Raw genomic sequence first — 131,638 nt, forward strand, 5'->3', positions numbered from 1 at the left:
ACTGTGTCAGTACACCTACAGATTGCACGGAAGCCATCTAGGTCAGAACCACTGAAAGAAGTATAGTCAGTGTGGCAGTAAAGCCACACATGCTCTGTTATAATGACCCAAAAAAAACAAAAGCTGAAGGATGGAATAACATCTGTGTGACAGCAGTGACATCAGCAGCAGCGGTGGCAGGAGCAGTGAAGCAAAGCCACACGTACCGATCCCAACGAACCTGCAAAAGGCCTGAAACCCGATCGCCCATGGAGCGGGAAGAGAAGAGCTGAGAGAGGGGGGAAAATTTAATGGACAGGCCCCTCTTACGCACAAATTGAGGTCAGGAGCAGAGACACACAACGGTCGGTGCTGCTTCTGAGAAAGATTGCGGTCCAATTTCCCGCGCTCTAACGTCCGACGTCCAGGAAATGATCAGAGTGGAGACAGGCCAGGGTGCACGGGGCACCGTGTGGGAGTGGAGGGTGGAGTAAGGGGGGTGGTTTGTATGGGGGGTCCTGCTAATGACACCGGTCATAAAAAGCCAACATGTGCCCATTAAATGTGAAAAGCATTGTGTCAGCTGTTCTCTTGACGTGCAGCGCCAGTGTACATTCTAAGAGGCCTTGCAGTGCCAACCAGGAAGGTGTGCACAACATTTCAGAGGGGAAAAAAACAGGACATGACTTTAAGGAGAGAGGGATATGTGTGTACGTCTGTGTGTGTGAGTAAGAGAGAGAGAGAGGCTTATTAATCTATTTTATAGACACTATCCTGGAGCCTGTTCAGAAATACCGGTAGTAAAGATTGCAAGCTGGACAACTAGCTCTGACTAATTTGATAGGCCTTCTTTTAAAATAAATCACTCTGCACAAGCACGGCTCAGGCCTTATTACATTTTCATGGTTTGTTCCTCTGAATAGTTGCCCAATTCACTTTAAGGGACAGAGATTGCTGGAGTTCTGTCCAGATGGGGTTTTGTCCATTATATAGCTTTAACAGGCTTTGGTGATTAATTAGACAGTGTGTGCATGCATGTGTGTGTGTTTGTGTGTGTGTGTGTGTGTGTGTGTGTGTGTGTGTGTGTGTGTGTGTGTGTGCGTGTGTGTGTGCATGCATTGCTGCATTTTTCGGAGGTCCTCGACTAAACAAAGCCTGAGCAATACTCCTGGGTTAAATCATCCAATGGTGCGCTGGTGCCCTCCAGTGGTTGGCAGAAGTATCTCCTTGTCTGCCCGAAGCTTGCCTAGTAGTCATCTTACATGTGACTTTCCAGTGAACTTGGGTGAGCTGGGTTGACTTTTCCAGTGTAGCGGAAGGGTGTCTGAGGTCAACGTAGAGCACTTCAGACGGTGAGGTCAGTGTCTAGAGAGGAAGGAAAGGCGTGAAAGAAAAAGATCAAGTGCAAACAGCAGACTGCACACACACCAGGGTGCAAACACAAGAGAAGACACAAATCGTCTCCCTGGGCCAGAGACCTCAGACAAGGGAGGAAAAAAACAAGTCAATGCTTCTTCAATGCCCCACCTAAACCCCCTCCCCTCCCCCTATTAAAATGTTCTCTGCCAGCCATGTGAAGAAGGGCATTTATTAAACTGCTTGATGCTTTTGCTGGGTCAATTATAGTATTGTTAGGATGTCTGAGGCCATATACAAAACAGAAAGGACAAAGAAACTGAATGTGTGAGCATGCATGTGTGTGTGTTTGTTTGTGTATGTGTGTGTGTGTGTGTGTGTGTGTGAGAGAGAGAGAGAGAGAGAGAGAGAGAGAGAGAGAGAGAGAGAGAGAGAGAGAGAGAGAGAGAGAGAGAGAGAGAAAGAGAGGAAGAAAATAGGCCTGGACCTTTGAGCTAAAGAAACATAGCCTCAGTTCAGAAATGCTTTGTTTAGATGACCTGATTTTCAGTAGAACTCAAGCAAAAGTCTTCACATGCTTTGGGATCCCTCTGTTGACAGATCTCTCTGTGTGTGTGCAAAGGTGTGTGCACAGCTGTTAGTGTCACTCTACTGAAGTCAGTTTTCACCTGATTTTCTGGAAATTAATAAAGTATTTCTTATTTTATCTTATCTTAATTATGACATCCTGCCATCACTGCAGATGAAGACCTGATGTCAGTTAATTGTACAATCTGCACTTTATGGCAAAGTTTACTAGGCTTCAGGCTTGAACTGATAAAGTCCTGCAAAAGAATCTGAAAGTAGAACATTGTGTTGATATCTGATTACATCACGGGGATGTATTGTCACATTGAGATAAAACTGTCGTAAAGGGTGAACTCAAAGATGTTCAGTTCTTATCATAAACACACATCCCCTGAAAGATAATTAGTCTATATTTTTAGAGGCAGGCAGTGTGTCAAACACTGCATTTAACATGGACCCCCTACAGTAGCTAGAAAAAGAGTATACCTACTTCAACATATTACACAATAGGCCTACTTAATTAACCACCTTGCTTATTGTCTTTGCACCTTGCTTATTGTGTCAGAGGATTCATATAATTTAAACTGGCATAGTTTACATAGGCAGTGTTACAGAACTGGATTTACATACAAGTTGATTCAATATTGCAAACAACTCTTCTATATATTATATTTTACCATGTCTGCTCGCGGACCACCAGTGGTTCCGGACCACACTTTGAGAAACACTGCTGTACACATATGTATTCGACTGTAACCCTCAGATATGGTCTATCTGTTGACCATATCCTGCATCTGTGGATAAGTTTGCACCTGGAATCTGTAAAACCCAGTTTATTGAACTTATCACACTCTGTGCCACTGCAGAGATAAAAGCATCATCGAGCATCATGCCACTTTCTCTTTCATTCTGTCCAAGGTCCAAGGCTAAATATATGCCAAGTGCAGACACAGCAGCAGTGTCAGTAAGAAGCAGGGTCATATTCGGTCAGGTGTGAACAACTACTCTGGGCATGTATTCCCTTTGAGTCGTAATCAATGATCAAATCAGAAAATAGAACATCATTATATAATGAGCAATGAGTATTAGAAAATGCAGATTAAAGTTTTGATTAATTTATTTTTTCCTTCTCCATGGACCCCACAAGGGCATGTGGACAAAAAAGATGCTGGTGCACACCATACAGGAGACTTGGATCTCATCATGAGATGAGAGCTTATATTCACTGACTCCAGCTAAAACAGCAAATGATGACCAACTAAATTTCTATGAGCATGTAGCCTCTGTCACAAAGTCATGTTGGTTTATAAGCAGTAGGCTGCTGTGTTGTTAATTGCACCTCAGAAGCCACCTGCCCTCCATCTGGCGTAAGAGCACCCTTTGCGAAGTCATATGAAAACAAGCTTGTGAATTGCTGTGGACAAAGGTGTCTTAAAAATAAATGCCATAAATGCCATAAAAAGGTGTCTCAAACATAAATGGCATAAACATAAATCTACAGGCCGACTTGTTGCCAGGCAAGTTCCCCAACACTTCCAACGCTTTTTTAAATGATAAGGTTGTTAAGGGGGAAATTGGAATGTAGCAGATGCTTTTATCCAAAGCAACACAAACTCGCATCGGTGGGTTCGGGAACTGAATCCAGGTCGAGCGATTGTCAAGCAGTGACATTACCGCCGCTCCACACACCCAGCCCAACCAATGTCTGTCTTTACTGCAACACCATTGTTTTTGTTCTACTGTGGGCTAGGCTTTATTATGAGAAAGCTTACTAGGGTTGATCCGATACAGTCTTGCTGAAGAAAGAGAAAGTAGAAAATCAACTGTGTTTCGATTTGACCTTATTATTACATAATGATGTACAGTATTGTCACATAAAGATAAAAAGGAGATAAAGTGTGTGCTCAAAATATCAAAGGTGTTTAGTTCTATCATAAACACGTCCACAGAAAGATAATTGTTTGTATTTGTACCTACAAAATGATGTAAACATGCTCCCCCATTTCACTTGAAATAGAGAAACAGAGAAGATTCACATGCGTGTTTCACTAGTTCCTGTGAACATCCCGTATGAACTGCTTGTTACTCCATTTCCATCTGTGTCTGTGTTGAGACTGCCCTTCCGTTTTGAGGTTTTGTTCATTGAGATTCCTGAGATGGACTTCATAGCACGGGATGTGACCTTCCTGAAAAGTCTTGACAAAATGTAAACAAAATGAAAATCTGCAAACCCTGTGTAGAAAGATAAGCAGATGTAAATAGATGGAGATAAATACATTAACATAGGAGGGCACAGAGAAATATGAAATATCTTTGATTTTTATTGTATTGAGTAGTTTGTTCTATAGGTAGCATGTTTTATTTCACCTGTGTGGAGACCAGCAGACAGAAAGCAAAGTTGAGGAAGATGTAAAGTCCATCTGAGGAAGAGGAGGCAAGGACCAGGTATCCCAACAGCCAGGACAGTCCCAGTACAATTCCCAGAGAGAAGTTTCTCAGAAGTTTCTTCTTCAAAGCAGCATTCTGCTTAGAACTGGAGATGGGAATGTGTGCAGGACATAAATTATACTGTACATCACATCTCCCCATATGCATGTATAACATAAGCCCAATTCTTTAAAAAAAATGCGGAACTATGTGCAATGCAATATCCATATTTAAATGAAAAAACGGCAGCACTGGGTTTTCTGGACATTTAGCTGGTGTGTGATTGTGTTTATATAGCCTTTACAAATAGCCAAGTAAAAGTGTTATATAGGTACAGTAAGCTATACCACAGTAGTTACCGAATTAGTATTTACAGAAACTCAGGAAATCTCAGGATAGCTCTTCTTCAGAATTCCTGTCTTTGTTTTGCTAAATTCAGACTAATGCTTAAGCAGCAACAAAGCAATGCAGTCACGGCTTTCACACAAACATGCACATATCCATGGCGATCCGTTTAATCTCCTTTACCTGTTTACAGTGGACTGTCTGCAAAGTACATTAGTACATATGCATTGAAAAGGAGCATTGCTGACATAGGCACCAGAAATCCCCACAGCATTGGCTTCCTGAAGTTAAACTTGCCCTCGCCATCATTAGCAGCTAGCCAACATCTAATAAATTACAGTAAAGATGAACATATGTTAAGAAACAGAAAAAGAACTGCAGGGGTTGGTGTGGTAAGATTAATCTTCAACAGGCCAATTTCTTGGCTGGATAAATAGTTATGGAAACGCATCACTAGATGTAAGATGTAGGCATGGAATATTGTTGTAAAAAAGTGCCAATACAGTTTACTTACACTTCGTCTTGCCGATAGTTCAGTGGGTCATCCACCCTGTAGGAAACTCCCAGAGATATGGCCACCATGACAGCAGGGAATCCTGTTAAAAGAAATAAAATACCACATTAGGTTAAAAAATGATGGACCCTCTGACACAAGACATGTCAAGACAAATGGAATATCCTGTAAGTAGTCTGTATAACAGCCAATGTCGAAATGACATGGCATATTTATGTCAACATTAATAATTCCCATGACAATAATTACCATTCAGTTATGAACCGTGGTCACTATGCTGCCCTATGACCAGGCATTGATATTCATAATGGAAAGTTTGGAAATAAGAACTACTGACTTAACCCAGCCTAATATCATATAAATGATGGTGAGACGTCCTGTATGGCTATGCTGGTAAAATTGTCTCAGCTGCATGAACAAGTCAGCAGCATAAAGTGTGTTAAAAGAGAAGGTGGCTAACAGGAAGAACTGCAACAAAAAAGTGACCAGAGTGCAGGAGTGCAGGTGCCTTTTTCTGATTTTGATGTTGCATCAGGATTGGCAATGTCGACCACAAAGGTCAAATTGTAGGAAGGAACAGAGGCACACAAGGAGGACAGTTGGGGCGTTTCTTCTGGACTTTATACAGAAAACAAATATTTGCTGACTCATCCTGTTGTTTTGACTGAGTTAGGTTATGCAAATGTGTGTTTATATGTATTAAAATTGCAATACATTTCACACTACACTATGCATAGCTTAACTCAGTAAACACAACAAGATGACTTGACTGGGTTAAATTAAAAAAGGATGTTTCTGGTGCACACCATAGAGATTTGGATTTCATCATGAGGACAATATGTTTCGGACAGGTTTGAGAATGTCACTGCAGGGAAGATATAATGTGTCATCTGTGTTAGCAGAGAGGGGATCTTCTTCCCAGTTCCAGGCCTTAGAACTGCTTTGACTCAAGATGGCTTCACCTCCACATTACCTATCCTATCCACTCCTGTGCAATCCATCACACATGCCCTTTTACCGGTGGTCAAGCATTTTATTAATGCATCACTCAGTTCTGGAGAAGTTCTTTTTTCTTTCAAACAAGAAACGCTTACACCTTATTAGAAAAGTACAACATTCAATTCAGCTGATGAGAAGACTTATAAACCTTCTTCCATTCTTGTCAAAGCTGCTTGAGAAAGTGGTGTTCAAGCAAGATTCTGATTTCCTTTCTCAGAGTAACCTCTTAGACCCTAAGCAGTCTGGTTTCACAAACGGTCATACTACCGGAACTTTTGTCTGTGACAGAAGCATTGAAGGCCTCAGCCAGTCATCAGTTTTAACTCTACTTGATTTACCTGCAGCCTCTGACACATTGAACCATGATATTCATTAATTTATTCTCCTTTCTACATAAATTGAGCTCAGAATATCTGGGTAAGCTCTTAATTGGTTTGCATCCTACCTCAAAGGATGTTCATTCGCCGTGTCTTGGCAAAGGTCAGGTATCAAAGTCTCATGACCTCAACACAGGTATTCCTCAGTGATCAGTAGGCTAGGGCCTCTTATCTATTTACACCACTTCCTTGGGTGAGGTCATTCCCTCACTCAGGTTTGTTTCACTGTTATGCGGATAGATCTCATCTTTACTTGTCCTTCCCACCTGATGACTTGGATTTCTGCATGCCTCAGGGATATTTTAGTCTGGATGTAAGATGAACACCTTCAGCTTAATTTCTCCAAAACTGAGCTTTCCCCAACAAATCAGCATCCATCTTGGCTCATCATCGCTGACCCCAGGGTGTCACAAATGATGACTAACTACATTTCTATGAGCATGTAGCCTCAGTCACAACATCATGTTGGTTTATCCTATTCAATATTAAGATCAGACCTCATTTAAAACAATAAGCCACACAACTGCTTGTGCAGACCATGGTTCTTTCCAAACTGGACTATTGCAATGCATGTAGTGAAACTATTACAGATGATTCAAATTGCAGCAGCACCTTTGGTCTTTAATCGGCCAAAGAAAACCTGTTTGTTACTCTTCATTGATTTAAATTAAATTCCCTCACAACGTCCTGTAGGACACTTTGGGATCTACATCTTGCTATCTCAATCTCATGATCCAGTTCCATGTCCTCTCATGACCATTGCGGTCCTCTGATGAGCGTCTACTGTTGACCATCCATTAGCGCTAAAGAAGACTCTTTTCTTCTGTGATTCCTCATTGGTGGAATGAGTTACAGAATGTATATGTTCCTGTGATAGTTTTGTGCTTTTCAAGAAATCTTTAACACACTCATCTGTTCACCTTACACTTAATTAATTAAAATGTTTTTATTATGACCGCCGCGCAGCGAAGCGGCGGTCATATAGGTTTAGTCAGATTTTTTTTTTTTTTTTTTTTTTTTTTTTTTTTTTTTTTTTTCATGCCCAAATTTCCGTCAATAATTCCCGGGACACTGAAAGACCGGGGTACATGAAACTTGGTGGGCATGTAACCCCACATGGATAGCATGGAACCCTCGTTTTTCGTTTTGATCTGTAGCCCCCCCCCGCTGGACTGGACCCCCCGAAAGGAGGGTAGGGCAGACACAGTTTTCTGTGAATATCTCGAAAACCGTAGGGTTTAGGAGGACCATTTATTTTTTGTATGTTGATCTCAAGGGGCCATGTCAACCCATTCCATAACCACTCATTTCATGTATAGCACCACCTAGTTAAACACAAAAAAGTAAAAATGAGGTGTTGTAATTGAAGGTATCTGTGACCTAACATAGTCAAAACTGCACGAAATTGGAAGTGTAGGATCATTATGACACCCTCTGTATGCACGCCAAGTTTTGTGGAATTCCGTTCATGGGGGCCACACAATAAATTAATTTATGTTACTATACACCAACTGGCCTGTAGGTGGCGGAAACAGTTTTCTGTGAATATCTCGAGAACCGTAGGGCCTAGGAGGTCCACCTTTTTTATGTATGTTGGTCTTAAGGGGCATGTCAACCCATCCCATTACCACTTATTTCATGTATAGCGCCACCTAGTTAAAAAAATTAAAAGCAAAAATTAGGTGTTTTCATCACAATATCTCTGGCTGACAAGGTCAAAACTGCACAAAATTAAAGGTGTAGGATCATTATGACACCCTCCGAATGCAGGCCAAGTTTTGTGTACTTTCGTTCATGGGGGCCTTACAATAAAATAATTTATGTGTACATTTAGTGACGTACACCAACAAGGATTCCTGGGACACTGAAAGACCGGGTACACAAAACTTGGTGGGCATGTACCCCACATGGATAGCATGGAACCGTCATTCTTCATTTTGATCTGTAGCCCCCGCTGGACTGGACCCCCGAAAGGAGGGTAGGGCAGACACAGTTCTCTGTGAATATCTTGAGAACTGTAGGGCCTAGGATGACCAATTTTTTCCGTATGTTTGCCTCCAGGGGTCATGTTAACCCATTCCATGTGCACACATGTGCATAAACAGATACACACGCACACACGCATTACATTTACAGTAATCATCATCGTTATGACACATACTCACACAGTAGACATATGTACGCATGCATGCACATGCACAAACACACATACGCAGGCAAACACACAAGCACGCACACACACACACACACACACACACACACACATAAACATAAATTTGTACACGCACACATGCACACAATTCAAGAATTTTTCCCGTCATCTACTCCCTGAATTTTTGGTCATTGATACCCGGGACACCGAACCACCGGGGTACATGAAATTATTTCCTAAATAACTACCTGAACCGTGGCACTGAGGATGAAGAATCTTTTATGGTATGTTGGTCTCAAGGGTCCACATCAACCTGGCTCATAATCACTCATTTGTCATTTGCATCCCCACCCCCCGGTAAAAAATGAAAATGCAATATTATTCTGCTTTAATCGCCCCTATCTTCAGTTAAGATGTTCAGAACTGCACCAAATTTTATGTGTATGATTGACCTGGCATTCTCTGGGGGTATGCCAAGTTTCGTAGAATTTCATCCATGGGGGTCTAAAAATTAGGTTATGTGTACATTTAGTGACTGTACACTCATTGGCCTGTAAATGGCGGTGCACACATATACACATGCACACACACAGGCACCCACATACTATCGGGTATTAGAGCGGCCGATACATAATTACAAATTCAGTAGGATTAAAAGAAAGCCAAAATAAATATTCATCATCATCATCATGGCTGCATTTTCAGTATTGGCGATAAGTAGTCGTTTGTCCACTATATGGCGCATCGTTGCAGTGAGACGTAATTTTGTTGGAAGTTAAAAGTGGGTTGGAAAAAACAATGGACGCTTCCTACAAGGACTGTAATTTACCGCAGCCGAACATCTAATAAGGATAGGACGATGTTCACATGAAGTGTAATTCCCATTTCTTCTTGAAGCCGAAATCTGAAGGATGTTTATCGGACATGCTTGGTTTTTACTGCAGGTAAGTTAATCTTGTAATATCAATAAGGACCTAGGTAATGTTACCGTTAGCGTTGGTTGAGTGATGGAGGCATTTGATTGATTGCATTTGTAGAAAACTATAAATGCGGTTATACCAAGCAAAATGTATAGCAGCACTGTTTGTATCTTCGACTGTCATTTATTGCACGTGCTACAAAATCATTCTGTGCAATGGAAGATTTACCAACGTTACACTACACCGGTCTGATACAGTTTTGCCTATACATCGTGAGACTGAGACGCCTGTTTATTTTGTTTTAAGTCGCGCAGGGTGTGAGAGGGGAATCGATGTGCTTTGATTACAGCTTGGTAGTTGTAGTCTGTGAAATTAAAAGCACGTGTGTGTGAAGTATCCAAACAATGACACCTTCATTTCATTATGGCTGCTTTAGCAAAACACCTTAAGCTACTGTGTAGTGGGTCCCATTTAGAAGTGGCTACTTCATTCGCGCTTTCCTTGACTCATGGAGCTGCGTGAATGTTATTACAACTTTTCGCCACGATATGACAGTTTAAGTCCGCTTGATACTGTTAGGCGTAAGCCATTGGTTTCCAAAGGAGATTTTATTTGTGTCGCCAGCATAGCCTATTGACAATTTATGTTGTAAATAGGCCTACCTTATAATCCTACCTGAATCTTAGGGAAGCTAACAGCTTTCTATTAGGATCTAGTTTGTTAGTTACCGTTTTGTCATAACTCCCTGATGCATTTTTGCATTTAGAATAGCCAGAGCGTGTATATCTCAATCGGAAAATTAAACAATATCGGGTGCCTATGGACTAGGCTGGGTGAACCCAGCCTGATCTGCCCGCTATTTATTTTTTGATTTCTTAAAAGATTGAGCTTGGTCTGATGAAAGCCAGACTAGCCATGAACCTCAGTTAAACAATGCAAGGGAACATGAATCAGCCTATATTTGCACGAACAATAACGGACAAAAGCTCTTCAACTTTGGCCCGTTAAAATGTGTATGAACAGTCTAGCGACGCATTTCCTCAAGGCCCATTTGGACATGCCAGTTATTTGCACCACTGGTTAGATGTAAAACAGCATTTCGTTTCAGACTAGGCTACTGTTACTTAATTTGTGCATTGACAATAACGTTTCAGACTACTGTTACTTAATTTGTGCATTGACAATAAAGTATTACATTAACTAAAGATGACTAAAATCTTATGTAGAAGAAGAAATATTCACAAAAAATCCACCTTTGACCTTTGTTTTTGATAGCTGTTGAAAACGGCATGGAACTGATAGAGATGTTTTTGTTTATAAATACATAAAAAATAAATAAATAAATAACATTATGCTGATACCTTTTGCTTTTCCCAAATACAATGTAGCCTACAGGTGTAAGTGACCTTTCATCAATCCAGTTGCAATGGATGAACTGTGATGAACTGCCCTACTTGTGATTGTTTAGAGATTTTAAAGGTTTTATAACAATGCTACTATTCTACAATCTATTCACCTTTTCAGCACCAGTAGGCTACTTTCTGTGCAGCCGCACACACACACTCAGGCATGCCAAACAAGCATACACAAAAGTTTCAAGAGTGGGGGATGGAGTAAAATATGGAGACAAATTGAAGTGTGATTTATTTTCGCGGAACGGATGTACAGGACTGAGCGGCGGTCATATTTCGTACCGCTATGCGGTACATCTAGTTATGCTTAATGTAGGCTAAGTGTACTTGATCCAATATAGTCTAGCTGAAGAAAGTGAAAGTAGAAATCCACTTAGTTTTGAATTTACTTTATTATAAAGATTTATTGTCACATAAAGATACAAATATCATAAAGGGTGATCTCAAAATGTCCAAGGTGTTCTATCAAACATGTCCATAGAAAGATAATTACTCTACCATTTTAGACGCAGACAGTGTCTACAAAATAGGATACACATGTAATAAAACAAATATGGAAAACCTGAATAAAGATAATATCATGAAGTTTGTATTTAATTAAGTACACATACATACAGGTAATTTCATTCGCAGTAAATTTATTGGTAACACTTTATAATAACTACACACAATTCATCATTTATTAGAGACCCATTGTGTTAGGTTTCTTTTCTCGTTGCCAAAACGAGAAAAGAAACCTAACACAATGGGTCTTTAAAAGGATTTTGCTACCGTTTCGTGTCTTCTGCTGTCAAAATAAATAGTTCGCCACACAGATAGAACTTGACAGTTTCAGGTGTTGCGTGGCAACATACTAGCTTACTTTCCCTTTCAATGAAATTCCATTGCAATAAGCGAACAGACGTCTTGCGGAGGGATATGAAAGACGTTAATCAATCCGTTGCCATTGACAGCGGTGATTATATACTTTGCCGGTGATTTATGTAGATTTAACATAAGCCCGAACGTTGGGAAGGCCCATTCATGTGAATGGAACGTTCTGCAGCACTCTGAAGAGCCGTGTAATAAATATTTTATAAACCACTTCCTAATACTATAATTCATGATTAACTCAGGAGTTACAAGTGGTTAAATAATGATATTTTGTGAGCTTATCTAAAGTGAGGACTTTCTATGCCTTGCAACACATTTTCAAATGAGTTGTAAAGATTACATTCACATTTATTCATTTAGCAGACATGCGACATACACATGTCAATTAAATTGAAGGCCAATCTCAACAGTGAAAGCCAGGAATTGAACCTCCAAATTTTCAGGCTACTGAATGCTAGTCCAGCTCCTTATCCACTACACTATCATGGCCCAGATAGAAACACCTACAACCATGCAAGAGTTTCTGTTTACTTCTACTACACACTGTTAAGCATTTATTTAACATCTGTAAACTATTATTAAATGCTATACTCCTACATTAATTCTCATCTGTAAATCATGTTTACACACAGTTAAAAATGGTTTGTTCATAGTAAACACGCATATCATATTTTTGAATTGACTGCTGTAATACCCCTGGGCAGAGATAGTGTAGTGGATAGCTGGATAGCATGCAGTAACCCATAAAGTTGTGGGTTCAAGCCCCGGCGTCCACCAATGTGGCCTTGCCCTTTAATTTCATTGACATAATAAGTCGCTTTGGGTGAAAGTGTCTGCCAAATGAATACATTCAGATGTAAACTTTATAACTCATTTGTAAATGTGTTGCAAGGCATAAAACATCCTCACTTTAGATGAGCTCACAAAATATCATTAACTAACTACTTGTAACTCAGGAGTTCATCATGAATTATTGTATAAGGAAGTGGTTTATAAAATATGTATCCTCACCCTAACTAATCATTAGTGCATGTGTATGTAATAACTGTTAAATAATTAAAATATTACTTCATCAAAAACATATTATTTCATAATTTATTAAGTATTACAATACTGTACAAACATATTTTAGATATAGGCTTATTTACTATGAACAAACCATTTATAACTGTGTAAACAAATGCTTTACTGATGATAAATTATGTATGAACAATACATTACTAATGATGAACAAACCATTAACTAATAAGTAACAAAGGCTTAATAAATGATGAATTGTGTGTAGTTATTATAAAGTGTTACCAATTTATTTTTTCATAATTGTGGCATTTCAGACATTTGAATCACAGCAGTTGAGTTAGATCAGTCCATGATGAGTTAAATAAAAAAACTGCAGCCAAGTTGACGTTGATAAAAGCTTGCCAGCCTGGTAACCTGTTGTAGTGATACAGATGGTAAGTGGTGTGTGCCGACCCAAGCTTAGAAGTAGTGCATTGCCTGGGGTAACTAATCGGAACAGCAGGCATGTTTATCTCACCCTCAAACTGATCTTTTTGGCCCCAACGTCGACTTCAAAGCAGCGCTGCCACCATCGATTTTAAGGCCTAACTCAAACCCATGCCTAACATTAGCGCCTTCCAGGCAGCACAGGCTTGAAGTCGACAGCAAAGGAGTGGTTTCTGGGTCAACAATCAATTGATGACTTTTCAGATAATCTGAACTAGGCTATACAGTAGAAATCAGTTATACATGAAAGTTATTTCAATGTCACTACTATCAATGTTATAAAGTCTGTCGGAATTTGCCAGTGTTGATGCTGATTCAGTGTAGCCTAGGCTTTAGCATTGAGATTTTTGATTTCAACCAAAATTACGATTTGGGTGGAAAATCAACAGTATATTAATGCCTCTTCCTATCTGGGTGTGTTGAAAGTGTAACTTGTCTGGGTTGGAAACTGCCAAAACTAGTGCAAACCATAGGGAGTAGGCTACCGTGTTGTTGATTGCACCTCCTGTCCTCCATCTGGCGAAAGAGCCCCCTTTTTGAAGTCATATGAAAACAATCTTAATCTATACAGTAGGCCTATACTATATCGTAAATTGCTTTGGACAAAGGTGTCTAATGCCTTAAACATAAATCTACAGGACGACTTGTTGCTAGGCAACTTTCCTAACACTTGGCTTTTTTAAATTATAAGGTTATAGGGAAAAATTGGAATGTAGCAGATGCTTTTATCCAAAGCAACACAAACTCGCATCGGTGGGTTCGGGAACTGAATCCGGGTCGAGTGATTGTCAAGCAGTGACATTACCGCCGCTCCACACACCCAGCCCAACCAATCTCTGTCTTTACTGCAACACCATTGTTTTTGTTCTACTGTGGGCTAGGCTTTATTATGAGAAAGCTTACTAGGGTTGATCCGATACAGTCTTGCTGAAGAAAGAGAAAGTAGAAAATGAACTGTGTTTCGATTTGACCTTATTATTACATAATGATGTAGCCTACCGTATTGTCACATAAAGATAAGAAGGACATAAAGGGTGTGCTCAAAATGTCAAAGGTGTTCAAAGCAGTTCTATCATAAACATGTCCACAAAAAGATAATTACTCTACCATTTTAGACTCAAAAAATAGGAAACACATAAAACCCAAAATAGGATACACATAAAACAAATAAAACAAATATGGAAAACCTGAAAAAAAGACAATATCATGAAGTTTGTATTTAATTAAGTACACACACATACACTTACAGTATGAACACAGTAAATTTATTCATAATTGTGGCATTTCACAGTAATAACTATCACAGTAATTAAGTAAAATCAGTCCATGATGAGCTTGGGTCTAGCAAGTACAACTTGCGACTAGCAAGCCAACTTACTAAAATTAATTTAAATTTAAACAACCGTAGCCAGTTTATCTGTCCCTGAAAATTGCCATCTATGGTACCACCAAAATTAATTTGAAGACAACATACCAGTTGTCCATAAAACATGTAGCAACTCAGAGAACAGGAACAGGTCATAGACAGATTATGCATAGGAGGAGAAACTGGTCAAATCTCACTTCCTGTGAGACAAACATTTTTAAGACAAGAAATGTTCCTTTGGGAAACTGCACAGTGTTGCTAGAATGTCAAGGATGCTGTTTTGTTTTATGAGAGGGCAGTTTTTTTGTTGAGAGGGCATCTTTTGTTTTGTTGAGAGGGCATCTTTTGTTTGTATTTGTACCTACAAAATGATGTAAACATGCCCCCCATTTCACTTGAAACAGAGAAACAGAGAAGATTCACATGCGTGTTTCACTAGTTCCTGTGAACATCCCGTATGAACTGCTTGTTACTCCATTTCCATCTGTGTCTGTGTTGAGACTGCCCTTCCGTTTTGAGGTTTTGTTCATTGAGATTCCTGAGATGGACTTCATAGCACGGGATGTGGCCTTCCTGAAAAGTCTTGCCCTTGCCGTGAACAAAATGAAAATCTGCACACCCTGTGTAGAAAGATAGACAGACAGAAAGCAGATGTAAACAGATGGAGATAAATACATAAACATAGGAGGGAACAGAGAAATACTCTTTTATTGTATTGAGTACTGTAGTTTGTTCTATAGGTAGCATGTTTGATTTCACCTGTGTGGAGACCAGCAGACAGAAAGCAAAGTTGAGGAAGATGTTAAGTCCATCTGAATAAGAAAAGGCAAGGACCAGGTATCCCAACACCCAGGACAGTCCCAGCACAATTCCCAGAGAGAAGTTACTCAGAAGTTTCTTCTTCAAAGCAGCATTCTGCTTAAAACTGGAGATGGGAATGTGTGCAGGACATAAATGATACATCACATCTCCCCATATGCTTGTATAACATAACCCCAATTCTTAAAACAAAATGTTTCCGGAACCAATGCAATATCCATATTTAAATGAAAACACGCCGGCAGCACTGGCTTTTCTGGACATTTAGCTGGTGTGTCATTGTGTTTATATAGCCTTTACAAATAGCCAAGTAAAAGTGTTATATAGCTTATGTACAGTAAGCTATACCACAGTAGTTACCAAATTAGTATTTACAGAAACTCAGGAAATCTCAGGATAGCTCTTTTTCAGAATTCCTGTCTTTGTTTTGCTAGATTCAGACTCATGCTTAAGCAGCAACAAAGCAATGCAGTCACGGCTTTCACACAAACATGCACATATCCATGGCGATCAGTTTAATCTCCTTTACCTGTTTACAGTGGACTGTCTGGATGTATATGCAAAGTACATTAGTACATATGCATTGAAAAGGAGCATTGCTGACATAGGCACCAGAAATCCCCACAGCATTGGCTTCCTGAAGTCAAACTTCTCCTTGTCATCTGTAGCAGCTAGCCAACATCTAAGAAATTACAGTAAAGATAAGCACATGTTAAGAAACAAAAAAGAACTGCAGGGGTTGGTGTGGTAAGATTAATCTTCAACAGGCCAATTTCTTGGCTTGATAAATAGTTATGGAAACGCATCACTAGATGTAAGATGTAGGCATGGAATATTGTTGTAAAAAAGTGCCAAAACAGTTTACTCACACTTTGTCTTGCCGATAGTTCAGTGGGTCATCCACTCTGTAGGACACTCCCAGAGATATGGCCACCATGACAGCAGGGAATCCTGTAAAAAGAAATAAAATACCACGTTAGGCTAATAAATGATGGACCCTCTGACACAAGACATATCAAGACATGGAATGGAATATCCTGTAAGTAGTCTGTATAACAGCCAATGTCGAAATGACATTGCATATTTATGTCAACATTAATAATTCTCATGACAATAATTCCCATTCAGTTATGAACCATGGTCACTATGCTGCCCTATGACCAGGCATTGATATTCATAACGGGGTGATATATTTGGAAAGTTCTACACTGCTTTTTCCGCAGCTTTTTAAACATGGCTGATACCGTTCACAGTGACACATTTGGCAACAATGTCAAATGAGAGGAGTGAACTGGACAAATATTGCAATAAGAACTACTGACTTACCCCAGCCTAATATCATATAAATGATCGTGAGACGTCCTGTATAGCTATGCTGGTAAAATTGTCTCAGCTGCATGAACAAGTCAGCAGCATAAAGTGTGTTAAAAGAGAAGGTGGCTAACAGGAAGTACTGCAACAAAACTGTGACCAGAGTGCAAGTGCCATTGTCTGGGCCATTATCCTCTCCTTTTTCTGATTTTGATGGTTCTGGATTGGCAATGCCGACCACAAAGGTCAAATTGTAGATGATCATGGAGGAACAGAGGCACACAAGGAGGACAGTGGGGGTGTTTCTTCTGGACTTTCTACAAAAAACAAAAAATCACATTAGTTTCCATCCAACAAATATTTGCTGTCTCATCCTGTTGTTTTGACTGAGTTAGGTTATGCAAATGTGTGTATGTATTAATTCATGTAATACAATTGCAAACCATTTCACACTACACTATGCATAGCTTAACTCATTTAACACAACAAGACTGGGTTAAATTGAGTCTGACAATCATTCTCTGTTGTGCTTGAAACATTCTTACCTGGTCATAATCTGATACACAAGTGTAATGCTGAGTCCCAGGATAGACAATGCACATCCCACTTTGCTGATCCAATCCAGAGCTTCAGCTCCTGTAATAGCCCTTAAAGACTATCGAACAAACAAACATACTTTATGTAATATACTATTTTCTGGTCAGGGTATAAGCGGGATAACAGCCATCGAGGTGTCCCGATATAAGGACTTAATGAACTTGAAGTAAGGAACTCGATGTTGTAGACTTCTTTGCTTCCGCCTTGACTAATTCCATATATCAAGACACCTTGGTGCCCATTATCTCTTACATCAATTGTTTGCAAAACACAAAAAATACCTTTAAAATGATTGTAATTATAACTTCATTGTAATAACTGCATTGTTTTGTAATGGTATTGTTAACTACTAGTCTGGCTTAAATACGAACCATTATCACAGCAAAGTTAGTGGTATGGTTACAGCGACACTTGAGAATGGAGAGATTAAAACTGAGTTTGTTGCAGCCCTCAGTACTCCAGTCACTGATGTTGTTATCCCAGAAAACACATGCAAAGTCATGTAAGACTTTATCGGAGACATTCTGTAGACAGAAGGGAAACAAGAGTTTAACAATCTATCTGTGTCATCTGTGTTAACATGATCTGATGAAGCATGCATTATTTTAATTACGGAGCTCAACATATGTTAGGTAGTAGGAGTACCATGGGCTTGAAGTTTAGTTCGACGTGTTCTGCTTTAGCACCAGCCATACTGCCAGAGATCACCCTCATGCTAGTGCCAGAGGAAGGTTTGAAAGGCTTGAAAGACTTTGACTGGAAGAAGACATCATTTTCATAAAGTGCAAAACCAATAGTAATATTTGTGTTTGGTGTAGCTGTGAAAGAGAAGAGAAGAGAATATTTTCACTCGATGTTTAGATATACTCATACAGAATTCAAATGAGACATGCAGCTGGTGGAATTTTCACATACCTGAGGGACATTTTATGAAAATCTCAACTTCAGAAGGGATTTCACTCGGAGTCATTTCGGAAGCATTGCTGTTCACTTGAATTCGGTTTGCGGTGAAGGTACTAGATGATGCTCCTATTTGGTTATAGGCATTGAATGAATGCCAAGCAAAAAGATTACACATTTCTTAACATTTCTGCATACACATTTCTATACTACTACATTTATCATTGTCATGTGTTTGGGGCTTTATTCACACAATATTAGTTTGCAAGGATTTTGCTACTCCCATAAGAGTTCTGCAGACAGCAGTTAATCGACCTGCTGATTCTAAAAACATTAGGACATTAGCAAAACGTTAGAGGCCATTTTTTTAGAGGAATTTTTGGGGAAATGAGGTTGTAATAACCCCGTTTATAATACCTTGTTATATAAGGTTGACAACTACAGTTTTTTTGCAAGGTCAGATGAAAGTCAACAATGTTTTCATTGTTGTCAGTAGTGCTGTGAAATGTTCAATTGAACTTGACAGTGAATATTTTTTTGCATATATGTTCAAATGTGGCAAAAGCCACATTTATCAAGCTTCTATCATCATCTATCTATAAAGCAAGAAGCGTCCGTGTGTCTGTCTGTGTGCCTGTCTGTGTGTCTGTGGCCCGCATATCTCGCTGACCGTTTGTCAGACTGATTTCAAACCTGGCAGGTGTCTTGCTGCGGGCATAAGTAAATGCAGTGCCAAATGTGATGTTGTTTAAATAAGAAATGCAAAAGATATCGCTAAATATATCAGTAAAAGAAGCACACATTGGCTTTCGCTGCTAGCCACTCCCCCTCCCACACAGCACTGTACTGTAAGCTACCAGTGAGGATAGCTTTGGCAGAACTGGATCAGTGTAGGTTACACGGGTAAGAGGTTAAGCGAGTGCAAGATGTGTTAACATGTCTGACCTCGACCCACTGTTTGCGGTTTGCTTGCATAAAATGACTCCGCGGATTCACACACAAGAGCCAACACACACAGGTATGCAAAATGATGTAAAAATTGATGTGCAATAAACGGACACTTCGAATAGCCCAGGCTACTTTGGACTGTCTTTAGACTTTAAATAAGCAAACGACAATTCCAACTGCAAGGTCCTAAATTGAAACGAGCGATAATGGTCCCGAATTAAAGAACGTCTCAGAATGCCACACATAAACAGCGACAAGCAACGAGTGGCAGACAAAGTGCAATGTCACTAATAGGCCACCAGAGACTGTTTTTGAGTCACACCGTTTCATATGATGATGCATCATTCCACAAAATGGTTTGTTTTCTCTATCATCAAGTTATTCAATAGGCTAAGCATATAGCCTTGACTCAAAACAGCTGTTAGGATTATGTCATTTTGATTTGTAAAAAATGTCACATGCAGCCATGCTTAAATTCCGCTCACTTCACATTTATTATATTATTATATTATCTGTATTCATTATTGAATGCTTACCTGGAATTATATTTTCCCTATCATCCTATTTTTAAAGCAGGCCTACCTGCAGGCATGTAATTGGGCTACAGGAATGCTACAAGAATGTTTGAACGGGCACTCACCTGAAAGAGCACTGAATTGGATGCCTTGTGACTCGTGACTATTTACTTGTGTGGTTTGGATCACCAGCTTGGGCTGGACCACTAGTGACATCAACCCATCTATTGGCTTCAACGACAGGTTATCTATGGACTTTGCGAGTCTACAGCCAGAAACACACAAACACACACACACACACACACACACACACACACACACACACACACACACACAACACACAAACAAACAAACAGGCAAAAAGTGGAACATTACCAGTCTGCACTGCCTCATGAATACTTACATGAATAATAACACTGTATATCAGAATTTCAACATGACTTCATATATTCTCTTACACCTATTAATGATAGCTGAGTACTTGAATATGATTGCACACTGTTAGTTATCTTTTAAACCAAACAATTAGCAACTATGACAGTTATTACGTTTGGAAAACATTATCTCTGCTACAGCCGAGTGCATAGACCTGCTCAGCTATGGTCTTTCACAAAAGGCAAAATAAAATAGAAACAAACCCAAATAATCCACAGTTAAAGGAGTAATGCCATAAATGTTTCATTCCACTTTGAAACCCCCTCTGTTCCTTAGTCACATCAACATATAACAAGCCAACAAGAAAAAAATAATCCTGCGGCATGCTGGCCTCTCTCTCTCTCTCTCTCTCTCTCTCATTCCATAGACAGACTCATATACTTTCAGGGCCTGATTTACCAAAGTTTTGATCTAAGTAAATCATGCCCTCAGTTTTTTTTACTGTCATTGAGAAAATTGCTTACGCATCTAAACATGTCAAGGATATGAAGTGAAGTTTACCCCATTGTGCTGTCAGTTGTTTCTGAGTATTGGTTCGGGTCAGCGGACAGTAACTGACTGACTGTAGTTACAACTGATGTTGCTGTCTCCTAAAAAGAGCATTAGTACAAACAATATTATATGTCTTACTCCATGGTTTACCTTTTCTGTGTGAATATTCTGATAATTTAGTAACCTAGTAAATAACCCACAATAACCCAGTCTCCAACTTAAAAATACATCTGTTATAGGTTCCCTTAGGGAAATATGACGGAAGACTTTAAGTTTTATTGTTTTATTATTATTTTTCAATGTTTTATTATGTTATACGTACCACCGATTGGGAAACATAAATTAATGTCTGATGTTTGTGCATTGTGTTACCTTAGTGATGTTGCTTAATGTATCTTCAACCAGGATGCGGTTGACAATCATTGCAGCGGAGTTGATAGCTAATGATGTCAGTTTCGCTGGATTGGAGGTCAGCATCTGTGTACTGGTGGCAAGCTGCTGAGCCTTCTGCTGATCGATAGGGCCAGAGATCTGGTGCCAGGGTAACAAAATATGAGCAATAGAGTCAATATATTTTATAATGAACTATCGTTCCTCCAGGAACACCAGAAGCAAACAGACTTATCAGATTTGTATGTTTATTTTATATCAGCTGTTACTCAGTAGAAAATATACAAAATTGTTGACGGCTCTTTGAAGTGCTCTGTTGAAAAGAAAGTGCTAATCACACTTAATTTCCCCTTTGAATGTTTTTGAACATTCCAATTATGGATTTCTAAATTCACATCTTACTCATTGCAGTATATATAGTTGGTACTAACATTGGCTAGGAGATCACCCAGGGTAAGTCCACAGTCTATCTCCTGAGGATCATCAAACTCTACTTGGCCTGCCGTGCTATTCATGCACCTTGCAGTAGCTTTGGAGATACCAGCTGGGAAATGAAGCAATCAGTAATGACAAATCAGACAGTCCAACTTAAAATAGATAAAAAAAAACAGCTGAGGAAAGTTGCCTTACGGTTCATTGTATCAGGCCCACATTTCTGCTCAGAGTATGCAGACCAGCCAATTACAGTCTTTGGAAAAGTGAAATTGTTAAGCGTGGCTTTCTCACAGATGTTAGCTGGAAATTAGAAGAATTAAGACACAGAAAAAAATGTTAATGAGAGAATGATCATGCCAGATTTTCACTGGCCAAAACTTTGGTTAGAATTGGAGTGTTATTTTTTTGACTATGTACACAGGCAGGTTTCCATGAACCCACTGACCTGTAGAGCAGTTGACACCAGTCCACTCATCTGGGCAGAGGCAAACTCCATTTTGCAGCAGACCCTCGTTGTTGCACACCAATGGAACTTTGGTTGTGGTAGGGGTTGCTTCTGGAGTCAAGGTGGACATTTCAGGGCTTGTATGAGTTGAAGGCACTGTGCTCATAACAGTGGAGAGTTCCATGGTGGTGCTTGGTGCACTAGTAACCGTGGTGTGTTCCATGGTGGTGCTCGGAATTTCTAGAGAGGTTTTGTTGAGAGAAAGACACAAGTATATTTACATATAGATTTTCTGGTTTATAAAATATGCATATCAGATGAGCTCAGATACAACAGCTTGGATAAAATTGTAAGTCCAATATAGTCCGATACAATTATATATGATATACCATTACATATAGGTACAGTAAATAGGTCCTTACTCAATAAGTATTGCTTTCATTTAATATGCATGGATAGTTGTGCTGTGTTCAACCAATTGATTCGTAAATTATTTAAAGCAATACATTAATAATTTAATACTGTCTCGATTGGTAATCAAATAGTGTGATGTACAGTAAGCCTACTATCTTCATTGAGTAGCAGCTGTAACCGTTATGAGACCACTTTATCCAGTGCCCTTTCCGTAAGGTTGTATTTGATGTTAAGTCAGTACTATGCAGCTGGTTTCTCATAGTTGTAATAATGCATTGTTGGCTCTTACCAGTGGTCACTCTGGTAGTTGGAGTTGGTCCTGATGTTGGCAGTGTTGTTGTGGTTGGAGGTGGGATTGGAACTCTATCCCAGTATATCAATGTATTTACAACAACTGCCGCTCTAAAATGTAGACAACATAAATGGACAGTTCTTTGTCATTTACAATTTTTTTTTGCATTTTTTCTGGCATGCAAACTGAAGGAAGAACCCCAACTAGATATGTATTTATACAAGACAGCACTACAGGAAAGCAAGAGGTACAATACCTGAAATAGACAGTTCCAGTTGATGAGGCAACCCAATCAACCCTCAACTCAGTAAACGAAGTAAGGCCCTCTTGATGGACAACAGTTGTCCATAAAGACTGTGAAGGAAAATAGAAATGGTATGCCTTTAAAACCAAAACACATTTTTGGGTAGCAGAATACTTGCATTATTGTACGACTTAATGTCAAGGGCTAAACAAAAACATTTTGACCAGTACATTGTTCTAAGTGTTCAAACTCATAAGTAAAATGTATTTAGTTTAAATAGGTCTACTCACAGTTTCCACAGAATTGCAGCTTTTCAGCCAAAAGTTCAATTTCCCTTGGCCTTGTGCGGTTTCTGAGAAGGAGCCTACAGGCTGACTGTTCTCAGACATTCGAGCATCAAGCATTATTCCAACCAGCGTTATGTTACTTGTGACCCGCACTAAGAACAAATTTGAATTGAAACAATGGACACTAATTTGAATTCGGAGTGTGCACTAGACTAGGCTTCCTTGCTGTGAAAACCAGGCTATGAGAACAACCGGTAATACCAGTATAGGCTATAATTCATTGACAGCACACAGATTCACAATGCAGCAGAAATCAGTTGAGTAATTTGTTGCGTTTATCTAACTAATCTATCTAATCTAGAGGAATGTAACAGAAGTTGACTTCAAATTTGTTGTCTAGATTTTCAAACATTTCAAGGAAACTGCATTACTTTAAATGAGTAAATGTACTGACAGCTTACTTATGTGTGTAACCCAGTTCAGTTTTAACTGGCATCAGTTAATTCGAGTCGGTATTAACGCATTGCATTGAACATTGCGTGCCATACAAATGTGTTATTGTAAAGATCACAGATATTGATAAGGGATTAGTGTTAAAAAAATCAAAAATTTAAGTCATTACAAATCAACAGAAATAGACATCAATCAAGGGCACCTGGAACGGTTTCTCCTGCAGTTACAGAAATAGAAGAGGGCTCAATAGTAAATGGTGGGTTTGTAGTCTGAGCTATAGTGCCATGATTAATCTCCATAGTCTGACACTGTGCTGTCAATAGTCTTCCATCAGAATAACACCAGATATATGGCAAAGTCATCTCTCCAATCAGGACAAAAAAAATGAGTCTGGGTCTGAGCATCTAAAAAAACAAAACAAAAAACAAGCTACATTAAATATCAGTGGGAGGCCATATACACATTTAAACAAAGCTTGACAATGGCTGGGTATCAGCATTCCATACCATTAAAATGTCATCCTGTCCAGTTTATTTTTGAAATACATCTGCATGAGAAATTGTCCTGCATCATATATAGCCATGATGAACTTATGAACAGAAAAAAGAGAACTTACCTTGGAAGAGAAATTATGCAGAATGCTCTTCTCGCCCTTTCAGTTGCTCTCTTGTTTTACCAACGTTTCTGCAATTAATGTCTATGACTGCAGGTACTAAGGTGCGGAGTTGATATGCTATAAGCCTAATGAATGTAAAAAAGGGGAATTTATACACACAGAATATATCACTCAGATCAAGGACCCTTGTGTGGTGTGGGAACTGGAAAAAGTTATCTATTCCACCCAAGCTAGTTGTTTTAAACTCTGGCCCAGGTGTGGATTTTGGATATAGGAGTAGTGATAGGTTATACTCTGACAGGGAAGATTTGCATGCATCAATCACAATCCGTCAATACTTAATTATGATTAGTCTGTCACGCCCCATTGTAGTGGAGGAGTGGCACACAGGGCCTGCATATACTTGTACCTGTACCAGTGTACACATATCTTAGCAAGGTTTTTTTCAAGGCTAAACTCTTGGCAACGACTGCAACAGAGCAAAAAGGGAGATTGCATTTGGGTTGCTCCAGGTCTTCAAATCCATCGACATAAGCACCTGACAAATCAAAGTTAATATTATGCCACATGCATTGCCCCACATATTACAGGTGGATTTTCATGATGGCAGAATCCAAAGGTCCTTGTTCACACTGGCATCAGTTTAGGATACAATTTAATACATGCCTGCACTAAATTTGTCTGTCTAACACTTTTCTTTGATGGTTATCGCTCAATTACAACAATGTCATGAACTGTAAAGGGACCTCCACAGATGGTGATGATTTGCCAGATGAACCCTGCACTTTGTACACTCCTGCAAAGCATTATTATGACCACCGCGCAGCGAAGCGGCGGTCATATAGGTTTAGTCAGATTTTTTTTTTTTTTTTTTTTTTTTTTTCGCATGCCCAAATTTCCGTCAAAGATTCCCGGACACTGAAAGACCGGGTACACAAAACTTGGTGGGCATGTAACCCCACATGGATAGCATGGAACCATCGTTTTTCGTTTTGATCTGTAGCCCCCCCGCTGGACTGGACCCCCGAAAGGAGGGTAGGGCAGACACAGTTTTCTGTGAATATCTCGAAAACCGTAGGGTTTAGGAGGACCATTTTTTTTGTATGTTGATCTCAAGGGGCCATGTCAACCCATTCCATAACCACTCATTTCATGTATAGCGCCACCTAGTTAAACACAAAAAAGTAAAAATGAGGTGTTGTAATTGAAGGTATCTGTGACCTAACATAGTCAAAACTGCACGAAATTGGAAGTGTAGGATCATTATGACACCCTCTGTATGCACGCCAAGTTTTGTGGAATTCTGTTCATGGGGGGGCCACACAATAAATTAATTTATGTTACTATACACCAACTGGCCTGTAGGTGGCCGGAGACAGTTTTCTGTGAATATCTCGAGAACCGTAGGGCCTAGGAGGTCCACTTTTTTTATGTATGTTGGTCTTAAGGGGGCATGTCAACCCATCCCATTACCACTTATTTCATGTATAGCGCCACCTAGTTAAAAATTAAAAAGCAAAAAATTAGGTGTTTTCATCACAATATCTCTGGCTGACAAGGTCAAAACTGCACGAAATTAAAGGTGTAGGATCATTATGACACCCTCCGAATGCAGGCCAAGTTTTGTGTACTTTCGTTCATGGGGGGCCTTACAATAAAATAATTTATGTGTACATTTAGTGACGTACACCAACAAGGATTCCCGGGACACTGAAAGACCGGGGTACACAAAACTTGGTGGCCATGTACCCCCACATGGATAGCATGGAACCGTCATTCTTCGTTTTGATCTGTAGCCCCCCCCCCCCCCCGCTGGACTGGACCCCCCGAAAGGAGGGTAGGGCAGACACAGTTCTCTGTGAATATCTTGAGAACTGTAGGGCCTAGGATGACCAATTTTCATCCATGGGGGGGTCTAAAAAAATTAGGTTATGTGTACATTTAGTGACTGTACACTCATTGGCCTGTAAATGGCGGTGCACACATATACACATGCACACACACAGGCACCCACATACTATCGGTATTAGAACGGCCGATACATAATTACAAATTCAGTAGGATTAAAAGAAAGCCAAAATAAATATTCATCATCATCATGGCTGCATTTTCAGTATTGGCGAGAAGTAGTCGTTTGTCCACTAGATGGCGCATCGTTGCAGTGAGGCGTAATTTTGTTGGAAGTTAAAAGTGGGTTGGAAAAAACAATGGACGCTTCCTACAAGGACTGTAATTTACCGCGAACATCTAATAAGGATAGGACGATGTTCACATGAAGTGTAATTCCCATTTCTTCTTGAAGCCGAAATAAATCTGAGGATGTTTATCGGACATGCTTGGTTTTACTGCAGGTAATGCGTTAATCTTGTAATATCAATAAGGACCTAGGTAATGTTACCGTTAAGCGTTGGTTGAGTGATGGAGGCATTTGATTGATTGCATTTGTAGAAAACTATAAATGCGGTTATACCAAGCAAATGTATAGCAGCACTGTTTGTATCTTTTCGACTGTCATTTATTGCACGTGCTACAAAATCATTCTGTGCAATGGAAGATTTACCAACGTTACACCAGTCTGATACAGTTTTGCCTTTACATGCGAGACTGAGACGCCTGTTTATTTTGTTTTAAGTGCGTGCAGGGTGTGAGAGGGGAATCGATGTGCTTTGATTACAGCTTGGTAGTTGTAGTCTGTGAAATTAAAAAGCACGTGTGTGTGAAGTATCCAAACAATGACACCTTCATTTCATTATGGCTGCTTTAGCAAAACACCTTAAGCTACTGTGTAGTGGGTCCCATTTAGAAGTGGCTACTTCATTCAAGCTTTCCTTGACTCATGGAGCTGCATGAATGTTATTACAACTTTTAAGCCACGATATGACAGTTTAAGTCCAACCAGCATAGCCTATTGACAATTTATGTTGTAAATAGGCCTACCTTATAATCCTACCTGTAGTTTAGGGAAGCTAACAGCTTTCTATTAGGATCTAGTTTGTTAGTTACCGTTTTGTCATAACTCCCTGATGCATTTTGCATTTAGAATAGCCAGAGCGTGTATATCTCAATCGGAAAATTAAACAATATCGGTGCCTATGGACTAGGCTGGGTGAACCCAGCCTGATCTGCCCGCTATTTATTTTTTTTTTTTTTTTTAGATTGAGCTTGGTCTGATGAAAGCCAGACTAGCCATGGACCTCAGTTAAACAATGCAAGGGAACATGAATCAGCCTATATTTGCACGAACAATAACGGACAAAAGCTCTTCAACTTTGGCCCGTTAAAATGTGTATGAACAGTCTAGCTTAATGCATTTCATCAAGGCCCATTTGGACATGTCAGTTATTTGCACCACTGGTTAGATGTAAAACAGCATTTCGTTTCAGACTAGGCTACTGTTACTTAATTTGTGCATTAACAATAACGTTTCAGACTACTGTTACTTAATTGGTGCATTGACAATAAAGTATTACATGAACTAAAGATGACTAAAATCTTATGTAGAAGAAGAAACATTCACAAAAATCCATCCATCCAAAATGACCTTTGTTTTTGATAGCTGTTGAAAACGACATGGAACTGACAGAGATGTTTTTGTTTATTTATAAATAAAAAAAAAAAAAAAAATATTATGCTGATACCTTTTGCTTTTCCCAAATACAATGTAGCCTACAGGTGTAAGTGACCTTTCATCAATCCAGTTGCAATGGATGAACTGTGATGAACTGCCCTACTTGTGATTGTTTAGAGATTTTAAAGGTTTTATAACAATGCTACATCTTCTTTGGCTATTCTACAATCTATTCACCTTTTCAGCACCAGTAGGCTACTTTCTGTGCAGCCGCACACACACACTCAGGCATGCCAAACAAGCATACACAAAAGTTTCAAGAGTGGGGGATGGAGTAAAATATGGAGACAAATTGAAGTGTGATTTATTTTCGCGGAACGGATGTACAGGACTGAGCGGCGGTCATATTTTGTACCGCTATGCGGTACATCTAGTTTCTAATATTTTAGTTGAAATATATGATATATATATTCATTTAGTTTACTAGTTTAAGTTTTGAAGGATGGTTGTGTAGAATTCTGTAGGATTTTAGTTTACTTTCTCTATGGCACTGATTCTCTACACTTGGTTTTTACTTTGTGCTCAGTGTACTGTACTGTATCCCCTCTGAGTGTGCTTTATGTTTCCTCTGCATCTTGGCATTTTATGTACCTTGTATCCATGTCCAACCTGTGTCTGTGTCTTTCCTATATGCTTGTTCTCTCATTGTCCCTGCCTGAATGTACTGTCCATACTGTCAGTGAATCTAACCATGGATGTGATTGCATGCTATATGTATTTCCTTGCCTATACCTAATTGTACAGTGTCCTTGGGTACCTTGAAAGGCGCTTTTCTAAATTAAATGTATTATTATTATTATTATTATTATTAAGTACAGCGACACACGAGGAATGAAGTGGTATTACAAAAGAGACGGCCTTCTAGTGTTCTAATGTTTGAAGTATGATATTTACATTTATTCATTTAGCAGATGCTTTTTAACCAAAGCGACTTATCAGTATCATATCATATATCAGTAATCTTGCAAGGGTTACTGTCCCTGTCGGAGCAACTCAGGGTCAAGTGCCTTGCTCAAGGGCACAATGGTGGAAGCCGGGGGTATTGAACCAATAACTTTTCAAGCTACTGCATGCTAGCCAATCTCTGTAACCACTACACTATATTGTATGGTATAGTTTTTGTATCTGACACTGAAGTGATACTGTAGTGTACTGAACTAGGCCAGAAAATCATTCAGATTTCATCATTCAGCTGGTTGGGTCTGTTACTACAGTATATCTAGCTTTTGTGGTAGGAAAAAACATTAGCACTATCTCCATTATGCTACAAAGCAAGATTAGCTAGCTGTTAGTGACATGGTATGAGACAGTGTACCACCCACAGTACACCTCCCCCCTCCCCCAACATTCTAAATCAATTGTATGCACTATTGCATACTACTATATGCAATATTGCGATGTAGTGGTGTATATTATACACCGTTTGAAAGCTTGGACACTTGGGAATCCATACATGACACCCTTTTTCATGTGATGAGTACACAGTGTCCTTGTCAGCTTGGCCTGCTCGTCTCCACCTCTACTAACAGAAGTTGAGTAATTGATGAGCACTCATGGTGTCCAGGGTGTCTTTAAAAGACACCCTGATGCATTGTGGGTTAGAGAGAGCGGGGCATAGGGTTGTTGGTGGCAGCACCACTACATTCACCCAATGCATCTATACATTCGCCTACAACACGTACTCTACTGACTATTCAGTCTTTTGTAAATATTTTTTTCTATTATGCTAACACTCTAAATAAATGTATTGCTAATTTATCTGGCGCATGCCTTTTGCTTTTATCACGTCCCTGTGAGCCAGGATGTTACTGTAATATGCAAAAATATGCAAAAATAGGGACTTTTGTGTAATCATTCCATATGTTGTGTAGCCATTCTATATCAGAACCCCTGACATACAATCCAAACACCACCAAAAAACTTCAACGTGTTACATTTCATTTGAGACCATGATTAGGCTTCTACACCAAGGGATTCATACAGTATACAGTAAGCCTTTTATTGTCAGTATGCATTTTGGGTAACTAAAAGTCCTGTGGGGTGTCTCCAGGTTATTTTGGAAAATGCATGGACATACCTTTACAAATAATTGTGTAAACTATTCATATTCTCTTCTATATTGATCTACTTTTACACACAGCTTCAAAAGACCTGGTGCTGGGGCTCAGTTGTGTTTCTCAAGTGACTCAAGTGACTTAGAGGGCTGAAATGTGGTCAGTTCAAAGATGTTTGTAACCTGGTAGAAGGAAAAAAACAATATTCTAGCCTCTGTGACAGTACTTCACACAAGTATTCTGATTGTTTCAGCTTTCTAACCAGGTCACGCATTTGATGGTAGGCCAAGGGGGGCATGTCATCTGATTGGAGGGCCACATCAGTGTTAAAGAATAATACAAAAAAGAACGGCTATTTCCTAAAATACAATGTTTTTTTCAAATACTGTATTTTCAAACACAAAACTACAAACAGAAAGTGCAAGTATTTTTATCTATTTAAGACACCTGTGCTAGCAACCTTGTAGCTTATAAATAAAATAATGATAAAATAAATATTAATACAAATTATATAAACAAACAAAAAAGCAAAAAAACAGGTAGGCCTATGTGTGTGTTTCACACCAAATAAAAATATTTTCCTCTCATAACTTTTTTAAACCTGCCAATAGGTGTCAGGGTTAAGAAAGGAACACCATTGGATTTTTATTAGGGCTGTCAATCGATTAAACAAATCAATCTAATTAATTACATACTCTGTGATTAATTAATCTAAATTAATCGCATATATAATTTTTGCTGTGAAAGTATTTTAAATATTTAAATTCAAATTAATCATTAAATAATCAGCATTAGTGACATTAAAGTTCAAAAATACTTTTATTATTACTTTCACTGTTCAAATAATGGCCATAATAATCTATGATATGACCTAATATGCTGAGGAAATAAATTCAAAAGTGCTTTGGGAAGAAGTTTTTTTTTTTTTTAACATACAAGGCATTTCAGGCCACAGATATAACCTATGCGATTAAAAAACACGTGTGTGTGAAGTATCCAAACTGCTTTAGCCACAGACCTTGAGCTACTGTGCAGTGGGTTGGGTTCCATTTAGAAGAGTCGCTTTCCGTGATTCACACAGCTGCGTGAAATGTCCCAGATAGCAAGGTGACATTGATATGATGTTGATTTTCCATCCAAATCATCATTTTGGTTGAGATTAAAATCTCAATGGTAAATAGACATTGAATCAGCATTACAATCCTGAAAAAAAAAAATCCGACAGTCAAGCGCGCAGGAAGCACCTGTGCAGGGGGTGCAAACGCACCCCCACTTTTCGGGGGTAAAAAAAAAGGGCAGTTGTTGACCACAACACCGACACGGCATCGCCCAGTGGTTCCCAAATGGGGGCACGTGAAGGCACTCCAGGGGATACGTGAGATTTTAACCCTTTCGAAGCCGATTGGCGCAAAGTGCGTCACACACCCTTTCTTCTCTGTTACATTGGTCCGCAACTAGCAGCGAGAAGCCTTTATTGCGTGGCAGAGCAGAACTCGGGCTTTCCAACGAGATCACGCACTTGTCTGTACGTTAAAGTATGAAGATTAAAAAAATCATGAAATGAAATCATTTCAGTCCAGCGGGGGAGGGCTACAGATCAAAACGAAGAATGACGGTTCCATGCTATCCATGTGGGGGTACATGCCCACCAAGTTTTGTGTACCCCGGTCTTTCAGTGTCCCGGAATCCTTTGTTGGTGTATGGGTCACTAAATGTACACATAAATTATTTTATTGTAAGGCCCCCCATGAACGAAAGTACACAAAACTTGGCATGCATTCGGAGGGTGTCATAATGATCCTACACTTTTAATTTCGTGCAGTTTTGACCTTGTCAGCCAGAGATATTGTGATGAAAACACCAAATTTTTTGCTTTTTAATTTTTAACTAGGTGGCGCTATACATGAAATAAGTGGTAATGGGATGGGTTGACATGCCCCCTTAAGACCAACATACATAAAAAAGGTGGACCTCCTAGGCCCTAGGGTTCTCGAGATATTCACAGAAAACTGTCTCCGGCCACCTACAGGCCAGTTGGTGTATAGTAACATAAATTCATTTATTGTGTGGCCCCCCATGAACGGAATTCCACAAAACTTGGCGTGCATACAGAGGGTGTCATAATGATCCTACACTTCCAATTGCGTGCAGTTTTGACTATGTTAGGTCACAGATACCTTCAATTACAACACCTCATTTTTACTTTTTTGTGTTTAACTAGGTGGCGCTATACATGAAATGAGTGGTTATGGAATGGGTTGACATGGCCCCTTGAGATCAACATACAAAAAAAAAAAGGTCCTCCTAAACCCTACGGTTTACGAGATATTCACAGAAAACTGTGTCTGCCCTACCCTCCTTTCGGGGTGTCCAGTCCAGCGGGGGGGCTACAGATCAAAACGAAAAACGATGGTTCCATGCTATCCATGTGGGGTTACATGCCCACCAAGTTTTGTGTACCCCGGTCTTTCAGTGTCCCGGGACTCATTGACGGAAATTTGGGCATGAAAAAAAAAAAAAAAAAAAAAAAAAAAAAAATCTGACTAAACCTATATGACCGCCGCTTCGCTGCGCGGCGGTCATAAATAATAACTTCATATAGCTCGACTTACCTCACGTTTTTCTCTGTTTTTGTGGCAAAGCATGTTTATAATCCAACGCTATTGTTTCTCTATGGCAAAGAATGTTCATAATCCGGTTTTGAGATCCTAGCAAATTCCTGCATGGCATTCAATTCAAGGCTCACATTGCATCCCAATTTGTTCGACAAAGATCACCTTTTTTGCCTTTACTTTGTTCATGGCAATGCAGTAAAAAGTTGTAGAATCATGAGTGCTGACAGGCACAGACAGGTTTACACGTAAACTCGGGTCAAGTCAGGTCAGATCAGTTAAAATGTTACAGATATGGAGCGCAGAAAGGTCATTTTTAATCACTAATTAATGTATAACATGATTACAGTCAAACACAAAGGGAACAGGCACAGTTGGGTAACTAATTCTAGTGTCGTTTTCTTACGGGGATAAACAGTGACAGGTTACCGGGAGACCTTTTACGCTAACCTTTAAAATGTAGCAAGTACTGTAGGTTACGTCACATCACAGTCATTGACAAGGCTGCGTGCACAGGACAGAAAATGGAGATTGTGATCATTATTATTGTAGGCTGTAGACTACCTCCTTTATTCCTTCAATGGAAATTCAGGTTATGCTGGTGTGTCTGTGTCTGTCAATATCAGACGCAGTTTATTTTAACAGATTATTCATTTAGAATTTGTAGCCAAGACTAATTCACTCTGTGCGTAAAAAGACGCTACTTGCAGTCCAATCAGCTTGAATGAAACCACCCGAAATCACTACACAGCACCTAACATAATGACAATTTTTGTTAGACTATTTTTAAAATTATTATTAGACTATCTTATATCGTAATATCCCACGTGAAAACGTGCGTGAATAGTTGGCCTCTGGAATTTTCAAAATTGTCTCGGGGAACCCAGCCCGAAACCAGCTTTTTTTTTTTTTTTTTTTTGCACCCCCACTTTCAAACTCGTTCCGGCGCCGCTGCCGACAGTGCATGAGCATAGAGAGACATCGAAACAACATGGGTAGTTTATATTACCATACTCGATAGAGCATCGATACATAATTCACTAAAAGATATTGAAAAGTCATGGATGTATGGTTTACTGGGAAATTTTGATGTGGTGATTGAAAAGTAGTGGATTTTTAGTTGACCACGCGACGACGTTTGAACTGTCCGGCGGGAGATAATTTTGAGCAATGGTTCAGTCAGACCAACCGTGTTCAGCTCTCTGTCAAGTTCGCCGCTCCACCTTAATGGTAAGCAAACATTTATTATGACCGCCCGTTTTTTTTTTTTTTTTTTTTTTTTTTTTCATGCCCAAATTTCCGTCAATGATTCCCGGACACTGAAAGACCGGGTACCTGAAACTTGTGGACATGTAACCCACATGGATAGCATGGAACCATCGTTTTTTTGATTGATCTGTAGCCCCCTAAGGAGGGTAGGGCAGACACAGTTTTCTGTGAATATCTCGAAAACCGTAGGGTTTAGGAGGACCATTTTTTTTTTTGTATGTTGATCTCAAGGGGCCATGTCAGCCCATTCCATAACCACTCATTTCATGTATAGCGCCACCTAGTTAAACACAAAAAAAGTAAAAATGAGGGGTGTAATTGAAGGTATCTGTGACCTAACATAGTCAAAACTGCACGAAATTGGAAGTGTAGGATCATTATGACACCCTCTGTATGCACGCCAAGTTTTGTGGAATTCCGTTCATGGGGGCCACACAATAAATTAATTTATGTTACTATACACCAACTGGCCTGTAGGGTGGCGGGAGACAGTTTTTCTGTGAATATCTCGAGAACCATGCAGGGCCTGGGAGGTCCACCCTTTTTTTTTTGTATGTTGGTCTTAAGGGGGCATGTCAACCCATCCCATTACCACTTATTTCATGTATAAAGCGCCACCTAGTTAAAATTAAAAAAGCAAAAATTAGGTGTTTTTCATCTCAATATCTCCCTGGCTGACAAGGTCAAAACTGCACGAAATTAAAAGTGTAGGATCATTATGACACCCTGAATGCATGCCAATTTTTGTATTACTTTCGTTCATGGGGAGCCTTACAATAAAATAATTTATGTGTACGTTTAAGTGGCTGTTACACCAACAAGGATTCCCAGGACACTGAAAGACCGGGTACACAAAACTTGGTGGGCATGTAACCCCACATGGATAGCATGGAACCATCATTTTTAGTTTTTGATCTGCAGCCCCCGACTGGACCCCGAGAAGGAGGGTAGGCAGACACAGTTCTCTGTGAATATTCAAAACCGTAGGGTTTAGAGGACCATTTTTTTTTTGTATGTTGATCTCAAGGGGCCATGTCAACCCATTCCATAACCACTCATTTCATGTATAGCGCCACCTAGTTAAACAAAAAAAAAAAATGAGGTGGTGTAATTGAAGGTATCTGTGACCTAACATAGTCAAAACTGCACGAAATTGGAAGTGTAGGATCATTATGACACCCTCTGTATGCACGCCAAGTTTTTGTGGAATTCCGTTCATGGGGGCCACACAATAAATTAATTTATGTTACTATACACCAACTGGCCTGTAGGTGGCGGAGACAGTTTTCTGTGAATATCTCGAGAACCGTAGGGCCTAGGAGGTCCACCTTTTTTTTGTATGTTGGTCTTAAGGGGGCATGTCAACCCATCCCATTACCACTTATTTCATGTATAGCGCCACCTAGTTAAAATTAAAAAGCAAAAATTAGGTGTTTTCATCTCAATATCTCTGGCTGACAAGGTCAAAACTGCACGAAATTAAAAGTGTAGGATCATTATGACACCCTCTGAATGCATGCCAAGTTTTGTGTACTTTCGTTCATGGGGGGCCTTACAATAAAATAATTTATGTGTACATTTAGTGACGTACACCAACAAAGGATTCCCGGACACTGAAAGACCGGGGGTACACAAAACTTGGTGGGCATGTACCCCCACATGGATAGCATGGAACGTCATTTTTTCGTTTTCATCTGCAGCCCCCCCCGCTGGACTGGACCCCCGAAGGAGGGTAGGGCAGACACAGTTCTCTGTGAATCTTTTATGGTATGTTGGTCTCAAGGGCCCACATCAACCTGGCTCATAATCACTCATTTGTGATTTGCCCCCCCGGAAAAAAATGAAAATCAGTAGGATTAAAAAAGAAAGCCAAAATAAATATTCATCATCATCATCATGGCTGCATTTTTCAGTATTGGCGAAAGTAGTCGTTTGTCCACTAGATGGCGCATCGTTGCAGTGAGGCGTAATTTTGTTGGAAGTTAAAGTGGGTTGGAAAAAACAATGGACGCTTCATACAAGGACTGTAATTTACACCTTGAACATCTAATAAGGATAGGACGATGTTCACATGAAGTGTAATTCCCATTTCTTCTTGAAGCCGGAAATAAATCTGAGGATGTTTATCGGACATGCTTTGTTTTACTGCAGGTAATGTTAATCTTGTAATATCAATAAGGACCTAGGTAATGTTACCGTTAGCGTTGGTTGAGTGATGGAGGCATTTGATTTATTGCATTTGTAGAAAACTATAAATGCGGTTATACCAAGCAAATGTATAACAGCACTGTTTGTATCTTTCGACTGTCATTTATTGCACGTGCTACAAAATCATTCTGTGCAATGGAAGATTTACCAACGTTACACCGGTCTGATACAGTTTTGCCTATACATGCGTGAGACTGAGACGCCTGTTTATTTTGTTTTAAGTGCGTGCAGGGTGTGAGAGGGGAATCGATGTGCTTTGATTACAGCTTGGTAGTTGTAGTCTGTGAAATTAAAAAAGCACGCGGTGTGTGAAGTATCCAAACAATGACACCTTCATTTCATTATGGCTGCTTTAGCAAAACACCTTAAGCTACTGTGTAGTGGGTCCCATTTAGAAGTGGCTACTTCATTCGCGCTTTCCTTGACTCATGGAGCTGCATGAATGTTATTACAACTTTTCGCCACGATATGACAGTTTAAGTCCGCCAGCATAGCCTATTGACAATTTATGTTGTAAATAGGCCTACCTTATAATCCTACCTGTAGTTTAGGGAAGCTAACAGCTTTCTATTAGGATCTAGTTTGTTAGTTACCGTTTTGTCATAACTCCCTGATGCATTTTTGCATTTAGAATAGCCAGAGCGTGTATATCTCAATCGGAAAATTAAACAATATCGGGTGCCTATGGACTAGGCTGGGTGAACCCAGCCTGATCTGCCCGCTATTTATTTTTTTGATTTCTTAAAAGATTGAGCTTGGTCTGATGAAAGCCAGACTAGCCATGGACCTCAGTTAAACAATGCAAGGGAACATGAATCAGCCTATATTTGCCACGAACAATAACGGACAAAAGCTCTTCAACTTTGGCCCGTTAAAATGTGTATGAACAGTCTAGCGGCGCATTTCATCAAGGCCCATTTGGACATGTCAGTTATTTGCACCACTGGTTAGATGTAAAACAGCATTTCGTTTCAGACTAGGCTACTGTTACTTAATTTGTGCATTAACAATAACGTTTCAGACTACTGTTACTTAATTGGTGCATTGACAATAAAGTATTACATGAACTAAAGATGACTAAAATCTTATGTAGAAGAAGAAACATTCACAAAAAAATCCATCCATCCAAAATGACCTTTGTTTTTTTGATAGCTGTTGAAAACGACATGGAACTGACAGAGATGTTTTTTGTTTATAAATACATAAAAAAAAAAAAAAAATATTATGCTGATACCTTTTGCTTTTCCCAAATACAATGTAGCCTACAGGTGTAAGTGACCTTTCATCAATCCAGTTGCAATGGATGAACTGTGATGAACTGCCCTACTTGTGATTGTTTAGAGATTTTAAAGGTTTTATAACAATGCTACATCTTCTTTGGCTATTCTACAATCTATTCACCTTTTCAGCACCAGTAGGGTACTTTCTGTGCAGCCGCACACACACACTCAGGCATGCCAAACAAGCATACACAAAAGTTTCAAGAGTGGGGGATGGAGTAAAATATGGAGACAAATTGAAGTGTGATTTATTTTCGCGGAACGGATGTACAGGACTGAGCGGCGGTCATATTTTGTACCGCTATGCGGTACATCTAGTTTATCTAACGATAATGTTTCAATGTGAAATTGTACTACATTAAATTCGGGCATGTTTACAGTCTATGTACATCGTAGCCTACTGTCTAACTTACAAACTCATTCAGGCTTGAGTCAACTTAGGCTAGCTATCGTTGATGTTGTCAAATTAATGTTTTACGTTACGTTATGGCAGTTCATCATAATGCTATGTTAACGTTAACGTTACTCGGCAGTCTGATTTATAATTAGGCCTTCCTTAATGTTAGTTGTCAGTAAGTTAGAGTTTATTATATTCATATGATTTACATAAAATGTTTGTTGAGTTTAAACTTTACTGTCAATATTTATTTTAATTGAAATCCCGCTGGTCTATAGTTAATAAATCAACATTGTTTCAATATTAGCCTAACTCATGAGGGTGCAAACTGATGTTAAATCAACATCGAAATCCGACATTGATTCAATGATTTATGGTTGACAATGCAATGTTGATTCTACATAGTTTCAATGCCCGTCTGCTATCTGGGGTATTACTACTGTATGCAAAACTATTAGCCGAGAGGTGGCAGCATAAGTCCGCTTGATACTGTAAGCCAGCGGTCCCCAACCACCGGGCCGTAGCCTACGACATGAGTTTTAAAAAAAATGCATGCAAACTAAACTAAATTTAATTCGCAATAATGTCACGTTTTTACATGGCATAGGCCTATATGCAGTTGTTTGATTGCACGATGTTTGCATTTTGCAAGGTCTATTTTCTTACGCCTGTCTGTCCCCTTCAACACTTTTACATATTGCCTTCAGCACTGCACAGCCTCAGGTCAGCTCACTTCCTTGATCAGTTCTTGGCTACGGTAGTGTCACCACCTAGTTAACTAAACTGCTAGAATGAGCAACAAAAGACAAGCATCTTTAGCAGGTCACTGGTCAGGGGGTCGTTTCTAGAAATCGTTTGCTAACTTGCGTCGCAACCTTGGTAGTTCGCTCCATCGTTCTTGGATTTGGTGTTTCTAGAAAGGGTAGTTCGAACTGTCAATCGCAAAACAAGGACGCAAAGTTTGGTCGTTTGAACTACTGCCCCTAGGCAGTCGCGACTTGTGTCGTTCCTTGGTAGTTCCTGTTGGTGTCCGAGCGCTAACCAAAAATCACAACCGCCTAACCAAAATTTGCATGCGTGGATGTTTATCTCGTGACTCAATGATTGATCTATCCTGTAGTTTAATTTTGATTAAGACACTGCTCCCCTACTTGGCTCATTCTTGCTATTTATGTTAATTAAAGTATTGCCTTGCTTTTAGTATTATAATCTTCACAGTCCCTAACAACAGCAGTGTTAAATGGTGTAGTGGCTAAAGCAGATGACTTATTATCCTAACGTTGTAGGTTCGATTTTCTTATGATGTGAGATTGTCCTCTTGCTTCTCGCTGCAGGTGAACTAGTGTGACACGTAGATTCAATTGTTTTTGACTGATGTATTGTACCTATGGTCTCTCGATGTAGAGTAACTATATACATAAATATGTATGGTCAAAACCTATTGTTGTGTCTCGTAGGCCTACTCTTACTCAGAGATGAAAAGAAGAGATAGGATGCGAACTCCGGCCGAGCGCACAGTGGACCAACGCGCTGCCGTTAAGCCACGAGACAGTTAATAGCCTATGGGATACCCAGATATTTCTCCAAGCTATATATTTTTTCCAACACATAGATATTTAACACAAATAATGACTCATATTGGTCTGCTTAAGTTAACTGTTTTATATGCTTGCAATAGGTTTAGGTTTTGGCTGATGCCAATGACAATACCAGCATTAATCACTTTCGGTTTAGATTAGAAACATGTCGACATAGGCGTGACAGAACATTTCTAAGGGGTGAGGTATTACCGCGTTGCCACTGTTTCCACCAATGATATGTATCGCTGCATCATCAACAACGTTGTTGGAACTATGGTGTTCGAACGTCGGAGGTAGCAGTGCGACACAGGTACGAGATGCTTTCTGGAAACAGGTGTAACAGTGTCGTTGTTTAGTCGCAAGTTGCATTGTACTATGGTGGTTGAGCAACGTCGTTGCTAACTTTTCTAGAAACGACCCCCTGAGTGTTTGAGTTGCGAGAGCAGAAAAAAAGTCACCGTTAGCTGCACATTTTAGTGATGAGGACTGGGTGTCAAAACCCAAACACCTGTGTGACATATTCCGGTTGCTTAATGACCTCAACCTGCCACTCAGGGAGAATGACGACTGTCTTTAAACTGGCAGATAAAATTAAGCTGCATTTAAAGCCAAGCTTGATTTGTAGGGACGACGAGTGGACCGGGGTGTATTTGATATGCTCTCAAATGAGTTTGAGCGTTACTTCCCATCCTTCAAAGATTTACGGCAAACCAATGAGTGGGTCCGCAACCCATTTGTCAATATCCCGAATAGTCCTAACTTGTCAGCGCCCAGGAGGAAGAGCAGTTGATCGAAATTGCAAAATGGCGGTGGTCTTAAGAGTGTGTATAAAGAAACCTCTCTGGTGGGTTTTGGATCAAAACCAAAGCAGAATATCGAGATAGCCCGTAAAAGCTGAAAACGTTTCCCCACCCGTCTATCGAGGCGGGTTTTCGCAATGACTGCAACTAGACAAATTGCTGTCGACTGGACATTTCAAACACACTGAGGGTGTCACTGTCTTCCATCACCCCCCAGATGGAAAAGCTTCTTGCAGGGAAACAAGCAGGGCTCCCACTGATTATATTCGTAATGCACGTTTAGTTCCCATGTTTTGTTCCCATATTTTTTTGTTAAGCATGTTCACACTTATAGATGTAGCTTCAAGTTGTTCAATATTCATAGTTCATATTGTTCAATTTTCACTTCTTCAAGTTCACGTTTTTTCACAAGAGATCTTACCTTCACTGTTCATACATAACTGGAGCTAGTTCTTTTCAAGTAATGCATGCACAACACATATGGAACATGGAACATGGAACCCCCCCTGCCGGTCCGTGAAAAAAAAAAAAGGAATCAAACCGGTCCATGGTACATAAAATGTTGGGGACCCCTGCTGTAAGCCATTGGTTCCCAAAGGAGATTTTATTTGGGTCGCCAGCATAGCCTAGTGACAATTTATGTTTTGTAATAGGCCTAGCATAGGGCCTACCTTATATAGCTTATAGTTTGTTAACAGTCACGGTTTGTCCTATAACCCCTCTATGCATTTTTGCATTTAGAATAGCTCTGAAATCGTGGGCTTAAGACGTTCAGGGGGGGCCAGTGCGTGGATATCTCAATCCACAAAAATTAAACAATATTTCTATTGGGCTTACCATGGACTAGGCTGGGTGAACTCAGCCTGATCTGCCGGCGATTCCTTTTCGATTTCTTAAAAGATTGACCTTGGTCTGGCGAAAGCCAGACTAGCCATGGACTTCTTAGTTGCAAAATGCAAGGGAACATGAATTAGCATTATTTGCACAAACAATAACGGACAGTTAGCCTGGCGAACCAGACCCATATCAAGATGTAGGGTCTGGGCACTCACCGTTCGCAGTGCTCAGTCTGACGGGCGGGATAATCGATTGTCTTTCCCACCATCGGAGCTAGTTGGCTAGTTCAAACTTTTGCCAACTTAACAAAAGCTTAACTCGTGTCACACTGTTCGCCAACAGCAACATCCATCTTATTTGTTTCAAGTGGCAGGGAATCAAATGAAATAGAATTTTCATTTTTCGAGCTCACAAGCCAATGGAGAGTTGCTAGACTAGCCCTGGCAGCAAATGCAATTTGCTGCCGCTAGGGTGCGTCTAGATTTCTAGGCTAACGGACAGTAGCTCTTCAACTTGGCCCGTTAAAATGTGTATGAACAGTCTAGTAGCGCATTTCATGAAGACCCTTTTGGACATGTCAGTTATTTGTACCACTGGGTAAAACGGCATTTTGTTTTAGACTACTGGTATTTAATTTGTGCATTGACAATAAAGCTGAATATCATATGAACTAGATGACTAAACTTATGCATATGTAGAAGAAGAAACATTCAAAAAAATCCATGACGTGACCTCTTCTTGATAGCTGTTGAAAACTGCACTGTTTTGTTTAATAATAAATAAATAAATACATTATGCTACTACCTTCTGCTTTTCCCAAATACAATGTAGCCTACAGGTGTACCTTTCATCAGTCCAGTTGCAATGGATGGACTGTGATGAACTGCCCTACTTGTGATTGTTTAGATATTTTAAAGGTTTTATAACAATGCTACACATTTTTTGGCAAGTGCTACAAATCCATTCACCTTTGCAGCGCCAGTAGTCTACTTTGTGTGTGGCCCGCAAACACACATTCCAAACAAGCATACACAAAAGTTTCAAGAGTGGGGGATGGAGTAGAAGATGGAGACAAATTCATTAATATGATTTATTTTCGCGGAATGGATGTACAGGACTGAGCGGTGGTCATATTTTGTACCGCTTTGCGGTACATCTAGTGTTACAAAGGCAGTGAAATATTAGACAAAAGTTATTACTAATGCCTGGTGAAAATGTTGTGCCCCCCGTATTCCACTTTTCAAGGGCCCTCTCCTCCTTTGGGGCCCTATAATTCCCACCCCCCAGTCCGACGCCCTTCAATGTGCTGAACCTTCTGCTCATTTCCAAATATAAAAAAAACTCTCTGCAACTTAACATTGGCCTGCCTGTCTCAGCTGCCTGTGAGGGGCTTTTCAGTTGTGTTGGATTACTGTTCACTGCAAAGCAACCAAGGATGAGTGCAACTAACTTTGAAAATCAACTACTGCTCAAACTTAAAGGAGAACTCTGGTGATTTTTCTCCATTTTTCAACGTCACGAGTACTGTCGGTATGAACAAAACTAAAACAATCGGTTTTACCTAGCTCGAGTTGCTGCAGCTACAGCGCTACACACTGGGAGCATGACCATGGCTGCCTTACAGTAGCTGCTGCAGCAACTCGAGCTAGGACCAAAGTCCTTTTAGGCAAGTACCTCCACTCGGCAACCATATTGCAACGCTTTTTGGGCACTTATCGGGCATCTATTTCGGCAGAAATGCGTGTGCGTAAGGCTTCACGACACCAATCTTGCTCCAGGGGCGAGATCACAACAGATGATTGGCACGATGTCTTCACAGCACACCACATCATTGCTCAATGTATTCACAACACACCACATGATTGGCTCAATGTATTCACATGTCGACGTTTTGCCGCGGAAGGGTTGTGATATGTGTAGACAACTGCCTCATGGCGTTACAAACTAACCTAATGCATTACTATGGAGGATTTGTTGAGTGCTGTATCTCCTCATTAGAAAGTCTCTGGTAAAACTGGTTGTTCTGGTACCCCCTCCCAAAAAAAAAAGAAAGTAACTAAGTAACTTTTACTTGAAGTACATTTTAAATGAATTACTTTTTACTTTTCCTTGAGTACATTTTCAGATCGGTATTTTAACTTGTACTTGAGTAATATTTCATCAAAGTATTGGTACTTTTACTTGAGTACAATATTTTTGTACTTTTTCCACCTCTGGATATAACTCATATGAAGGCTGTACAAAAGGAGATAAAAAAAATACAAAAGGCATATAACCAATGCATGCAAGCATAAATATAACATACAGAGTGAAGAAAAAAATAGGGGTAATGACTTAAAACAGGCATGGTAGGGGGGTTAGAAAGAATAGTGATAATACATTTTATTTGTTACATAGCGCCTTTCAAAGCACCCAAGGATAGGAAAGGAGGAGAGGAGAAGCCACATTAACACAAATGGGGATGGCTTTACCTTGTATCAAATTATTATTATTAAAAAATAATAATTATTAATTCATTCATATATTTTAGGGTCATTAATACATTTTATGCAACATTTGATACATCAGATTTTTCCTCAGAGCATAACTTAATCAAACAACAACTTAATTGTGGCCCACCCCTGGTTGTATCAGCTGAGTAGGTGCATTTGCCTTATTCACCCGGCGACCAGAACGAGGCTAAAGGGTACACTTGCCATTACACCTCAGTCCAGCAGATGGTGGTGGTAATGCACTCAGAATAGAATCTTCCAAAAAATGTAGCTGGTCCTGACAAGATCAGAGGAAGGGTTCTGAAGAGTGTAGTGAACAACTCAGCTGTATATTTGGGTATCTTTTTCAAACGTCACACATAACACATAACATAACATTCCAAAGGCCTGGAAAACCTCACATACAAGTGCTGGTACCCAAAGTGGAAAAAACATCTCCTTTAAATGATTATCATCCAGTTTCTTTAACATCTATTGTAATGAAGAGTCTTGAGAGGATTGTTTTAAAACCTGTTCTGAGAGATGTACAAGGTGATCATCTCCTTTGAGGTATTGAGGCAGTATGCCCCACTGGTACAGCTAAGACGGTGGTGTACCTCTTCATCAATGGTGGCTTTAGATGATAGGAGGCTGCCCAGGTATGGGAAGTGGTCCACATTTTCCAACCTGGTGTTGTCAATGGAGATCTTTGGGGGAGTGTTGCTGTTTGGTGGTGGCTGATGGAGGATTTGAGTCTTTTTGATGTTGATGGCCAGACCAAGCTGTTTGTACGCTTTTGCGAAAGCAGTCAAGGTGCACTGTAGGTCCTCTTCTGAGAGGGCTACAATAGCATTATCGTCTGCATACTGCAGCTCTGTGATGGATACGGTGGTGGTTTGACCCTGAATCTGTTGATGTTCAGAAGTCGGTCAGTCCTGTACATAATTTTGATTCCCTGTGGCAGCTGGTTTCCTGTGAGATGGAAGATGCCGGCGATGAAGATGGAGAACAGCGATGGAGCAATGACGCATTCCTGCTTAACTCCTGTGTCGACCTGAAAGGGTTCCGTTTCGAAACCAACCAAAACCAGTCAACACTGTGGCAGACATGATGTTGTGTAGCAGCCGTAGCACTCCGATGTATTTTTCTGGGCAGCCAATTTTTGCCAGGACCAGCCAGAGGGCCTGACGGTTGACTGAGTCAAAGGCTTTGGTGAGGTCTATGAAGGCCATGTATAGAGGTTGATTCTGTTCCCAGCACTTTTCTTGCAACTGACAAGCAACGAAGATCATATCCGTAGTGCCTCTGTTTGGGCGGTATCCGCAATGAGACTCAGGAAGAGTGCTTTCTGACAGGGGGGTGAGTGTGTTGGCCAACACCCGGGCTACTCCACCATCACTGCCATCATCGCCCAACACCAGCTCAGATGTGATTAGAATGCCTGACTCTCGCCTCCCCAAACAAATCCTGTACTCACAGCTTGCCCAAGGAAAGCGAGCCCCAGGTGGCCAAAAGAAAAGGTACAAAGACAACATCAAAACAAACCTCAAGAATGTGGGTGTGTTATGGTTATGGTTATGGGATTTGGCGGACGCTTTTGTCCGAAGCAACAAACAAATGATTCATTTCAACGTGACAATTCAAAATGTTGGTAAGATTACATTAGATCAGATTAGATTAGATTAGATTCAACTTTATTGTCATTATGCAGAGTACAAGTAACCTGACTCTTGCCAGATAAATTTTGTTCCGCCTAGCTCCACTCATCCATCTGGGATCGCTCCATTGGACAGGTGTTTCAGAAGGCTGGGCCTTATCAAAAATCCTTGCATATACATTAGTGGATAAGCCACTTGTCTGTCATCTTTATTGACGTGCTACTTCAACCACTCACATCGAAGCCAACCTGTGATGCTGATGAGAGCCGCCATTGTTGTCTGAATCAAAACAGTCTCACAGTCACTTCTCCACTACGTCACATCTATGAAACTCCCGCCCTGCGTCCTGATTGGCTCTACCATAAAATCTGGTGCCGAAATCACTCACAACGGAAACGATCCCAGATGGATGTGAGTGGAGCTAGACAAAACGAAATTCATCTGGCAAGAGTCAGGTTAGAGTACAAGTACAAAGACAACGAAATGCAGTTTGTATCTAACCAGAAGTGCAAAAAAAGTAGAAAAGTGCAGTGTGATAGTATAGACAGGTGGTGAATACACATGACAAGAAATATAGTGCAATGTAGACAGTAGTATACAGTTGGTTTACAGAAGGTGGTGTAGAGTACCAGTTATAAAAATTAAATATAGTATAGTATTAAGTATATATACTCTTTTGATCCTGTGAGGGAAATTTGGTCTCTGCATTTATCCCAATCTGTGAATTAGTGAAACACACTCTGCACACAGTGAACACACAGTGAGGTGAAGCACACACTAATCCCGGCGCAGTGAGCTGCCTGCAACAACAGCGGCGGAGCAGTGAGGGGTTAGGTGCCTTGCTCAAGGGCACTTCAGCCGTTCCTACTGGTCGGGGTTCGAATCGGCAATCCTCCGGTTGCAAGTCCAAAGCGCTAACCAGTAGGCCACGGCTGCCCCTATATGTGCAGTGTATTAGCACTTACCTTATAAGAGCGGAATAAATATGGCTATGTATGAACAACATGTACAGATATGCGCAACAATGTATGAACAACATGTGCAGATATGTGCAATGTGGCAGTACTATTATAGTAGTAGTAAGAATAATATCGATATATGCAGTGTATTAACAGAATATAGTCTAAGAAAAACTGAATAAATATGGATATATTCAGTATGAAAGATGCAAGGTGACTCACTTGCATCTTTCCATAGGCACTACCCACAGTAATATCAGAAGTGGGATTTGAAGTAAAGAAAAGGGGAAGATGCAAATGAGTCAGCTAACCTTAATTTACAACCCTTGCGCTCCTTACAACGGTCAACCACATGGTGTACAGTATTCATTTACACTCATACATGATCACTCAATACAGGAATACTGGACAGAAATAGCCAGACACACTAAGACACTGAGTCGCGGTGGTTAAAGTACTAAAAGTTAACATGAACTTGACACTATTATCAGTCACACACACTGGAACCCACAGCAGGCAAGTTAACTTGCACAACACTAAAATAATGACTTTTATCTCAACCATAAATAGTCCTATGAGCCTTTGTGCTAACTACTGTAGCTCTAATCAGAATGATGTCTCCCCCCTCTGGTTGCTACAAAATATTACATATATTACATTATTATCTGTATTGATTGAACCGACAAAATGGTTATTTGTGACCCATCTGATTACATTGATTGAAGTTAAAAGTCAATGTGGGTGGGTGCAAACAGAGAGAATTTGCATGTTTTATTGGTGAAAAGGATCATCATTTGTAAACATATGATTTGATATATGATGGCTATGGATCACCGTCTTTGAGAACCACTGTGCTAAAGAACACTTCAACAGGGCCAGGAAGAACCACTGTGCTAAAGAACACTTCAACAGGGCCAGGAAGAATCGATGTCAAATTGACAACTTTCCACTTGCAGAATGCCTCCTTTACCTCCAGCGTTACCAGTGTGTGTGTGTGTGTATGTGTTGTATGTGTATGTTCCAGGTTATAACTGTGTGAATGTGTCTCACAGTTTATAAGTGTGTGAGAGCTTGTACAGAACCCCCATGGGCAGAAATTCATGAAACTTGGCACATGCAAAAAGCTATGCTAGCGGCGGTCATAATGAGAGGAGCACTGATAACGCCTTATTATGCTCCATAGGCATAGACACTCTTAAATGTCGCTGCCACATGATCAAAAGTTCCAAAAAAATGTGCTGCCCATCCAGCCTGCTGCCTCCTCCTTGACCTTAACTGACTTTAACCAAGTAGTTTGGTCGTATTAGGTTTTTTTTAATGTTCTCATTGACTCACTCTATCGTTTTCTCAGTGCGTCTTTTCCCTCTGTCTTTGTTTTCTTTCTTCTCTGAAAAACCTAATACGACCAAACTACTTGGTTAAAGTCAGTTTAAGGTCAAGACTCAAAGTATACATTGATACACAACATGCTGGTTGTGTGACCAGAAACTTGCCGTTTAAAGCTAATTATGCTTTTTATATGTACAGTGAGGCTCATACGATTTTGAACCCATGCTAAAGTTGACTAAAAAGAGGAATATAAAATAATCTTTTGGAAATTGATCTTAATGCCTTAAGTAAAAAAAATGAGGAAATATCCAACCTTTGAGGATACCAACTTTCTTTGTGAATGAATAATGTATCACAAATAAATAAATGTTCTTCCTAAAAATACAGGGATCATAAGTATTCACACCCCTATTAAATTCCCATAGAGACAGGGAGATTTTTATTTTTAAAGGCCAGTTATTTCATGGATCCAGGATACTATGCATCCTGATAAAGTTCCCTTGGCCTTTGGAATTAAAATGAAAATTAAAATAATGGTTTATTTAAGTTAGCCTAACTGTTGATTTGCATTGAGAGATGGAAAGTACCCCATGCCAATCGTGAAGGGTATATGATGATGTGGGGCTATATTAATTCAAAAGGCCAAGGGAACTTTACTTAAGATCATTTTGCAAAAGATGATTTTATATTTTAGTTAACTTTAGCTTGGGTTCAAAAACGTATGAGCCTACTGTATGTGAGCCTACGTGAGCCTGTGAATGAAATTGCGCTAAAAAATGCACTAAATTAAAAACAAATGTTCACTGTATATACAGTGAACATTTGTTTTTAATTTAGTGCATTTTTAGTGCAATTCCATTCACAGGGGCTACAGCAGACACATTTGACTTGTATAAGTATATATACTCTTTTGATCCCGTGAGAGAAATTTGGTCTCTGCATTTATCCCAATTTGTGAATTAGTGAAACACACTCAGCACACAGTGAACACACAGTGAGGTGAAGCACACACTAATCCCGCAGCTACAACAGCGGCGCTCGGGGAGCAGTGAGGGGTTAGGTGCCTTGCTCAAGGGCGCTTCAGCCGTTCCTACTGGTCGGGGTTCGAACCGGCAACCCTCCGGTTGCAAGTACGAAGCGCTAACCAGTAAGCCACGCCCCCATTGCAACCTGGGCCACGGTGATCGTTGCCTGTGTATATGCCAACATACCCATGTCAATATTCTACCAATGATTAGTATAATTTCCAACCATGCTCTTGGCTTCAACTAATAATCCTACACATTATGTCCGATTAAGACATTACAATATGCTGTAATGCTGTTCTAGTAATTTAGTTAACAATTATCATGTAGAGGTAACACTTCATTGTATATGTATTGGTGTTCAATTATCAGTACACATTTATTAGGTCTTTATTCAACGATTTCTTATTTTCATTGAATAGCAGGTCATTTATTCATGATAATTCCTAAATAAGCCACTAGTTGGTCTTAATCTAAGGTGATAAAAAATGATCTTTAAATGTATACTGTCTTAATGCAACACCATAGAATAATTGATATCTATGCCCCTTGGCATCAATATTTAATGCTGATTAGCACTAAGACGGTACCCAGTTTGTCGAAAACTGACTAAAAGTGTCCCGATCAACAACATTTCCTTATTGTAAGTCTTTGAAACACCAAAATGAGTTTGAAAGATCTGCATTCTGTTGCTTTAATATAACTGGAATAGTTGTAGAATAAGTAATCCTAACAACAAACTTTACTTAACACCCAGCTAACTTTACCAACATGTCAATCCTACATAGTGTCACAAGGCATTTACAGCTCATGCACAATATTTCTCTTCTGTATCCCTACAACCAAAGTCATGATGATGGCTATGGAAACAAAAAATACAAACTTCAAGAGCATTTGCAATGCCTTCTTAAAGGTGTCCGATGCAGTTGTTACTGTTGTAAATACCCCTTATACCCTTCACCTTGAAACATGTGGATTTATTTACAAACTGGCAAAGATAATCTGTGAAGCGTCATGGTAATATTACAAGATGTCATACAAATAGTACTGCACAATTGTCGTAAAGCCATTTGTGATTCTCCAGGTCGGGGGAGAGAGAAGTTGCCAGGCTGGCTAGGCGTGCCATTCTCCCTATTACAAGTTAGTTTTGCCATCAAAATGACAAAGCTGTTATTAAGGTAAAAAAAACAAGCATAGGATGCCTTTAAACTCTTAAAATCACTATCTGTCATCAGACTGAGTCTTATTTTCTTAAGGTGGTGTCCAAATCTTCCACTCTCTTCATAGATGCACAAGGATTAGACGTATGTATTGCCCTGTAAGAAAGTCCCTACAGACTGGTCTGCATCTGTATTCCTTGACAACTCCTGTGAACCACTCTTTTTCCACAGAGTGTACTTCTCTCTGTAAAGTGCCATCTCAGGAAGAGATATTGAGCTTGTGACAGAGCGGAATGTTTTCCTGAAGGAGGCTGTCCTCACCGTGAATAAAATGAATATCTGTAATCCCTGCATAGGCACAGACAGTATAAAACAGAATACAAACAATATCATATATACAGTATATATATAATAAGCATATAACATATTGAGGGACGAGAACAACATATAAACATAACAAAACAAACACTGATGTATAGAGATACACATAGACAGAGAGCAGAGGGCAGTTGATTACAATAACTCAGATGTTTGAAAAACATTATTATAGTCTGAAAACTTTTTCAAATGTAAATGTCACTTTGTGTTATGAGGAAATTGGTCATAAGTTAATTTGCGTAAACATTTTGCTTTACTGACCTGGGTGGTATTGCACACACAGAATAAGATGCTGAAGACGTAACTTTTGGTGCCCTCTGTAGAGAGAACCAGATAGCCCAGAACCCAAGTAAGGCCCAGCAGAACCCCCAGAGAGAAGCTGCTCAGGAACCTCTTCCTTATTGAAGTGTTTGCAGTGCTGTAAGGAACACACATAGGAGAACATAAAGATAACTTGAAAAATGTAGTTACTGTTCCATAAACACACCTTCTTTGTGATAACATACTGTATAAATTGACCAGATCTATGAAACAAAATCCGGGGACATTTTCAGTTCAGAAGCGTAAATACCTCCAAAACATGTAATGTTTTAATCTTTGTAAATTTAAAACGGGGCCACTGCCCTTACCATTCATGAAGCAGTTTATCTTGCCCTAGTTCTCCTAAATTGCAAGGGAAGTGATTGAATGTGGTTGAATCAGTTCTCCCATAATGGTACTGGCCCAAATGTATTAGCTATACACCCGATTTACGTATCTACAACATTTTGTGTAGGGTAATCATTATGGAAGTATGGAAGAGGATGGAACATGCTACAGTTCATGTTTCATGACAACTTGAGGGTATATGTTTTCAGAAAATATAGGGTTTTGGTGGTTGAATCAGCTTTCCCTTAATGAAGAAGGCTCAAATGTATTAAAGCAATACACACATTATTACAAATTGTAGATCATACATACACATATAGGCAGGGTGTGATTTGTGTAAAAACCAGAGGGGGGGGATGATTTTGAATAAGTTTGTAAACCCTAGGCTTACTAGGCTATGAACGATTCATAGCCTAGTAATGTCATGGCTAATAATACCCTATATTATTTTTGCCACCTTTGTAACATTTTAGTTTTAATTTACCGTGGTGTATGACTTTAAACAGCGAGTGTGCTTGGTATGATGATCAGCTCCTCTAATGCAGGGTAGGACTACGTTTTGACAAGCATACAAATTCACCTTGTTCTTGCCCCATCTGAAATGACTTCTCTACTTTTGCTGCCTCCATCCTTTCTGTATTTGTTGTGTAAAAAAACATTGTATATGATGGCACTGAAGTCTTAAGTTAGTGAATTGGCTAACAGTGTTAGTTGGTAACCAAATAGCCTACACATTGCGCTACACTTCGTAGGCTCGTGCATTCTCTCTCCTGCTGATTTGCGTTCAGTAGCCAAGTGCGTAATATTGCAAAAGTTGAAAAAATAAATGTGTTTATTGTAGCCTACAGAAAATAAATAGCCTATCATACTGTCAGTTAATTGCCTACAGTGCAGTGAAGAGTTTGGAGAGTAAAGTTATAGGGCAACTTGAAGTTTTATGAAAATAATTTACGAACCAGAACATAAAGACCATGAAGCTTCTATTTCTTGCAGCTGTTAAAACACCTGCTAGATAGTTTAAATACCCACCAACATTCATTTTTGCAGTACAGATTATTTCTAAAAGTTATTTGTCTACTACTGGCTCATTTATCAAACGAGTGCTTTCTCGTTCGTCCTCCGCAAACTACAGGTGTTTCGGTAGAAAGTCATTGAATTAGCGATGCCAAGCGATTTCTGTAACACTTTTAGTGACTTTCAGCAAATATCTCCTCATTTAATGTAAGTTCCTTCGGACAATAGGCCTACGTTCTACTCTACGTGCAGTTGTCCTCCATCTCAGTTGCATCAGTTTTCTCATTTTGAAGGTTCTAAAACATTATTATGCTTCACTGAATCCTTCTCGTTTTCTTTCATTTGTCCAGCTAACTTTTCCATTGAACCTAGCCATTTATGATGGATTACACACTCGACATTCTGAAATGTCCTGCACGATCAAGGCCAAATTAAGTTATCAAGCAGCCACTGTGTCAGCAGCATCAGTGCTGATGGTGACGGTGCGTTTCTGATTCAGATTATTATGTAGGCTAGCCTACTAGACTGTTCTCACATTGCAGCGCTTTACTTATATGAAGTACCATTAATCAATATGAGGGGCAGAGGGGGATAAATGTTGTCCCCCCCGACGATAAAAATAATTTAGCAGAGGTAGGGATAGGAAAACAAGAGGGGGGGAAATCCTCACCATCCCCCCCTACAAATCGCACCCTGCATATAGGTTAAATAATATATAACACAGATGATAAACAATAACACTGACAATAACACCTTTGGTTCACCTATTCAATGATATATATCTCATACTTGTCAGAGCTAGTTGGCTGTAGGGTGGCAACTATACTTTTGGTTTCTTTCTTTCTTTTTTTTTATTCCAATCTCGGGTCTGTCAGTCACAATGAAAACCGAGGACATTTGTGAGGACAGCTCCAGCTGAGGACAGGTCACCGAAACCGAGAACTCTGGTCTGTTCACCACGGAAACCGGGGACGTCTGGTCACCCTAACACTGTATCATTGCACTACCTTCACCAGCACATACTGTAGGTTATCACATTGATAGCTCTGTTTCTGTCTCTCTGGTGTTACCTGTTTAACAGGGGATCCTTCTTGCATGTTGCAAATCCGAAGTATATCAGCACTGCTGTATTCAAAAGTAGCATTACAGCTACTGGAAGCAAAAAGCCCCAAAACATTGGCTTTCCAAAGTCAAACTTCCCATCTTGATTCAGAGCCTCAAGCCAACAGCTGAAACATTAATACAAATCTGTATGTTACATTTATTTAGCTTCAATTATATAGCTTTAAATGATTGCCCTAAATGTAAAACAATTACTTTGATGATTATAGTGGATGGAATCCACTATCTTGAAATCTCCTGGCTTCTTCTTCTTCTTATTATAACCTTTTCTTTTTACCTTTTCAAGAATTAATGCGACTCTAACCGCTTAACGTACAGACATGTTGAAATAACCGTTCTGAAGGTCTGGAGTGGGGCAAGAGAGTTATTATTTCAGATTTTTATAAAGTTTATACTTTTTTTGAGAAATAGGGGATTAAAATGTTAAAAGCTCAATTTTCCCCTTAGACTTCAAAGGCTGTGATGTCATAATGGCCTAAAGGCAGCTAAACTTGTTAAGCTCCCAGAGTAGTTCCCGGCTAATTAGAACACTGACACAGGTGTCACCTGTGAAATCAACTGTCTCAGCTTCTAATGCATACAATCTGGTGCTCCCTAAAACTACACATCCTGTTTAAGTGTTTCCCGTGTGTCAAAATATAAGTCACAGCCATATCTCATGCTTTGCGCATTATATCTCCAGAACGGTTTGACGCATGTGCTTCAAATTTGGTACAAGTGTTTGTATGACTCAAAGATGAAGTGAGTTGATGTTGGAGGTCAAAGGTCAAGTCAATGAACACTCTTGAGTGCGATATCTCAAGAATCCCTTGACATACATGCCTGAAATTTGCGAGTGCGAGTATTTGTATGGATTCAAAGATGAAGTGAATTGATGTTGGAGGTCAAAGGTCAAATGTCAAGGTGAAAAACACCTTGAGTGTTATATCTCAAGAACGCCTTGACACACAAGGTCTTTTGGTATGAGGGTTTGTATGAACTCAAAGATTAAGTGATTTAATGTTTTTTTTTCAGGAATTTCCCACCAACTTTAGCAGCTTACCATTCACTATTGTAATTCCTTTGGCATTACATTCTAGTTTGATTATGGTACTTTTGTTGTTTTTTGTTTAATAAGCGCACAGTGAGTACTCTTGCAGTATACTGTAGATGCTGTACTGTAGCACAGTAGTACTGTACTTGAGCTCTGACAATGTAGCCTACTATACCCACTACCTAGAGCAGGACAGGATGTTTGTTCTCTGAACATGGGCCTGTACTGCTCCTCTCACAAAGAACAATCATGACAGCTCTGGCTGTTACTCACAACTCTTCCCGTCTATAGCCCAAAGGATTATCCACCCTGTAGGCCACTCCCAATGAGATTGCAACCACAACAGCAGGAAGTCCTAGGAGAGAGGGAAGACTATGACACCTGTGGTATTTTATCTCATATTACATGAACACGATGACACGAGAATACTGGGAAACTCGTAGGACCAGCAAGTAAGGAGTTACTTAATGCATGTACACACACACACACACACACACACTCTCTCTCTCACTCACAAAACATAAATCTTGTGCTGTTACTTACCCCATCCTGTTACTAAGGAAACCAGGAGGACTCTGCTTGGTGGGCCTGATAGGGTTTTTTTGATGAGAAAGAATATGTGCACTGCGTAGAGGGTGTTCCAGGTGAATGTGGCTAACAGGAAGTACTGCATCAGGGCTGTGAGGGCAGTGCAGGGCCCTCTGTCAGGATCCTGATGGAGGTCAGAGGGCGGGATGACGTTTTTCTCTGACACACTGGAGTCCCTCTTCAAGCTGCTGTTGGGGTTCTCAATTCCAAACAGGAAGAGGAAGTAGAACATGGTCATGCACACACAGATGTTAACCAGGAGGATTGTGGGAGCGCTCTTCCTGGACTTCCTGTGAAGAACCAACATCTTAATTTATTTACAGAGTATCAAATCAAGTCATATAACATAATATCATGTTCAAAACTGTTAAATAAATATATGGTCTTTTTGTCCCCCACCGTCGACTTCAAGGCAGCGCTACCTGGAAGGCGCTAGGGTTAGGCAAGGGTTAGGTTGAGGCAAGGCAGCGCTGCCTTGAAGTTGATGGTGGCTGTGCTGCCCTGAAGTTGACGGTGAGGACCAAAAAGACCATCAAACAGTTCTGAACACTGAATGAGTTTATTTCTGTGTAACCATTGCAACTATTTTCCAGTAGATGGCTCTGCCTTCTCAAAAGCAACTTACTGAATTGAACAAGAGGAAATAAAATTCAGAGGTGTGGCTGGCCACATTTTGAGATGAACTCAAAAGGCTTGGTGTAAAGTTTTAAGTTTAAGGAAGTATGTCTGCTGATAGAACGGAGGTAATTCACTCAGAAACACAATGCAATATTGTTGAAACACAATTCTTAGTATAGTAGCAGGCCTCTGTAAGTACCTACCTGGTAATAATCTGGAAAATCACAGTTAATATCAGCCCCAGTATTGACAAAGAGCACCCCACCATACTGATCACACTCAGTGTCTCAGCATATTTATGGTCCTCCCTAAAAGACTGAAGAAATGCAGTTGCCTTGTGAGCAACTCAAAAGAACACACAAACAAACAAATGTTTATTTGAACTTATGTGTAAATCATTTCTAATCTTTTAGTTGAAATATACAAAACTCTCGAGGTGTCATTGCAAGACATTTTTGTTATATATTCAGAAAACGTGCACTCATTTTAGGGACTGTTCGTTATTTATAAACGGGGCCACCGGAGGGATTTTGAGTGCTTCAATCAAAAGTTGCATGATCCTCCCCTGCCTGCAAGAAAATTTTCAACGACCCTCCAGCAGTATTATCAAAAAAGACATGACCCTCCCCGGTTAATTGTTGATACCTTCCGCCCACGCTGCTAAGCACTATGGGAACACATCGACTAAGACTACCGATTTAAATTCAACCTCTGCTTTCTGATCTTACACATCACACTTCACCAAGATGGTGGCCATTTCAGTTGGTTTTACTCACTAACATTGTTGTGGAAACACAATAAGCATGGAAACTAAATGCACACGTCCTGCAACTACATTGGCCTACTTGAAATAAGTTACTCCTCTAGTAAGTATTCCCATGAAATAAAACAATAAAACATTGAGACCATTCAACAAAGCACACTGGGTAATAACAAATTCAACACATGAACTTGTTGCTATGGACTCGTCTCTAGGCTTCCTCAGTCATTGTAAAGCTGCCGAAGCTGAACATTATCCAAAACTCAATTTCTCAGACGAGTGTCAATTTGGGAGCTTGCTACACTCCTTCCTTCTCAAATGACTTGAAAAGGCCGTTTGCAAAATTTCACAAATAATCACAGGGACCGAAAAATACCTAACATGCCAACTTTTTCCGGGTTTATCATTTTAACTTTTCCCCGCTGTCTTGCCGTTTTAATATTTTCCCGTAGAATATCCCATATACTGTAATAGCCTACTCTCATAACATTAGTCCTGCATTCTGGACTGTCTCTGTGTTGTCCTGTTGTTACCCCTTTCCCTTCCAGTGAAACAGATGTATTCAAATCATCATTTTGCTTGCTTGAATGCGAACTCAGAGTGATTTTAACCTAGGCCTATTTAAGTTAACGACGTGGTTGTCGTGAGAGCACGATTCATTGGCGCTTGCAGTGTTCGGCCGTAGGCTATGTCTACGTACGCACCTGCCAGGCTACTCAGCTACGAGTAGACAAAGAATTCCCCCTGTATATTCACTCCAAGTTGGTCTACCATAACTTACCAACTCTACACTGTAGACCATAAACTGGCTATTTATATGACCAATGTATTTGTTCAACTTTATGAAGCAGAATTACGCACTGCTACTTGGAACGTAACACATTTTTGTTGGCAGGAGAGAGAATGACAGCGAACAAGGTCAATTGGTAGAAATGCTTGTCAAAACGTTATAGGAGCTGGATGTGTGGATGAATGAAGCACAAGTAGGCTATGCTTTATGTTAAGCATGCACACTGTTTCAAGTTAGGCTACACGGTAAACTACAAGTAAACCAAAGTTAAATTTAGCTTTTTTAGGGCTGGATAAAGTTGACCAAATGAATATAGGCTGTTAGGCGTGAATAAAGTAGGCTACTTTGTTGCTCCAACCCTTTCAACGTTAATGGGGACGAATGTTTGGGAATGGGGACATTTTCCGTATTTTGCGTGAGAAACCCGTGAAATCTCCCTTATTTTCATTGTTCAATGTTGACAGAGCTATGGAACGAAAGAGAACGTTATATGGCGACAGAAATCAACAACAAGCCACTTTGATTTTTTGCTGTTTTCATTAATACAAAAGATGGGTGACCACCCCCCTCCTAGACAAAAAAAAAAGTTAGGTTACCCTCCCCTCAACAAAGAATAAAAAGACATGACCCTCCCCTATTTTCCTCCAGTGGCCCCGTTTATAAATAGCGAACAGTCCCTTACTAATTTTTTTTGCTCATTTTACTAAATCGTGCCCACGTTTGACTAAATAGTGAGAATAATTAGTGAAAATAATTTTACTAAATTATGTTCTAAATGTAGTCAATTGTGTGCACAATTTAGTAAATTGTGCAAACGTTTTCCTTAACAGTATGCTCATGTTACTAAAATTTGGTCTCATTTTAATTGTCGTAAATTGAGCACACAATTTAGTAAAATGTGTGCACAATTTGCTAAATTTAGAGCACAATTTAGTATACTATTTAGTAAAACGTGCACACAATCTACTAAAATGAGCACACATATACTAAATTGTGCACACAGTAAGACCACTATTTAGTAAAATGAGTGCACAATTTACTAAAATGACATTCTCTCGATACACAAATATTGCAATGACACCTCCTGGGCTCTGTAGAAATATATACATTGTAAACACACCACTGTTCTACAGGACACAAAGAAGTTACTTTTTTTTATCTTTGACACAGGTTTTGACTGAAGTAAATGATCCAAAAGAATTGAGGAGAAAGACCAACCATCAGAACAGCAAAGTTAGTGGTGTGGTTACAGGTACACTGGAGAGAGCCCGTCGAGAGGTTGGCTTTGGAGCATCCTACAGTGCTCCAGTCATTTAGGCTGTAGTCCCAGAACACACAGGCAAAGTCATGCAGGGACTTATTGGACACATTCTGTGGTAAACAAAACTAACTTAATCAACAAACAAACAGAAATGTAAACACTCATTCCGACAAGCAATTTATTCATAGAATAACCACAACAATTTGGTTTATAAAAGACAGGTATTTGATTTATTGGTAACACTTTATTTTAATGTGTCGCTGTTACAGTGTACCTACCTAATTAGATACAGTGGTACAACCTGTGTAACAACATGTACTATCAGGTACTATCATTGTACTTGCATTATGTATTTGTGGATACCTACATATAGTTGTTACATTGTAATACTGAGTGCTTTTACAAAACTTTGCCAATTTGTCTAAATTTTCATCAGAGGCAAAGAGCTGACCTGAGACCTGCTGGATGGGGTAAATCTGGTCATGATATACAAATATTATATACAAATCATTCTTAGCTCCAGTCAAGGCCTCATTGTCTTCAGTGTACATGTAACAGCTCCAAGTTCCAAGACACCAATGACACAACATACATGTAATATGTAATTTTAAGTACTTAACTGGTACACTTCATTTTAATGGCTTTGTGCCACTGTATCAAAGAGCAATAAGTGTGTACCAACACAGTTGATATATGTACTATGTAGTGAATTAGTAGACCTGTTCCAAGACATCGAAGACACAACACAACATACATGTCATATGTACATGTAAGTAATTAACTGGTACACTTAATAGGTTTATTCCACTGTATCAAAGATTAACAAGGTTGTAGCAGCACAGGTTGGAGCTAAGAATGGTTTGTATATCAAATCTATCATGACCAGATTTACCCCATCCAGCAGGTCTCAGGTCAGCTCTTTGCCTCTGATGAAAATTTAGACAAATTGGCAAAGTTTTGTAAAAGCACTCAGTATTACAATGTAACAACTATATGTAGGTACCCACAAATACATAATGCAAGTACAATGATAGTACCTGATAGTACATGTTGTTACACAGGTTGTACCACTGTACCTAATTAGGTAGGTACACTGTAACAGCGACACATTAAAATAAAGTGTTACTGATTTATTTAACTAGTTTAAGTTTTGAGGGATGGTTGTGTATAATTCTGTAGGATTTAAGTTTATTTTCTTTATGGCACTCCACTGATTTTTAATATGGTGGTGTATCATAGTGGTCAAGGAGTAAGGCTAGCATGCAGTAGCCAGAAAAGTAGTAGGTTCGATTTCTAGCTGCCACCGTTGTGCCCTTGAGCAAGACACTTTACCCTGAGATGCTCTGGGCAGACTGGCCCTTGTAATAATTGACATATGTAAGACGCTTTGGATAAAACCATCAAATATGGTGCCATATGAGGAATAAAGTGGTATAACAAGAGACAGCCTTCTAGGCAATGTTCCAATGTTTTAAGTATGATACTTACATTTATTCATTTAGCAGACGCTGTTTAACCAAAGTGACTTACTTATGTCAATTACATAACAAGGGCCATTCATTGGCATAGTGTACACGCTAAAAGTTTGGATTTGTAATACTTTAAAAGTGAAAGTGATTGATAATGACTGACTGACTCTATTATTGTGTTACATGCACACATCTTGAATTTCCCCTGGGGATCAATAAAGTATCTATCTATCTATCTATCTATCTATCTATCTATCTATCTACATGCTCCAAATGTAAAGCAATTTGAGCTGCATTCTGTGTATGAAAGGTGTTATACAAATAAAGCTTATTAATTTAATTTGCCTACTCTTGGCTTCATCCTTCTTTATGGAGAAAACAGAAAGAAGTAGTATTTCCCTACCATGGGTAGGAACCGCAAGGTCACATGTTCGGCTTTAAAATACCCTAAAGTTCCAGAGATCACCATCCTTCTGGAGTTAAGTGAAGGCTGAAAGGCTCTTGACCTGAAGAGGAGGTCATTCTCATAGAGCACAAAACCAACGTTGATGTTTGAATTCTTATGTAACTGATCTGGCAAAGACAATGGCAAAGGGAGAGAGATCTCTTTATGTAAAAAAAGGCAAAGCTTTGGTAACACAAAAGCCATTCTGTCATGCCAATATATGAATTTGAATTGCAGCACAGACAACACTGACCAGATAATGTAAAGATTGTCAACATGAAAACCATGAGTACAGACCTGGAAGTCTGATGAAAATCTGGACATCAGAGGGAATTTCAGTATCTGACATTTCTGACATGTTGGTCTTGAGTTGTATTCTGTTAGTTGTGAAGTTATTTGATGTGCCTATTGTTTAAAAAAAGGTTTCATATCATTGAGGGAATAGGTCACACCATTTTTGGGATAAGTTCATGACAAAAGCTAAACTAATCATTAACCATACACATGGAATTTTGTTTTAGAATTTACAATTTGCATGCATTAACAATATCAGCTGAACAAATATATTAGTAATGTTATTGAGTTACAATGATTAAGTAAATTAAAACTCATAGTGTGAAGTAAAGTAAACTTGCATACATAAAGGCAAAACATGTATCATTATTGTTTATGCATATGGACAGTGCAATCTGATAAATGAGAGACCTGACCAGGGTTGTAAATGCAGTATATTGTTATTATTATGACCGCGGAGGTCATATACTGTAGGTTTAGTCAGATTTTTGTCTTTTTTTTTTTTTCTTTTTCGCATTTCCAAATTTCCGTCAAGGATTCCCGGGACACTGAAAGACCGGGGTAGACGAAATTTGGTGGGCATGTAACCCCATATGGATAGCATGGAACCATCGTTTTTCGTTTTTGATCTGTAGCCCCCCCGCTGGACTGGACCCCCGAAGGAGGGTAGGGCAGACACAGTTTTCTGTGAATATCTCAAAACCGTAGGGGTTTAGGAGGACCATTTTTTTTGTATGTTGATCTCAAGGGGCCATGTCAACCCATTCCATAACCACTCATTTCATGTATAGCCCACCTAGTTAAAACACAAAAAGTAAAAATGAGGTGTTGTAATTGAAGGTATCTGTGACCTAACATAGTCAAAACTATACAAAATTGGAAGTGTAGGATCATTATGACACCCTCTGTATGCACGCCAAGTTTTGTGGAATTCCGTTCATGGGGGGCCACACAATTGATCTGTAGCCCCCCCGCTGTACTGGACCCACCGAAAGGAGGGTAGGGCAGACAAAGTTTTCTGTGAATATCTTGAGAACCGTAGGGCCTAGGATGACCAATTTTTTTTCCGTTATGTTTGCCTCCAGGGGTCATGTTAACCCATTCCATGTGCACACATGTGCATAAATAGATACACACGCACACACATACATTCACAGTTATCATACGTATGACACATAATCACACAGTAGACATATGTACGCATACATGCACAAACACACATACGCAGGCAAACACACAAGCACACACACACACACACACACACACACACACACACACACACAAACATAAACATGTACATTATGAACAGGCAAGATGGGGGTGGGGTTGTATAAAATCAATTTTACATGTGAAATCTATGAATTAATCATGTTTTGGTACTTGTTGTCTAGCAGATACCAGTGAGAATTGAGTGTGGATAATGCAATTTAGTGAGACAGTTAGAATCATATAGGCCTTTCAGCGTGATTTATTTTTGTGGAAGAAATGTGCTGGACTGGGCGGCGGTCATATTTTGTACCGCTCTGCGGTACATCTAGTTACTAGTATGCATAATGTAAGCTTTTTCAACTTTATTAAAATAAATAAATAATAATAATAATAATAATAATAATAATAATAATAATAATAATAAACATTGTACTATTGTAATGTTCATATTATGTAAGTTGCTTTGGACAAAAGCATATGCAAAATATTATAGCCATAACCATAACACTCACCAGAGATCATGATAAATTAGAGATCTGACTGGCTTGTATAATAGATACAGTACCACTCACCTGAGAGTGCACTGAACTGAATGCCTGCTGTCTGGGCACTTTGCACCCGAGTAGTCTGAACTACTAGTCTGGGCTGAACCACCAATGAGAAATTATTATTTGGATTTGCTGAAAAATTTTCCAGGTTTTGTGTTAGCCTGGGGAAGTTTAAAGTTTAAACACAGAGAGAGAGAGAGAGAGAGAAATACAATTTAACACATGATTTTCAGCATATCAATTTTCAATACATCCAACACTCGGATAAATGGATAAATAAAACTTATGTTACATTACCTGTAATATTTGATCTTGTACAGACACATACACACAGGTGTAGCCTACTTAAGGTCTTTTAAGGATTTAAGGATTTTTAATTTATGCATTTGATTACCGTTGCTGATCATCTGTAAAACCTGACGGTTTTAGCATATTAGAAATATGTTCAGCAGTATCTTACCTTACAGTGGCATTGCTTTGTTTAGGAAATTTTTTAGGATCAGCAGTTAGTAACTGACTAATTGTTGTCACAGCAGCCACAGCTGTCCCCTGTACAGACATGCAGAGATGTAAAGCACATTTTCTGTTAGGATTCTGCCATTGTGCTCACATTGAAACGTGCTTTGAATAGAAACACTCTTTGTTAGACTTCTGCAACTGAGCTCCTGAGAAAAAACTAATGTCAGAAGTTGTCAAGGCATGCTCTAGCAGTTTTGCTGATGTGACAAGGTGATTTCACTTGGTTGCCGAAGTAATTAGGTGATGTCACGTGAGTGTTAATGGCCCTCATAGCACGCTACACTTTAAATGCGTCCTGCACTTTCTTTGTGATCTTGATCGCTTCCCTGCCTTTTGTCTTGTTCCCTGTACCCCCATCTACCTTCGGCCATGCCTTCCTGCTCCCCTGGTTCTCTTGCGAGTCCCTGGGTGTTTGTTTCTACTGCCTTGGGCACTAGTTCTATCGTGTGGCGAGTTGACTTAACAGAGTAGCCAATATCCATACCGAACACCGTGGAGTGCCTGGGTGTGACTGTCACTGCTGTTTTGCCTCTAGTTTAATTTGATTAACATCTTTTGATTTGTTTGTGTCCTGTTGTCAAGTGTGTGTTTGTGGCTTATCGTGGGTCTCCGTCTCACTCCCTTTCGTCTGTGCTGCTGGGATTGTAGGCCTGGGAGGGGCGTGAGTGTGTCTGTGACGCGGTGGGTGAGCCTTTGAGGATAGTTGTGCGTGCTTATTTTCCTTTTCTATTTCTTGTGCTGGGGCAACTGGTATAGCTAGCTTAATAGGGGTACATTTTACAGACTGAAATCAGTAGAGCAACTCATTTGTGGACTCAACGCTGTATGGTGGGGTTAGTCAGCGGGGGGGTACCCCCTTCACGCGTTAGTGTGTTAATTCTAATTGCACCTGAAACACATATAGCACCTAGTTTGCAGTGTCAGATTTGCTGTGAGAGAGCACCGGGTGATAACTGCACTTTTGGGAGCCCATAAGGTGAGTATACCCCTCCCATCAGCGTCGTCATCCACATTAACATTGTTTAAGACCTCCCATCAATAAATATGTATTGTTGCTTGTACCATCTGTTGTAGAAAATAAATTATATATTTTATAAACTGTAGTATCTTAAAGGGACACCAGGCAATGTTTTCGTGTTAATTACTCATCTTCGTAAGTCGGTATATGGTTAAATGACTCATTGCAGGGTGAATGAAGACTCTCTCGCCCGCCCCTACTGCCTGTAGGAAGAATATCCCGCTTGCAAGTTCAGTGTATCGTACCCGCCGACCGAAGCAGGATCAGTTTACAGCCTGCATCCACAGCACAGAGGCAGGCTAACGAAACACTAGCGATTGTTGCAAACATCGTATAATGGCAGAGCCGGCGAAGAAGCAGCGAAAACCCTTGACAGAAGATGCAAAGAAAATGAAAAGAGCTTCAAACCGAGTGAGAGGGAATTTCGTAGAGAAAAAGCATCAGGCTTGCCTGGTGCAGAGTCCTGCACGGGTCCATTTTTTTAGACCCGCACCAGATCCGACCCGTCACCTGTGGTGATATTAAAATTAAATCCGCACCCACCCGGACCCGTTAATATTTTGCCCATTACCCGACCCAAGCTAAAATCATTCAAATGAATGTGCTTTATTTTTTCTCTTGCACAAGTAAAGGGCGACCTAAAGGGCGAGATAAACCTTACAACAACGAAACATAGCCCAAACCTTGCTGCATCAGAACATTATTTCTACATAAAATGGACCTGTTAATGAAACAAAGAGAACAAGAAAAAACAACCTGAGCCTGCCACTAGCCAACTTTACCTTGACTTCATCCATTGTAGCCTACTCTCTTGCGCTCCAACTACGAGACGGTTATAGCCTATTGTTTAATGTTTTCACACATAGATGCATCAAACAAATAATTCAAAAGTCGCAGTACTGATGTGATGGGTCAAGTGTCGTATCGTTGACTAAAACACATGCGATGTGGTAATGGTAATTTAGATATACAAATATTTCACATATTTTTCAATGATGTTTTATTATGACCGCCGCATAGGTTTAGTCAGATTTTTTTTTTTTTTTCTGTATACCATGAGATTGCAAGCTACTTTTTCTGTAGGTGGCCGGAGACAGTTTTCTGTGAATATCTCGAGAACCGTAGGGCCTAGAAGGTCCACCTTTTTTTTGTATGTTGGTCTTAAGGGGGCATGTCAACCCATCCCATTACCACTTATTTCATGTATAGCGCCACCTAGTTAAAAAAATAAAAAAAGCAAAAAAATTAGGTGTTTTCATCACAATATCTCTGGCTGACATGGTCAAAACTGCACGAAATTGAAAGTGTAGGATCATTATGACACCCTCCGAATGCATGCCAAGTTTTGTGAACTTTCATTCATGGGGGGCCTTACAATAAAATAATTTATGTGTACATTTAGTGACCGTACACCAACAAGGATTCCCGGGACACTGAAAGACCGGGGTACACGAAACTTGTTGGGCATGTAACCCCACATGGATAGCATGGAACCATCGTTTTTTGTTTTGATCTGTAGCCCCCCCGCTGTACTGGACCCCCGAAAAGGAGGGTAGGGCAGACACAGTTTTCTGTGAATATCTTGAGAACCGTAGGGCCTAGGATGACCAATTTTTTCCATATGTTTGCCTCCAGGGGTCATGTTAACCCATTCCATGTGCACACATGTGCATAAACAGATACACATGCACACACATACATTCACAGTAATCATACCTATGACACATACTCACACAGTAGCCATATGTACGCATGCATGCACATGCACAAACACACATACGCAGGCAAACACACAAGCACACACACACACACACACCTAAACATAAACATGTACACGCACACATGCACACAATTCAAGAATTTCTCAGAATTATGAACAGGCAAGATAGGGGTGGGGTTGTATAAAATCAATTTTACATGTGAAATCTATGAACTAATCATGTTTTGGTACTTGTTGTCTAGCAGATACCAGTGACAATTGAGTGTAGATAATGCAATTTAGTGAGACAGTTAGAATCATATAGGCCTTTCAGCGTGATTTATTTTTGTGGAAAAAATGTGCTGGACTGGGCGGCGGTCATATTTTGTACCGCTCTGCGGTACATCTAGTTTCTATACTGTTTTGGTTCTCATCTATCCGCCTGCAAGGAGTTCTTTTCCCGCCCGCATACCCGCCCGTACATTTTAGGGACGTCATAATTTACCCGTTTTAGCAACCCATAATTTACCCGTTTTACCCAACCCATTGCAGGACTCTGGCCTGGTGTCCCTTTAATGGTTGCTTGCTTTTCAGCTTCAGTCCTCAAATTTAAATAAAATATATTTATTTACATTGCAGACCACGTCTCTGTCTTATCTGTAAAAACTGGAGTACCTGTTAGTGTGACTGGGTGTACCTGTTAGTGTGACTGGGTGTAAAAACTGATTTGGGGCATTGTGCTCCGGTCACACTGACATTTCAGTATACCATGAGATTGCAAGCTACTGTGTAGAGCACCATTCTGTGCAAGTGTATACAAAGATGATGCAGTGTAAAAGATGTTCAAGGAACATGCCAACTTTTTGGGAAATTAGCTTCTTTGCTGGCTACCCCAGAGTTATATAAGAGGGTACCGTATTTTCCAGACTATAAGGATAAGTCGCACCGGAGTATAAGTCGCACTAGTCAAAAAATGTTTCATGAAGAGGAAAAAAACACACATATATACATATATATATATATATATATATATATATATATATATATATATATATATATATATATATATATATATATATATATGTTGCACCTGAGTCGCAGGACCGGCCAAACTATGAAAAAAAGTGTGACTTATAGTCCGGAAAATACGGTACATACCCTTCTCTTCTGTGCAATAACCCAGTATGATACTGTTAGCTTAGCATAATTCACTGGAAGTGGGCTACACCAGTTAGCCTATAGCCCACTGAATCCTCCTATTTAACTCTGGGGTAATTAAAAAATAAGCCAAAAGTCTGAAAAAGTCAAAAACATGGATACATGACCATACAGACCACCCTGTTGCATGAAGCAGGCCTACCTCTGTTATGTTGACACTGTTGGACAGGATGGTGTTTACAATTTGTGCTGCAGACGTAATGTTTGAGGCCGTCAGCCGTTCTGGCCTGGAGGTCAGGATCTGTGTACTGCTTGCTAGCTTCTCTGTTTCCATTGCATCCAAAGAACCAGTCACCTGGGGAAATGTAATGTAACGATACAGATTTGGAGGAATACATGAAAATAAAATTGCCTTCTCAAAGCCACTACCATTTTCTCAGCTACTTACATTGACTTGGATATTTTCAAGGGTTATTTGGCATTCAATTTTCTGAATGCGGTCAAATGCTGGCAGTCCACCCTTGTCCAAGCATCTAGTTGAAGCTATGGAAATACCAGCTATATGGGGGGATCAATGTGATAATTACCCATTGGCACAAGTTATGCAAGAAGTTAACAATGAAGAGGTCAAGCAGTCTTATACCATTGGTTGTATTTGATGGACACGTCTCTGAGGAGTAGGCAGGCCAACCAATTACAGTTTGTTGGAACTCAAAGCCTTCCAAAATAGTCTTATTACAGAAGTTTGCTAAAATAAGGAAAAAAATAGAAATATAGGTTAGCAATATAACAATAATCTGCACATGCTGAAAGTCAAATTGTATACAATGACAGCTGGAAATGAACATACTGATAACAGCCACAAAACACAACTGAACATAACTGTATATCCATAATCAGTAAGGTGACCAGGTTTCTGAGACAAAATCCAGGGGCATTTTCAGTTCAGAAGCATAAATACCTCCCAAACATGAAATGTTTTTATCTTTGTAAACTTAAAATGGGGACTGCCCTTACCATTCATAAGATTTGTGGACGATTTTTAAAAGACTGTAGTCTTTTGAGTAAAGCTTGAGTGGGGGGCATTAGTTAAAAGACTACAGTCTTTCAAGAATATTTCCCATATCTTGTCAAAAGTTCTCAGAAAATGTATGGTTTGGAGGGTTGAATCAGCTGTGGCTGACAGACAGATAGCTGCTGCTTTAACACGCACATTATTGCAAATTGAAGCGGATGAGGCTCTTAGAGACTGCTTCGAGTGCACTGACTGGAGTGTGTTACAGAATGAAGAGGACTTAGAGGAGGTCACACATTGCACAACTGACTACCTGAACTTCTGTATGGACATTGTTGTTCCCACCAGAACGCTGTACGCTGCTTTCCTAACAACAAGCCTTGGATAACCAGCAATGTCAAGACTCTTCTTAATAGGAAAAAGATGGCGTACAGAGAGGGGGACATGGCAGAGCTGAGGCGCGTGCAAGGGGAACTATAAGTCAAGCTGAAAGAGGCTAAGGAGGACTACAGAAGGAAGGTGGAACAGAAGTTGCAGGAAAAAAACATGAAGGAGGCATGGGATGGCATGAAGACTATCACTGGCCTGAAGAGGAGCAGCAGCTCTGTGGAGGGGGACCTGGACAGGGCGAACCAGCTGAACCACTTCTACAACAGTTTTGACTGCCCAGCTCCAAAGGCAGTGGTCTGTCCACCACTCCCGGCTGACTCAGACACTGTTCTTGTTTGCGTGCCTGCCCTACCCCCACCTCCCAGCCTCCCAGTCTCTCCAGCTCTGCATCCCGGTGACACCAAACGACCTAAGCCACCATCACCTCACGCCTCCTTGCCTGTGCCTGTTGAGGTGTCCACGAACCTGGCAGCCTTGAAAGGGACATCAAGGAGGTGGTCAGCCCCCACCACCACACCCCCTCAATACCAGTGCAACACTCACCTCCACAGGCTATCGTACCCCCTCTCAAGATAGTAAGAAGTACATACCTTCAATGTCAATTAATTAAAAAGTGACAGGTGGGCGGGACTTCCGGTTAATTAAGGCGGGACATCCGGTAAGGTTTTGATTTCGGGAGGGCGGGACTTCGGTCTTTGAACTTGTCATCAGTGAGTCTGACAGGTTGTTTGAATGTGGCGGGTTGCTTTTGGTAGGAGTCATGTGTCTGGGGGAGGGGTTGTGTGTGTGTGTGTGTGTGTGTGTGTGTGTGTGTGTGTGGGGGTGTACAGGGTGGGTGTGTGTGTGTGTGTGTGTGTGTGTGCATTGGTGTGTGTGTACAGGGGTGGGGGCGGTACACGGATGTGCTGGTAAAGGGTGAGCGTGTGTGTACAGGGGTGGGTGTGTGTCCAGGGGTGTGTGCATGGGTGTGGGTGCGTGTACAGGGGTGGGGGTGGGCCAAAGATCTGTGTGTGTGTGTGTGTGTCCAGGGGTGGGGGTGGTACACGGATGTGAATTTGGCAGGGGTGCTTTTGGTAGGAGTCATGTGTCTGGGGGAGGGGGCTGTCTGTATGTGTGTGCGTGTGTGTGTGTGTGTGTGTGTGTGTGTGTGTGTATGTACATGGTTGCGGGGTGTCTCATGTGCTGGGGATGCATGGTGTGTGTCATGTATAAAAAAAAAGGTTGGCATCAACAGAGTTTTAAATTAAAATTCATCAAGATTTTCATCAAGTCATTGAAAAGAATAAAATGTATCAGACAGTAGAGAGGTGGAGAGAGGGTGAGGGTGGGCCAAAGATCTGTGTGCGTGTGTGTGTGTGTGTGTGTGAGCGTGTGTGTGTGTACATGGGGTGTGGGGGTGTCTCATGTGCAGGGGATGCATGGTGTGTGTCATGAGGTGCCCAGGGGAGTGTTATGCCTAGACAATTATCAAAAATGATCCAAAAAATATGTCTGTATAAAAAAAGGTTGGCATCAACAGAGTTTTAAATTCAAATTCATCAAGATTTTCATCAAGTCATTGAAAAGAATAAAATATATCAGACAGCAGAGCGGTGGAGAGAGGGTAGGGGCTGGGCCAAAGGTCTGTGCGTGTGTGTGTGTGTGTGTATGTGTGTGTGTACGCGTGCGCGTGCTTGCATGCTTGAGAGTGAGAAAGAGAAAAGTTGGAATGTTTAGTTATGTCTATGTTTTTAGGATGATTAAACTGAATGTGAATGAACTGAATGATCCTGATCCTGTCAAGAACCTTCTTTCATATATATTTCTGTGAACTAGAGTAAAAAATAAATCATAAATGTAATGTTCAGGGGTAAGCGTGTCTAACGTCATGGCTCCAGAGCCCTGAAGGGTAGGTTGCAAGTGTGTGTGTGTGTGCGTGTGTGTGTGTGTGTGAGAGAGAGAGGGGGAGAGAAAAGAGAGAGAGGGTCTATGTATAGGTACTTTATGCTGAAGGATGGGTGTCTGTGTGTGTGTTTATGAATGAAGATTGGGGAGGGGAGACTTGCTGTACACTCATATTGTAACTTCATATGGACTTTGCACTCAGAGACCACCTCTTTTTTAAGTTTGTGAGGTTAATGAATATTTTTTTACTGTTTTATCATTAATAAATAAAGAGAGGGCGGGGTATACCAAGTGAGAATGAATGAATGAATGAATGAATGAATGGCTATAACCCTATTACCTCAACCTGTTCTTGCACAGAAATAGTTTTTTATTTTACCTTGTCTACATTACACTTTACTCTCCTATTTGTCTATATTATTTATGCTGGTCTCTGCACCTTACTCTTGCACTGTTGCACTGTTGGACTAATGTTGGACTACTTTTTTGCACCTTCACCATGACACTCACTCTCTTGAGCACCTTGCCAGGCACACATAACTAAGGACTATGGTAGGACTACTGTTTGCACCTTTACCATGACACTCACTCCCTTTAGCACCTCACGAGTCCTGGCCCTGTCACTACAAGCGTCTTATGCTTGATCACCCTCAAGCACATTGGACTTTCTTAATTTAACTTATATAGTGTATTTAGTATTTAGTTTTGTTAGTTTTCTTATCTGTCTTATCTTCTACTGTCTTTTATTGTACAGGGGAGTTTAGTTATATGTTTATACTTATACTTATGTTTACCATTGTGCTGTAAGTGCATGTTGTGTGTTATGTCTGTATGCTACTGAGACCCTTGAATTTCCCCTTGAGGATCAATAAAGCATCTATCTATCTATCTATCTATCTATCCATCTAGAAAGTCCATTATATCAACAAAAGAGGCACCAAAGGCAAGTAAGTTGAGGGTTTACCTGTACTGGGTCAGATTATATTAGTGTTATATGCAGATTTTGTCATAGTCAGATGGTGTCTCTAATAGGATATCATGAAATAAACTAAAAGTAACATTTTATAATCAATAATAACATTTAGGAGTTAGGAATGAGTGAAATAATTAAAATTTTCCAGTTTCATCAGCACACTTCCTTCTGCTTCACACCCAATATATCCTTTTCAATATATCCTTTCCTTTTTCATGGCATGGAGGGGTTTTTCCCCACAGTAGGTATATCTAGCTATATCTATTGCTTGAACACTAGCATAAAAAATATTCCACAGTTAGCGAAACCTTAAACTCAAGGAGCAAAACATCAGCACATATTTGCACTAGCCTACTATAACCACATTGTTAGCTTTGCAAAAAAATGGGATTTACTTCATTTTAAATCCCATGAAAATAAAGTTTATAGTATATAATCCAGCGTCTCTCAGGCAGAAAACCAGTCTTGCTATTTGGCTGAAAAGTATTGAAAAGCCTTGAAAAGTATTTACTACGGCAAGGTAAAATATAATGTTTTCGAGACAAAATAGACAAAGACAAAACTGTCTTGAAGCCTTGACAAACCACATGAATAGGTCAGGCCTCAGCATTCACCTATTCACTTCCATTATACTGTATGTCGCGGAACAAAACTTCTCAACAAACTTCTTCTCAAAGCATGTAAGACACAATCCTGCATCAAATTCTACTGTTCTCTTAGCATAACTGTCTTTATAAAAACCTATGTATTCTGGCAAAAGGCGACACCAAAACTTGCCATATGATCAATTGCTTACCTGGTTCAGTACTTAGCTGCACTTACACATGATTCTGTCAGATAAATTCATTGAGGAGGTAAAATATATCAGTTCAACGTAATACCATGGATCACTAACTGCGACAAACCCTGTTTTCCTTTTTTCACAGTAGTAAAAAACAATTAGGTAAATGGAATGCTCAATTGGAATGACTAGCTGAATGCCATACATTGGTGTTTCATTCAAAACTAGACTGTATTATGTGATGTTATATGACTTTTCCTTTTTTACAGCATTCACACTTTTTGCAATCGTTGATTTACAAAACACTAAACATATCTCTCTACTTTGTGATGTAGAAATCACATATTTTCCAAAACTCTTCCAAAATACTACCACCAGAACCCAATTGATCAAACACAATGATAAGGTGAAAAGACTCCTAGCTGCATAGCTGTCAACTCAACAATCAGGCCTAAACACAGGGCAACAGTGGAGCCCTAGTCAGCAACAGAAAATGAAGGCAATATAGCACTGAGGAAGAGATAACTGTAGGCACATGTGAAGAAAGACAAGGACCACATGTATTTATCAGATGAGATTTGAGCAATATTGCTTATGAAGATTGGGTCGAGCCACGTAACATATAGCTTTCTGTCTTTTTTGTTTGACCCAACTACCAAACACTGCTCTTTTTACCAACATAGTATTTCCAGAATTTCTGAATTTCCAGATCAAATTTGGAACTGGATTGATGTATTTGGTATACTTCACCATGTGAAGAGAAAAAAGTCTGCAATGTAGAGGTGGGGTCTTATGCGGCATGTTTGGGCAGTATATTCTCTATGTATACATACTCTAAATTATCCTCTAATCCTTTGCAAAAATATTAGGTTACTATAGCATTAGTTATAGGTTACTATTAGGCATACTGCAGGGGTGTAAAATGGAGGGCGCAAATGCAGACACCGAGATGGGAAATGGATATAAGGTTAGAATGTTAGTCAGCAGCACAAAGCGGTAGGTAAATCTCGGTAGTCAGGTCCGTATTACTATTGATAGTAATAATCAATAAGAATCCAAAAATTCAAGAGTTTTTAAAAAAAAAAAAAAAACGTGACGTGGAACGACAGGGCTGAAACATTTAGAAAATAAGTCAGAAAAGACCCAGAAACAAGACAGTGTGTGACAGAGATAGTCAGGGCGATTGAGTAACTTAGAACAGGGATGCAGGACTCAATCAACAGAAATCCAGGAAGTGCAGTAACAGGACACAACATGGCGTGGACAGAGGGGCTTAGCACACATGACCAACACGACATGACAAGGAACAGGAAACATAGAACCTGGACCAGACTGTGACTCATACACTATATCCTAGGGGTAAACATTTTTACATAGGTGTAGGACATTGAGTTGCCTACATTAGGGTGTAACTGGTTCAAACATTATCAGATCATATGATGGCTGGATGGATGGATGTGTTATGACAATGTGATATGTGATATGGTTTTAAAAGATCTGAGGTGTAGTGTTAAAGAAAAAAAAAAAAAAAGAAATTGAGGGAATTGCTTACATTTCTAACCATCTGGTCCTGGATCTTATAAAGTCTCCTTTAGCCAAATCCCAATAAAAGTTCACCATCAAGTTTGTAAGCTGATATTTCCAACTTTTCTTCTTCTCTCATCTCTTTTGTCAGCTCATTTATTGTCTTTAGTAGTTTCATCTCTAACTGTTTGTTTCTTCTCATTAGGCTTTTGGTCATGGATATGGCGTTGACATTATTGTTTATTACTTTTTTCCTTTACATAGTCTTAACCACATTTTAAAGTCATTTTCATCTGTAAGTCGCTTTGGACACAATCCATAATTGTTTTTTTGGTGGCCTTACAAGGGCAAAATATCTGGTCATATCCTTAACAAAAAAACAAACTTTTTTAAAAAAGTAAAATGCATCGTTCAGCGGTCAAAATGTATGAGTAGATGCTTACTTTATTCTGAGAAGGAGTTCAAGGGTGGCTAAAGTATAAAAAGAAAGGATCCCTCACCTTTTAATTAAAAAGGTCTGTTTCTAACTCCTCCTTCTCCTACTTTGCTCTGAAGAAATAAAATGCAGAAAAACCAATGTTATTCAGTAGGCCTACTGTGTATACACACACACACACACACGCACACACACACCCCCACCCATGACCAACACATCCGTGTACACCTCGCCCTGGACACACGCTCACCCATTACCACCACGTCCCGACACACCCCCACCCCTGGACACGCGCTCACCCATTACCAACCCATCCGTGTACACCCCCACCCCTGGACACACACACACACACACACACACACACACAGATCTTTGGCCCACCCCCACCCCTGTACACGCACCCACACCCATGCACACACCCCTGGACACACACCCACCCCTGTACACACACGCTCACCCTTTACCAGCACATCCGTGTACCGCCCCCACCCCTGTACACACACACCAATGCACACACACACACACACACACACACACACACACACACCCTGGACACACACCCACCCTGTACACCCACACACACATACACACACACACACACACACAACCCCTCCCCCAGACACATGACTCCTACCAAAAGCAACCCGCCACATTCAAACAACCTGTCAGACTCAATTGATGACAAGTTCAAAGACCGGAAGTCCCGCCCTCACCGGAAATCAAAAACCTTACCGGATGTCCCGCCTTAATTAACCGGAAGTCCCGCCCACCTGTCACTTTTGAATTAATTGACAATTGAAGATATGTGCTTCTTACTATCTCTTAGCAAGACTGTTCTCTTGGTGTAGCTCACCATCCCATGGGAAGTGTGCTGATCTGGCTGCTGAATGTAGAGAGGTGCGGCAAACAGCAATGCCCTGCAGGTTGAACACCAACCTGTATTCTACAATAGAAGTGATTCATACCAATAGAGCAGGCGACACCAGTCCACTCATCTGGGCAGATGCAGACTCCATCCTGCAGCAGACCATCATTGAGGCACACCAATGGGGGTTGGATTGGCGGCGTGGTGGTGGGAGTAGTTGTAGAGGTGGAGAGGGTGGAGTTTCTAGTAGGTGTGTGAGTAACAGCTGTGCTAGAAACAGGGGTACTTGATGGAGGTATTGGCTCAAGAGTGGAGATGGTGGTGGGAAGAGTTGCAGAGGTGGTAAAGTCTGTAGTAGGAGTGTGTGTAATAGATGTGGTTTCTAATGGAGGGGATGTGCCAAGAGTGGAGTTGGTGGTTAGATGAGTTGCAGAGGTGGTTAAATCTGTAGTAGAAGTGTGTGTAACAGATGTGGTTTCTAATGGAGATGTGACAATAGTGGAGTTGGTGGTGGAAGGAGTTGTAGAAGCGGAGGAGTTTGTAGTAGGATTGTGTGTAATAGATGTGGTTTCTAATGGAGGAGATGTGAAAAGGCTGGAGTTAGTGGTGGGAGGATTTGTAGAGGTGGAGGTGGTGGAGTTTGTAGTAGGATTGTGTGTAATAGATGTGGTTTCTAAAGGAGGGGATGTGCCAAGAGTGGAGTTGGTGGTGGGAGGAGTTGTAGAAGTTGTGGAGTTTGTAGTAGGATTGTGTGTAATAGATGTAGTTTCTAATGGAGGGGATGTGCCAAGAGTGGAGTTGGTGGTGGGAGAAGTTGTAGATGTGGAGGTGGTGGAGTTTGTAGTAGGAGTGTGTGTAATAGATGTGGTTTCTAATGGAGGGGATGTGCCAAGAGTGGAATTGGTGGAGGGAGGAGTTGTGGAAGTGGTGGAGTTTGTAGTAGGATTGTGTGTAATAGATGTGGTTTCTAATGGAGGGGATGTGCCAAGAGTGGAGTTGGTGGTGGGAGGTGTATAGGTGGAGTTTGTAGTAGGAGTGTGTGTAATAGATGTGGTTTCTAATGGAGATGTGATAATAGTGGAGTTGGTGGTGGGAGGAGTTGTAGAAGTTGTGGAGTTTGTAGTAGGATTGTGTGTAATAGATGTGGTTTCTAATGGAGGGGATGTGCCAAGAGTGGAGTTGGTGGTGGGATGAGGTGTATAGGTGGAGTTTGTAGTAGGAGTGTGTGTAATAGATGTGGTTTCTAACGAAGATGTAACAATAGTGGAGCTGGTGGAGGGAAGAGTTGTAGATGTGGAGGTGGAGGTGGTGGAGTTTGTAGTAGGAGTGTGTGTAATAGATGTGGTTTCTAATGGAGGGGATGTGCCAAGAGTGGAGTTGGTGGTGGGAGGAGTTGTAGAGGTGGTGGAGTTTGTAGTAGGAGTGTGTGTAATAGATGTGGTTTCTAATGGAGTGGATGTGCCAAGAGTGGAGTTGGTGGTGGGAGGTGTATAGGTGGAGTTTGTAGTAGGAGTGTGTGTAATAGATGTGGTTTCTAATGGAGTGGATGTGCCAAGAGTGGAGTTGGTGGTGGGAGGAGTTGTAGAGGTGGTGGAGTTTGTAGTAGGAGTGTGTGTAATAGATGTGGTTTCTAATGGAGTGGATGTGCCAAGAGTGGAGTTGGTGGTGGGAGGAGGTGTATAGGCAGAGTTTGTAGTAGGAGTGTGTGTAATAGATGTGGTTTCTAATGGAGGGGATGTGCCAAGAGTGGAGTTTTTGGTTAGATGAGTTGTAGAGGTGGTGAAATCTGTAGTAGGAGTGTATGTAACAGATGTGATTTCTAATGAAGATGTGACAATAGTGGAGTTGGTGGAGGGAGGAGTTGTAGATGTGGAAGTGGTGGAGTTTGTAGTAGGAGTGTGTGTAATAGATGTGGTTTCTAATGGAGGGGGTGTGCCAAGAGTGGAGTTGGTGGAGGTAGGAGATGTAGATGTGAAGGTGGTGGAGTTTGTAGTAGGATTGTGTGTAATAGATGTGGTTTCTAAAGGAGCGGATGTGCCAAGAGTGGAGTTGGTTGTTAGATGAGTCGTGGAGGCGGTGGAATCTGTAGTAGTAATAGATGTGACTTCTAATGGAGGGGATGTGCCAAGAATGGGGTTGGTGGTGGGAGGGGTTAAGATATCAGAGGAAGAAGCAGAAAAACTCGATTGAGACATACAACGTAAAGTTGCATGAGTCACAAGAGAACTTTGTGTTATGGCAGTAATGGGAGCTGTAGTGGCATCTGGAGGGGCTGCTAAACAGATAACAGTAACAGGTGGAGGTCTGGTTGCTGTTACAACACTAAAGACTGCTAAAGCTGTACTTGATGTTGTGGTAGTGAGAGCTTCTGCGGTGGCTTCTGAAGGGGTTGGTAAAAAATCGATACTAGTAACAGGTGGAGTTCTGGGTGTGGTAGTTGCAGTTACAGCACTAAAGACAGCTGCACTTGATGTTGTGGCAGGAATAAAGGGAGCTGGGAAGGGAGTGTAAGCTGTATGAATATTCGATGGAGGTGGATTGGTGTTTTCAGCTGTAGTGAATAATGCTGGAAAAGAGATACAGACACACAAGCAGGCAGTTAAATAAGAAAGCTCCTGTTAGAGGATTAAAAGGATTTAAAGCATATTCATGTTTTGGTAAATAATAAAACTGTCAATTGAGCAAATGACAGTTGTAACATTCAATCTGAATACTCTTTGCATTGCATTCAAATAAGGTGGCTTATACTGTGGCCAAAATGGGTTGCCTGTGCGGCCTCAAAACTAAGGGAAAAACAGGCTGAAAAGCAACAGCTATATATTATTTCATTCAATATAATGGCCAGATTAAATGATACATGAGGGTAAAGAATTTTAAATTAAAGGAACCATATGTAAGATTGTGGCCAAAACTGGTACTGCAATCACTTTCAAAATAATGAAGAGCGGTGTATCCCTCCCCCCCCTGACTCGAGGTTGCCAACCCTGATGGCCCGAAACACTACTGACTTCGTTGATTAGTAGATAGGTGGAGGGTGGGCGATCAGGCCAAAACACAACATGACATGACAAAAAACACAACATCAACATCAGTTGAGGGCTGCAACTTCACTTTTTTAAATGACAATATCCTGGCGGGACTACTGTTGTCAGTGATATAAGTATTTGAAATGAACATGATTTCTTAATGTCTAGTGACATATCAGGGCCATTTTATGATTAATTGAAATATTTTTCTTACATACGGTTCCTTTAAGAATTGAATATAATCCTGTAACGTCTGGATGTCATCATGTATAATATGTATAAAAGATAAATACAGATATTTATATTTATTTTAGTACAAGGTAAACTACATTTTCAGAAAGACCACTTATGTTAGTTAATTGAGATATTATTTGCAATAATAATCCTTCTGGAACATGCTTATGATAAGAAGGGTGCAGCAGATTTGCCTACAGACAAATGAAACACGTCAGACCATCAGCAGCATGAAACCAAATGTAACCAACAAAAGCAAACAAAATCATACCTGTCAACATTTAGCTTTCCAAAAACGGGAGATTTTTTTTCGGGGGGGCGTTGTCAGTGTTTATACCGGATCTGTGTTTGCATATTTAATACTACGTTTCATACACGTGTTTCAACACTGCATTTCGGTCGTTGCTTTTACCTTACCATTACCTTATGCATGCCAGTTATGTATCCACCAAAATATGCAAAAATACACGTACATTGCACCAATGCATAACATGAGGCAATGTGTGCTATTATAGTTTTTTACAACTGTTTTTACACATTTTCAAAATTCTGTGTCTATTTTTAAGAAACTCTACACTCAAAACCCACAATTGCTCACACAAATTCCAAATCTCCAGCAAAATGATATTCAAAATGTCATAAACACATCTCTAAAGCAAAAATTCGCCTCACATCAATTTCAACTAGATGTACCGCAGAGCGGTACAAAATATGACCACCGCCCAGTCCAGCACATTTTTTCCACAAAAAGAAATCACGCTGAAAGGCCTATATGATTCTAACTGTCTCACTAAATTGCATTATCCACACTCAATTCTCACTGGTATCTGCTAGACAACAAGTACCAAAACATGATTAGTTCATAGATTTCACATGTAAAATTCATTTTATACAATCCCACCTCCATCTTGCCTGTTCATAATTCTGAGAAATTCTTGATTGTTTGTGTTATGTTTATGTGTGTGGGTGCGTGTGTGTGTGAGTGTGTGTGTGTGTGTGTGTGTGCGTGCTTGTGTGTGTGCCTGCGTATGTGCCTGTGCATGCAAGCGTACATATGTCTACTGTGTGAGTATGTGTCATCCGTATGATTACTGTGAATGTATGTGAGTGTGTGTGTGTATCTGTTTGTGCACATGTGTGCACATGAAATGGGTTAACATGACCCCTGGAGGCAAACATACGGAAAAAAATGGTCATCCTAGGCCCTACAGTTCTCAAGATATTCACAGAGAACTGTGTCTGTCCTACCCTCCTTTCGGGGGGTCCAGTCCAGCCAGGGGGCTACAGATCAAAACGAAAAATGACGGTTCCATGCTATCCATGTGGGGGTACATGCCAACCAAGTTTTGTGTACCCCGGTCTTTCAGTGTCCCGGGAATCCTTGTTGGTGTACATCACTAAATGTACACATAAATTATTTTATTGTAAGGCCCCCCATGAACGAAAGTACATGAAACTTGGCATGCATTCTGAGGGTGTCATAATAATCCTACACTTTTAATTTCGTGCAGTTTTGACCTTGTCAGCCAGAGATATTGTGATGAAAACACCTAATTTTTTTTTTGCTTTTTAATTTTAACTAGGTGGCTATACATGAAATAAGTGGTAATGGGATGGGTTGACATGCCCCTTAAGACCAACATACATAAAAAAGGTGGACCTCCTAGGCCTACGGTTCTCGAGATATTCACAGAAAACTGTCTCCGGCCACCTACAGGCCAGTTGGTGTATAGTAACATAAATTAATTTATTGTGTGGCCCCCCATGAACGGAATTCCACAAAACTTGGCATGCATACAGAGGGTGTCATAATGATCCTACACTTCCAATTTCGTGCAGTTTTGACTATGTTAGGTCACCGATACCTTCAATTACAACACCTCATTTTTACAACACCTCATTTTTACTTTTTTGTGTTTAACTAGGTGGCGCTATACATGAAATAAGTGGTTATGGAATGGGTTGACATGGCCCCTTGAGATCAACATAGAAAAAAAAAAAATGGTCCTCCTAAACCCTACGGTTTTCGAGATATTCACAGAAAACTGTGTCTGCCCTTTCGGGGGGTCCAATCCAGCAGGGGGGGCTACAGATCAAAACGAAAAACGATGGTTCCATGCTATCCATGTGGGGTTACATGCCCACCAAGTTTCGTGTACCTTGGTCTTTCAGTGTCCCGGGAATCATTGACGGAAATTTGGGCATGCGAAAAAGAAAAATCTGACTAAACCTATATGACCGCTGCTTCGCTGCACGGCGGTCATAATAAGCAAGTCAGTAGTGTGGTTAAGGGAAGCTTTTTTCAACTAAGACAAATAGCTAAATTAAAGCCCTGGCTCTCATATACTGACTTAGAAACTCTAATCCATGCTTTTGTTACATCTATTGTAACTATCTGCATTTAGGTCTGAACCAATCTACCCTTGCTAGACTTCAATTAGTCCAAAATGCAGCAGCTAGGCTTCTTACTGGAACAAAGAAACATATGCACTTAAGTCCTGTGTGGCCCAACTCCACTGGTTACCTGTCAAATACAGAATTCATTTTAAAGTTTTACTTTTTGTTTTCAAAGCCCCAAATGGAATGGCACCACAGTATATCTGTGACCTTTTAAGTCCCTACTGTCCTTCTAGGCCACTGAGGTCTTCCTCACAACATCTTCTCTCAGTCCCAAATGCAACCCTAAAAACTAAAGGTGATAGGGTTTTTTTTCTGTTACTGCCCCTAGACTCTCTGGAAAAATCTCCCTATAGAAATTAAGTCCTGTCCCACCATCAGTTTTAAATCGAATTTAAAGACCCATCTATTTTCTTTGGCCTGTAATGTCCATTAATGTCTCCCCTTGTTTGTTTATTTATCTTATTTCTATTTCGTTTCAGCATTATATTAACTGGCATCTTTAATACTAGCTTTACTGTATCTTTCACTAGGCCTATAGTAGTAGTTTCAGTAACCATATGTTCTTTTATCTACAGTCATAATCTGTTATTATTATTATTATTATTATTATTATTTTGTATTTTCATTTACTTGTTTTTGTCATTTATATTTTTGTTTTTATTACTGTATTTATTTTATTTCTGTGAGCACCTTGGGTCAATTACAGTACATTGCGTTTAAGTGTGCTCTAAAAATACATGTGACTTGACTTGACATTATAAACACTTTTGTCATAATATGACATTTTGGATACATCATGTACACACTGTTGCTCAAAACCTAAAGCTCTTCTGTCTTGCATGGGCGTCTATGCATTTCAGTACAAAAGTGAACGTCATATACAATGACAAGTTGAAATACTCAGTAAACTTGTAAGCAATATTAAAATGTGTTTCCCCCCCCCAAATGATTTGCTGTTGTGAATACAGTATTTTACAGCCAACAAGAAAAAAGGAAGCAAAATACAATACAATGACCACCAGATGTACATGCAGTTTTGAAAAAGCTGATTTTGCCAAAGACAGAAATTACTGTATTTCCAAAGAAAGAAATGACTGACTACTATCAAATTACTTTTTTTCCCAAAGAAACTGCATAAACAAACATGTGCGTTCCTGGGGCATTTCCGGAGGCAAAGAAAAAAAAACAAGGTAACTTGAGGACAAAAGTTAAGTTTTCCTTAAAGTTGACTCTTTGTAGAAGATTACTCTAAAGTCCAATTAATTTCTGTGTCTGTATTGGTTTTGAACATTTCAACCGTAAATTCTCTAGGAACAGATTGAAAGGTTCTGTGTACCTATATGTAGAATATGTCTATGCATCAACATGCTTAAGGCAATGATTGGATGGTGTTCAGTAAAGTAATGAGTATTTGTACATTGAAGACTGAGTGTGAAGTGTGGCATTTTGATAGGTTGTTTGAAAAACGAAAATCAAGTTACTTCCTGTTAGATTTGTGTGTAGAAAATTGTGTGTGGTGTTTTGCAAAATGTGTTTTAGGAAATTGAAAACAGAGTCAAACATTGAGAATTAGTGTATGGTTTTGCAGATTTGCTGTGGGGTATGGTGTTTGAAAGACATTTTTAGAAAATTGTGTGAAAAGCTTTAGTGTGTAAGCAGTTGGGGAAAAAAACTGTACGTCTTGTATGTGAGGCTCTGTACACACTGACAAAGAATGTCCTGCTTAAGGACAAGAAAAGAATGTATCTCAGTGAATAACACTGAACAGAAGATGCCATGTGGAATTCAGTTAAGATAAGATTCAAATCAGTTGCACCGAAGCACACATGCTTCTATTTCTGCTAGATATGCAGTATATTTACATTACTATAACCAAAATATTTACAAAGTATTGTGGTACTGTTTTCTAAATGAGTATAAGGTTTGATGTGACAGCGTATGATGTCTTACCTGACAACAGCACGGGTATGAAGGGGAAACTCTGCATTTTCACAGGTGCCTTCACAGCTAGACCATCACTATCTTTTTCATACAAGAATGTCCTGCTATACTCATAACAACACTGACCTCCAGTTAATGATTAATGAAAACAGTATAAGGAAATTCTGCTCTACCTATCACTCACTTCAGCTTGGTCAGAGGCTGAGAGGCAAAAACACTCAACTCTACCCTTGTGACTTCTTGAAAGGAAAGTTCCTTTTTTTTAGTATAAGCCAAAAGGATGGCATTAAATGATATTTCTGACTTATGGATGTCAATGACACAGTAGTTCAGGTTCTCTCTGCCATACCCGAAACAGAAGACTTCAGATAAGAGCTGCAATAAACGAATGCAAACCTCTCAACAAACAAAGTTAATATTTAACAGCTAACACATTTCACATGAAGTTTCATACCAGGGCAATTATATTTTATCTAGGCAAGGTTGATTTGTTTTCTTGAATGTCATAAAGATCTCAGCCAGAATCTCAGGCTCACTACCAGTGACTGTATATGCTGCAGTTGAGTTGATTCAGCTTTGCTCCCTGACTGCTTGGCAATTAGTCATCAGCCAATCGCGAAACGGAAGGGGGTGTTTTATGAAAGTCATAGTAAAATTTGCAATTGATGCCTGAGCGCCAGCCTTTCTACCTGGCTTACAGTGGGCCTGCTCCGTTTGCATGCCCACCATTCCCCACAATATAGTTATCATAGTTACAGTGGAGGAAATAGTTATTTGATCTCTCACTGATTTGTTAAGTTTGCCCACTGACAAAGAAATTAACGGTCTATCATTTTAATGGTAGGTTTATTTTAAGAGTGAGAGAGAATATCAAAAAGAAAATCCAGAAAATCACAATAAAAAAAAAAAATGTAAATCATTTTGCATTTCATTGAGTGAAATAAGTATTTGAAACCCTTACTGGCAAGTACAGAGGTCAGACGTTTCTTCTAGTTGATTATCAGGATTGCGCACATCTCAGGACCAATTTTGGACCACTCCTCTTTGCAGATCCTCTCCAAATCTTTAAGGTTTCAAGTCTGTCACTGGCAACTCGAAGCTTCAGCTCCCTCCACAGATTTTCTATAGGATTAAGGTCTGGAGGCCGGCTAGGCGACTCAATGACCTTAATGTGCTTCTTCTTGAGCCACTCCTTTGTTGCCTTGGCTGTATGCTTTGGGTCACTGTTGTACTGGATGACACATCCACAATCCATTTAGAGTCCTGGCTGAACAAAGGAGGTTGTCACCCAGGATTTCATAGGACATGGCCCCATACATCTTTCCCTCGATGTGGTGAAGTCGACCTGTCCCCTTAGCATAATGCTTCCACCTCCATGCTTTACGGTGGGGATGGTGTTCTTGGGGTAATAGTCAGAGTTCCTCTTCCTCCAGATGGGCCTGTACATGTGCCTTCTTGAGCAGGGGGACCTTACGGGCGCCGCATGATTTTGATACTTTCCGGCGTAGTTTGTTACCAATGATTTTCTTGGTGACTGTGGTCCCAGCTGCCTTGAGATCATTAACAAGCTCCTCCCGTTGTAGTTCTGGGCTGATCCCTCACCTTTCTCATGATCATTGCTACCCCACGAGGTGAGATCTTGCCGGGAGCCCCAGATAAAGGGAGATTGACGGTAATTTTGTGTTTCCATTTTTGAATAATCACACCAACAGAGGTCTCCTCACCCAGCTTCTTGCCAATGGTCTTGTAGCCCATTCTGGCCTTGTGCAGGTCTACAATCTTGTCCCTGATGTCCTTAGACAGCTCTTTGGTCTTGCCCATGATGGAAAGGTTGGAGTGATTGATTTATTCTGTGAACAGATGTCTTTTATACAGGTAACAAGTTGAGATTAGGAGTAAAACGTTCTTAAAGCGTGAGCACTATGGGGGCCAGAACTCTTTATGGTTGCTACAGTAGAGGATGAAATACTTATTTCACTTAATAAAATGCAAAACAATTTATATATATTTTTAATGTGATTTTCTGGATTTTATTTTTGATAATCTGTCTCTCACTGTTAAAATAAACCTACCATTAAAATTATATATCATCAGTGGGCAAACTTACAAAATCAGTGAGGGATCAAATAATTATTTCCTCCACTATATGCAGTATATAATGTTTAACATTATTTAGCGAAGACCCCAGAATTTACTGTATGTGGACAGCTCTGTCTCTGTATTACCTTTCCTGAAGAAGATTTCTCTTCTGTATCCTTATATCCTACCCCAACCAAGTCATGATGATGTTTCTGTATCCTTATATCCTACCCCAACCAAGTCATGATGATGTTTCTGTATCCTTATATCCTACCCCAACCAAGTCATGATGATGTTTCTGTATCCTTATATCCTACCCCAACCAAGTCATGATGATGTTTCTGTATCCTTATATCCTACCCCAACCAAGTCATGATGATGTTTCTGTATCCTTATATCCTATGATGATGTTTCCCCCCAACCAAGTCATGATGATGTTTCTGTATCCTTATATCCTACCCCAACCAAGTCATGATGATGTTTCTGTATCCTTATATCCTACCCCAACCAAGTCATGATGATGTTTCTGTATCCTTATATCCTACCCCAACCAAGTCATGATGATGTTTCTGTATCCTTATATCCTACCCCAACCAAGTCATGATGATGTATTCTGTATCCTTATATCCTACCCCAACCAAGTCATGATGATGTATTCTGTATCCTTATATCCTACCCCAACCAAGTCATGATGATGTTTCTGTATCCTTATATCCTACCCCAACCAAGTCATGATGATGTATTCTGTATCCTTATATCCTACCCCAACCAAGTCATGATGATGTTTCTGTATCCTTATATCCTACCCCAACCAAGTCATGATGATGTTTCTGTATCCTTATATCCTACCCCAACCAAGTCATGATGATGTTTCTGTATCCTTATATCCTACCCCAACCAAGTCATGATGATGGCAATGGAAACAAACATAAAAACGTCAAGAGCATTTACCCATTAAAGGTGTAGGATGCAGTTTATTATTGTCTACCCCTCTACCCCTATAGTTGCAGAGTATTTTACACAACTATCGTAAATACCACTATCCTTCTCCCTGAACAATGTATGTAGATTTATTTGCAAACTAAACCAGCAAAGATAATCTCCGAAGTGCCGTGTCGACTGACAATGCTAATATTACAAGATTTCATACAAATAGTATTGCACAATTGCCCTAAAGCAAATCCCCCTGATCATTTAACATAACACTTTTTAAACTACATTACATAGACTTTACATTACATACTGCACTTACACACACTGGATCCCTTCTCTCTCAATCTATTTATTAAATTCTTCTTCTTTATCCTAATAAATAGACACCTATGCACATGAAAGTTGAGCCGCTAAATGCCATTTCACCACGTTTTACAGTATATCTATGTATGCGACATACATTGAATCTGTCATTAGATTGACTCGTATTTTCTTAAGGTCTTGTCCACATCTTTCACTCTCTTCATAGATGCACAAGGATTAGATTAGATTTGTATTGCTCTGTGAGAAAGTTCCTGCAGACTGGTTTGCATCTGCACTACTTGAGGACTCCTGTGAACTAGTCTTGGGTTTTCTGGATCTCCACAGAATGTATTTCCGTCTGTGGAGTGCAATCTCAGGAGGAGACGGAGTTTGCGGCAGAGAAGAATGTTTTCCTGAAGTAAGCCGTCCTCACCGTGAATAAAATGAAGATCTGTAATCCCTGCATAGGTACAGTGTATAAAACATCATATAAACATACTGTATATACAGTTAAGAACAAACTGATTCATACTTCTGGCAAATATTGATTTAATGTTGATTTCCTCTTGACCAGTGAAAATGGCACTGCCAAATGCCAAAAGGTTGTAAGACAATGTGGTAGAAACATGGAATCAAAAAAGAAGTGTTTTTATCTTTTTTAAACATTTTTATGAAAAATGGCATGTCCAAAATTATCCCTTTTTAAATAAGCAATGGAAACATCTTTATTTGCCATCACAGCTCTCAAAGTAGTTCTTATAATACCTACTAAGCCTCTCCATGTCTCCACAATGATTCTAGGCAACTTTTTAGCAGCAATCCGGGTTTTGAGGCAGGAACAATTATTAGCCATCACTCTGGCCTTGTGCTCACTTTTCTATGGATTGAGGTTTGAACTCTGGCTGGGCCACTCTAAAATCTTGATGCTGTTCTGTTAACCATTTCTTGCATTGTTTGAATAATTTTGGACACATAATTTTTCATAAAAATTAAAAAAACGATGAAAACGTACAGTGTAATTTTCAGTCAGAACAAACATTGATGAAGAGAAAATCAACATTGAATCAATATTTGCCAAGTATGCATATATATATATATATATATATATATATATAAGCATATACTATATACAACGTATAAACAGAACAAGAACAAAACAATAACAAATGTATAGAGATGGACATATACAAAGAGCAGAGAACCTATTTACAATTACTTCGATGTTACCTCTGTTCATTTGCGTAAACGTCTTGCTTTACTGACCTGGGTGGTATTGCACACACAGAATAAGATGCTGAAGATGCAGTTTGTGGTGCCCTCTGTAGAGAGAACCAGGTAGCCCAGAACCCAAGTAAGGCCCAGCAGAACCCCCAGAGAGAAGCTGCTCAGGAACCTCTTCCTCATTGAGGTGTTCTTAGTGCTGTAAGGAACACACAAAGGAGATAAAGGAGAACATAACTTAATCAACTGTCATAACTTAATCAAGTAAGTCTATAAACATCATCCAAAACTGAGAGAGAAAAATTGATAACTTGTAAATAGTTACTGTTCCATAATCACACCTTGCATTTTCATAACATACTGCATCATTGCACTACCTTCACCAGCACATAGTCCATCACACTGATAGCTCTATGTCTGTTCTCTGGTGGATCACTTAGTATTACACAAATAATTTAGTACACCAAGTATTCCATTGGTCTTTTTGGCGTCTTGTTGTCTTGTGTCTGTGGGTTAGACAATACTGGATACCTGCATTTCCCAGGAGATACATAAAGTGTCTATCTCAGTTTTGGGGGGAGAGGAGAAATGGAAACAAGTTACCTGTTTAACAGGGGATCCTTCTTGCACGTAGCAAATCCGAAGTATATCAGCACTGCAGTATTCAAAAGTAGCATTACAGCTACTGGAAGCAAAAAGCCCCAAAAGATTGGCTTTCCGAAGTCAAACTTCCCATCTTGGTTCAGAGCCTGAAGCCAACAGCTGAAACATTAATAGAAAATCTGTACATTACAGCTAATAAAGTCTGTTCACCAACACATTTGTTAGCGTCAATTACTGTATATTTAAACAGAGTGTCTATTTACACCCCTGGTACGAATAGCCTTGGCCACACAGCTGAGCTATTCACACTCTGTGACATAACAACAAAAAGACGTTCACGTGAACAAAAAACATGGCAGAGATTCGTTTTTTCGTCAGCAGAAAGTGAAGAATTCTGAAAGATTTAGGCACTAATATCTGTTCAGATTAAGTTTTAGAGAGAAAAGTTGTGTTTTGTTTTCATACTCTTGGTCCAGTGAACACATACAACCATCAGTTTGTTATTAACAAAAAATTTGTGAATATGACACTCAGGTCTATAAACACCCTCTATTGTGGAAGTAGATAGTACAGTGGTCACAGACATGGTTTAGCAAGTGGGAGACCGGGGTTCAATTCCTACATGATGCATTTTGGCATTTTGAGTGTGCATGTGTACCAACGTCTCTGAAGAGAAGGCGCGCAATTTGAACAACAAATCGGTTCTCAAACGGAAGTTTTGATTGCAACAATTAGCTAGTTCACGCACCAGGGTGTAAATAGTATATTACTACATACACCAGGGTACGAATAGCATCCACTTCTAACTATACATTGATGCAAACATCATACCCTATTCAGAGTGTCTATTACACAGCTGAGCTATTCACACCCTGTTACATAACAACAAAAACATGTTACTTGTTTTTTTTAATTATAACATTGTGTGATGAATATGCCAGAATAAATGCACAGGGCTGCAAATAGCATACACTGATATTTGTACCAGACGGGGTATTAATAGAACACATTGCTGTGTGCACTGGGGTACAAACAGCATACATTGATATTTGTACCAGACAGGGTACTAATAGAACACATTGCTGTGTGCACCGGGGTATGAAGTGTTAAGTCATTATCTGCATCTACTAAACCAACAGGTTTTCCGTTGTCTTTGGTTAAGAATGGTGTAACTATATCTGACAAAGTAGAAATGTTAAATTGTTTTAATTTTTTAAAAAGCATTTCACTTCATCTGGGTTTTTGTTTGATTCTGTTGCCCCTACAGTGTTGGAGCCTGTAAATAATACCTTTACTACTTCCGACAACACTTTCAGTCTTAGCTCCTTCTCTGTTGCTGATGTTCATAAAGCCCTAAAACAATTAAATCCTTGAAAACCTGCAGGCCCTGATCACTTAGAACCTTTCTTCTTGAAATTAGCTGCAGATATCCCAGCTGAACCTCTGACACATCTTTTTATTAATCTTTCACTGGTCACAAACAAAATCCCCAAGGTATGGAAGTCTACTTATGTTTTACTACTTTTAAAAGGAGGTGACACAACCTTGCCTAATAATTACAAACCCATTTCAAAACTTTCAGCATTGGCCAAAGTGTTGGAATCCTTGGTTAGTGAACAAGTGAAAGAGTACTTAAACGCTCAGTCAATTTGATCTAAGCATCAATCTGGTTTCAGGACTAAACACAGCACTATCACTGCTGCTACAAAAGTAATTAATGACACAGTCAAAGCGTTTGATAAGAAACACTGTGTGTCTCTATTCATTGATCTGTCCAAAGCGTTTGACACTGTTGACCATAACATACTAGTTAATAGACTGATCAGTATACAGTAGGTATGCCTCAGCGCTCTGTGGGCTGGTTTGTCGACTACCTCACTGATAGGACTCAAGCTACGCAAGTTGAAGGCCTGACGTCAAAACATGCATCAATCTGTAAAGGGGTCCCCCAGGGCTCCGTTCTGGGCCCACTTTTATTCACTATTTATATAAGCTGTCTGGGGGAGAATGTACAACATGCATTTTTCCATTTTTATGCAGACGACAATGTTATTTATCGTTGTGCTGCTACCATAAGGAAGGCATTTGAGTATTTGCAAACTGCTTTTCACAGAGTGCAAGCACAGCTTTATCAATTAAAGCTTGTGCTTAATGCTGAGAAGACCAAAGTAATGGTCTTTTCAAACTCAAGGAAGAATGAGTTAGACCTGAATATTGTTACCAATCAGGGTAAAATAATTGAGATAGTTTCATCTTACAAATAGGATTTTTAATTGATGACCACCTTTCTTTTAAGCTTCATATACAGAACTTAGTGAAAAAGTTGAAATTGAAGCTAGGTTTTTTCTTTAGGAACAAATCTTGTTTTACTTTTTCTGCCAGAAAAAGGCTAGTCGATGCCACATTTCTTCCTATTATTGATTATGGTGATCTGTTGTACATGAATGCCCCATCAAAGTGTCTTCAGATGTTGGATGCTGTGTATCATGGAGCTTTAAGGTTCATTTCAAATTACAGACCCCTCACTCATCACTGTACACTTTACTCCACTGTGAATTTGCCCTCTCTGTCAAATCGCCGACTTACTCACCTCTATATCTTCATAAGGGCATTATAGACAGGCTTCCATGTTACATATCTGAATTTCTTTCTTTTACACAGAGTACTTATAGCTTAAGGTCTCAGAACACTATTTTATTGAATTTACCTCAAGCCCGGACAGAGTTGTTCAAGAAGGCTTTTATGTTTGCTGCACCTTCTGCTTGGAATGAACTACAGAAAACTCTCAAACAGTGTCTAATTTCCTTAAAGGATTTTAAAGGTGTTGTTAAAGCCATAGAACATGAGTCCATCCAGTGCAAATGGTTTAATTAATGGCACTTTTATTTAATCTGGAATGCACTTGAGTTGTCTGTGCCTCTTTTGTGTTCGTTTTGTGATTGTGATGTGTAACTATTTGTTCTGCTATCTTGGCCAGGTCTCTCTTGAAAAAGAGATTTTATATCTCAATGAGACTAACCTGGTTAAATAAAGGTTAAAATAATAATAATGAATAGAATTCACTTCTAATTGCACCAGGGTCTGAATAGCATACACTGCTAATTGTACCAGGGGTGCAAATAGCCTTACCCATATTTAAATGATTGCCCTAAATGTAAAACAATTTGATGATTTCATTATGGTACTTTTGTTGTTGTTTTTTGTTTAATAACTGAGCGCACCGTATGCAGTAAGTACTCTTGCAGTATAGATGCTGTACTGTAGCACAGTAATACTGTACTTAATCTCTGGCAATGTAGCCCACTACCTAGAGCAGGGCAGGACATTTGTTCTCTGAACATTGAACACAAAGAACAATCATGACAGCTCTGGCTGTTACTCACAACTCTTCCCGTCTATAGCCCAAAGGATTATCCACCCTGTAGGCCACTCCCAATGAGATTGCAACCACAACAGCAGGAAGTCCTAGGAGAGAGGGAAGACTATGACACCTGTGGTATTTTATCTCATATTACATGAACACGATGACACGAGAATACTAGGAAACTCGTAGGACCAGCAAGTAAGGAGTTACTTAATGCATGTACACACACACACACACTCTCTCTGTCTCTGTCTCTGTCTTACTCACAAAACATAAATCTTGTGCTGTTACTTACCCCATCCCGTTACTAAGGATACCAGGAGGACTCCACTTGGTGGGCCTGAGAGGGTTTTTCTGATGAGAATGAATATGTGCACTGCATAGAGGGTGTTCCAGGTGAATGTGGCTAACAGGAAGTACTGCATCAGGGCCGTGAGTGCAGTGCAGGCCCCTTTGTCAGAATCCTGATGGCGGTCAGAGAGCAGCATGACGTTTTTCTCTGACACAGTGGAGTTCCCCTTGTTGGGCTTCTCAATTCCAAACAGGAAGAGGAAGTAGAACATGGTCATGCACACACAGATGTTAACCAGGAGGATTGTGGGAGCGCTCTTCCTGGACTTCCTGTGAAGAACCGACATCATACTTTTGTCTTAACTCTATTTAACTAATGAAACCGTAAGGAAGGGGCCCATCATCTTTTGTTTTCTTTAATCATCTTTTCTTTTGTCTATGACAAGCTGTGTAATAAGTAAGTAAGTAAGTAAGTAAGTCTGTGTATACAGAGATCAGCCTATTGAGATGTCTTACAGGAATCATTTCATATAACATAATATTATGTTCTAAACTGTTGTTATTGAGTTCTCAACACTAAATCAGTTTTTTTCACTACACTAAACTTCACTACACACAACACTAAATCAGGCACATTCTGTTTATTAATCTGATATAATTTTAAAAGGCTAACTGAGAAAACATTGGAGAACTCTTCTGCAATTATGTAAGCACATAATATAATCTGAAAACTGCTGCCCTGATTAAAAAAAACAATGCAACTGATCTCAGCTGGTATTCTGTCTTTAATGGATTGGAATGGAAATGTCTAAGTGACCCCGAACTGTTGAGCGGTACTCTATGTCTGCTGTTTTAAATTAATTTTGGATTTACAGCATATATCCGCTATCCTGATAGACAGGAGGTAATCACACAGAAACACAATGCAGCATTGTTGAAATACAATTCTTAGTATAGTAGCAGGCCTCTATAAGTACCTACCTGGTAATAATCTGGAATATCACAGTTAATATCAGCCCCAGTATTGACAAAGTACACCCCACAATACTGAACACAGTCAGTGACTCAGCATATTTATGGTCCTCCCTAAAAGACTGAAGAAATGCAGATACCTGTGAGCTCTTTTGCATATAATATATAATGTGTGTAATATATATATTGCATATATATATATATATATGTGTGTGTGTGTGTGTGTGTGTGTGTGTGTGTGTGTGTGTGTGTGTGTGTGTTTTATAATCTTTTAGTTAAAATATATATATCACATACATTTATAAATACATCACTGTTTTGTTTCGTCTCTTTGCCACAGGTTTTGAAAGTAGTAAATGAACGAAAAGAAAAGAATTGAGGAGAAAGACCAACCATCAGAACAGCAAAGTTAGTGGTGTGGTTACAGGTACACTGGAGAGAGCCCGTCAAGAGGTTGGCTTTGGAGCATCCTACAGTGCTCCAGTCATTTAGGCTGTAGTCCCAGAACACACAGGCAAAGTCATGCAGGGACTTATTGGACACATTCTGTGGTAAACAAAACTAGCTTAATCAACAAACACAAATGTAAACACTCATGTTTACAGACAAGCAATTTATTCATATAATATAACCATAACAATTTTGTTTATAAAAGACAGGTACTTCATTTATTTAACTAGTTTAAGTTTTGAAGGATGGTTGTATAGAATTTTGTAGGATTTAAGTTTGCTTTCTCTATGGCACTCCACTGATTTAGCGCCAGGAATTAAGTGGTATTACAAGAGAGACAGCCTTCTAGGTCATTGGTTCCCAAAGATTGGGTCGCAGGAGAAATCTAAAATTTTTCTTTTATTTCCATTATTAACTACCACAGTCACAGCCCTCTGTGCAATTGTGCATTTAGAATAGCTCTGAAACTGAGGGGGCGAACGCGTCGCAGAGGACCTCGCAGTTGCAAAATGCAAGGGACATGAATCAGCCTATTTGCACTAACATTAACAGACACCAGCTCTTCTAGATCTGAAGTGAAATGGGTCGCGAAGGTCTGTCATTTTTAAAAAGTGGGTCCCCAGAAAAAAAGTTTGGGAAACACCGTTCTAGGTAGTGTTCCAATGTTTGAAGCATTTACATTTATTACAGTGCATGAAAATGCACTCTACTGTTCTTCCTAGGCTTCTTCTACTTCTTATTATTATTCCACTTACCACTTTTTCCGCACGCAAATTCTCTTGAATTTACCTAGATTAACTTAGAAACATCATTCAAACTTTGTAACGTAGGTCTTCAAATGGACCAGGATGCTATGACTTTTCAACTAACTTTTATACTTTTTAAACTATGGGGATTGTTTGAGTAGTTTTTAATTAATAGACTTAACATTGGTGATTGTGGCATCACAATACAGCCATTAAGCAATTAGAATCATGTGCCAGGTGGCCAGGCCACCTGCAGCAACTGCCAGTCTCAGGCTTTAAGCATACAATCTGGCCAGAGACGGTTGATAAAGCGAGACGATTCATTAGAGGGTAAATTCTGGCACGCTGTGACGTGGGGTTCACAGCTGTTACGTCCATTTAGGAGTCTAGCGGGAGGTCCAGTGTCTATGTATTCCTATGGAGGAAATGAACATTTTCTCGGAATATTACCAATCCCATAGCTCTATATTCAGCGATGTAAAGTTATATGTAAACCCATTTTCTACAAGCCACATGTCTCCCTAACATACCGACATTGAAATTGTATTTTTCAAAGAAACAAATAAAGACAAAAATAGCTTTGTTTGTGATCTGTCACTGTCTCCTCAAAGCTCTGGTGCACAGCCACCTGTTCTCTGAGGCTCTAGACTCAGAGACAGTTGATAAACTAACCTAACATATTTTTTGCTAGAACTAGTAGACTACCACAAAGTTGCGTAGAGCACCACAAAGAACTTATGTTATTTCAGGTTAGTTTGCAACATATAAGTTTAACCAAAGTCCTTGCCTGCTAGCTAGCTAGCAAACATAATTAGCCGTCTCCATTCACTTTTCGTTTACTGTGCTAACGTTAGCTAGCTAGCTAGCTCGGTTAACGGGCAAAATTAAATTATTCATTCTGTGTCCGAAAGAGTGTTTAATTGGCATCACACACAAACAATGACTGTAAAATAGTATACAACATTATATTTGTATGTTCTTCTTGCTTATTCAGAGAAAAGTTTACGTTTTGACATGCCTATTTAGGAGTCCGGAACTAGTGCCATTCCGTTCCATTGGTGAATTCTCTTTATGATTCATCTTAGTTATAGTGGATGGAATCCACTATCTTGAAATCTCCTGGCTTCTTCTTCTTATACTAAGGGACCGTTCGGTATTTATGGAATGGACCACCAGAGGAAAATAGGGGAGGGTCATGTCTTTTTATTCTTTGTTGAGGGGAGGGTCACCCAACTTGTTTTAGTCTAGGAGGGGGGGTCACCCAACTTTTGTAAACAGCAACATTTCAAAGTGGCCTGTTTGGTGCATATTTTTCCATGTACAAGGATACAAGGAAGTTTATTGTCACATGTATATAGTTACTGGAAGTAAGAAATGCAGTGAAATTATGTCTGGTGTCAGCCTATTTGTGCATTTATGGGGGGGGGGGGGGTAAAAAGTGCAGTAGAAGAGGGGTTTAGTAGATTAAGTGGCAAGGGCTGCATAAGAAAGGTGGGGGAGGAATGGGATTGGGGGGGGGGGGCAACAACAAGGAGCACCCAAGAGCAACAATTAGTAGCTCTCAGTCTCAGTCTTCACACTTCGGGCACCCCTTTCTGCACACCACATTTACCCCTCATTTCCTTCTTTCTTGCAGAGTAGCAAGATAAGGCCTTTCGTAGAGACTCAATGGAGACTGAGGGACATCTAGGCACTAGCAAAGGTTCTAGAGGGAATGTGATTTCTGGCGCCATATTACATCCTCTTTCGTTCCATAGCTGTCAACATTGAAAATAAGGGAGATGCCCCGGGTTTCTCACCCAAAATACGGGAAAATGTCAACATTCGTCCCCATTAACGTCGGAAGGGTTGCAGTAACAAAGAAGCCTACTTTATTCACGCCTAACAGCCTATATTACAGTAATTTGGTCAACTTTACACAGCCCTAAAAAGGCTACATTTACCTTTGGCTTACTTTTAGTATACCGTGTAACGTTAAACAGTGTGCATGCTTAACATTAGTAAAGCATACTTGTGCTTCATTCATCCACATCCAGCTCATAACGTTTTGACAAGCATATCTACCAATTGACCTTGTTCCTGCCCAATCTCTAGCTTTGCTGTCTCCATCCTTTCTGTTTTGTTGTTTGCAAAAATATATAGTATTTATTGGTAAACAGCAACAAGTGCAATTTGTTAATCACGGTCATTCTCTCTCCTGCGCAAACAAAAATGTGTTAACGTTCCAAGTAGCCTGCGTAATTCTGCTTCATAAAGTTGAACAAATACATTTGGTTATTTCACAGAAAAATATAAATAGCCAGTTTATAGTCTACAGTGCAGAGTTGGTAAGTTATGGTAGGCCAACTTGGAGTGAACATACAAACAGAGGAAATTATTTCTCTAGTAGCTGATGGTAGGCAGGTGCACACATAGACATATACGGCCAAACACTATGCAAGCACTCAAAATCCCGGTGGCCCCTTCAATAAATAATGAACAGTCCCTAACCTTTTCTTTTTACCTTTCAAAAATGAATGCAGCTCTGACTGCTTAACATACCGACATGTTGAAATAACCGTTGTGTAGGTCTGGAGTTGGACAAGAGAGTTATCATTTTCATTTTTATTTCAGATTTTTTTAAAAGTTTATACTAAGTAAGTATATAACTCCATGTTAAATACCCTAGCAACAGCCTAGCAACCACTTCCACCATCATGTGTACCAAAGCAACACTTGTAACTATATCTGCATTATTTGTTTTTACATCATCATTTTTGCATTTTCATGCACTGGTAATTCCTTGGGAATTGCATTTCTAGTTAATTTAGCAGACGCTTTTTAACCAAAGCTACTTATATCAGTAATAAAAAATAATAAAAAATTGCAAAGGCCACTGTTCCCGGAGCAACTCCGGGTCAAGTGCCTTGCTAAGCTAGCCGATCTCTTTAACTACTACGTTATGGTATTGTTTTTGTATCAGAGACTGAAGTGATAGTCTGTACTGTACCAGGCCACAATTCAAATCATTACCATAGTGTACAAATTAAAAGTTTGGATTTGTAATACTTTAATTTCATAAGCTTACTCTTGGCTTCATCCTTTTTGGAGAAAACAAAAAGAAGTAGCATTTCCATACCATGGGTATAAATCTCAAGGTCACATGTTCAGCTTTGACATTTCCTAGAGTTCCAGAGATCACCATTCTCCTGGTGTTAAGTGAAGTCTTAAAGGCTTTTGACTCGAAGAGGAGGTCATTCTCATAGAGCACAAAACCAACGCTGATGTTGGAATTCTTATGTATCTGATCTGGCAAAGACAATACAGGGAGAAAGATTTGGCAACACACTGCAAAAAATAAAATCTAACCAAGTGTTATTAATCTTATATTAAGATCAAACATTCTATTTGGGATTGTTTTTAGTATAAAGAGACTTACTGTACCTAGCACACTCTCGAAAGATCCTTTTGACTTAATTTAGGAAGACTGACTTATTTTAAGGAGTCTTATCAAGACAAATTTACTTAACGCACTGGCAGACAAATTTGCTTGTTTTCAGGATGAGACGTCTTAAAAGGAGTAAAATTCTTCTTAAATTAAGGTAAATTATTTTACGTGAAAGACCTAGGTAAGTCTCTTTACACTGAAAACAATATTAACTAGATTTTGTGATCTTGATATATGATTAATAATACTTGGTTAGATTTTATTAGATAAGCAGCTTTTGCAGTGCACAAGAGTATGGAACCCTGGAGGGGTCATTGCAAGAATTGTTTTGGTGTACAGTGAAGAACAAAGTTATTCATACCCCTGACAAATATTGATTTAATGTTGATTTTCTCCTGACCAATGTTTGTTCTAACTGAAAGATGTTTATATTGATTATTAAAAAGGGTATGAATAATTTTGGACATTACACTTTTCATGAAAATGTTAAAAAGATAAAAATGCTTCTTTTTTGATTCCATGTTTCTGCCACATGGTCTTACAACCTTTTGGCATGTGGCAGTGTCATTTTCAGTTAGAACAAACATATTGGTCAAGAAAAAATTAACACTAAATCACAACATTAAATCAATATTTGCCAGGGGTATGAACAATGTTGTACTAAACTGTATATCCAGAACATTTTTGTTCATTTTACTAAACCTTCAATTTTTTTAAACATCAAGAGCCTTGATTTAGTGCGTACGCAGCATGGGGTCAGAAAACTGGCTCAGCTAATAGACCTGCTGTGTCATTGTCATCTCAATTGCAGCACCGCAAACCGTTCCTTAATAAATTAGTCTTATCTAATGGCGATGTTAGCAAGTGACCAGAGATTAATTGGCCTGCCATTTATAGCTGTCCGGTGACATGCCTAGTGTGTATACACATGAAAAAGTAGTAAATGTAGGCATTTTTCTTGAAGTTTCGGTGTATTCACACACACAATTCTGACCCCGATATGTGCTCGCTTTATACTGTGACCCCTGGAACCATTTCTTTCTACGAGTCAATTATGTGCTCATTTTACTGAACGTTGCGCTCATTTTACTAAATTGTACTCTCAATTTACTGAATTGTGCGCACGTTTTATTAAATAGTGCCCTTATTTTAGTAAATTGTGCTCATTTTAATTTTTGTAAAACGAGCGGACAAATTAAGTAAAACGTTGAGCGATTTTAGTAAATTGTGCACACAATAGTAAAATGTGCGTATGATTTACTAAAATGTGCGCACAATCTAATAAAAAGAGTGCACAATTCAGTCAAATGAGTGCACAATGTAATAAAATTAGTGCACTATTCAGTCAAATGAGCGCACTATATAGTAAAATAAGCACACAATATACTAACTTGTGCACACAGTCTAGTAAAATGAGACCACAATTTAGTAAAATGAGAGCATATTTTACTAAAATGAGCACACATTCTGTCGATATACAAAAATATCTTCAGTGTTTCCCACAGAATTGAATTCTATTTGTGGTGGTAGCAGGTTTGCAGAATTAACTTGAATGCAACAGTTTTTAACAAATTAGCGCAGCGTGGTTATGATACTAACCAGATTTAAGCACAATTAAGTACAACCTGGAAAATCATTGTGTGGTGGTCAATGTTGATATTGTGGTGGGCCGCCACAAATAGGTCAATGTATGGGAAACACTGATCTTGCAATGACACCACCCAAGCTCCATACAAGAGCCATTCTGTCATGTCAATAAAGTACATTTGATTCATGAATTTGAATGCAGCACAGACAACACTGACCAGATCATGTAAACATTGTCAGCATGAAATCATGAGTACAGACCTGGAAGTCTGATGAAAATCTGGACATCAGAGGGAATTTCAGTATCTGAAATTTCTGACATGTTGGTCTTGAGTTGTATTCTGCTAGTTGTAAAGTTATTTGATGTGCCTATTGTTTAGAAAAGGTTTCATATCATTGAGGAGATAGGTCACACCTAAAATTTTTGGAATGTTTGACAGTTCCTAAAGCCAAACTAACCATACACATGGAATATGAGTTTTGAATTTATGATTTATATGCATTAACAATATCAGCTAAACAAATATATTGGTAACATTATAGAGTTACATTGATTAAGTAAAATAAATGTCTCATAGTGTAAAGTAAAGTAATTAAGTACATAAATGCAAAGCGAAGGGAAAAACCATCTATCCACCTTTTCTCTGTATATGGACAGTGCAATCTGATAAATGAGAGATCTGTCTAGGCCTATAATAGATAAGGTACATTGTTATTATTTCTATTACTGTATGCTTATTGTAGGCTTTTTCAACATTATTTACAAAATAATAATAACAATTATATATATAGTAGTAATAGTTAAGAACAAAATTATTCATACCCCTGGCAAATATTGATTTAATGTTGACCAATATGTTCTGACTAAAAATTACACTGTCACATGCCAAAAGGTTGCAAGACAATGTGGAAGAAACATGGAATCAAAAAAGAAGCGTTTTCATCTTTTTTAAACATTTTTATGAAAAATGGCATGTCCAAAAATGCCGGTTCGAACTCCGACCAGTAGGCACGGCTGAAGTGCCCTTGAGCAAGGCACCTAACCCCTCACTTCTCCCCGAGCGCCGCTGTTGATGCAGGCAGCTCACTGCGCTGGGATTAGGGTGTGCTTCACCTCACTGTGTGTAAACTGTGTGCTGTGTGTGTTTTTTACTAATTCACGGATTGGGATAAATGCAGGGATCAAAAGAGTATATATACTTATACTTAAATAATCAATAGAAACATCTTTATTTGCATTCACAGCTCTCAAAATGGTTCTTATAATACCTACCAAGCCTCTTCATGTCTCCACAATGATGCTAAACTGTACCTTTTTAAGAGCAATCCGGGTTTTGAGTCAGGAACAATTATTTGATTTGGATCATTGTGTGGTTTAATGGTCCAATGCCGCCTATTGGGGCAGGCCTCTCTCAATTTAAAAAAAAGATGAAAACACTTATTTTTTGATTCCATGTTTCTCTCACATTGTCTTGCAACCTTTTGTCACGTGACAGTGTCATTTTCAGTCAGAACAAACATATCAGTCAAGAGAAAATCAACTTTAAATCAATATTTGCCAGGGATATGAATCATTTTGTTCTTAACTGTATAAAGTGCACTACATGGCAAATACTATAGCCATAGCCATAACCATAACCATATCACTCACCAAAGATCATGATACATGGCTTGTAAGAGATACAGTATCACTCACCAGAGAGTGCACTAAACTGGATGCCTGCTGTCTGGGCAGTTGGTACCTGAGTAGCCAGAACTACCAGTCTGGGCTGAACCACCAATGAGAAATTATTATTTGGATTTGCTGAAAATGTTTCCAAGTTTTGTGTAAGCCTGGGGAAAGTGAAACACACACACACACAATACATATGATTTTTAGCATACATTTTTAAATAATCTCATAATGTAATAAAGAGGACAACAAGTTATCATTGTTGAAGACAACATTCTGTGGACAAATGGATAAGGATCATGCCGTGTCAAATCAGACAAAATCCAGGAAAACGGTTGCAGCACCGACTCAGATTTTCCTCAAAGTTTGTCTAAACAATGTTTATGTTCCATAACTAAAACCTGTAAAATATTTTTGTTCAATTCTATTGTTCTTATAGTCTTTTTGCCCTTGATTGTTTACACTTTCTAAAAGACCTTATCTTGGAGGCCATGTTTGGACCTTCATACTGCATCTTAAAAAGTACTACTGTATTCCTAGCCTGACCACACTTTGTAGAATGGAAGACAAACATGTTCTCAGTAAGATTCAACCACAGTCTCATTGGTTTTATAGAAGTCCCTAGTTTCAGAAAAAAACATTAAAAAAAGTGATATTGAGGGTCTCAAAACTACTTTATTGTGACACACCTGCCAACGATCAGTATGTTCTCTAGGCGTCTTTGTATTTTTGTGTAATTTTCATTACTTCAATGTAATTTCAGTGTCATTCAGTCATTCAGTAAAATCAGTGTAATTTTCTGTACTTCACCTGAGGGGCACAAAAATGTTGTAAATGTTTATTTTGGTGTTCCCAAAAACACCTGTAACATGCATTTAATCTTTGAATGGGGCGTGGAACAATATTGGTACTTCACACACTAAATATCTAAATATCCATATACTTTATTAGTTATTTCCATTTAGATTTGTATGGTCCTACTATCTACCCCACATACCATTTCAGTTGCTTGAAAATACCTTGTTTTAGATACAAACCTTGTTTTATCCTTTTTACTGTCATGGTCATTTGTTGTGTCTTGGGAAACATTAATAAACGGATGTATTTGAAGAAGAAAAAGTGACTAAAAAAAAACTAAAAAAAAAAGTTTTTTAATAACTTCAATATCACACTCGATGCATTTTTTTCTGAAATCTAGGGCCCTTTTGAAAGTCAGGAGATATTTAGTAAAGACTTTAAATTGTTTACACATGCATACATATTATGTGTTTGTTTTCCCTAGTCAATTTGAAGAAGCTAGGGAAAATATTTATCAAGATATTAATACCTAAACATGGCATGTGTTTTTCAAGCTGTAAAAATGAAAGAATTTCAAGGTCTGAAAAAGATATGAAGACAGAAGATTTGCACAGAAATATTTCACAGGCCTTGGTTTTAGGACCCATTGCATTGATGATATACAGTAGACACGGTTTGAACAAAATCTGAAATGGTGCAGCAACAACCTTTATTGTGCTACAATAACTGTAATATTTATTGTATCTTGTACACACACATACACACAGGTGTAGCCTATTTAAGGTTTTAAGGATTTTTAATTTATGTGTTTGATCATGAATTTGATTACATTGCTGATCAAACCTGACTAAAGGAACACACAAAGATTTTGGTAAATTAGCCTATTCACCATCTTCACTAGTGTTAGATAAGATGATGCTTCTTGTCTCTGTGTGTGCAGTAACTCAGCCTGAAGCACCCACCATTAGCATAGCTTAGCATGGGTTATTGAGGTGGGCAGGTCCAACTAGCCTATAGCACCCAATAGTGATATAAGAATTCCAACATTTTGTGTGACTTGTATAGTTACAACCTATAGGCTACAAATAGACAATTTAGTTCTCATTCAGGAAAAGCACTGCTTCTTGGGCTGAGGGATTTACACACAGCACTTGGAAAGCTGCACTATCAGTGCTTCGTCAGAATGAGAATGTAGTAGTTCCAAGTATATGCTTAGAAAATCGTTGGGTTACATTTTACATTGAAATATGTACACATTGTAAGTATAGTGACCACAGGTAAATAGAACAATGTTTGAGTTCTTTTGTCACTTTTGGGAGATAGGCTAGTTGGAACTACCCACATCAATGAGCTATGCTAAGCTATGCTGGTGGGTGCTTCAGAATTCAGTTACTGCACACACAGAGCCCAGAAGGGTGTGCATCATCTTATCTAATTCTGGGGTAGATGTTGAATAAGCTAATTTCCCAAAATGTTGGCGTGTTCCTTTATTAACACATTAGACATAAGTTCAGCAGTCAATAAGTTCATCTCACCTTCCAAATGCATTGCTTTCATTAGGAAATTGTTGAGGATCAGCAGTTAGTAACTGACTAATTGTTGTCACAGCAGCCACAGCTGTCCCCTGTACAGACATGCAGAGATGTAAAGCACATTTTCCGTTAGGATTCTGCCATTGTGCTCACATTGAAAATTGCTTTGAATAGAAACACTGTGGAAGACTTTTGCAATTGAGCTCGAGTATATCTGAGAAAAAAAACAAATATTTTTCAAGAAGTTGTCAAGGCATTCTCCAGCAGTTCTGCTGACATTTCACTATACCATGAGATTGCAAGCTAGAACACTATTCCGTGCAAGTGTACACGAAGATGATACTGTGTAAAGGATGTTAAAGGTCCCATATTATACTTCTTTTTCTTTTTCAAGTCAAAATAGACTTATGGCTTGCACAAAACATGTCCCTGAAGCTGTTTGCGCAAAATTACTCTCAGATTACACATTATCAGCAGCTCCATTCTCGCCAGTTTCAGTCCCTTTCAGAATAGGCGGTTTCTGAGCTGTTGTTGGCCAAGCCCCACTCCGGAATTGATTCCATAGATATTAGAAAGCATTGTCCATCGAGTTCTATTAGGTGACATACGTGAAGGTGGCCGCCATATTGCTTGGGGCAAACACCTTACTGTCTATGGGCAACACTTGCCGGCAATCAGAGACACCTGTCTGATTTCCAGTCAGAGTCACATGTTTCTCCATTGCCCTCCAGTTATTGTTGCCCCCACCAATATGGCGGCACCATTTACGTACGTTATGGAGCCCAACGCTGTATTTAGCTTTCTAATATCTATAAATAATTGATTCCATGTTAACGTCAATGGGCAGCATGGTGAATAGCCAGGGAATATGAGTCGGTGACACGGCAATGGAGATTCTCCACCAGAAAGCCTTCAACTGCCAGTGATAAAATGCAATTTGTTATGCAGGAATAATAAAGATTGTGTGACAAACGCCATTGCCGGTTCTATTTGAATTTCCATAGTAGCCTAATAGTCAAGTTACTAGTCAACGATAACAGAAGCACATGGTTTCTGACATCATCATCTCTCAACTAACCTACAAAAACCTTGACGCACTTGGAGTGTTTGTAGAAGCATCAGAGAGTCAAATGGAAGTACAAAAGCACATAGTTTAAAAATACAAAACTGAGTTTTGCATAATATGGCCCCTTTAAAGGAACATGCCAACTTTTTGGGAAATTAGATTCTTTGCTGTCTACCCCAGAGTTAGACTAGATGTACCGCATAGCGGTACAACATATGACCGCCGCTCAGTCCTGTACATCCGTTCCGCGAAAATAAATCACACTTCAATTTGTCTCCATATTTTACTCCATCCCCCACTCTTGAAACTTTTGTGTATGCTTGTTTGGCATGCCTGAGTGTGTGTGTGCGGCTGCACAGAAAGTAGCCTACTGGTGCTGAAAAGGTGAATAGATTGTAGAATAGCCAAAGAAGATGTAGCATTGTTATAAAACCTTTAAAATCTCTAAACAATCACAAGTAGGGCAGTTCATCACAGTTCATCCATTGCAACTGGATTGATGAAAGGTCACTTACACCTGTAGGCTACATTGTATTTGGGAAAAGCAAAAGGTATCAGCATAATGTTATTTATTTATTTATTTATTTATTTTTTTTGTATTTATAAACAAAAACATCTCTGTCAGTTCCATGCCGTTTTCAACAGCTATCAAAAACAAAGGTCATTTTGGATGGATGGATTTTTTGTGAATGTTTCTTCTTCTACATAAGATTTTAGTCATCTTTAGTTCATGTAATACTTTATTGTCAATGCACAAATTAAGTAACAGTAGTCTGAAACGTTATTGTTAATGCACAAATTAAGTAACAGTAGCCTAGTCTGAAACGAAATGCTGTTTTACATCTAACCAGTGGTGCAAATAACTGACATGTCCAAATGGGCCTTGATGAAATGCGTCGCTAGACTGTTCATACACATTTTAACAGGCCAAAGTTGAAGAGCTTTTGTCCGTTATTGTTCGTGCAAATATAGGCTGATTCATGTTCCCTTGCATTGTTTAACTGAGGTCCATGGCTAGTCTGGCTTTCATCAGACCAAGCTCAATCTTTTAAGAAATCAAAAAATAAATAGCGGGCAGATCAGGCTGGGTTCACCCAGTCTAGTCCATAGGCACCCGATATTGTTTAATTTTCCGATTGAGATATCCACGCTCTGGCTATTCTAAATGCAAAAATGCATCAGGGAGTTATGACAAAACGGTAACTAACAAACTAGATCCTAATAGAAAGCTGTTAGCTTCCATAAGCTACAGGTAGGATTATAAGGTAGGCCTATTTACAACATAAATTGTCAATAGGCTATGCTGGCGACACAAATAAAATCTCCTTTGGAAACCAATGGCTTACGCCTTACAGTATCAAGCTGACTTAAACTGTCATATCGTGGCGAAAAGTTGTAATAACATTTACGCAGCTCCATGAGTCAAGGAAAGCGTGAATGAAGTAGCCACTTCTAAATGGGACCCACTACACAGTAGCTTAAGGTGTTTTGCTAAAGCAGCCATAATGAAATGAAGGTGTCATTGTTTGGATACTTCACACACACACGTGCTTTTAATTTCACAGACTACAACTACCAAGCTGTAATCAAAGCACATCGATCCCCTCTCACACCCTGCACGCACTTAAAACAAAATAAACAGGCGTCTCAGTCTCACGCATGTATAGGCAAAACTGTATCAGACCGGTGTAACGTTGGTAAATCTTCCATTGCACAGAATGATTTTGTAGCACGTGCAATAAATGACAGTCGAAAGATACAAACAGTGCTGCTATACATTTGCTTGGTATAACCGCATTTATAGTTTTCTACAAATGCAATCAATCAAATGCCTCCATCACTCAACCAACGCAAACGGTAACATTACCTAGGTCCTTATTGATATTACAAGATTAACGTACCTGCAGTAAAAACCAAGCATGTCCGATAAACATCCTCAGATTTATTTCGGCTTCAAGAAGAAATGGGAATTACACTTCATGTGAACATCGTCCTATCCTTATTAGATGTTCGCTGCGGTAAATTACAGTCCTTGTAGGAAGCGTCCATTGTTTTTTCCAACCCACTTTTAACTTCCAACAAAATTATGTCTCACTGCAACGATGTGCCATCTAGTGGTCTAGTAGTCTCAAACGACTACTTCTCGCCAACACTGAAAATGCAGCCATGATGATGATGAATATTTATTTTGGCTTTCTTTTAATCCTACTGAATTTGTAATTATGTATCGGCCGTTCTAATACCGATAGTATGTGGGTGCCTGTGTGTGTGCATGTGTATATGTGTGCACCGCCATTTACAGGCCAATGAGTGTACAGTCACTAAATGTACACATAACCTAATTTTTTTAGACCCCCCCCATGGATGAAATTCTACGAAACTTGGCACACCCCCAGAGAATGCCAGGTCAATCATACACATACAATTTGGTGCAGTTCTGAACATCTTAACTGAAGATAGGGGCGATTAAAGCAGAATAATATTGCATTTTCATTTTTTACCGGGGGTGCAAATCACAAATGAGTGATTATGAGCCAGGTTGATGTGGGCCCTTGAGACCAACATACCATAAAAGATTCTTCATCCTCAGTGCCACAGTTCAGGTAGTTATTTAGGAAAAACTGTTTTTTTTGCGGTTTAGGGGGCCCAGCACGAGGGGGGTGGTGGAAATGAAATTTTTCCGTAAAAGTCTAGTGGGGCTACATACCCACCAAATTTCATGTACCCCGGTGGTTCGGTGTCCCGGGTATCAATGACCAAAAATTCAGGGAGTAGATGACGGGAAAAATTCTTGAATTGTGTGCATGTGTGCATGTACAAATTTATGTTTATGTGTGTGGGTGTGTGTGTGTGTGTGTGTATGTGCATGCTTGTGTGTTTGCCTGCGTATGTGTGTTTGTGCATGTGCATGCATGCGTACATATGTCTACTGTGTGAGTATGTGTCATACGTATGATTACTGTAAATACATGTGTGTGCGTGTGTATCTGTTTATGCACATGTGTGCACATGGAATGGGTTAACATGACCCCTGGAGGCAAACATACGAAAAAAATTGGTCATCCTAGGCCCTACAGTTCTCAAGATATTCACAGAGAACTGTGTCTCGCCCTACCTCCTTTCGGGGGTCCAGTCCAGCGGGGGCTACAGATCAAAACGAAGAATGACGGTTCCATGCTATCCATGTGGGGTTACATGCCCACCAAGTTTCGTGTACCCCGGTCTTTCAGTGTCCCGGGAATCCTTGTTGGTGTACGTCACTAAATGTACACATAAATTATTTTATTGTAAGGCCCCCCATGAACGAAAGTACTCAAAACTTGGCATGCATTCGGAGGGTGTCATAATGATCCTACTCTTTTAATTTTGTGCAGTTTTGACCTTGTCAGCCAGAGATATTGTGATGAAAACACCAAATGTTTTGCTTTTTAATTTTTAACTAGGTGGCGCTATACATGAAATAAGTGGTAATGGGATGGGTTGACATGCCTCCTTAAGACCAACATACATAAAATAGGTGGACCTCCTAGGCCCTACGGTTCTCGAGATATTCACAGAAAACTGTCTCCGGCCACCTACAGGCCAGTTGGTGTATAGTAACATAAATTAATTTATTGTGTGGCCCCCCATGAACGGAATTCCACGAAACGTGGCGTGCATACAGAGGGTGTCATAATTATCCTACACTTCCAATTTCGTGCAGTTTTGACTATGTTAGGTCACAGATACCTTCAATTACAACACCTCATTTTTACTTTTTGTGTTTAACTAGGTGGTGCTTATACATGAAATGAGTGGTTATGGAATGGGTTGACATGGCCCCTGAGATCAACATACAAAAAAAATGGTCCTCCTAAACCCTACGGTTTCGAGATATTCACAGAAAACTGTGTCTGCCCTACCCTCCTTTCAGGGGTCCAGTCCAGCGGGGGCTACAGATCAAAACGAAAAACGATGGTTCCATGCTATCCATGTGGGGTTACATGCCCACCAAGTTTCGTGTACCCCGTCTTTCAGTGTCCCGGGACTCATTGATGGAAATTTGGGCATGGAAAAAAAAAAAAAAAAAAATCTGACTAAACCTATATGACCGCCCGGCTAAGGCTGGGCGTCATAATAAGAGGGAACATACCCTTCTCTTCTGTGCATGCAATAACCCAGTGTGATACTGTTCACTGGAAGTGGGCTACACCAGTTAGCCTATAGCCCACTGAATCCTCCTATTTAACTCTGGGGTAATTAAAAAAAAAAAAAAAAAAATCTTAAGCAAATTTTTCCAAAAACGTTGGCGTGTTACTTTAAGACTGTAGACTATTCTATAGAGTTGTATCTCTGTGACCATGATCCAGTCAGTGAACCTGATTTCCAGGGCATTTGAAGGTCCACATCTTTCCCACAATTAAATCTAACCAAGTGTTATTAATCTTACGAAATTTAATCTTACGTCTTAAAATAAGTCAAACTCTTCTTAAATTAAGTCAAATGATTTTACGAGAAAGCGCTAGTCTCTTTATACTGAAAACAATACCAACTAGATTTGTTGATCTTGATATAAGATTTATAACACTAGGTTAGATTTTATTAGACAAGCAGTTTTTCCTGTGCAGATCCTTCAGCTCCGTCTGTACCTCACATACAGTAGCAGTAGGGGTTAGATATTTCAGTGACGGGCGACAGCATCGCAGGAAGTGCGTCATACGCATCACACCGGAAGTGTGATTCCGGATGTGCTCACTCCGTCTAGTTCACATACGGTAACAGATATGACTGTGGGCCAGATCTGCACTAGATAGAGGTTTCCGCTTAAACATTCTAACTGCAAGCAAAGCAGTTTCTTTCACTGTTTTACAGATTTGGCCCAGATCAGATTTCTGTTACTCAACCAAAAGTCTGAAAAAGTCAAAAATATGGATGCATGACAATACAGACAACCCTGTTGCATGAAGTAGGCCTACCTCTGTTATGTTGACACTGTCGGACAGGATGGTGTTTACAATTTGTGCTGCAGACGTAATGTTTGAGGCCGTCAGCCATTCTGGCCTGGACGTCAGGATCTGTGTACTGCTTGCTAGCTGCTCCGTTTCCACTGCATCCAAAGAACCAGTCACCTAGGGAAATGTAAGGTTATAAACTGCACATATTTGGAGGAATATATGGAAAGAAAATTGCCTTCTCAAAACCACTACCATTGTCTCAGCTACTTACATTGACTTGGATATTTTCAAGGGTTATTTGGCATTCAATTTTCTGAATGCGGTCAAATTCTGGCCGTCCATTATTGTACAAGCATCTAGTTGAGGCTTTGGAAATATCAGCTATAAGGGGGGATTAATGTGTTGATAATTACCCATTGGCATGACTTAAGCAATAAGTTAACAATGAAGAGGTCAAGTGGTCTTATACCATTGTTGGTTGTATTTTCACATGTCTGTGAGGAGTAGGCAGACCAACCAATTACAGTTTGTGGGAACTCAAAGCCTTCCACAGTAGCCTCATTACATAAGTTTGCTAAAATAAGGAAAACATATAGAAACAAAGGTTAGCAATATAATAATAATCTGCACATACTGCAACAGTCAAACTGTTTACTTGTGCATGACTTCTGGAAATGACATACTGACAACAACCACAAAACAAAACTGAACATACATGTACAGTGCCTGTAAAAAGTATTAATTCTCCTTGAATATTTCCCCTTTCATTACTTTAATAAATGGAATCTGTGTGAATTTAATTTGGCATTTTTTACAATCATTTAAAAAAATCCCCTCTTTAAAAGGTGCCATGTGTAAGAATTGAGGTAAAAATAGCTACACACATCAAAAGAATGAGAAGAATAAGGGCGATGATGTCATTTAAAAAATGACAAGGCATAGTGCTGCAGAGATATCAACCTGAATTAGTATGCTAAATTACTAGCCACAGCCCGACAGGTGTCATAATACCAGTTTTGGCCATGGGAGGCGGTATGCGGGCAACATAACCGCCAGCCAAACTGCAACACACGTTTCTCAGTTGTTACTCTAGGGTAGACCAACTCACTTTCTGGAGGTATACTGCCCCCATCTTTTATGGAATGTGGAGCATGAATTGATTTACACTACACATTACACATGGCACCTTTAATGTCAAAGTTAAATTTCTACAAATTCCCACAAAGTAATGTTAATTAATTAAAAATATATAATGCAAATTGTAAACAGTAACAATATTATATAATATATTTATGCAATTAAGCGATTGCATAAATATTCACTACTGTAAATCAACAGTGGTCCAGCCAATTGGTGGTAATAGTCTCACAATTAGTGAAAAGGAGATCGCCTCAGTGCAGTGAATGTGTATAGTAATAAAAAAGTGTCCACCATGAAGACAAAAGAACACTCCAAACAACTCAAAGAAAATGTTATTGACAAGCATAAGTGAGGGGATGGATAAAAAAATGTTCAAGTCACTGAGCATCCCCTGGAGTTCAGTGAAATCCATTATAAGGAATGCAGGGAATATGACAAATGTGCAAATCTGCTTAGAGCAGGCCGTCACCACAAACTGAGTGACCGTTCAAAAAAAAGTAATGGTGGGGGAGGCCAACAAGGCACCTATGACAACTGTAAAGAAGTTAAAAGCTTCAGCAGCTGAGATGGGAGAAACTGCATCAGCTTATACTTTGTAGAAATCTGCTTTCAATTTGACAAGAGGGGATTTTTATAAATAATTGCAAAAAAGGTTTTTTATAAGCACTGTAATTGTACATTCATAATCAGGCAACTGACGAGGAGAATGTATTGTATTACCCACATTATACAATGAAATGATGAATAGAAATGATGTAGCAGTATTTTTGCATTTCCTGTTTTGTAGGGGGTATTTATTGTTACCTAAGGTCTTCTTTGAAATAGCTTGAATGTTATTCCTCATTTTGTGAGACACTTTGGATAAAAACATCTGCTAGATAAATAAATGTAAGTGTACAAGTGATTCATACCAACAGAGCAGGTGACACCAGTCCACTCATCTGGGCAGAGGCAGACTCCATCTTGCAGCAGACCATTGAGGCACACCAATGGGGGTTGGGTTGTCGGCGTGGTGGTGGGAGGAGTCGTAGTAGGAGTGTATGTAATAGATGTGTTTTCTATTGGAGGGGATGTGCCAAGAGTGGAGTTGGTGGTGGGAGGAGTTATAGAGGTGGTGGAGTTTGTAGTAGGAGTGTGTGTAATAGACGTGGTTTCTAATGGAGGGGATGTGCCAGGAATAGAGTAGGTGGTGGAAGGAATTGTAGAGGGGGAGGGGGTGGAGTCTGTAGTAGGAGTGTGTGTAATAGATGTGGTTTCTAATGGAGCGAATGTGCTAAGGATGGAGGTGATGGGAGGATTTGTAGAGGTGGAGTTTGTAGTCTGAGTTAAGATATCAGTAGAAGAAGTCATATGCTGTGGTAGTGTTGTGGTAGGGAGAGCTTCTGCAGTGGCTTCTGAAGGGGTTGGTGAAAAATCGATACTAGTAACAGGTGGAGTTCTGGGTGTGGTAGTTGCAGTTACAGCACTAAAGACAGCTGCACTTGATGTTGTGGCAGGAATAAAGGGAGCTGTATGGTATTCAGTGGGAGCTGTAGGAGTATTCGGGGGATTGGTGTTTTCGGCTGTAATGAATAGTGCTGGAAAAGAGATACAGACACACAGGCAGTTAAATAAGAAAGCTCCTCTTAGAGGAAACATAACATTTTAAGTTGATTCATGTTTTGGTAATAATAAAACTGTCAATTGAGCAATGTAAATTACAGTTGTAACCTTTAATCTGAATACTCTATGCATTGCATTCAAATAAGGTAAGCCATTATGGCCAAAATGGGTGGCCTGCCTCAAAACCAAGGGTTAAACCGGCTTAAAAGAAACAGCTATTATTTCATAAAATATAATGGCCAAATTAAATTCATGAGGGTAAAGCATTTGAAATGAAAAAAGATAATATAACCCTAACTGCTGTATAATAATGTATAATACATTGGCATGGATAAATACACAGCTATTACAAATTTTAGTACAAGGTAAACTATTTTCAGAAAGACCATTAATGTTAATCATACAATCTGGCAGAGGTGGGAGTAAGTCACACATGTGCAAGTCACAAGCAAGTCTCAAGTCTTAACCTCCAAGTCTCAAGCAAGTCCAAGTCATTTTTTGTGACAGTCAAGCAAGTCAAGTCAAGTCAAGTCATAGCCAAATGATTGAAATTCATGATGATTTACCCATGTTTTCATTTTAAAATAAGATACAATAGGCTAGTTATGAACTGCTGGAGCTTTATTTGTAACAAACAAATAGACATTGCATTCATTCAAGCCACATTAGGGCAGCCGTGGCCCACTGGTTAGCACTCTGGACTTGTAACCGGAGGGTTGCCGGTTCGAGCCCCGACCAGTGGGCCTCAGCTGAAGTGCCCTTGAGCAAGGCACCTAACCCCTCACTGCTCCCCTCGAAAGCCGGCCGAAGCAGGCAGCTCACTGCGCCGATTATTGTGTGCTTCACCTCACTGTGTGTTCACTGTGTGTTCACTGTGTGCTGTTTGTGTTTCACTAATTCACCGATTGGGTTAAATGCAGAGACCAAATTTCCCTCACGGGATCAAAAAAGTATATATACTTATACTATACATACTTATACTTATACATAGCCTACACCTGAACGGTTTATAGAATAAGATGAAATGTATACGAATAAAAATAAATGTATTTCAAGTAGACCTATTATAAAATAGCCTATTATTGTTTCAATATGCCTCAAATATTAGGTAGCCTAAGCTACATCAAATCATGAAAATATATTCAAACAGTTCAAGTTACACCTGTCCTGACCCGTCACATCTCCAGGGAACTGATAATGTTGAAAAAGTGAACTAAGAAATCAATCAAACGCTGCCGCCGAAGTCACTGCCAAAGTTTGACAAGCGCGACAGCGCAATTGGTTTTAGAAGGGTTTAGGACCGTCAATGCTATATCATATTATACATAAGCCTAACATGTGAAATAAGCTACTTTTCTATGCTGATTGCTGGCAGTTAGCTAGGCCTACTTACTGTTGTTAGCCTACTAGCCTATAAAGTATGGAACAGGAACGTGTTTAAGAGGGAGGGAGAAAGAGAGGCAAGAAAATGTTTCACTTTGCCATTTCACACATTTTAACCTAATATGGCATTAACTAAAAAGCATAATAGATTCAAAGCCAACTCTTAACATGCCTCAAATTTGACGTTAGGTTTCTAACACGTTTCTACGTTTTGGTATAAACGTAGAGCCTTCCATATTTGCAAGTTAGCATACCTCAATCTGTCTCATTTGATCTGGCACTTGCTGTTGGTCTGTCGCGTCGCGTCACTTGGTAGGCTACAATGACAGTCACTCGCGTGATGCATGCAACAGCACCTAAGCAGATTTTCTAAAATCGTAAAGTTAACTCCTTAACTCATTGAAGGCCAAGCTGTTTTCGGAAGCTTTGTCCTAGAGTGCCAGCAATCTAGACCATTGTTAATGAGCATATTCTGTGTTATAGCTATGAACACATACAATGTGTTCACGCCTCTGTTCCTGAGAAATCCCAAGCTAAACAGTGGCTAGTTTTCATCAAAATTCCTGTTTTTTTTTCTAGAAATGGAGATATTGCGTCTTTTATCAAGCAAGTCTCAAGTCTTAAAAAATGTCAAGTCATGTGACTCGAGTCCCCCATGTCTGCAATCTGGATGTTATTTGTAATAATATTCCTTGCAGTATGAAACCAAATGAAACCAACAAAGGCAAACAATATGCAAAAACACAGAAACACTGCACCGATGCATAACATCCATAACAGGAGACCACAACGTGTGCTATTTAGTGTTGTACGTGAAGTTCTGTACACACTGACAAAGAATGTCCTGCTTAAGGACAAGAAAAGAATGTATCTATCAGTGAATAACACTGAACAGAAGATGCCATGTGGAACTCAGTTGAGATAAGATTCAAATCAGTTGCACCCAAATACACAAGTGCTTCTAATTCTGCTAGATATGCAGTATATTTACATTACTATAACCAAAATATTTTCAAAGTATTGTGTTTCTAAACGAGTATAAGGTATGATGTGACAGCATATGATGTCTTACCTGACAACAGCATGGGTATGAAGGGGAAACTCTGCATTTTCACAGGTGCCTTTACAGCTAGACCATCACTATCTTTTGTCCTGCTATACTAATAACAGCGCTAACCTCCTCCAGTTAATAATTGATGAAAAACAGTAAGGAAATTCTGCTCTCTTCAGCTTGGCCAGAGTTGAAATACCGGGCAATCAATCAAATTGCCAAAAAAGACTCCACTCTACCCTTGTGACTTCTTGAAAGGATAGCTCTTTTTTCAGTATAGGCCAAATGGATGGCATTAAATAATATCTAATGATTTATGGATGTCAATGACACAGTTGTTCTGTTTCTCTCTCTCTCAATACAAAACAGAGTGGAGGAATTTTTAGGCTGCTACTTCAGATAAGGGCTACAATAAATGCATGTGTAGCAGGTAGACCTCTGCCTGCTATTTCCAATTGCACCTGCCAGTGCTAATGAAGGGGGCGGGGCATGGGCTTAGGCATTTAATCAATCTGGCACCAGTGGAGTGCTACTTAAGAGGGGCAGCAGCCAGTAGCAATGTAGACTCCACTGGTGTAGCCCCTGTCTGTGCTACTGTCAGGTATGCTGGCTCCCCATAGACATGTGTGGTTTTCTGTTATGTATATTGTGGTGTTTTCATTGTTTAATCTTCTGTGTTCTGTTCTTTTAGGCAGCACAGTCAGGCTGGTGGGGTAACATGGGTCGTGCTGTTGTCTTGTCTTGGTTTTGCTTTAGTTATTTGTTATGTTTGGTTTTTGTTTTGCTTGTCTTTTTGTTTAACTTTCATCTTTATTTAGTAGGGAGGTGGCTCTGGGGTGGGGGGTGGTCTAGTTTAAGCACATGTATGATGTTTTTGGTGTATTTCTTGTAGCTTTACTGTGTAACAGGTTCTTTATGCTTGCATGGTATTGGTGTGAACTTCCATAGTTGCCACCCTCAGATCTCCACTTCCCAACCTTTTGTCTTAATAAATATTGTTTTCCTGGAATTCATGTCTCCACTGTGTAGTTACGAACCTGAAAGCGGTATGATCTCTTAAAGATTCCCTGATGTATTAGGCTTCAGGGTGGCGTAAGTCAGGCTACTGTGATTTGGCCCCTTGGCCCTTCCTATGCATCACCCTGTTTGCATCACACGTGCAAACCAGTCAACATATAATGTTAATATTTGACAGCTGACACATTTCACATGATATTTCATACCAGGCCAATTATCTAGGTGGGGTTAATTTTGTCTTCCTGAATAGGTTAAAAAATGACTGCTGCCAGTCATGAAAAGAAAACGGCGTCTTAATATTTTCAGGTGTTTAACAGTAGGCGCACGGGTCTTAGCAGTGATTTCTGACCGCAGTGAGATTAATCATTGCATTGTCTACAGTCATTAACTTTGGAACAATTTGCCATTTGGGTTTCAAGATTGATAAGATTCAGTTAATGTATAGTATGGATCATCTAAAAGTTTGGGACAACCAAACAGCAGTGCAAGGTATTTAGAGTGTTGCAGGTAAATCCTTAATTGTTGTAGGTTCCCATAGCTGTGTTTTTCCCTATTGAAAATCATGACAAGCTCATTGGTTTCTTTTTTTTCTTTTCTTTCCCTTTTCCGTGGGTTGTAGTGAAGTGGTGATGGATAAAGCAATGTTCACGTCATGTGAGCCAGAGCTGCTTGCCTTGTAAAGGTGTTTCTGTCCCTCCCAAATTGCGTAAGAATGGTGTGTTTAGCAGCCAGAATTTAAAAAAAATTCCTGGGGGAGAAACCTCCCTCACCTAAGACCATTTAAAAACTTGAAACACCTCTATGTGCAGGCTAGTCCACGTTCAACTTTTATCCTAGGCCTACAGTGTTTGTGCGGTAGGTTATTTGACAAGGGATGATATGGGTAGGCTGACGTGAATATTTTCTGTGTAAAGGTTTTTTCTTAGGCTCAGTAAGGATACACTGCATGTTAGGCTAGCCTACATTAACTAAAAGCACACATTTTGTAATTTGTCAATCAGGCAATTAGTCATCAGCCAATCTCAATGCAACTTTTGATAAAAGTCATGTAAAAATGTCAAGTCAAATTTGCAATTGATGCCCGAGTGTTAGCCTTTCTACGGGGCTTACTGCGAGCCTGCTCCCCCCTCGAAAGATGCCAGCTTGCGCAGCTGTTGGCATGTCCACCGTTCCCCATGATATAGTGTAGGCCTACTATGTGTGTGCAAAGGTAATAAACCTGTGCTTTGTTGTAGGTTCTCAGCAGCTCAAGTGGATAGAAGGTCACAGGCTGCACCTGAGCTGGGTGATGTCTCCTCTCTTGGTAGACTCTTCTGGAGGTCGTTTTAATTCTGTTTTTGTTTTGGTTTTAATTAGCCAAGGTATTTTATGCATCACAAGGATTGCTGGTTAACATAAGGGAGCGGTGACATTACTTTAGGTTCACTAGCAATTGAACACTGCTGCTTTGCTTACGCCACTATTGCCTGCCATTATTGCCTGCAACTATTATAAACTAGTCGCAGCTTGTTAGCTGGTTTGCATGTCTTGGCCCTGGACTGTTTCCCCTGTCTTTATTGCTATTCATATGAATTCCTTTCTGTTTGTTTTGTTTTTGTTTACAAGTTGCAGAAGGTTGTTTGTTTCCATCATCAGTATATCACCAGTGTAGCAGCAGAAGACAAAAGTGCAAAACGTCTACATTTCAGACTTCTTCGTCCTCACGACAGTTTACCAGCGATAATTCAAACCCCCATGTTGTTTTCCATTAGGAAAAATCGCAAGATACAGGATATCAAAGATGGCAGCTTTTTTGGTGGTTTGTGGCTTGGTTGTTTGAACTAGGTTACTGCCCCTCAGCAGTCGCACTTGTGACTTGTGTCGTTCCTTGGTAGTTCCGGTTGGTGATGTCGACAGTGTCCGGAGTGCCTAACCATGGTTGGGTATTTTATTGAATATTCTCCTGGGTTTATAGCCCACACTAAATATGAACAATTTTTCTTGAATGTCCCCTTGGGGATCAATAATCCATCCATCCATCCATAAATCACAACCGCCTAACCAGAAATCACAAGGTGGTTGTTTTTCTCGTGACTCAATGATTGATCTATGCTGTAGCTTAATGTTCATTAAAAGACTGACTCCCCTGTTGGGCTCATTCCTGCTACTTATGTTAATTTGCGTGTTGGTTTGTATTTTGGTAGCTACTCCCAGACTCTGTAATCAAGCACACTGACCAATGGTATAGGCCTACTACTGTGGCTTAAGCAGGTGACTTGTCAATTGGACGTTGTAGGTTCTAATTCCTTATTCTGTGAGCTTGTCTTGTTTCTGACTATGTGCAGTAAAACAGGGAAATATTTAATAATGCTGTGGAACTTTATTTTAAACTATTATTTGTAACTGATGTCATGTTCCTAATGGTCTCTCGGTGTACAGTAACTATAAATATTTAGGGTCAAAACCTATTGTTCTGTCTTATAGGCCTACTCTTACTCAAAAGTAAAAAGTAAAAAGGAGAAAGAGGATGCGAACTCTGGTCACAGACGCAGAGTACCAACGTGCTGCCATTACTCCTGGAGGGCCTAATTTAGTAACTCATTGGCTACTGACCCAGAATGTCTCCATAACCCAGAAACTAGCATAGGAAAGCTTGGCAATTGGCAATTACAATCACCCTTATTTAATTACACAGAGGTGATAGAGGTGGAGAGATAAGGGGAGTGAAGGAAGCGAGGAGAGGCATAAGAGTGTATCTGCATGTGTGGGAGTGACTATCCTCTCTCATGAGGTGATAGAGGTGGAGAGATAAGGGGAGTGAAGGAAGCGAGGAGAGGCATAAGAGTGTATCTGCATGTGTGGGAGTGACTATCCTCTCTCATGAGGTGATAGAGGTGGAGAGATAAGGGGAGTGAAGGAAGCGAGGAGAGGCATAAGAGTGTATCTGCACGTGTGGGAGTGACTATCTTTTCTCATGAGGTGTGGTTTGTGTGTCAGAATGTGGATCCAGTGGACCTGAATACAGTCTGATATCATTTAAATGCAGGCCAAATGCCTGCAGAGGCATTTACTGTAGGCTACTAGCTCTGTTCAGAGCCCGCATCAACAGGAATAAGCACTTGCTAAACAATCTATCCATCTATCTATCTATCTATCTATCTATCTATCTATCTATCTATCTATCCATCTATCTGTTGCACACAAAGACTGCTCGGTTAGGGATGTTGTGTTTTGCTGTTTCTTTGGTTGGGCATTCGTCTACAGGCAGCACATGCTGCACAGTGATGCGACGCACTTGTGACTGGCGTCAGCCAACTGTGCTCTGCTGTTGTATCCCACATCATGTTAAACAGGCTTGGGTTGCTGATCGGCGACTGTGGGAAATCCCCCAACTATAGCTTAAGGAAATCAACACCCTTTATGTTTCTGAGGTAAAGGCAAGTGACTACTGTAAGCAGCAGGGGCTAAGTGTTAATTATTATACGGCTCTTCACAATGCAAGTAGAATGCTCCATTGACTTGAATGGGATTTCCGAAAGTTCTAGCGGTCATGACCGCTGTCAATGGCAACGGAGTTTGTGCTTGGAACTTCATTCAAAAGTGAAAGCAGACGGTTGATCAGCTGTGTTCTAAAGAATGTTTGATTCAAGTTCAGCGTGTTGTTTGCGAACTATTTGTTTCTCAGCAAAAGCCACGGCGAAACGGTAACAAATAAGTGTAAACAGACATATCATGGAGTTTATTTTTTTGTTTTGGCAAGTAGCCAGATAATAAAGCGGGATAATGTATAGACGCCCGGTCATCATGGGAAAATAAGTCCCTTCAGGGCGAAACAAGACCCCTCGGCTGGCGCCGAGGTCGGTTCGCCTCTGTCGGGATTTATTTTCCCCATAATGACCGGCGTTCTATACATTATCCCTTACATAATGTTCAGACTATGATAAGGCTCACACAGTTCTATCTGATTGCTAAATAACCCTGTTTGCCAGGCAATTAACAAGTAGCAGGGCAAGTAGCAGTGCGTGCTTCGCCTGAATGAGAATATAGTTCCAAGTATGTATGCTAAGAAAATTGCTGTGTCTTATTTTGCATAGGTATTTCGCACATGTTGTAACTACAAGTCACAACATGTAATTAGAGAAATTTTAGAGACCTTTTGTCACTTTTAGGAGCTCTAGGTTAGTTGGTTCCAACCTCCTGAGCTCTGCTAAGCTTGGCTAATGGTGGGTGCGTCAGACTGTCCAACTGGTGTAGTGTATGGTGTGTGTTTGTGTGTGGGTGAGTGAGTCGTGTGTGTGTGTGTGAGAGAGAGAGAGAGAGAGAGAGAGATTGTGTGACCTATACAAAACACAGAGGATTCTTGAAGTTTATGTTCATGCATCATTGACTTTTATATTCAAAGTTCTAGGCTTCAAATCAAGCATCCCCTTTATTTTCACAAAGGCAATTCTATGGTCTAGTGACTGGATTAGCTATTCAAAGCTGTCTGTGTACAGAGTAATAGTTTGAGAGACAAACACGTGCCACACAAATTCAAACGGAGTATGTCTGAAGTCAACTACCAGTTTGATATATCATATAAAAAAAGCATAGTTTACATCCTGGATGTAATCCTAGACACAGTTTAAATTCTAACTTTAATTTATTTTTTCATGTTAACCACAAATAAACACATTTATTTAAGTTTACTGTAAGTACTGTTTTAAGCACTTTTTAGGGATAGTATTTATAATTGAGAAGTTTATATTAAAAGTTATATGAATACCAACTGCATTAATACCATTCGAATGACAATAAAATGCAATTTGTTGAACAGATGTGTTATTGTATGTAATGTTATCACAACTGGACTGGATTTGTCATGACAATCTGGCATTGAAGAAGAACAGAAAACTGTGCAGGACCCTGCTCAAAAATTTGCTTTACTACTCCGAGAAAGACTGGCGGTTTTAGGAAATTTTTCCAATGGACATCTGTGTCCATTTCTCCAAACCACTGAGTTGCTGATGCTGAACACCTCTTTATGAAAAGCAAGGTGTGGAATATTCCACATGTTTGCAGCTGTCAAAATCATCATGAGGAAGTCTGGTGTCGAATAAAATGAAGACATACAAACCCTATTGCCCAAATAAAGATAGATATAGATAGATAGATAGATAGATAGATAGATAGATAGATAGATAGATAGATAGATACACAAACAAGCAGGAGAGAGAAAGGTTACATTTCCATCTGTCCAATACATTTCTATGGTTCTAACACCATGATTCAGCTATGATTAATTTGTTCATTCCACTTCTGTATCCATGCTTTACTGACCTGGGGCAACTTTGTTGGTTGCAATGCAATTTCCCATTGAACAATTTTAATAAATAAAGGCTTCAAGGGTTAAGCAAAAGCAGATAAGGTGAGAATGGCATCAGCCAAAATGCTACAAAAGAGTGTTTTCAAGTGCAATGCTAACATTGGAAAGTTTGTGCCAAATTTGCAGTTCCATTAAATATTTTTTAGTCATTGATATTTTGACCTTCTGACATACTACAGCTATGGACTTTTTTTGGACAGATAGTGTTGGTTTTGTTAGCATATCAAAATGAATGTCACATTTCTAAAATGTACGGAGGTATATCAGTCTTACATGTGGCATGTCCAAAGTAGGCCTAAGCTAACATAGCCATGTTGAAAAGAAGCATTACAGTGACTGGGAGTAAAAAGGCCCAGAACATCCAACAATCAAAAAATCCAGTGGAAACTAGATGGCAGAAGTGTGTAGGCCAATCGGCCCACCATTTTTTTCTACTTCGCCACCTACAGATGTTTGACAGGTATGATATTTCAAAACGCCATGTTATTTCCCATAGACATTCGACGCCCGGAAGTTGGGTGGATCCGGATGTTTCGGAGGCGGGACTTACTCCGGAAAGGTCTATACAACCACAAGCTAGGCTACCCTTAACCTAAACCCGCCTCAAAACCAACGCTGATTAGCCGAACAGCTCCAAATTTCCATCGCAAGAAGCCAGACTGATCTGTGTGGAAAAATGGAGATTGCGAGATCAGGATGGTCTCACGAGGCTAGTTCTTCTTAGCTTGTTACGTTATATTGCATTACATTACATCAAGTGTAATCATTCCACTTTTAGTTTTCCTAATCACCATACCTGACATGGTCACAAGTATTAAGTACTAAAACATAGCCATGCTTTATCAAAAATAATGAGAAGAAATAAACAATAACACAAAGAGGCTTCCACACTTCCAAAAACAAATTAGTTTACAGGTACAACTCAAAAGATTCATGACTCTAGGTGTCCTGAAGATGCAGTTGCCATAAAATACAACATTGTGATGTGTGCACCGCATATCAGACATCTGAAAAGAAGCTTTAGTAACTCTTTATTGCCCTCTGCCGTTTTAGTCATGCAACTGCATTTTGGACTATTGACTGCTGCTGTCATGCAGGTCAAGCAGCCATGTAACAATGCTGCAAGCGCTATGACTATGCCCAGAGGAGTCTTAAAGACCTCAATAAGGACTTATTCTTCTTGGGTTTCTGTTTTTGTTTATGCTTGAAATAGACACATATTTTGGACATACAGTATTTCAATGCTGTAGATGTAGACATAACCAATTTCCTGAAATTCACTTGAGAAGCTAAACAAGCAAGCTTGTATGAAAATCCTAATCTTTCATCATGGGGTTAGGTCTTAGAAACAGCTTGAAGCAGGTGTTAGGTCTAGAAGCAGGACTCAGGAAATCCCTGAACATTCACTCTCATAAGAACAAGACTAAATCGCTGATAAGTGTCGCCAACCTATTCTAAGAGTGCAGATCTGAAAACTTTCATAGGGAATAACAGAGGGATATGCAAGATTAAAGTTATTTTCTTCTCTCTTCTAATTTTCTTGTTAAAAAATTGAAAGGTATTTTGAATACTTTTTTGCCAGCAAAGGTGTATCAAAAAAATGATGATGATAAAAATATTGGTATCATTATCGGCAAAAGTGAAATTTTAAATATCGGTATCGGCTAGGGGTGGTTTACAAAACCAACGGTTCGGTTCGTATCACAGTTTTAGGGTCACGGTTTTCAGTTCTGTACGGTTGTTGTTATTTTTTTCTTTTAATCTTTAACACTTCAGAAATACCATACTTCATCGTTTGATGTATAACTTAATTATCCACCATTTAGGCTACAGTATTAGTATAGTTATGTCATGTAATCATGCAAAAACTGAAAGAATTTGACTTGACTTATCTTTACTTGACTATTGAGACCATTTCTGAGGAAAGGTGAGATTTTGAAGATTTCAACATGCTTTTCATTTATTTGAAAAATAAATTAGTAGCTAAAAGTAGTGTTATTGCCATCTGCAGGAATTGTTGTGCCTTTTTAGCAAACAAAGATTGACTGAAATATTATGGAATATTTTATTTCTACACATAGCGTAGCTGAGCTATGCAAGATAGCTACCACATAACAAGCCCTGTGAATGTGCACTTCCCCCTGTCACTTCTCTAGTTTCTCTCAACAGGGCTATTTGCTCAAAGAAACTGAACGTTAGATCGTCCAGGAATACCCAAAACACATTTTAATGATATTTTATTTAGAGATAGATACTTTATTGATCCCCAAGGGGAAATTAAGGAATTTTCGAGGGGTTTTGAGATATGAAGTTACTTTACAGTAAAAAAAAATATTATTAGCCTACTACACGTCTCCCCTCGCAGGAGCCGCTCATATAGCCTCCTACTCCCCTTAACTATTGCAAATAGACTTGGTTGCGATTTCCAAACAGTTTTTGTGAGGGCTACTTCGGGAAACTGCGAGTAAGGGGCTGCGACCGCACAGCCTAGGCTGCTGAAGTGCCGTGAGGGCGCCAAATGAACTTTAGAAACAATATTTGCTCACGATATTCAGACCAGTGTTACCAGATATACGGTTTCTGAGATTCTGAGTTTCCAGGGCGGAGTTTAGCGTGAATATTTATGAACGGAGGATGTCGTGCGCGAGTGCCTTGACGCCCATTGCTGAAGCGTGAATGAAATGGAACTGAAAATGTTGTCAAAGAAAGTAGAAGACCACGGCCTTTAACACGTTTTTGGATGTTGTCATGTGTTATTAATGGAAAGTATGACTATGTCGTGTTCGAGTTTAGATGCAATTTGGCGTCAATGTTGTTATCTTGTGTCGCAGCCAGTCAAACAAAACTTTGTGTCAGATTCAGTGGGTCGCTTACCATTAAGGATATTGGCGATTTTTACACAGTAGGCCTTGATGGTAGTCTTAGCCTAGCTAGGCTATTATGTTTTTTTTTATCGTTTTGATTGTAGCCTAGGCTCTGTGCATCTGTAGTGACATGTCAGCCCAGGCAGCAACATAGCCTACATCAAATTGACCCACTGTATAGCCTACAACACAAATGTCTGTGCAATAAATAGCATGTTATACATGCCTGTGTGTGTCCTAACTCTGAACAAATGGCATCCTGTCATTGCTCGCATGCACACGTGATATGTTATTCTGAGACATAATATAGGAATTACTACACATAACTAAACACACAAAAAGTTGTAAAAACAATTTATTGTATTAGTTATTTACAGCCAAGGCATATAAACTGTCCTTCAGTGTCAGGCCAGTTTACACATTCAGTGGTAGGCCTGCCAGCCCTGGCAGCAATCACATTTTATCTTCAAGACAAAAAACATTGAGTTAAGCTTAATACTGATGTCAAGCCAAAGTTGTAAAATATATATATTACCATACCAAAAAACCCACAGAGTATTGTGTGCAAGGATAAGATACAAAATAAAGTTTGGGTAATCAGCCTAAAGGACAGAAATGGGGTGCCCTGTCTATCTATTGTAGAGCAGTTTATACTTTTCAATTTTAATTTTACATAGTAAGATTGAGTCTGGCCAAGTTAGCCTAATATTCTTAGGGAATAGAACATAACAGCAGATTTGGTCGAAAATGTAAATTAATAGGCATGCATATAGAACAGCATGATATGAGCCTGTCTGGCATCAAATACACGAGTGGAGTGGTGTGTTTCTCTGTTCCTACCTGAACAGTAAACTTTCAAAGCGATAAGACCTGCTCAAAATGCCATTAACTCTATTAAGAGTTCATGGGCTTTCAAAATGATTTTGGAAACGTTATTTTAAGGTAAAAACTCCTCTGGGGTCCTTTATGCATCACATGACTAATTTGGGGTTTGAAGGGCCAGATTACTACCTGTTATAATCAGCCCATTTGTAGTCATTCACCTCAATCTGATGACTGATGAACTTTACATTATAGCCCCCATCATCCTCATTGAGCACATAGGTTCTTGTAAAGTACTAGCCTACTTAATTTGTAACTATTAGCCATTCATACCCATTCATCTTGTGTATCTGAAGGACTTCTCTTACAGAAGGCATCATCCATGTAAAGCTAGACAGTGTTTTTAAGGTAATAAAGCATATTGACTTAATGCAGTTATGACCTTTATGGATAAACATAACCAATATACTGTAAGTGCATGGCCCATATTAATGCCCTGCTTCCCTAATGGTACAATAACAACATGATTGTATAAAACAAGTTTTATTATTTAAGACTCCAAGATATCAGAATGTCCAATAAAGCATTTTTGGCAACAGAGGTAGCTAGCTGGGCATTGTAATGCAGCACAAGTACATTTGTCAAACTAAGGCTAACATGTTTGTGTAGGCAAGCATGCATGACCAAACCTCGAAACTCATTGGACATCACACACAAAAACAGATGATGTACTAACACTTTCAAGACATCTACCATGATGTCCCACTGACATTACAACCTTAAGTGCTAAATAGCCCATTTAAACAGGGCTAAATGAAAGTAATGACAATTTGATAGGCTGTAGGCTAGCCTGTCAAAGCTACACAAGATCAAAACATAGACGCCAAATTGCCTAATCAGACATTACTTACTTCGACCACCAGTGGTCGTCGAAATTGTCACGTTTTTCCACAATATCCCATATCAACATTTAAAAACGATTTAAAATTGCTGTAGTCTTCTAGATTCTTTACCAACATTTTCAGTTCCATTTGAGTCACGCTTCATGAATGCTCTCTAGACGCGCGCGCGCACGTCAACCTCCGTTTATAAATATTCAAGCTAAACTCCACCCGACTCCACCCATGGAAACTCAGAATCTCAGAAACCGTATATCTGGTAACACCGGCCCACCCTCCCGAAGCTCCCGATTAGCCACACCGGGCCTGTATATAATGAATGTTGCACAATGCTTGCACACAATCGCAGTTCTATCTACCGTTTTCTTTCGCTGTCATCATAGGTCAAATCAAATCCAAAATGTTCCCACACACCAGACTTATGCGACGCTGGTGCATCCTTCAACTCCGTGCTGCCTTTCGTTATCTCTCCCACTTGCCATTTCTCACGTGACCCGCAGCACTCCACACCTCCGCTTTCACGCGAAAGGGGAAAACCATAGACATAATATACATAGACGCCGCATTGGCTGCTGCAAACAAGAAATGCGGCCGCCATCTTGGACCGGTCATACTCCTCGTTGCGTTGCAGCAGAAGACACAAGATGACAGCACTGTGCAGCATGTTCCTTCTCAAATCGGCGGACCATACTCGGGGGATTTACTTTTCACAAGTAAGATTTAACATAACCGTACTATTGGTTGTATTTTGTGAATAGAATATTACCAGAGAGCTGAGAAGGAGCAATATTTGATATTACTGTATGAAAATCGTAGCCATCTAGCTAGGCTGTTTACTCGGTGTTCACCCGGCTATGAACTGAGACTTCATAAGTCATATTCCATAACACTGACTTAGATTACAACTGACACAAGAAGGCTATTGTAGAAATAAATCATACTAGATTTGGCCGGCGAATTTTACACAAGTGGCACAGACTAGCCTATTGGGCAATCGCTAGCTGCTACTTGTAGCATAAGTGTGTTGGTGGTAGCCTCACTATTTCCTGAATAAAGTAACTTTTCAATAGCTCAACTTCTTTATTTATCAAGTAGCTTAGCCAGACAAGCTACACTTTTCTTGTCATGTGAAATTAGCACAATTTAAAGTAGCTTCCTATGTAGTGAACTAGCCTACTGCTGTGTTTGTGTTAGGCTACTAATACATTTGACTGGGTGGTAGTTTTGTGTTGTGTTTTATTCATGGCAGAGTAACTGATAGTTTAGCTCACTAAAATTTCGAAGTAGCTTGCCCAACACTGTATTATTCACGTCATTTACCCTGACAAGAATAAGATGCCTTTCAAATTCCTTTTCATTCATTTATTTATTATTTTGTATCTCTCCAGAACAACTGCCTTGTTCAAGAAGACTGTGAATGAACTGAACGGTCTCCTCACACCCCTGGAACTGAGGAAGGTGCAGCTCTTCATTGCAGTACTGCAGGGCATCTGCTACACTGTGACTGAATGTTTGATTTATGAGCTCCACCTTCATCACCTGCATTCGCCACTCTGTGTCCCATTTTCCCATCGTCTGGTTGACTCAGTCCTCTTTTATGGAGTACCCAGTTTACTATGCCATCTTATTTGCCCACCTGCTGTCTGAAGCACTTTTGTTCTCAGCCAAAGTGTACCCAAGCAATTTTAGCAAGGTGGGAACATACAAAATGATGTACCAGTTGTCGAAATCATAGAACCAACTGCATGACGGTAACTCTGTCTCACTGAGCCTGTGAAGACACTCCCTGATTCTTTACTGATTGCAATGAACGGGTTGATCTTAGCAGTTTCTAAAATGTTTCTTAATTCCTTTTTATTTAATCTCTTCATTGGGGCTGGAACCTTTCTGTGAACTGTAAATAACAGATGCTGTTGATGAACCCATTGACACTGTTCAAGTGACAAGTCACCTTTTTGTCTTGAATTGATGAACTGTTACACTTACTATGCCAAACCAATGTCTGTTTTTTAAGGATCAGAAACAAACTTACACTTTACAATATTTATGGAACTTGTCTAACAAATGCTGTTGATATTGAACCCAGTTACTCCATTTCCTTTATGCCACACCAATGTCTGTTCATCACTTTATTTTTGATGACACTGAACTGAAAATGTTAATGGATTTTTTTTCTGTAAATTTAACTCATTAAAACTTGTATCAAACCAGTTTTTGTCTATGCTGTCAAACGTGGACTAGTTATGTTCCCAGTTTTTATATTGGATGTCATCACTTTATAATATATCATATATCAGAATATTCTATTACTGTTAAGCCCACTATGAATATTAAAAGATACACAACCATGTTTCCTGTATCATAAAGCTTTTCTACTGGGAGGTTTACAACTTATTCTGAGTCAATTTACCCAAGTTTGTCACTAAACCACATAGGCCTACTTGGAATACCCCTCAGATGTCTGAATGGCACTGATCTCACTTAAATGTTTATAGAACCTTTCTGTGGACTGTGAATAATGCTGTTGATGGAACTTTTCTGTCAACTGTGAACTATATTTAACCCATTAAACTTGTATCAAACTAGTTTTGTCTATGCTGTTAAACATGGATTATGTTCCCAGTTTTGATATCGGACGTCAGGTCACTTTATATCATATATCATATATCAGAATATTCTATTACTGTTAAACCCACTATGGATATTAAAATACGCTAAATCATGTGTCCTGTATCATAGCTACATGTATGACCTTTGCAGCAAAAAAAAAAAAACGTGAGAATCTGTTCGGTATTCAGTGAGATATGATTAATTAAGTGTGCTGACAGCTCATCTCACCGGCCAAACAGATTACACTGAGTGGAGTGGATGACCGGTCCAAGATGGCGGCTCCAAATCTCGTCAGCGCTAGTAAGGAGTAGCGGTCGATGCGGCGTCTATGTATATTATGTCTATGGGAAAAACTGTCTGAGGTCACATATGGGCATGAGGCTACATTACGCAAGCCATGAACCGTCAAAACCGTGCGATGCACACATGCCCCGAACCGAGACAAGCAAACCGAATGGTTCGGATTTTTTTCATGAACCGTGCCACCCCTAGTATTGGCCCAGAACTTCAATATCGGTGCATCACTACTCTAAATTCTCTCTCTACAGTAGGGTGAACATTTTCACTTGAACATGAAAAATGAAAACCAGCTAGGATATATTTTCAGTCCATAGTTTATTACCAATTAAATTAAGTTAAGAGACAGGCAACAGAAAACAATGTGTGTGTTTGGGGGTGAGGCGCAGGGTGGACACATTGTGGCACAGACAATTCCTTACTATGCTTCCCCTAACTGCTTCTCCATCCTTCGTCTGGCCAAGGACAATCCCTACCCTACCCCACCTCTGGCGAACAAAACATAAAGGCATCCGTTGAACGGACAGATTATAGACACTGAGTAGATAAGCTGTCAGGAATGGAGAGCAGATCAAGAGTCAAGCAGGTCGAGCTTAAGCCAAGAAGGTGAAACCAAAGACAGTCTGTAATTGGCGCATTTTAATCTATGTTCCAGGCTGGGCAATGAGATGATGGGAGTAAGACGTTTAAAGAGGGGCAGACAGTACACCTTGTTTCATCAAACAGCGCAGAGCAATTTTAAACCCTGCATGCTGTGATGAAACTATTAAAAAAAACTGGGATCAATGGGAGAGGGATAACTGACTGCATGTTGAAATGACCACATCCTGTCCAATCCTTTTGGTCTGTCGTGTCAGTCTATTTCTTCTTTTTGTCTTGCGTAGAGGTGAACCAAGAATCCAGCAGCTGTTTGCTGTAATAGATCTGCCAGGCGTGCACTTGCACGGCGATTACCATCACCAGGTACATGACGGACACGGCCGAAACGCCGAAGATGAAGCGGTAGGCCTTGCCGTGGCGGTAGAGCTGCTGGGCCACTGGGAACATCTCCATGCCGCCATAGATGAGGGGCGCGATGCAGAAGAGCCCAGCACTGATCATGGAGATGACCAGGTAGCTGATGTTATTGCGGGGCATGGCCATGAAGCTGAAGATGGTGGGGAAGAGGCTGAGGAGATAAGGGTACTCCCAGTTGTACGGGCTGGCCACCACGTCGTGCGAGATCAGGTTCAGCTGGCTCACAGTCACCTGGGCCAATATCAGCAGCCAGATGATCACATGGACAATGTTCAGCTTGCGGATCTCAGATTTCAGTGCGACACTACGACAGTGGGGGAGGGGGGTAAATTAATGTATACTATATTGTATATACTGTCAAAAGATATTTACAGTATAATATACATGGCAGTAGACATCCATTAGACTTAGTGGATAGCAAAAGAAAGAAACAAACTGACATACAGTAATATGGCAAATTATTTATTACACAACACAACTTAAAATTACCTAGGCCAATTCAACATATTAATCTCTTGTCTTTCATGCAGGTTTAAGTTTTAATGATATTCAAACCTGAGGTCCACTTTGCCTTCTGAGAAATCATTTAAATTGTGCAAGCTAACTAACTGAGCCAAACAAAGATGGTTAGCTCACCTCATTTGATAGTGCGAGGCGACTCGCTCCCGGTGCTGAAAGTCACTTCCATCTGTCCCAGTTGCTCGTGGGCCAGCTCGCGAGGCCATGGTCGGTACCTGAACACACAACGAGACAACAAATCATTCAGACTTCAAACTGTCGTTTTGTTGATTAAACCACATTATTACCATCATTAGTGTTATATCAACTTCACAAGAACAGGAAAGCTTGGTCATTGTCAAGATTTGCCACATGTGCTTAGATAGGGACACACATACACATAACAGCATGCGTGGACAAAGCTACATTTTCTGAAACTTCTCATTTTAAACAAATTTAGCTTTCTGAGTAGCGACCTGAAAGGAGGCATCTGACCGCTATGTGTAACCTGAGGAGGAAATGTTTCCTAAACACAAGTAGTGACGTTAATACCAGTAACACTAGGTTCTACCCAGCGTTATTTGTTTAGTTAGTTTACTTTATTAGCTGTCCCCTTAGGGAAATTCTTTTTCACATTTTCCATACCGCTTTCCTACATGGTCACAAGCACAGGATGGCACATAGATACATGACATAGGGAGGACACGTACACACATTTCATATACCATAGACATTCGACACAGACATTTACATATAATATTGGGGGTTCATGGGAAAACATATGTTATTGCACTGCATATATTTATCTGTGGGGCTTTGTCTTGTTGAGTATTTGGATTGCGGAGGGGATTAGGCTTCTTCTGAAGCGGGCTTTATTGCACCTTGCTTCTGAACCTCCTGCCAGAGGGTAGGGATGAGAAGTAGCGGTTGAGTGGATGAGTAATGTCCAGGGATATTACATGAGCGGATGAGTAATGTCCTTATTGAAAGAACTGACATGGGAACTATAACATGGGACATTGACTTATATGGGAAGTTCAGTAAACCTATTGACTGTTTTTTCCCCTTATTTTTCAGAATGTTCAGAAAATGCTTACCTTTCCACGATAGCTGACTTGATCCCAGTAAGAGATGCAGTTTAGATACCAGAAATAGTTAAGTATTTAGCTAGGAAGTTTTGTATGTCGAGCTTCCTGTGTTAGCTGCTATTTCACTGACGACAGCATTAACCAGAAGTAACTGTCCAAGCTAGCTTGTTGGCTGACTAAAACGATTACATTAGCTTGCAGTGCATGATAAGTGCCACCTGAGATCTTAATGTTGTAGACACCTCTGATCAAACGTCAAATAAGAATGATGTACCTTTCCAAGGTGAAACAACTGTGTAAAGTCCCTCTATAAGAAGGAGAGAGTTCTGGTTAAGGCAACGTGAGCAGTGCAAACGAATTCCTTTTCTTCTTCACTGCTATATGGCACATAGCAAATAATTCTACGATACCGCCACCTACCGGGTTGGATGTGGAGTCATTGGAGAAAAGGGCTGAAATGAAACTAAGCTGGTGGCCTGTGGAAAGCATTTGTGGATGTAACGTTGATATCAACTATTTTGTAATGTAAACCCATCAAGTATTAAGTAGCTTACATTTAAAGTGTAAGTGCACCCTTAGATGTTTTTAAGCTGTAAACTTCAACTGAACTGTGATGAAACATCAAAGCATGTTTGGTTAATGTTGGTGAAATGTTTATATCTTACCCTACCCATAGGTTATCTGTCATATTCAACATTTTACGAATGCAACCTTAAAACCTTTGTGTATTGAAATACGCATACACTTACGCATTGTGGATATTTTAACCATTCTACCTCAACTCTTTTTTTTGCTTAGAAATGCTGTTAATCAAAATAATGATTGAAAATGGTAGGCTACTGTTTCCCATGCCGCTCTGATTTTGCCTAAACCAGAGAATATTCACATTGGAATATGTGCCTAGCTAGTGACTATCTCTACCAGGCAAATTTCACTTTTTACAGTTCATGAAAATGCACTGTTCCTCCTAGGCTTCTTATCTATTATTATTCCACTGACCACTTTTTCTGTGCGCTATTCAGTTTAAACCATTTAACCATAGCAACTTCATTCAAACTGTGTAATGTAGGTCTTCTAAACTAAACTATTAATTTAAAACTATTACAAATTTCCCCATAGACTTAACATTGTCCATTATGACATCATAATAGGGCAATTAAGCTATTAGAATCCTGTGCCAGGTGTTCAGGCCACCTACAGCAACTGTCACCGTCTCCATGCAAAGGTCATCCTTACCATGGAAAAAACTTGTGCACACACAAATAGAACTGTTGTTAAAATGTTAATTTAGGTAGGTGTTTGTAACTGATCTGATTGAATTTGATGGAGAATTACACTCTTTTTACACCATAAATATGGTGTGGAACCATACAGAATTTTTTTTTCACATGGCAATATTATACATATGTAAAAGGGATAAATGGACTCAAGGTTCCAACAAATTGTTATCATCTATCTATCTATCCATAAAGCAAGAAGCGTTTGTGTGTCTGTGGCATGCATATCTCGCTGACCGTTTGTCAGACTGACCTAAGATTTCGTATGTGGCTCGCGCGTGGCACAAAGGTGTGCACTCTCGATTTTGAAGATTTTTGAATGCATATTTCAAAATATGCTTGTTTACGTAGGACATGTATCGCTGCACTGCACTGTTTCCAAGGGGACCAGTTTCAGGGGAGCTCCGCCCCATGAATCATATAGCCAGAGCAAGGGGCAGGCGAATTCCCGGAAGTAGAAGAATCAGTGGTGGCTGGAGGGACCACTTCTCTGCTAACCCCATAGAAGCCCATTCATTTTAGGATTTTTTTGAAATACCATAACTTCATATAGCATATATCCTGTGCCGATATTGTAGCTTTTGTGTTATCTACATAAACAATAAAAGGCAAAACAAGACTTGACTACCTCGTACGTGACGTTAGGTTCCCGTAAGAAGAATGTTTAGCATGTCCGGTTGAAGGGAAGCTAACGCACCGAAGGGACATAACCGTATTGTTTGGATAAGAAGCGTAGTCCAGCCAGCACGGAAACTCGTGAACAAAGCTATGTAGCCTACAATAGCATTGTATGTTAAGGTAAAGCATAGAGGCAAGTAAACCTAATGAAAACGGTAGTTTTACCGTCTAACGATAATCATTTCAGAGGTTTTCGATGGATTGACCGTAGGTAAGAAAAGTGGAAAGAAGATTAGCTTCAAGGCCAGGGTAGGAATTTCACGGCGGCCTCGACGGCCATGGCCGTCGTAGCCCCTTGCGTTGCCCGTGATGCCCCTTTGAAAATCAGAGGTTTACAGGCCACGGTGGCCTTGCTGCCCCCTTCTTTCAATATTCTGCTT

The 131,638-nt window shown here is 39.7% G+C and overlaps 5 protein-coding genes across 5 annotated transcripts; all 5 read right to left on the reverse strand.

The window, feature by feature from the left end:
* Positions 1–14,981: 14,981 nt before the first annotated feature.
* Positions 14,982–17,037, reverse strand: LOC125288833 (adhesion G-protein coupled receptor G7-like). Its single transcript, XM_048235503.1, has 5 exons — positions 16,939–17,037; positions 16,482–16,563; positions 16,142–16,294; positions 15,553–15,718; positions 14,982–15,413 (listed from the first exon to the last, which is right to left on the reverse strand). The coding sequence occupies exons 1-5, from the start codon at positions 17,009–17,011 to the stop codon at positions 15,213–15,215; spliced, it is 675 nt and encodes a 224-aa protein (XP_048091460.1). The 5' UTR covers positions 17,012–17,037; the 3' UTR covers positions 14,982–15,212.
* Positions 17,038–17,464: 427 nt separating this feature from the next.
* On the reverse strand, positions 17,465–22,303 carry LOC125288978 (adhesion G-protein coupled receptor G7-like). The gene is made up of 10 exons (XM_048235692.1): positions 22,081–22,303; positions 21,831–21,935; positions 21,632–21,744; positions 21,183–21,341; positions 20,820–20,908; positions 20,009–20,148; positions 18,436–18,549; positions 18,166–18,338; positions 17,892–18,044; positions 17,465–17,578 (listed from the first exon to the last, which is right to left on the reverse strand). The coding sequence occupies exons 1-10, from the start codon at positions 22,301–22,303 to the stop codon at positions 17,465–17,467; spliced, it is 1,383 nt and encodes a 460-aa protein (XP_048091649.1).
* Positions 22,304–48,867: 26,564 nt separating this feature from the next.
* On the reverse strand, positions 48,868–81,766 carry LOC125288783 (mucin-5AC-like). The gene is made up of 16 exons (XM_048235413.1): positions 81,703–81,766; positions 74,193–76,658; positions 66,868–66,972; positions 66,673–66,782; positions 66,427–66,579; positions 62,291–62,379; positions 61,855–61,991; positions 60,077–60,184; positions 59,738–59,907; positions 57,823–57,975; positions 55,258–55,370; positions 54,392–54,726; positions 54,122–54,203; positions 52,764–52,922; positions 50,293–50,449; positions 48,868–50,001 (listed from the first exon to the last, which is right to left on the reverse strand). The coding sequence occupies exons 1-16, from the start codon at positions 81,737–81,739 to the stop codon at positions 49,792–49,794; spliced, it is 4,584 nt and encodes a 1,527-aa protein (XP_048091370.1). The 5' UTR covers positions 81,740–81,766; the 3' UTR covers positions 48,868–49,791.
* Positions 81,767–84,696: 2,930 nt separating this feature from the next.
* LOC125288784 (adhesion G-protein coupled receptor G7-like) lies at positions 84,697–113,238 on the reverse strand. The gene is made up of 16 exons (XM_048235414.1): positions 112,869–113,238; positions 109,723–110,388; positions 108,141–108,245; positions 107,943–108,052; positions 107,693–107,845; positions 101,675–101,763; positions 99,366–99,502; positions 97,931–98,038; positions 95,774–95,943; positions 91,853–92,005; positions 91,469–91,581; positions 90,492–90,817; positions 90,216–90,297; positions 86,833–86,991; positions 86,272–86,428; positions 84,697–85,468 (listed from the first exon to the last, which is right to left on the reverse strand). The coding sequence occupies exons 1-16, from the start codon at positions 112,903–112,905 to the stop codon at positions 85,382–85,384; spliced, it is 2,652 nt and encodes an 883-aa protein (XP_048091371.1). The 5' UTR covers positions 112,906–113,238; the 3' UTR covers positions 84,697–85,381.
* A 13,763-nt stretch (positions 113,239–127,001) lies between these two features.
* On the reverse strand, positions 127,002–129,654 carry LOC125288480 (protein jagunal homolog 1-B). The gene is made up of 3 exons (XM_048234885.1): positions 129,313–129,654; positions 128,354–128,451; positions 127,002–128,021 (listed from the first exon to the last, which is right to left on the reverse strand). Exons 2-3 carry the CDS (start codon positions 128,440–128,442, stop codon positions 127,559–127,561), a joined length of 552 nt encoding a protein of 183 aa, XP_048090842.1. The 5' UTR covers positions 128,443–128,451; positions 129,313–129,654; the 3' UTR covers positions 127,002–127,558.
* Positions 129,655–131,638: the final 1,984 nt, after the last annotated feature.

Source organism: Alosa alosa, chromosome 23, assembly GCF_017589495.1.
Source record: "Alosa alosa isolate M-15738 ecotype Scorff River chromosome 23, AALO_Geno_1.1, whole genome shotgun sequence".
Lineage (NCBI taxonomy): Eukaryota > Metazoa > Chordata > Actinopteri > Clupeiformes > Clupeidae > Alosa > Alosa alosa.

What these genes read in the sequence shown, in the direction of transcription:
- LOC125288784 (XM_048235414.1), bottom strand. Translation starts at nt 112,905, where the DNA reads ATGCAGAGTTTCCCCTTCATACCCATGCTGTTGTCAG. An exon ending in CCAGTTTAGTGCACTCTCTG is followed by an intron (nt 98,039 to 99,365) that starts GTGAGTGATACT and finishes TCTAAACAATAG; the next exon opens with GCACATCAAATAACTTTACA. An exon ending in ATCCTTAGTAACGGGATGGG is followed by an intron (nt 90,298 to 90,491) that starts GTAAGTAACAGC and finishes CCTCTCTCCTAG; the next exon opens with GACTTCCTGCTGTTGTGGTT.
- LOC125288833 (XM_048235503.1), bottom strand. Translation starts at nt 17,011, where the DNA reads ATGCAGCTGAGACAATTTTACCAGCATAGCTATACAGGACGTCTCACG. An exon ending in AGACAGTCCACTGTAAACAG is followed by an intron (nt 15,719 to 16,141) that starts GTAAAGGAGATT and finishes TCCCATCTCCAG; the next exon opens with TTTTAAGCAGAATGCTGCTT. An exon ending in GTCTGCTGGTCTCCACACAG is followed by an intron (nt 15,414 to 15,552) that starts GTGAAATCAAAC and finishes CTTTCTACACAG; the next exon opens with GGTGTGCAGATTTTCATTTT.
- LOC125288480 (XM_048234885.1), bottom strand. Translation starts at nt 128,442, where the DNA reads ATGGCCTCGCGAGCTGGCCCACGAGCAACTGGGACAGATGGAAGTGAC. An exon ending in GCCTCGCACTATCAAATGAG is followed by an intron (nt 128,022 to 128,353) that starts GTGAGCTAACCA and finishes CCACTGTCGTAG; the next exon opens with TGTCGCACTGAAATCTGAGA.
- LOC125288978 (XM_048235692.1), bottom strand. Translation starts at nt 22,303, where the DNA reads ATGGAACACACCACGGTTACTAGTGCACCAAGCACCACCATGGAACTC. An exon ending in TGGGTGATCTCCTAGCCAAT is followed by an intron (nt 21,342 to 21,631) that starts GTTAGTACCAAC and finishes CCCTGGCACCAG; the next exon opens with ATCTCTGGCCCTATCGATCA. An exon ending in AACTAAACTTCAAGCCCATG is followed by an intron (nt 18,045 to 18,165) that starts GTACTCCTACTA and finishes TTCTGTCTACAG; the next exon opens with AATGTCTCCGATAAAGTCTT.
- LOC125288783 (XM_048235413.1), bottom strand. Translation starts at nt 81,739, where the DNA reads ATGCAGAGTTTCCCCTTCATACCCGTGCTGTTGTCAG. An exon ending in TCCATCAAATACAACCAATG is followed by an intron (nt 66,783 to 66,867) that starts GTATAAGACTGC and finishes CCCCCCATATAG; the next exon opens with CTGGTATTTCCATAGCTTCA. An exon ending in GGCTATAGACGGGAAGAGTT is followed by an intron (nt 52,923 to 54,121) that starts GTGAGTAACAGC and finishes TTAATGTTTCAG; the next exon opens with CTGTTGGCTTGAGGCTCTGA.